The sequence below is a fragment of the Stegodyphus dumicola genome, chromosome 7, assembly GCF_044657685.1.
Source record: "Stegodyphus dumicola isolate Sdum_Otavi_A_Nest chromosome 7, ASM4465768v1".
Taxonomy (NCBI): domain Eukaryota; kingdom Metazoa; phylum Arthropoda; class Arachnida; order Araneae; family Eresidae; genus Stegodyphus; species Stegodyphus dumicola.
The window spans coordinates 62273631-62411670 of record NC_140774.1 but is presented as its reverse complement, the minus strand read 5'-3'; the positions used below and the strand labels follow the sequence as shown (position 1 = coordinate 62411670).

Sequence of the window (138040 nt, the reverse complement as noted above, 5' to 3'; positions counted from 1 at the left end):
TTAAAATACACGTATATTTTGATCAATGCGTGGGGAAATGAGGAACTGTGGCACCGAGTGGTTCTAAGCATTCCATACTGCATCTTTTCTTAAGAGTACAGCCGGTTAAAAGAGAAAATGCGTTTCATACTTTGTGAAATGTATTTTATTTACTTATTTATGTGCCATGTTCGTGATAAATAAAAATGTTATACATGTGAGCAGGATTGTGTGGCTCCAATGTTTAATTAAAATAATGCTTTTTGAAAGTGTGATCTTTCTTATGACATACTAAAATGCATTAAAATTTTTAAAATTGCTGACTATAGTAGATCATTATATGGAGTTTCTGTCATTATTACCTACTTTGTATAATTATTTGTGTAAAATTTTATTTACTATCTATGAGAAGTTAAATGTCAAAAAAGCTGTAAAAGTTCATTAACAAGCAATGTCAGTTTGAAATTTCTATCTTAAAATTATTTATGTTATGTATTTTAAGTTAATTACTATGTTGGATCATTATTTGGAAGTCTGCTCAATATTTCGTGTAATGTATCATAACTATGTAGGAGTTATTTGTCAGGTGTGATAAATTAAATTTCGTTCTCAAAAGGCTGTAAGAGTTCAGTAAGTTTGCTAAATAAATTTATGACAATGTAAAATATGGGTATCTTTCAGTTAAGTTACAATGAATACGTTAAAAATATTCCAAGTTAACAAATTTTTATATTCCAATTTGGAAAAAGGCGATAGTTTCATTTCCATGGCTGAATATTAATTCCATGTGTATTATAGACTTTAAGTTCTCCTTCACAAAATGTGACTATAATTCAAATTTAAAATAATACGTTACAATGAAGACATTCTTCTCTGTAGTTAAAATATAATTCAATCTTCTGTACCTTGTTAAGAGAGTCAGGCTGTGATAAGTTTAAATAGAGTAGTGTTTACAAAATTCTGCGGTAAATGGTGGAATCATATTAAGAATCAGAGTGACGTTTTCATATGAATGAAAAATCAAGGTTCAGTGTATGTTTGGTGATTTAAGTAGGATGTGTGCAAGAAAATAAAGATATTTTTGTAAAATATTTCAAAGAGTTAGCAAAACATGTGTCAGTAGTATAAATGAATTTTACTGAATAAAAGGGAGTGTTCTGAATATATATATATATATATATATATATATATATAAAAGTCTATAGAGTAAAATAAGAAGAAATGAAGTACTATTGGTATATATCTAAACTTAACTAGGAGAAATGCCCTATGCATTGGTTTGAGTGGACTTCATACCATGAAAATTTATTGCTCCTTATAAGATTTGTATCAAGTCAGTAGGTCTTGGAATAACGAAATTTGTATCAGACTATATTTAATTTTTTGGGGAAAAGGAATCCTAAATACAGCATGAATTTGTTTTAGAAGTTAAATATAAAGGTAAATGTGTAAATGAAAAGTGTAAAAAATTACATTTGTCAGACATAGTTTGGTGAATCCTTTGAATAAAAGCAAGACGTGTAAAAGAAAATCAGTGAAGTTTTGTATAGTTGGCCAAAAAGTTAATACAGTCATTAATAGTTAGTACAATACATTAGAAGGAAAAGTTCTGAGTATCTCCAACTTAGTAGTAAAAAAGTAAGAAATGTATTCCAGTTAAACTATATAGAGAGCAGTGCTCCGCAAGCGGTGTGCCATGAGTAGGATATAGGTGTGCCGCAATCAAATACATGTATTTGACATTTTGCAATTTTTTATCATGTATTTAATACACAATGACAATTTTTTCCCTTAATAATGTCTATTTTAAATGTTTTTATATATTTCACTGTTGTGTGGTTGTGTGTGTGATTGTAAGTGTGTCAGCATTTGAAATTTTTCGGCACTTCCTTGATAACTCGGAACTCTTTGGTGTGCCACGAAATTCCAGAAAGATTTTTTGTGCGTCGCAGGTGAGAAAAGGTTTCGGAGCACTGATATAGAGTATATAGTTAAACTATATAGAATGAACATTGTGTATATTGGTTTAAAGTTACAGAAAATATTATCTAGTGAAGTTATATGCATGTAAATTCCAGCTTAAAATTTCAAAGACAGAGAAAAGTAGGTACGTTTACTTTTGGAGAAATGGAAATGTAACATCATATTGTATTTGAAACAAGGGAAAAAAGTTAAGGGTAAAGTAAAAATGTAACAAAAAATATTTTAAAGGAAAGGGAAAAAAATGAAATTTACTTTTGGAAGTAAAATGCACAAGGGAAAAAAACAAAAAACTGCATTTGTGTTAACAAAAAACTCAAAAAAATTAAAACTATGAAACTAAATATTACTTTTGTAAAAAAATATAGTTAAAAATGTAGTAACACCTTTTTAAAAAAAATAAAAAGCGTAAAGGAAAAATTAAATTTGTAAAAATAAATATTACTTTTGCAAAACAAAAAAATTTTAAACAAAAAATTAAAATAAAGTAAAAATATGAAAAGGAATAAATTTTGGAAAAAAGACTTTTGCAAAATAAAAAAGTGAAAAGGAAAAATTCAATTCGTAAAAATAAATATTACTTTTGTGAAAATAAAAAGAAAGTTAAATATAAAAAAATAAAGTAAAAATACGAAAAGGAATAAATTTGGAAAAAAAAACTTTTGCAAAGTAAAAAAAGTAAAAAGAAAATGTAAATTCACTTTTGTAGAAATAAACGTCAATTTGCGAAAGTTTAAAATAAAATTTATGTTTGGGAAAGGAAAAACATATTAAATCAAAAATTAATAAATTAACTAATAACTTAAAAAATAGTAAGAAAGAGATGAAAAGTGAAAACAATTAAAAATATCTTAATAATAAAAAAATTAAACCGTGGGAAAATCTTACATTTAAAACAGCAATGAATAAAGTAATAATTAAGAAGCCAAAAGAAATCCTAGCCGTCGTGTAAAAACAAATGTGTGACGCGGGTTTCATGTCAAAACGCATGCGCAGACTTTCAGCCTTATGACATCAATGGTGCAAATAAGTCAAAGGAACAAAGAGGGTTTCAAATAACTAGTCTGGTAACACGAGCGGGTAGCCGTGTGATAACGTTCGGGTCTTTCACCTCAGAGATGGCGGGTTCGAATCCCGCTCGTGGAGTTATTTTTTAAATTCAGGGAAAATAATATTAAATTCAATAAAATTTAATTAAAGGTTATAATTAAAATAATGACGTACTAAATAATTAAGATACTTATTAAAAAGAGTAACTAATTAAAAATTAATGACGTATTAAATAATTTATCGCGTGTTAAATAATTAAAAATAATAAATTAAAAGTGATGTCCTGCCAAACACGTGGCTCCAGAGCTCGTTGCCAAAAAATAAAAACTTTGAAAACATAAAATCGTTGCCGCAGAATAAAAACAAAAGTTTGATGATGTCATTCCATCACGTGATACAAGATGGCGCTGATGCCGTCACTTCCGGTTCCAGCCCACTCTGGATACTGGTCACGTCCCTTTTCTGTGACGTCACTTCCGTCCGCCGGTTACCTGCACTTACTACTAATGTTCTTGAATGGTCAACCAAGGTTGGTTAAAAGTGTTTGGCATGGATTTGCTTCCACTTCTGCCCTTAGCATTTTGTTGTCGACATGCGCAGAAACGACATTACTTTCCGGTTTCTCTATTATATATGGGGACGTATCATGAGTGGCATTGTATTCAAGATATGTATTTAAGTTTTAAAGGAAAATTCAATCTGAGAAATATTTTATCATGTAAGAAATGTTAATCATATGTAACATAGTTAGGTAATAAATTTCGAAAGATCATTTTAAGTAATTATTACATTTATAAGTGTTAGGTTTATTTTAGATTTTAATATATACTTGAGTAATTGATTATTACTATCCCTTTAATATCAGATTTAAATAAATTGTAGATATATCTTTCTTTATCGCCAAGTTACCATAATCCGAAGATTAACCATAAAACAGCTATAAAACATATTGTCCATTAGGTAGAACAATTCTATGTTCAGATACATGTTTATGAGACTGATTTAGCGTCACCATTTACTAACAGTGATTTCTGTTAATGTATAGCAGAATAAAAATATTATATTCTTAATTGTTATTTTACCGGCACGAAAGTAGTTGATGAATACTTCTTTCACTGAATCAGTTGGGCGTAAGCAATTCCACGCTTCAGAAACATCACATCGATGTGTATGCCGAAATGAAACTTCAATCAAAGTGCACATATTCTTTTTTACTTCATCTTGTATACTTATTATTTTTTAAAATTCTGACATGCAAAGCAGCTAAACATTCTTTACTTCTGAAACAAGTTTCTTTCTTATTTAGTCTTGCATGTTGACACACATAATCTTTCTTAAAAAAAACTTTGCTGTTTCCAATTTGCATTGTTTTGTTTTGGAAGATACAATTCAATGCACGTGGGAAACAGCTTCAAAATGTATTTTCCAATTCTCCTATCTATCTTCACTATTAAGATCACATCTGATCTCAAAGCCGAAATCCTCTTTTCCTCCGAACTTGGAAGACACTACTTTGTAGGAATATCCATCAAATAAAATTTTATAAAATTTATTTTCCACTTCGTTTGACATAGTCGCAGCCATCACAAATTTAAAACATAAACCGACAGCGTTATTTCCTTTTGCGCATGCGAGTGGTGTCACAATTTCGCCAAGACCTGATAAGTCGCCAAATTTAGTCGCGGGTTTCGTTTCCTAGGGAGGAAGTAAAATACGTTTGCGGGCCCCTATGCGAAGGCATTCCTAGCATACTCTTATTTACGCCACTGAAAAAGACCTTCTATGAGTTTTTTTCATGCGGAAGGCATTACCTGAAAGCTTTTATTTTTATAAATTAGGCTTCGAAATTTTTCCAGTATTAGATGAACCCCTGTTTTGATGTAATTGTTTTATCTCTGATGATGTGAAATCATTCCGAGGTGGGACAAAGTTCGAGATAGACGTCTTATCACTTCGCTCTCCGTTTCTTTGAGCTGCTGCCACCCCCGCTACTGTACCGAGTTCATCGACCTCGCCTCACGGGCGCTGGGTTGTTTGTTTCTTTGGCTTTCGCCTCGCAGAAGCGTCGCCTTAACTCCACTGCTGCACCCTTCGCTGGATTAAAACAGGTCGTTTTTTATTCTTTCTTCTGATTTTCTTTATTCACCGTGCTGATTAGGGTACCTTCGGGTACGGCCTCTAGTTAGACCTTTTTTTCCAACCTATTTGCCTCACATGATTAATCAATATGACACAACAAACATAAATGTAACTAATAATAACATAAACATGGAAAATTCACCTCCAAACTCAGAAAATCCTCCCATGAGACATCTCAATGATGAACCCAACATTCTCCACATATTAAGTCACAAAATTACTTTATTCAATGACGTCAAGACTACCAGATCCATGGTGGAAGATATCTAAAATATCCGTATCGACCCAAATGTGATTATGTCCGCTAGTGATAAAAAAGAACTGAACTTTCTCCTTGTAAAAGCCATTAATCAACTGCGTATGCAGGAAAACGAGATGGCCAATGCAAAAATTAACGAATTACAAACCTCTAACGAAAAGCTCGCTAAACAATTTGAAGAGATTAAAAACTTCTGCGACATACTTCAATCCACTAGTGGTTTCAAAGAACAAAGAAAAAGAAAATTGCGCCATAGACAAACGGATTCTGACTCCGATGAGGAGCCTTCCCTCAAAACCAGCAATCGATATAAGCAATTAGAGAACCAAATAGACGACATGCATTTGGACAACGAAGATGAATCAGCCATTCAGCTCACTACCACCCCAAAAGACCAACCAAACAAAAGCGACACCATTCCCGCAAATAGAACACCAAACTCTAGCCCCAAAACAATCAGAATTGATAAAGTGCCCATTATTGTCGTAGATGACGTACCAAAAGCGGATGAATTCTTAAAAAACGTAAACAAGCAAACCGGAAAAGAGATAACTGGCACCTTAAAAGGACGCCGCCTTGAAATACAGCCTGCAGACTCTGACTCACATCGATTCATTCGCAAAATAGTGAAGAAACAAAGCTTAAAGCCCACACCTACTTATTGCCCGAAGATAAAGTTTTAAAGTCATAATAAGAGGCTTACCCATCACCACAGATCTCAAAACCATCATTCAAGAACTTCTTGACAAAGGATTGAAGGTTAACTTTATTAAGAAACAGAAAAGAAAATAAACCAATGCCGCTTTTCTTAGTACATATACCAAAATCAGAAGAAAATAAGGAAGTATTCAAAATCAAACGCATGGGTTATATGAACGTATCAATAGAATCATTACGCAAGAAACCTGTCCCTCCACAATGCTATAGATGCCAGGGATTTTTTCACAGTTCCCTGCTCTGCACCAGAGACTGGGTATGCGTTCGTTGCGGAGGCAATCATAAACTTATAGAATGCCCCCGTAGTCGCGACCAGCCAGCCATATGTTATCACTGCAAAGGTCCTCACCCAGCCAACTTCTCAAATTGCCCGGCCAGACCAAAAAACAAACAAGTTCAGTTCCAACCCAGTCCTCCACCAGCAACCAATCCCTGGACTAACAGAAGACAAGACTTCACTCCGCTGACATCAAACAATAACGAAAATCTCGCTCAAACCTCCATTCAAAACGAAAATCCTACAGAAGAAACTACCAGCACCGCTGAATCCTCCCTGTCAGATCTCTTTGACTTCTCTTCGCTAAAAACAATCTGGACAATAGTGATACAAGGACTCAAAAACATTAAAACCAAGAAATCACCTCTTGATAAAATAATCGCAGTAGTCGAAATCATTGAAAAAATAGGAAATCATCTTTAATTCTAATAAATTCAAGAATATGTTCAACATAAAAATCCTCTCTTGGAACGCAAACGGTCTTTACCATAAAAAAGATGAATTATCCAACCTCATTATTGAAATTGAACCTGACATAATACTCATACAAGAGACTCACCTTAAACCAGCACTCAAAGTACTTTATTCTAATTATAACACCTACCGTACGGATCGTGAGACAGGAAGAGGCGGTGGCGTCATCACATTTGTAAAAAGGAGCATAAAATACTCTCAAATTCTTAATCCCAGCACCACTTTCGAAAGTAACTCAATAGAAATTGTAATAGAAGTTAAAAAATTCAAAATTTCGAATATATACATCCCCCCAAATACTAATCCCAGCGCACAAGAATTGATTCTCCTCCTTAATTCTAATACTTCTACCATTGTCTGAGTGGACTTCAACGCCAAACAGCCCTGCTGGAACCGAGGACCTGCTAACAAAAAAGGAAATGACATATTTAAACTCATTCAATCAAATAATTATAACATTCATGCTCCAGACGAGCCTACCCATTACGGGTACAATAGCGCCACCACAATTGACTTCTTCATCTCAAATAACATTACTAACAGATGCAATATCTCTGTAATTTCAGCCCTATCTTCTGACCACAACCCTATTGTATTTGAGAAGTATAGGAGTTACAAATTGGATCAAATACTCTGAAATTCTGAATAACACCATACAAGGTAATCCATGCATCAACAACAAAGAAGATTTAGAACACGAAGTCTCAAAATTTACCAACAGCATCAATTCTGCTTTAAAAGAAGCCACCAATACTTTTTATGTGAACAAGCCTTTCCTCCCCCTGCCTGCCGATATCAGAAATAGTATTAAAGAGAAAAACCGGATCCGTAAAAGATGGCAAACCACCAGGGATCCAAAACTCAAACACGAACTAAACTCTATGCAAAAAGAAATCAACGGAAGAATCAAGAACTTCAAAAACCAAAAATGGACCAATTTCCTAAATAACCTATTTATAGAGGACAATTCCCTATTTAACATTTCCCGCAAATTCAAGAAACCTTATAAACCTATTCCACCTATCCATGGACCTAGTGGAATTTCATATACAGAAGAAGATAAAGGTAAATCTTTTGCGGACTAAATGGGAGATACATCCACTCTTAATCCCACTCCGTACGACAATAACCATATTGAACGGGTCAACCAGGTGGTCAATAACTTCCTTAATACGCCTTAATAATTAATTCTACAATTAAAGAAATTTCAGAAAAATTAAAGACGCTCTTTAAACAATATTTAAGGCATTTACGATCTAATATAACACACAAAACTACAAAAACTTGGTATAACCATGCTCTCACACAGGAAAGAAGACAACTAAAGAAATTGCGCAAAAACTATCAAAATGCAAGGAATCAAGATAAGAAAGATAAACGTCAAATCTACAATAAAGCAGCGGCGGCTTATAAAAGAAATATATATAATGCCAGATTACAGGTTTGGGAGAATTTAAAACTGAAATCTCCCTTTAATACTTACTACGATATAGTTAAAGGAAAAGTATGTAAAGCCCTTAAACTCTGTAAAATTAAAAGGACAGATGGTAGTTGGACAAACACAGTTGAAGATACTCTACGCTATATCAATTGTGTTCACTTCCCTCAGGACAACATTGACGATGATAAGGAAGAACACAGAGAGATAAGAAATCGTTCTATGATAACTCCAGGCACAGATGATGATCTCCCAATAACTACCCAAGAAATAAATAATGTCATAAAATCTACAAAAAGAGGAAAAGCGTCGGGGGACGATGAACTTTCCATAGATATCGTAGAAGAAGTCTTTGTTGCTAATCCAAATCTAATGACTCGAATTATGAACAGATGTTTAGCAACTGGTTACTTTCCAGAAGAATGGAAAATTGGTAATTTAGTCCTTTTTCAAAAAGAAGGGAAAGATGTTACAAATCCCAATGCCTACAGACCCATTTGCCTTTTATCGGCTTGGGGGAAGATTTTAGATAAGCTTATTGCACGACGACTAACTCATTTTTTGATTGCAAAGAAAATACTCAATAGCCAACAATATGGTTTCACAACGGGTCCTAGAACAATTGATGCAGTAAATAACCTAGTTAATGAAATTCATAACAATAGAATAAACAATCTTCATACTTGTGTTATTTCTTTAGACGTTGCATCAGCGTTCAATAACCTTTGGTGGCCTGGATTGCTATCAAGGTTAAATGAAGTCAAATGTCCAAGAAATCTTTTTCGCATAACTCGAAGTTATTTGAGTAACCGAAAAATACAATATAAAAGAGATGGAGTCAATATCTCACATTCTTATCATAAAGGGGCACCTCAAGGTTCCAACCTAGGGCCCACTTTATGGAATATGTTGGCTGATACAGCTTTAAATTTAGAATTTGACACAGGCGTAAAAATTCAAGCATATGCTGATGATTTCTTAGTCATCATTTCTGGTAGCAACAGACTGCGAATTGAAGAAAAGGCTCATAGAGCTTTAGAAAAACTTAAGCACTGGAGCAATAAATATCAACTTAAATTTAGTATTGATAAAACCAAATTAATTTTGTTTCCTAAAGGCACTAAATTACATAGATCACCTCCACGTATTAAGTGGGACAACATTACCATCTCAAGAAGTTTTACATTAAAATAGTATCTGGGTTTTATTCTTGATCAGAAACTCACATGGATTCCACACTTAGTACATTTAAAGAAGACACAAAATTTAATTCGTAAACTAAATCGGATCATTTCTCAAAACTGGAGCAAGAAAGGAAAATTACTTAAAATACTTTATCTCAGAGCTATCGAGCGATTAATACATTATGGGTGTCCCGTGTGGTTCACGGGAACCGTACGCCAAAAGAAAAAACTTTCACAAATACAAAGGTCAGTTCTTTTATGTATTACCAAGTGTTATTCAACATCTCCCACATCAGCTCTGCAAGTTCTCTCGGGCCTTATTCCTTTAGACATAAAAGCTGAGATGGAGAGAAAATTCTTTAGACTAATCCATTATAAGTAAAACTTGGAAATAAGCAATCTTGCTATATGGTACAATACCTTAGAAGAAAATAATCCCGCATTTACACACACACCCTGCTCATCAAGACATAATTCCCTGGCATAAAAATACTCCAACACAGAAAAATATCGAAATCTTTACAGATGGATCTAAGATTGGTAAACATGTAGGTGCGGCTTTCGTTATGTACAACAATGGGCACGAAGTTCATTCAGGAATTTATAGATTAAATGATACGGCTTCCGTGTTCCAAGCAGAGGTTCTTGCTTTAAAAAAGCACTCATCTGGATAGGTTCCACAATAACTGACAACATTCCTATTCGTATTTTTACAGATAGTCGTAGTTCCCATCAAAGTTTAAATAGTGATAAAATTACGAAAAGAAGCATTCATTAAAGGAAATCATAAAAACTCTTTTAGATTCCCATTCTCTAGAGCTTAATTGGATTAAAGCTCACATTGGAATCGCAGGGAACGAAAGAGCAGATTCCGAAGCAAAAAGAGCAACGCAACAAGATCAGATAGATGTTGAAGTGCCACTTTCAGAGATTTCGGCCAAACATCAAATCCTGCAAGAATCGCTTAGAACACGGCAGCAAAGATGGGATGAGGACTCTACACGACGTTCGACTTATGCCTTTTTTCCACAAATTTCTCTCTCTCGTATACAATCAGATCACATTTTAAATCAAGTCTTGACAAATGGTAAATTTCCGCAATATATGCAAAGATTTCATAAAAAAACACAAGATGTGGCTGCTGGACAAGTGGAGAGCTTGCAGGAGCTCTCCATTACATCACGTCTTTTCCAATAACAGTAAAAGAAAGGAGAACTCTTTTTCCATCGTCATTGCCTTCACTGGAAATATTGGCAAAATGCAATTCTACTCTTAATGCCATGAAGTCAATTATGCAACTTATACATGTAAATGACTCAGACTTTATTGTTTATCGTTAATCCTACAATGTTTATGTCATTCTGATTGTTATTTTTCTTCCATTCACTTCAATGTAATGCTCATTTATTTAGTCACTGTAGTGTTTACTGTAGTGTAGTGTATACACCTGCAGGAAATTGTATATCTGTTTATAAGTTCCTTTGAATTTTTCTATTATTTTGTTATTATTGTTATTTATTATTTATTTTTGTTATTATTATTATTTATTTGTTATGATTATGATTATCTATTTGTTATGATTATGATTATTATTTTATATGTTATGATTATTATTTTGTTTGTATATATGTTTATTTTAAATTTTAGTCTGCTTTAATTAATTGTTCATTTATGTAAAAAGTTTTCCCCCCCTAAATTACGTCATTGTAACTTCACTGGCTGTCCCTTCACTTCCTGTTTTAGCCGTCATGACTTCCCCCTTTTTTGTTTTAAGTTTACAAAGCTTTCTCTAAGTTTAGCCTTTCTTCTCAGCCCCTTTTAGTCGATAGGCTTTGCTTCATTTCGCCTTTTCCCCTTCTTTTTAGCCGTAATAGCTCTCCCCTTCTTAGACTAGTTTTTGGCTTTTTGTTTCTTTCCTTTTAGCCGAAAGGCACCCCTGCTCTATTAGCCGCTTGGCTGCTTTTTTTTTTAGCTCTTTTGCTTAGTTTACGTGTTCTGCCCAGTTTTAGCCTATTGGCTTTTGCCCACTTTGGTAGTTAGCACCTGTCTCCTCCTGCCTAATCCGGAGTGAGATAACGGAGTGGTTAGAAACGTGGATTCCAATAGTTACACTTTAACAATCGTTTTGTAACAATTAGTATAGTTACAAAACACCGCAGTTGCTTTCAGTAGCAGGAGCGGCTATAAGAGTTTGTTGTTGTTGTTCCTTAATACCCCTGCTAATTGTTTTTGCTAAACCGCAACAAAATCCAACTCTCCCACAGAACTATCGCCCTATCAGTATACTTAGCCATCTGTCTAAAGTTACTGAGAAAAACCTACTTTTCCACATCCAAAAAATTCACCCTTCCATGAATTTTCTCCCAGAAGAACAATTCGGTTTTCGTAATCATTATAGCACTTGCCACCAACTTCTTAGAGTTATCAACATTATCACTGAAGGCTACAACTGCAAGCTTCCGACCGGTGCTATATTCCTCGATATCGCGAAAGCTTTTGACAGGGTATGGCATCGAAGCCTTATTTACAAACTAATCACTCTTAATTTTCCAAATCAGTTTATTCGATTAATAGCCTCTTTTCTCAGCAACAGAACATTCAGAATCAAAATCGGTACTGCTTACTCTACCACCAGAGCAGGGGCGTAGCTAGAGGGGGGCATCTGTACAGGGGCGCCAAACTGATGTTACGACATTTTAGAATTAAATGTTTTCCATCCTTGGCAACCAGTAGGGGACGCGAAATCTTCAGTTGTCCCTGGCGCTGAAAACCTTAGTTACGACTCTGCACCAGAGTAATCAAAGCTGGTGTCCCACAGGGGTCGGCACTTTCGCTGTACCTTTTTAATATTTATACCCAAGACATCCCTAAAGACCCTTCTGTTCATCTTGCACTCTTTGCCGATGACACCGCCGTACTTACTAAAGCCTGCACAGTTATCGCCGTAAGAAACTGAAGTATCTGGTGTGCAAATATAGAAAAATAACACTTCTCTGACTCTTCTGGAGCCAATATTTTATTCCTTACGATGTTATAGATTCTTATTCATAAGATTTATTTACATTTTACATGCACGTAGCATCGCGTGACAAAAACTCGAAGTTTGTTTACTTCGTTCTTCGCGGAGACTAGGTGTTGCCATTCCGCTTTAACTAAATTTCATTAGAAACTTGACGGAACTGAAGCGACACTACACACCCCCTTCCTAGTGACAGCGATTATGGAAGATAATCTTTAAAGTGACTGGGAAACTTCACATGTCTGCCGGTTCTAGTAGTCTTAGTTTCATGATGATTTTATGAATTTTCTTCAGTGTTCTTGAGTGCAGGTGTTTCCCTAAGTTCCGCTTTCTTGGAATGGGAGTTTTGAAAAGGAATATCAGAATCTTGCACTAGGAAACATGGCTTTAGTCTGTCTATTGAAACTCTTTTAACTTTTCCTTGGATTTCAATATCGAAGTACTTATCCTTTCTTGCTCTTACAGGATACGGTCCAAGATAGACAGGCTGTAGCGACGAATTATTAATGTTGTTGTATAGGAATACGTGAGAACAGTTGGAAAGATGTTTAGAAACAAAGACTGTTCTATTTCCATGGGTGGTGGTAGAACCTGGCTTCATAGCTCTTATTATTTTCTGAAGGTTTTGAGAAAATTCAGACTGTTTCATATGAGGTACTGTTGAAAACAATTCACCAGGTAATGCTAAAGGGGTTCCGTATACAAGTTCTGCGGATGAGCAACCTAGGTCTTCCTTGATGGCAGATCTTATGCCTAAAAGAACGAAAGGCAGTGCTTCCAGCCATGATTTTGATTCGAGTAGATGACATTTGAGACTTGCTTTTAAAGTTCGGTGTTGTCTTTCGATCAGGCCATTTGCATGTGGATGGTACGCAGTTGTAGTGTTTGTATGAAAACCAAGGTATTTTCCTAAAGCTTGAAAAAGTTGGCTATCAAATTGCCGACCTTGGTCAGATGTTATGCAATTTCGCACAATTTGGTATGAATCTGTGATAAAAATTCACCATACGTAAAAATCGTCTTAAACTAGTAAATGACTTTGGTTCTGGGAAATTTTTGATGGCATCAACTTTCATTGAAAGAGGTTTAAGTCCTTCAGCTGACACTTCGTATCCCAGGAATGCAAGTTTTGTTTGACCAAATTTACACTTTGCCGCATTAATACACAGGCCATATTCATTTAGTCTCTCGAGGACTGCTCGTATATGTTTTCCATGAGTTTCTTCATCTGGAGAGGCTATTAGAATGTCATCCAAATAGCAAAACACGAATTCTAGTCCATTCAACACACTGTTCATGAAACGTTGGACCTTTTGGGCCGCATTTCGTAGGCCGAACGTCATGAATGGGAACTCGAATAAGCCAAAGGGAGTGAGAATGGCTGTTTTCGGTATATCTTCTTCGCGAACTGGAATTTGTTGGTACGCTCTTATGAGGTCTATGGATGAGAAAACTCTTTTTCCAGCTAAAATGGAACTGCAATCTGTTAAAAATGGGAGAGGATATCTATCAGGAATTGTGACGTTGTTTAACGCTCGATAGTCTCCACAAGGTCTCCAATCACCTGATTTCACCATAGCGAGATGTAGTGGGCTCGACCAGTTACTTTTGGATGGCCTGCATAAACCCATTTGGAGCATAAATTCAAACTCTTTTTTAGCCGCTTTAAGTTTCTCAGCTGATAGTCTCCTGGCTTTAGCGAAAACTGGTGGACCTCTGGTTTCGATATAATGTTCGATGTTATGATTTTTAACTTTATTATTAATTACATTCAGTTTTAACAAATCCAGAAAGTCATTAATGATACGTTTATATGGATCATTTACGGCATTTAAAATCGGAATATTATTATTGTTATTTTGAAAATAAGGAGTTCCATTAATTGTTAAGAATGTAGTACCGTCAATCAACTTGCGATTTTTAGAATCTACCGAAAGGTTAAAATTTGCAAGAAAATCCTTGCCTATTATCGGTTTGTTTACGTCCACAATTACAAAAGGCCATGTGAATGACCGTCTGAGTCCAAGATCAAGCTTGAGTAATTTTTGGACATATGTTTTAATTTTCGTACCATTTGCAGCAAAGAGTTCTAATTTTGAGATGTTTTTTTATCTGCAGGTAAGGGAGGAATGACAGAAATTTCTGCCCCAGTATCTATTAAAAATTGGGTAGCCGATTCTTTGTCGCTGATGAAAAGACGACTCAGCTGCACCCCTTGTCCCTCCGTCGTCAATGAGAGACGGGGAGCTGGTTTTCCGGACTATTTGTCTGTGATGTTGATGAGTAGTTGCAGGGTTGTTTACACTTAAATGACTTATCACCGAATTTTTTATGATAGTAACAAATATCACTAGATCTGTTACCACTGTAACTCCTATCTCGTGATTTGGATCGGTTACGACAATAGGGACGACTGTGGCGTTGATTGTTTAAGCAGAAACTTGTAAGCTAAGTTCACTAACATGTTTTTGTAAACTTTAAATCACTTCCGTTTTTACCGTTATGGATGATGCAGCAGCTATTTGGGGAGTAACAGGGTTTAATTCCCAAATCTTATCGGCCATTGTAGCCACTTTTGACAAATCTTCACTACTAACAGATATAATGCTACGCATATTAAAGGGTAAACGTTGTAGCCACAATGTTTTTAGGAAAGTATTTGTTACTTTATCGCCAGCCAAATTACGCATCTCACATAGCAATTGAGATGGCTTTTTGTCACCCAGTTCTAACTCACTCAGTAATTTTTGGGTTTTTTGAGTCTCTGAATCAGCATATAATGAAATTAGTCTATTTTTAATTGCCTCATATTTATTATCTTGTGGTGGACTTAGCAAAATATCAGATACCTGTGACAAAATATCGGGTTCAATGGAACTTATAACATAATCATATTTTGTTTGATCTGCACTAATTTTTGCATTTCTAAATTGTGCTTCTAGTTGAATAAACCATATTTTAGGATCTGGCTTCCAAAAAGGAGGAACTTTAACGCTTACCTTGGCGACAGATGCAGTTGTTGCTTTAATTTCGGTTTCGTCTTCGTCAGCCATTGTAGAATTCGATCACGCCGGGATACACCAGTGAAGTGTCTGGTGTGCAAATATAGAAAAATAACACTTCTCTGACTCCTATGGAACCAATATTTTATTCCTTACGATGTTATAGATTCTTATTCATAAGATTTATTTACATTTTACATGCACGTAGCATCGCGTGACAAAAACTCGAAGTTTGTCTACTTCGTTCTTCGCGGAGACTAGAAGGTGTTGCCATTCCGCTTTAACTAAATTTCATTAGAAACTTAACGGAACTGAAGCAACACTACAAAACCAACTCCAAAGCTATCTCATTAAACTGGAAAAATGGCTTACCCTTTGCAGGATTAAAATTAACACTGATAAAACTAAGGCAATAATTTTCCGTAAAGGAAACATGAAATACTATCCTCCACCCCCTGAAATATTTGACGAAGAAATAGACTGGATTAATGAAACCAAATACCTTGCAGTCACCCTTGACCAAAAACTTACCTTCAAAACCCATTTCCGGTCCGTAGTACAAAAATTCAAAATCACACCACAACTACTATGCGACCGTTTATTGGTAGAAAAATCAACTTATCTAGTACAAAAACATTAATTCTATATCGCTCCATACTGCGCCCAGCCCTCCTTTATGCAGCACCGATCTGGGGACATGCAGCTAAAACCAATATTAAACATTTACAAATTCTACAAAATAAAATTCTTCGAGAAATTATCAATGCTCCTTGGTATATTCCAAACATCTATATTCATAGAGACCTTCGAATCGAACTTATTCAAGAGTATATTAAACTATTAGCGGTCAACTTCATTTATTCAGTACAAACCCACAGTAATAGCCTTATTAGCACTTTCAGACACTCCCCGCATAATTAAAGGCCTAGCCTACGCTTTCCATAAATTAATTTCCTTGATCACTTTTTTACTGACAAGCAGAAAGATTTAAATTTTGGTGCAAAATTCAAAGATTTGAAATTTGTGTTTGTAAACAATTGCCATGTGAATTATTCATAAAAATTACTCTGTTATTGTTATGAACATTAACAATATAGTTGAATGAAAGTAATGTATAACTGAATAAGCTTAAAATATATGGAAGCTGATATATTTAACGGATTTATATCAGAGGATGGTAGTCCTCACCTAGGACGGAATGTTGTTATACATTCGTGCAATGAACAAGAAAGTAGTAGCTCACCATTTTTCCCCCAGATTAATCAGGGAAGGACAAATGATAAGCGTGCAGAAAGAATTAGTAACGATATTTATCGGGAGAAATATCGGAAATTAAAGAAGGTGGCGAAGGGTTTTGTGTTTGTAAGTGAAAAATCCCATTAAAAAATGTTGGTTTCTAAATTTATTTTAATGTCTTTTGCTTATTTATGGTTTATAATTTAGGGTAAAATCCTAGTATATGTTGCAGCCTTGGCGCTATTTTGAAAATTATCACCAACACCAAAAATTATCCAAAGAACGTCTAAATATACTATGTGTATACACTGTACTATATATCTTGAATGACCCGTTGACTACATCGTATATGTCTCGTTTTTACTGCTCATCATAAAGTCGCCAAAAGTAGCCAAATCCCGTGTGTACCGGATACTAGGATTAAACCTAACTTGGTGCTGAATGTATGAAAATCAACTGTAATATTTTAAAATACTCTCTGTCTGTGAGCTGTCCTAAATTAAATATATTATGTAATTTTGCCTGAAACCTAAAGAAAATTTATATAAGTGTGTTGTAAGAAGGCCTAAATAAGACTACTCTTTGTTTCATGTTTATATATATACTGCAGGTATATGCTTAGTATCGCAGTGAAACATCGGCTCACAAATTTAATTCGTTCCTGAAGGCCATTTATCAGGGTAGTATCATTGTTTGAAAATTTTCACCGTATCTTTGTTTACACGAATTTCGTGGATCGAAGAATTTCTCATGTATTCTTCCTTTTCCTTCACTTTCAATTAAGTTGCTGCTTCTTAAGGCATTTGAGTTCTTTCTTGCTGAGCTCATTTTTATCACTCTCTAGTTACTTTTCATGTCTTATGATTTTGCCTAGAGACACCATATTATCAATTATAAAAAAAGCCAGATGTCAGAGTCTGTTTTTCGCTATCAGTAAATTCATGGCTAATCTTTGGAATATGGTAACAGGTAGTTTGGCGACATTTTGGTAAGACGATAAAGGTTACTAGCTAGGACTTTAGCAGTGTACATGGATAAAGTCAAGAGTGTGCGCAATGCCATTTTTGTGCAATTCTGGGATTTTTTTTAGTGAAAATAGGTCGACGTGTACATGGATGATACCGTGTATGTGTAATTCTTAAAAATGCGGCGAGCAGTGGGCGATTCTGCATTTTCTCCCAATTTTGTCAATTCCTAATCTTTGTCATGATTAAGCACTTTTGTTCCATAAAAGTTCTAGCATAAGCGTAATTTGGCTAGCAGATTGTTGGAAAAAAAATGTTGAGTTAAAAAAAAAAAAAAAAAAAAAAAAAACTTTGGTTGCTGTAGCAGGGTTGGGTGCTAAATTTTCGCCAAAAAATCGCCAAGTTACCATAATCCAAAGATTAACCATAATTTCTTCCAGGTTTTGATAGTGAGAGTTAATCGATGGAAAATATGAAAATGTTTGTAGAAGTTGTTAAGTATTAATCCATCATTAGAGTATTAACTCAAAATATCTTTGAAAATCATTTGTTGCTGACATCAGGACCTGAGTGAGTAACATGAGATGCCATTCTTCATCTGCAGTATTTCTTATTCTGGTAAATTGTTCTTGGCAAGAAACATTCATGATCCAAGATTTCACTGTGGTAGCAGTGGGATGATTTTAATAGGATTGTTATTTTTCATTTAAATTTTTTCAATTAAAAAAATAGTTGGAAGTTCTTGCTGTTTGTAATGTTATTAAGTGTTTATGCACAACATTTATTTTTAGTTCTTTGTGATTATTTTATAAGTATTGTTTTTAATCTTTAAAATAATTTTCGCTGCTACACAAAGCCAAAATAACAAGACAAACAATTGCACAAACTCGGTATCCAAGTACACATCGACTTATTTTCACTTAAAAAAAATCGCTGAATTGCACAAACTTGCATTGCGCACTCCCTTTACTTTGTCCATGTACACATGGATATATTTTCACTTAAAAAGTCAAAGGAGCACCAAATTCTACAATATAGGCAAACAAAAAATGCATAATCTTAATAAAATACATTTTAAACCAAACAATAAAATAACATAAAAAAAAAAAAAAAAAACATGTTATACATTTAAGCACTGCCAAAAGCAAATATTCACTTACCATGATTTTCGAGTTCGCTTCGTACATCCAGAGCCATGTAAAAATCTAAATATCAATCATACTCAAATGACTTTTTCAAACCAGGTATTCTTTCTGATCGAACGCTTCGCATAGTGATCATCTGAACCTTTCTTCATACAAACCCATTCAAATCCATCTAAATGGTTTTTATGTTCGACTAGACGCATATCCTTCCTACATACAGGACACTTATAATGGCTACTAAGTAAATCTTCATTTACACACCAGTCAATTAAAGCTCTTTTCCCCTTTCGCTTCAAATCATACAGAAACTTCAAATTAATCTTACTACATTCGGCCATTCTACCGTCTAAAGAATCAAACCAACACACACCACAAAAACGCTTACAAAACATCCCATGATTCAAAATTTCCCAGAATCATGCACCCGATTATGTCACAATAGGGTTTCCATAACATTCAACTATTCAGGCTACCATAAATGAAACAACAACTTGGCGATAAATCAAACAACAATTTCGTCATAATACAAGGGGTACCTTAAAGTCTACTCTACCCCAACTTAAGCAACTTACATTGAAAGAAATGTTTAATAAAGTAAACAAATAAATATTAAGCTTTTTTTTTGTAAATTTTGATACCCTTTAGATCATAAATGCTCTTTATTTCATAAATTATGGTTTCATATTTTTAATTGCATAATTTCTGCATGGCATCTTACCAGATTTAAACTAATGATCTATAATCCGGAAAAAAAAAACTAATCTGGAATCATCGAAGTCCCGACGAGTCCGTATTTCTTACAATATGCCACTGTGTTTCTGATTTTTCCCCCCTTGTATTGAACAATAGGTTTATTTCGAATTAAATATGGAATGAATTTTAAAGGCACTTTTTATTTTGCATATATATAACAATATATTTCATGTCTTTGTGAATTAGGTTATAAATTTCTTACTTTTTTGTATATATATTATTGCAATGTATAAAATAGTAAGTTATTTAAACAGTAATAAAGGTTACTGTTAGATTATAGTATGTAAAGGAATATTGGACTTTTGTCATAAAATTAAGCATGCAGGATAAAATACTTTATACTTTTTATAATACATGCTTAAGTTTTTAAAAATTTTAACAAAAAACTTTTATCCTACATGCTTAAAATTTTAAGCAATTTTATGCTGCTTGTGGCTTTGAAGGAAGAGGATAAACATTCACATTCAGCATAGCTAAAAGATATTCAAGATAAATATACAAATGATTTATTTCTCTTATGATGATTGTAGATTTTTATTAACCACTGTTATGATCATTGGCAAATTTGTGAAGTTTAAGAACTTTCTTCTTAAGTATTTGTTTGTTTAAAAAAATGAGTAATTTTTAGATCTCTATGCAGTTGCATCTTGTATTTTTTTCATATACCATATTTTGAGAATTTATGTAATGTATTAAATATTTTTTATGTAATGTATAAAAGTAATCTAAGCTTTCATACATCATACTTCATTTAATGAAATGAAATTTATTGCTGTAATGTGATTGTAAATATTTTGGCTTGTTTCTGGTAAAAAGTGAATTGTAAGGCATCATTAAATTCCTTTATTGAATTTTTCATCATTACAAAAATATCTTCATGCTTTTTTTAGGAAAATGCCTCTCTGTGTGATGAAGTTGCTCGTTTGCAGGAGAAAATTGTAAGAGCAAAAGAAGAGAGGCGGTAAGAATAAATTTTCTGAATAATTTTTTAATACTAACAAACTGGGAGGGGAATCATGTGGTCATTTTCTTGTTTACTATAACATACGATGCTTTAGCTGCCCAACCGGTATAGTGGTTAGCATTGCTGACTGCCTTGCCGAAGGGGCCGGCATGGATGTTTGCAAATGTACAGTGTCGGTGTGGCATGGCGATACTCTAAATATGCAGTAAGCCGAAAGTCCTCTCATGTAGTTTGGTGGAAAGGGAAAAGGATAGGAGACCCTCAAAACCATCCTCCTCCGGGGTACTGTCCATCAAAATTGAGGGTGAAACTGAGCTAACTAGCACTGTCACCTGAATGGTGCTCAAGGTTGTTGCCAACGACAGGCATAAACTAGCACTCTTTGCCCCGAGAAATTTTGTGGGCTTGGGCTGACTACATCAGACAAGTGAGCGTAAGGCAACAACATTATGATGCTTCAAGTGTGTTCATATTTAAAAATGTCATAAATTGTTTTGAATGTGATAGTCTTTTTTATTTTGTTGTCATGTGATGCAGATCTTTTTATAGCTTTAAAATTTTATTAAATAAAAAATTAAATTATTAAATCTATGAATTAAGTAAATTAAGCAAATGATTTAATAAAAAGTGCTATTTATAGTCATGAATTAAAAAATAAAGGAATTTTTATGTTGCTTTTAATTTTTAATTTTCAAGAAATAAAATTCTTCAAAAAAGTTTCAGTGATTTCTAGACATGCTAATGTATTACTTTATTGGACGACAATAGCAGTAATATATTACAACTGAATTGTCTTCTAATTTACTTTTAAAAATATGTATTGGTATGCCATATTAAGCTAACTTATTTTAAATATACTTTTGTGTTAATTCCAGAAACTATCATTATGCTTATTTAAAATAATCTTTGAGAGAAATAATAATGTAAAAAAAAACTTTTTCTTAAAATAACAGAAAAATCTTAATTTTATTTTTGTAGAGAGCATACTAAATGTAAGCATTGCCAAAATGACAAATATAATATTATGTTTTCTGGCTCATGAATGTTTTCCATGTGTAGTGATCATTCTATCTTGTGATGTGAAGTTAATTTATTAAATCTTTGTCTATTCTGTTTAATGGTAGGTTATATTTTTGACATTGATTTTGGTAAAAATATATTTATGGGCACCCCCTGGCAACAAATTGGCAATTTTTGGCAGCATATGGACACTGCGTTTGTACAATTGTTTTGCTTGTTATTTTGGCTTTGTGTCGATGCCACACAAAGCTAAAATAACAGGTGAAAGAATTGCACAAACTCAGTATCCATGCACACATCAACCTATTTTCACTTAAAAAAAATCAGAGAATTGCACAAACTTGGCATTGCACACTTCCTTGACTTTGTCTGTGTATACATCGATCTATTTTCACTTAAAAAGTTCAAAGGAGCAGCCAATTTTACAAAAATAAGAGTAAAAAAATATCCTCTGTAGTGCTGGTATCTTCCGATGTTTTCACAAACATGTGCATAAAGGCATAGAAAATTTTTAACACTGAAAAATTTAATTGATAGAAGACAAAGTACTGTCTTCGTGCAAAACTTTGCTTCCAAAACAGGTAAGTGATCCATAATGTAACATTCATGCAGAATGGAGCACTTTCACACTGTTGTCCAGCACCTTCTATAAAAGACATTTGATGGTGATACTGTCTTCAGTCCTTCTTTCCCACATGAATGAGTACCATGTGTCTATTTATCTTGCACCTTGCAATTTTTTTGGATATGGAGCTACTTGGAGTCAGTAGTGTTCAAAGTCAACCCATGTTAGTCAATATATTAAAAAAAGTCATTTGCCATCATGTGACAGTGACAGGAATTATAGTTGAATTCTGCTTGGTTCTATGCAGAGTTTTGTACTGCATCAGAGAGCCATCCTCATAAACGACTACTGCCACATTAAGCATCTGTAATCATAGTTGCATTGGGAATTGTGCTATGGCACATATGAACGTCTTTAGGTAATCTTTCATTATTAAAAAAAATCCTATGTCTTTTTGTACATTTCTGTTAAAACTGCATGTTAATACTTTTTTAATTTTTAGTTTCTCCTTTTTCTATTATAGTACAAAGTCCATAATCCGGACTCGTCGGGACTTCGATGATTCCAGATTAGTTTTTTTTTTCCGGATTATAGATCATCAATTTAAATCTGGTAAGATGGCATGCAGAAATTATACAATTAAAAATATGAAACCGTAATGTATGAAATAAAGAGCAATTATGATCTAAAGGATATCAAATTTTACAAAAAAAAAGCTTAATTTTTATTTGTTTACTTTATTAAACATTTCTTTCAATGCGCACATGCGTAAAGTTTGTATCTTTGAGGTCTGGATTATAGATCATCCCGGATAATGGACGTCCGGATTACAGACTTTGTACTGTACTTTTGGATTATCTAGTCGATGCATAAATGTAAAGCATTTTGATATATGTGGAAATAACTATAGTACATAAAAATATCATTCAAACAATAATGAAATCTAAAAAAAGAAATTTTTATTTGTTTTATTAACTGTGAGACATTTAACACTGAAATTTTAGTTAGTTGTGTTTTTTCCATATCATTTATTCATATTAAATATGAAAGATTATAATTGTAGGAAAGCAGTAACTAATATGGAAAAGTGCAACTTAATATGCCATTTCACAGTATTAGCATAAAGCAGAGATCTGGAATAAGCATTTTGTGCAGAAGTTTTGATTAATAAAGCAGTGCAGCTAGAATCTCCACCAATATTTCCAACAACCATCTCCATCAGCCAATTTTATTAACTATCATTCTCAATCAGCAGGAATAGGTTACTCGTATTTCGTTAGCATGTGTCATCTGCTGTGTTGGAGCTTGGAAAATTAGTAAACCAGGAATGTCCTTTGTGCATCATAGCTATGAAACACAGGGTTTGAAAAATGTTCATTATGAAACAAACCTGAATGCAGGTTAAAGAGCAGTTTTTAAACTAGTAGTAAAATAAAGGCTTTATGAAAAACAATTATTTTTTCCATTAATTGTCTGATATGTTGCAGAACTATATGATGATAAACATATTCCTCTTTCCTTCTTTGTTTCTTCTTCATTTTTTTTTAATAAAATATTTTTGATTTATTTTTATCCTCATATAAAAATTTTTTGTTAAATGTTAAATTTGTATCTAAAAACATATAATGGGATTTTCAAACTTTTTGGGAGTAAAAGCTGATTGAATTTATGAAGAAGTTAAAGGAACTGTGGATCATAAATATTTGCAAAGCTTTTTCTTAAAAAAAAAAAAAAAAAAAAAAAAAAAACTGTGTGAACATTCTTATTTGTAAATGTGAGAACTTGGAATCAATTGTATTGCTTTAATTTTTCAATAGATATATTATTTGAGAAGTATAAAGTTTCCTTTTGTTTCTTAGGTTCCTTTTGAGAAAACTTTTGAATTTTCAGTCATCAAAAGATGGTTCTGCTCAGACTAATCCTATTGTTGGATTACCTGTTACGGTTACTGCTCCAGGAAAAGCTGTAAGTGGTGATACTTCAGAATCACAACCTAAGAAAAAGAACCCGGTGAAGAAACGGCCAGCTCCGAAAACAACAGGTAAATTAATTGGGCTTAAAAATTTTGCAAAACGATTCTTCATTTCATCAAATAATTTGATACTTTCTGATTACCTGCATCTCTCACTGAAAAATTTGGAACTAGCTGATGACTTTGAAGAGCATTCTCAAATTCATTGGTGACTAATTTTTCACCAAACTAATCCTTGAAAGGCAACAGGAATTTCTGAAATGGCAGTTCACTAAGAATATCATGCAGAAGCAATTAATCAATCAATAAAATTAAAAAGGCAAGAAACATTGGTAATATATATATATATATATATTTTTTTTTTTTTTGAAAAACCTTTCTTTTTTATGCTGTTGTTCTCTCCATGTTACAGGGATCTATTTTTACTTAAAAGAAACTGAGAAAATTGAACAAATTTGGCATCAAGCACCAGTCCATGATAATTGCCACATAAACACTTTTTGGCAATATCGTGGGTTGCCACATAATTATTCTACTAAGATACTGCTTTATGAATACTCTTTTAGGACGTTTTGGCTAGATTGGGGTAATCACAAAGTACCAATAATTTCTTTAAAAGGAAAAAATAAATAAAAAAATGTCATTTATTGCAGGAAAAGTGAATCCTTTGGTATAAACTTTTTTAATTCAGGGTTACCATGTAGCCTTTTTTCCTTAGATTGTTTTCTTTTTGGGGCTTTAAATTTCTGCATGGTTTGATTTTCGGAATATACAAAAAAATATTTGTTTCAACCTTCTGCAGTTATTTTGCATTTAAATTAAATTGTCTTTAGCATTTAAATGAAGTTTTGCTAAATTAAAATTTTCTAAGTTTTTTTTTTTTAAATTGCGTTTTACTAAATTGTGCATTGATTAGCTCAGAAACAGACTGGGATTTTTACATTTATTGGGGCACCAACCAAATGGTTAATATGTCATGATAAATGTAAAATTACCTTTTTTAAATTCTTCATGTATGTACAGTCCAAAGTCCGTAATCCAGATGTCCATTATCCGGAATGATCTATAATCCAGACCTCAAAGCCACAAACTTACGCATGTGCATAATGCGTTTACGTGTGCGTGTAAAGCATTTACGCATGCGCTTTTAATGTGTGCATTCATGCGCACTTTCAATAGTGAAGAACTTTTTTTTTTTTCGTAAATTTTGATACCCTTTAGATCATAATTGCTCTTTAATTCATAAATTACAGTTTCATATTTTTAATTGTATTGTTTCTGCATGCATCTTACCAGATTTAAATTGATGATCTATAATCCGGAAAAACCCCTAATTCGGAATTGCTGAAGTCCCAACGAGTCTGGATTATGGACTTTGTACTGTATATTACTTTTCTCAATTTTATACAGGGATTGTATTCACTTCTGTGATTGATTTTCATTTTGGTTCTACTTTAGTGTTTCTTTGGAATATGAATTTATTTTTTATTTATTTTTGTTTTTATTATATTATTGCTAAATAACACCAGGTTTCAACATGTGTTTTATTCCAATTTATTATTTTCAGTTTTATGTATATATATATATATAGTATGTATATGCATGTTAGAGTTATATTTTAACTTTATTGTAAAATCAAATCTCATATTAATGCTTTGTTAAAATATCAGAATAAGATATGCCAAAAGAGAACTAATTCGCTGACAAATTAAACACAAAATCTAATTGGAAGATTAGCATATCAATATAAAATTCAAAATTAGGTTAAAAAGAAACCTTTGATTTGCATAAATTTTGAGTAAACTCTGTTAATTTTAAGGGCAATCTTACTAAATGTCTTAATTTTTTTTTTTTGGCAATTCCCCCCTCCCTTCAAAGATGTGATGATATTAATAGGAAACAACCAAAATGAGGATATTAATAGGAAATAACATTTATAGGGAAACCAGTGGGTGGAGCAATGTGAAATAATTGTAGGCCCATTTATTAAAGTGAACAATAATGAAAAACATAAAAGTATTAAGATGTTAAAATAATGAAAGCAGTAAGAAAAAATTGGATAATTTTAACAGAATCAAAACTGGTTTAAGTGACCAACTATGATTTCTCAACTGTTTACTTCTCATTTCTTTCCTGATTTTTTTCATTGAGGAGTTGAGGATCTTTTCTTCAAAATCACTACAAAGAAAGTGGTATGCAGACATAAATGACTTGCACAGTAATTGTGTGTAATATTTGGACAAGGAGCTAAAGTCCATGCAATATTGCTCTTGTATTAGTTGTATGATCCTCCATGAGGTACCAGCCATTGTTTTGTTCCTGATTAAGAAAGAAGTTCCAGTGCTATTGTGTGTGTGATTTCTTTTTCAGATGAAAACCCCAAACCTAGACCTAAAAAGAAAAGGGTTCCTGCTGATAAACGAATTGTCACTCCAATACCTCTAGACTGTGCAGGACGTCCTATATTTCCTATTGTGCTGGGATCTTTAACAATTCACAGCTTAGGAGTTGTAAGTCAATCAGAAAAGCGTTTTAGATGTCCATAATATGTAATAGCATATGCATAATTCTATTTTTTTTTATTATAAACAAGATTTTATATATTTTGAATCATGCTGTGAATATTATATGAGGTATTTATCAGTTTATTGCTTTTCTGTTTTGAACAGTTTGAAGAAATGGGTACATTTTAAAAAATATTAAAATGAAAAATTTTGTATTGTATTGTTAGTTTTGTGAATGAGATTTGCTGTTGATGGTTAAAACTTAAGACATAAAACTTTAAAATATTGTCTGAGTTCAGTAACATATTTATACATAAGCATAATTCTGCTTTATAACAATGATTAAGTGCTTCCTTAAATAACTTTAATTCTTTTTTTGTAATTTGTAAATGTGAACATTATTTAAAACTTAAATTTATGTTCCCATCTCTTGAAGTTTCGTTTTTGTGGAAGAGAAATTAAATTAATTTTTATGAGCTACCATTATTTTATTTTGAGAATCTCATTCTGTTTAATTTAGTCATTAATTTGCCTTGCTAAGTTTACTGGTGAAAATAAATCTTTTTTACTCGATCTCATGTAGTATAAGAAATATGGGTTCTTATGTATTATCCTATCAACTATAAAAGTTTGCAGATATCTGCCATTGATTCTACTTTATAATCTTCATTAACGAATTCATAACGTTCATTCATGAATGAACAAATCTTCATTCATGAAATCCAGTCTTTAAGAAAAATAAGGCTCCTTTTATTGTAACCATTCAGAAAACAGTAAATCATTATTATCCTTGCAGTTAGAAATAATATTTTACTCCAAAGCACAACTTTGAAGACTGATTACTTAAAACAATTTTAAATAATATTTTTCACTTATTTCTACACATCATCTGTAAGATAAATTGCATCTGATAGATTCACTTTTGGTTTTAATTCCTTTGCACTTTTTAGTCAGATGCAAAGTTAAAAATTATTTAAAAATTCAGCTCAAACTAAAATTTTTTCTTGATCAAATGGCAATTACATTTGGATGGAGAAAAGCAAGCTCTATATTTTGCAGATTTTTCATAGGAGGGTGAGTAAGGCAATTACCTATTAAAAAAAAGAAAGAAATTTCCTGTGTTTTATGCATAAACAACCGAAAGATTTTTTGGCATTTTGAAGCATCATAATGTGATCGATTTTCTAATAATTAGTAACTTCCACTGTTCAGTTCCTGTCATATTAGCATATGTTAAAATTGTAACCCATTCCCCCCTTCCCATTTTAGTTCCATTGCATTTTTTAGCTTTGAATGAAATGTTTTATCAGGTGTTAATTTATAAAATATTTTAATAAATTATTTTGAATTCAGTCATTACTCTTTTCCTGTCTACAGACATTGCTTCTCCCAATAATTGGCATATACTATGTTATGTGTGTTTTCAAAGTGATCCAACCATGGATAATTGCACGTAAAATCACTGTAGCCCATATCCTTTTCAAATTTTTTCAGCTGATTTTTTAACAGCAAAACAGCTTTGTTCTGATTTTCACATTTTTCGAATTTTTCAGGGTTTTTAAATTCTTATCAAGAATAGTAAGTTTTTCCAATATATTAGCAGAGATAAAGACTATATAATAAAGATAATATTTTTTATACATTGTTATGATTTTTGATAGCAATGTCCATCATTTAAAAGTAGGTAGAGCTTAATATGTTCATACTTTCCTTTTTTCCCCTCATATGTTTGAAAATATGAAAAAAATTAGTTTAAAGTGTATATTCTAGTTAAACGACAGAAAATTTAATTTTCAGTGGTTTCTGATCATCTGTACCCTTACACTGGAAAGTCGCAAGCTTGTTGTTGACTAATTTTTCAGTAAGCTAATGCATGAAAGACAACAGTCATTTTCAAAAGGGTAGAATTCTATACATAGCAATCAATCAGTAAAATTGAAAAACATCGATAATAACACTTACCTTTGTGGGGAAATCTTTTTTTTTTTTTTTTTTTTTTGCTCTGTTGTTCTCTCCAACATGTACATGAAACTCGTACATGTTGGAGAGAACATGTACGAGTTGTACATGTACAATTTCATAATTGTACATGGAATCAGAGAATTGCTCAAACTCGGCATCATGCCACATTGGCTTTGCACACTGGCCAATACAAGTATGCATATGTACTATATGCATACTTATATTGCAGCATAAATACTTTTTGGCAACATCATGTGTTACCACATGATTATTTTGGTAACATTCTGCTTTGCCTCATGAATACTTTTTTTATGATTTTTTGGTGGGGATGTAGATGATCAGAAAATGCCAGTTTTTCTAAATGATATTTTCTGAATGAACAAAGATTCTTTCTCATGTCACTGAGAATAAACTGCTTAGAAACTAATTTTTAAAAATGTCAGCAAAAGGCATGCATTGAAAATATTTCAAGGAACAAGGTTTTTGTCTCTTTCCTAAACACATCTGAAATAGCCTACCACTTAAAAATGTGTACAGAAATACTGTTTATTTCCTTCTGTAAAGGTAAATCAGTTAGAAATAATATTCAATAATAATAAAAACTAAACAATACCTTATTAGCCTGAATGTAATGTGACACCAAAATTTTTCCTACAGATATTTAGGGAAAAAAAAAAAAAAAAAAAAAAAAATTGAATGTTATACATTCATTTTTCATAAAAGAATTCAAATAAAATAAAATTCAGCCGAATAAGCATTTATTTAATAATTAAGTAATAACACAGGTTACATTCATGGCAATAAAATTAAGTAATGTGAAACAAAATTATGTAATATTAAGGAAGTACCAAGAAGTAAATTAGAAAAGGAAATGTTTATTCAGAACCTGACGTGTTTTCAGAATCAGAAACCTTTGTTGTCGCATTGGTGTCATCTCTATGCTCGTTAACGCTTTCAGTCTTTCATGAAATGTCATCTTCAGACCCATCTGAATTATTGGAAACGCAGAGTTTCTTGAAACTTTTAATTATTGAATTGAGGTTCAATCTTCTGCCAGTTGGTTGCAACCTATTCTATTAAAAGAGACTGAGGTTTTTTTTAAATTTTTCCAGAAGTTGTTAAGGAGTTATTGCTCACTAATAGTCAGATAATGTATTCTTTTCATAAGTTATCTTTAAATAGTTTACTAACAACCACATCCAAGCCTTGCAGCTAGGATGCAATCCCATATGGTATTATTACACAGCTGATTAGTGTATTGGGGCAATACCTGTTCGATTCTGTAGTGAAGTTTCTGATGCCCCATGAACTTTTACCTTTTCATCTGGTATTATTACAAAATTGGAATTGTTTCAGTTTTTTCTTAACACTTTGAAATCCATCAAGCACCAGCATGGAGCAAGTGTTTCTCCGAGAACCCGGAATTTTAAAGAAAGAGACTTGCTTTAAAACATTGTGTTGTGAAATTTGTTAAAAAATTGTCATTGGAATTATCACTCTACTAGATTAGAGTTCTAGTTCTGTTTCTAGTTCTTTTGCAAAAAGTCAGCTACAGAATGTCACCATATCATGTGTACACCTTTAGGTACTAATGTTGTATCATATGACACTGTGAAGGTACCGAAAGTTCAAAAAAAGGACTATGACATTCAAGAAGACACTCAAAAATTGCTAAGAAGTTAGATGTTAGTGCCATATCTATTAGTCGCGCTATGCATCACATAAACTTGATGTACAAATTCAGTCGCAGGGTGTTTTATGAGTTGACTCAATAAGATAAGGACAGACATGTTTGGGCCTGCACTAATCTGCTCAAATATCAATACAAGGGCAAAATTCTGGACCAGATCATCGTTTGTGATGAAAAGTGGATTTACTTCAACAACACAGGCCAAAAAAGTGGTTAGTCTGCACTCGGTGAGCTTTCTGGCAGCATTGCAGAGCACAATATGCCTAACAAAAAGATCATGCTTTGTATGTGGTGGGATTACTGTGGATTCTGTGTGTCAAGGATTTTACCTTTTTCCAGATATCCACAAAGAATATCTGGAAAAAGGTAAAATCCTTGACAGTAAGGTATACAGTGAGATGCTAGTCTGTGTTGATGCTGCTATTAAGGAAAAACATCAAACTGAGTTCCATCAAAATAATGCAAGACCACATGTGTCTGCATTCGCCAGCTGGACTCTGTATGGACTCAAATGGGATTTTTTGCCACACCAACCAAACAGTAGTGACATTGTTCCTTCAGACTTTTACCTTTTTTCACACCTGCAGTTACATCTTGCTGGTGCTATCTCCCATTTTGCACAGGACATTCGAACTGAGCTACATAAGTAATATAAATACTGTGTACCCACATATTTGTGGGTACACAGTATTTATATTACTTATATATTACTGTACACATGTGTTACTTATATATTACTGTACTTTGTGGGTACACAGTATTATATTACTTATATCGATATGTGTGTGTTTATATTTGTATACATTTCAGTTTTTTGATAACATATTTTAGATTTTATGAATGTAGCTTATTTTGCTTTGATTAGGAATATAATACTATTTAAATGATACAGCTGTACTCCATTTATTAATACCTAAACATTTTATTAATCAGGTTATTTTTTCCCACAGATAGTTCCTGATAGACTGGGATATCATACTGAAAACTGTATCTATCCCGTTGGGTTCTGTAGTTCTAGAACATATGCAAGTTTAAAAAATCCCACTGTACTTTGTTTATATCAATGCACTGTTACAGACAGTCCATTTGGGCCACGAGTAAGTTTTTCTAATTGATTCTCTATTTAATATTCATAGCTTTAATTAGTGCATCTTACTTTGTTATCAACAAACCATAGTTTAGAAACACGTGAACTATACGTCATGTTTTATGGTTAAAAGTATAAAAATATTTATTTTAGAGTAATGTTAGATAGTTTATTTTAAAACTTGATTGCATGCGTTAAAAGCATTTTTTTATATAAAAGCTGTGATTTAATAAAATTGTTATTAATTCTTAACTTTATTTTATATGCAGTTTGAAATAACTCCTGAAGATGATCCCGGTCGTACTCTTGTGGGAAGTTCTCCTAATGAAGTTCACAGTGCTCTTTTAAAAGCTATCAATAATGTTTGGTACGGAGAACATCATTTGTGTATTATTTTATATTGCAATAAATCTGTTTAATATTTATATTTAATATAAGGTTATTAATCGCTTGCCTGATTATCCTGAGTTATCCCGGGTTTGTATATATTGCAGTTAATTATTATCCTGAGAAAACTCGGGCAAAGCAGAATTTGTCAGAACGATTTGTTTTATCATGGTTTCACTCGGCTTGGAGGAAATGAAAGGAAATATTCAGCTTTTATTGGCAATTCGGCAAGTTTTGATGGTTTCCCGGTTCTTTTGGCGGGATTGGTCACGCGTTTTCCCTATTGTCTAGTATACGTCGGTTCGTGGATTAGTAATGTATAAAGAATGATAGTTGCGTTGAAAAAAGTAAAATAATTGCGATGATGCAAGATAGCGAAAGCGATGATTTTTCAGATAGTGATTATAACCTCAAGGCATTTTCCAGATGTTATTCCTGCTACTGAAAAAACATCAAATCCAATGAGACAGTGTCCTCTGTGCTCCCACAAAAGAGATTCCAGAGGTAAGCCAGTAAGAAAAGAGACCAGATACCAGTGTATAGAATGTTAGATATCACTTTGTGTTGTCCCTTGTTTCAAAAACTCTCATACAACGACTAATATTTAATTTTTTTCATTTGCCCGAGATAACTCGGGATAGTAAACTAATATAAAAACTAAGTGCTTTTACACCTGTAAAAAATTAAAAATTCAACTTAAACCCTATATATTTTGCTTTGCTTTGTTTCCTAGTATTTAATAATAAAATAAAAAAATGTGATGATTTTTTGCAATTTTTTTTCAAAAATATGTGTAAGGGAAGCGGTTGAAAATAATAATCGTATAAAAATAATATTCATAACTATCTTGATTTTCGAATTGTAACTGCATGTAGTGTCATATTATCTTGTACAGTCAATTCTGGTTGGACCATCGTTTTGGTCCTAATAACCAGCTGGTCCGATTACGTGAACATGTCCTATGTTGTAAGACGGGATGTGCTATATGTAGCAAACAGTAAATGTACATGTAAATCATGTACTAAAATGTAATTGTGACCTTTATTGTGCGGTACACATGTAAGGCGAACATGCAAGAACTATGGTCAAACTTTTTTCATTGAAAAAATTAATTTAGAAACAAATTCTAAGAAACAATCTCTACGATATTCAACATGTGAAGCACAATAAAAACAATTTCTTACCAAGTTCTAGTCAACATTTGAAGAACTTATACAATGTGATCTGACGCGTTCTCTTGACAGATTGCACATGAATGAAATCGCCACAAACATCTAACGCAGCAGTGGGACTGCCTTCATTTCCCTCCTGCAGGGAATACCAACACAAAGTTTCAATGCATTTCCTCACATCCTGTGTTATCACTTGCACCAACTTATTCAGGGTTCGTAGTGGTCCTTGCAAGTGCTTATAAGTCCTTATATTTGAAAATAAAATATAAAGGCCCTTATAGGTGCTTACTTTTTCTTTAAAGCCCTTATTTTTTCTGTTTTTAGTGCTTATTTTTTGCTTTTAGTGCTTTTTTTAATGAAAGCGCATTTTCCCCCCGTACCAAAGCCGAAACTAAATAAACAACTTTTCTTCCTTATATGGAACGTCAGATGGTGAATCATACTCCCGGAAATAGCTTTTCCCCCTTTCTCTGCATTAATGTAACCTATGGTATGCACGAGAGTACAGACAGGTGCACTTCGTTCTATTGGTCAAAGAATTGCGAAAACCGTAGAAAATTCCGGTACATTCGGTATTCTTTTTCCTCCCACCCAAATACTACACACGTTTGAATTTCTATCAAGATTTTAGTAATTTACATTCTCGTTCCTTGTGGTCAGTTCATATTGGTGTTTATTATGATCGTTATGCTTATATTATGAGCATATGTATGAATATTTATAATAATATAGTAGCAGTAGCTGCTGAAGTGTAGATAAACTTCCAAAAATGGGTTTATTTTCACACAGATTAGCTTTCTAAGGAATAATATTCAGAATGGCTTAAATAAAAGGAAAATAATCGAATAGTCAGAATAATTTCTTTTCTTTTTTGCCAATACATTATACAGTATGGAGGTTGGGAGGTTCTCCCCTTTCTCCGCAAAATCTGTAATATTGAAGCAGCGGTCTTTTTTTTTTTTTTTTTTTTTTTTTTTTTTTTGTCACTGTCTAATCTGCATTGAATAGGACTAAAAGTTTTGCGGTCTACCCAACCCAAGCGAAGAATGATTCTATTTCGGAAATTTAACGGTCTGTTCAAAATTAGAATCTAAAACACCCCAGATTAGTAAGTTTCTTTCTTTTCCTTTATTTAGATCTTTATTCTCCGAATACCGGCAGCTGTTGATTCCGATTGCATAATATCATGTATGAAAGAATTACGCCGCACGTATTGCGCAATAACGTTTGCGGTATTTTGAAGAGATAATTAATTAATTTTGATGTTCAGTCTGAGATTTATTTATGAACACTTAAAAGAGTTTTACTGTTCTTTCTAAGCAAGAATATTTCTCAGTTCCATTGGTCTATTTTTATATGATGCACATATCGAAATGTCAAAATCATTTATTTAGCCGAAAAATCTAAAGAACGGCTACAGTCTGCCCCCCTCCTCTTTTTCCACTTACGCTCGACTATATGGAATATTCGGCAATTTGAGTATGTGGGTTAGTTAAGCTTTTACTATTAAAGGATGACTGCATGAAGCAATTTCCTGTCTCCTGATTTCAGAAATGTTCCTCTTTTTTTAAATTACTTTGCTTGGAATATATGTTAAGGGAAAACTGTTATGCAATGAAAATTTAGAAACTGTTCAGAATTTTGATTTAAGTTAAATTATTTAAATATTAATATGAGTGGAAAAATAAATTCTATTTATTATTAGGTGCCAAACGAATACAATTAATATGGCTTATTATTATTTATTTTCTATATTTTGAACTGAAATTTCATCATTAAATCTTGTAATATAGTTTTTTATTCTCTCATTGTAAACTAATTCTGTAAATTGAACTGTCATTTAAAATTAAAAAAAAAAGTTAATTGTTTTCCATGGTTGAGGTAATGCTCATTCTCTTAATAAATATTGCCTTGTTCATATTTTAAATTGCAACTCTAATTTTTCTTTTAAGGTTATGCAGTTGTGTATAATGTAATTAGACAGGTGCTTATTTTTTTTCTTAAAATGTGCTTGAAAAGTGCTTATATGTGCTTATTTTTTTAACTAAAATGTGGCTATGAACCCTGTTATTAGCGACATCATCATCACACTTTCTTGGTCTTCCGATGCTGTCGTGTGTTTTGCTGCAACTTGAGCAATGATTGCAGCCATATAATCTTCATTTTCATCGTACCATTGAAGCTCATTGTGAATGGATAAAAATTCTTCGCAATTTTGTACCTGTTGAAGTTCCACATGTAAATCATCATTTTCACTTTCAATGAGCATGTCCACATCCATCTCCAGAACCAAGTGCTTAAAGCCACAGTGAGAAAAACAGTTCTGAATTGTCTCACTGCTCACCTTTCGCCAGCTGTCAGCCACAAATGTAATTGCTTGTAAAATATTGACTTTTGGACTGACTTCACTGACTTTTGATGATGAGGTCAGCAAACTTTCTTCAATTACTTCATGGATGTAATTAACCAACCTTGCGTGATAAAGGGTCTTCAAATTTTTTATGATGCCCATGTCCATTGGCTAGACCAAAGCTGTGGTCCTGGGAGGTAGAAATTCCAGTTGGACGTTCATCAAGCAATCGAAATGAGGATGTGCTGCACAATTGTCAAGAAGAAGCAGCACTTTTCTCGACTGGCGTTGTAGCTCTCTGTCCCAATCCTTCAGCCATTCTTTAAAAAGTTCAGAGGTCATCCACGCATTTCTGTTTGCACCATACACAACTGGTAAACTCTCCATCCTAAGTCCTTTAAAACAGCAAGGCTTAGTGCTTTTTCCTATAACCAACAGCTTCCTCTTGTCTGTTCCTGACATGTTGGAGCAGCACAAGACAGTTACGCGATTCATCGCTCTTTTGGAGCCAGAGAGTGCAACATGTTTGTAACTTAATGAGCTGTCCGGTGTAGCACAATAATACAGCCCAGTCTCATCAGCATCGTAAATGTCACCTGCTGAAAAATTTTCAAGAAGCTCGGGCAGTTTTGTTGATCTCCATTCTTCAGCATTTGCACTATCAGCACTTTCTTTCTCACCATGTGCTTTCTTGATTTTATGTCATGTCTAGATTTCCATCCAGACAACCAACCCTCCGTAGCTTTAAAGTCATTATGGACCAGGTTTTTAGCGAATTCTTCTGCTTTGCATTTTAACATTGGGCTGCTTACTCGCACAGATCCTCCAGTAACAAGGGCAAACCATTCATTAAGGGCCTCATCAACATCTGGGTCCTTGCCTTCACGCTTCCGTTTTTTGGAAGTTCCTCCTCGTCCTTCACATTGTGCCCATTCTTCTCGCAGCTCATTTTCTTGTTTTATCAAGTGCGAAATTGTAGTCTTTGCCAATCAGGTTATTTCCACTAACCGACGCTGAATAGTGTTTCATGGTTGTTGCTTGATCTTATCCAGGAAACGAATTTTTTCAGCTAATGTCAAGTCCCGTTGTGGCATTTTGGCAGGGGAGACAAGACACGCGCACAGTTCACTGACTAAAGTGGTCTGAAGAAACCTTGGTGTTTCGGGTTCAAGATGTTGAGGTTGAGAGGGAGATAAAATGCTCGTCATTCAAAGCTTTGGCACTAAAATCACCCCAAAAAGGTGATGAAATGATAGCTTTCTCGTGTAAACTTTAATCATGATTGACAGGCGATAATTCCTTTCAGGTGGAGCCGGACACTGTATTGTTCATTTTCTCGAAACTCGGAGGCACAGGTCAAAGAAAATGGTGTGCGTGTTCACCTCCCACCGGTTTTGTTTTTGTCATGCACTTTAAAGAATTCCTGACCTTTGATGAAGCATTTTCCTGGGGAGCCACAATTACAGATCCTCCCATATGTCATAGACCACCTGTACATCTGCTGTACGTGGCCAACTTGTGGCTTCTGTTTCTTATTCGCTCTCATGTTTTTTGGTCTGATTAAATGGAATTTTGGTCCAAGTAAGTGAATAATATTAGGCTTATGTACATAGCATTTGGTCTGAAAAAGCAGCTGATCCAATTGTCTGGTGGTCCAATTAACTGGATGTGACTTTATACACAAAGAAAAACATTATAAAAACACTTTTGATAACTTTGCAGAGTCTTTATCTTTTTGAGAGCATAAAGTATAGACCCTGCTGAAGACGAGGTAATAAATTCTCACTATGTCTTGAAAAATAGATAATAGCCAATGAAGGTTATAACAACCTTTTTATTTTAACTGAACTGAATAATAGAACATGCACACACTTGGTGCTCAAAAACTAACCACCACTTGTGGCTAAGTAACTTAACACAAAATAGTGTATACAATCAGAATGAATCAATGTCAACTATGTGACTGGTTCCTACTTCAATCTAAATAAGATTTATCAACTGCACACAGCAAAGCTGAGTCTACAATATCAATGCAATCTAAAGTACACGGCTAGCACAAATATTCTGCTACAGAGCTACTTGCAGCCACGCGGAATAAATCTCACTCGTGTCACAAACTTGTTCTCGGCGTAACCCGCTCTACATGTAACTAACTCTTCTATCACAAACTCTTCAATTCTGCTATTTAAATAGTATTTCTGAACTTGTTGAGATTTTGCATACATGTCATTTAAATTTACATTCTAGCAGGAAATTGAAATCAGAAGGAAAGTTTCTTAAAATAAAAATAATTGATTAGTACAGAATAATTTACGAATTCCTCATATAATGTAAACTTCTTAAAGTGTAAGAGCAGAATATTTATCTTGTTAGTTTAAGCATGGTAACACACTGAATCATATATGCTGTGATACATATGGTTAGGAGCAAATTAGCAGCATTTGCAAAATCATTGTTCAAGAAATACAAATTATTTTTATGGATCCCTGATAATATGAAAATCTCTGTTATTATATAGTATGAAAGAAGAAAAAAAAATATGTGCATGCATAAAAACTGCAAAAGTATAGATTGGGTCTTTTTGTTGTGAAGCTGAAGAAAAAGTTCTTGCAGAATGTCTCTTGATCCAAAAGTTTAAATATTTGATAATATGAATATAAATCGTAATATTTTAAGTTATACCTATTTTCTCAATAGCTAGAATAAAATGATTTTCAATTTAAGAGTGTAAGAAGTAAAATTTCACTATTATTGCTTACAGCAGTGGCATAGAATAGAAATGTATCACAGAATTAATTACAATTTACAAATTCAGTGTTTACTTTCAGTATTATTTGCTGTACACTAATCTTGACAATTTATATGCCATATTTCATATATTATTTATCATTGACTAATTTCTTTTATTTTTGTAAACATGTCGATAAATATAATAAAAATGCATATATTCATGTGAGCTAATTAATTTTAATATATAGACTAATTTTACCATTTCTGTGTGCTTTTTTTTTAAACAAATTTGTCCTCCCCACTTGAGTATTGAAATGTTTTTAATAAACTATATGAATGTTAAATTACTGTGGTATGATATAATAAAAAATATACTTTTTTAAATTATTAGTTTAAATATTAGTTAAAATAATTATTTATTATTAGTTAAAAATAGTTAAAGTATTTATTAAAAAAAGAATATTTTATCAACTATTAAACCATTCTAATTTCAAAATTGTGAACATATTTTTATTAAAAATATCATTTAATAATTATAAAAGTCTCATATCATTTAATAATTATAAAGAACTATAAATTTAAGTCTTTCTTCAGTTGGGTTTATACAGTCCATTTATCTTACTTTCTGTTTCTTTATTCAAATGTTGTGTGTATTTGTCTTCCTTAGTGGGAAGGATATTGTGAGCACTGAAGGTCAAGGAGCAAAATTTTTTGGTTTATCTCATCCTACTGTACAGAATTTGATTCAGAGTTGTGCAGGTGCTCGCAAGTGTTCTGATTATCGTTGGGTCCAGTTTGAAGTAGCCAAGCCTCCTGATGGTGAAGATGATATTACAATCAAGGACTTTGACCCTACTGTAAATTTTGATGTTCTTATGCATATGGTAAAAGAAGGCACTCAGTTGTCTTGATTTCACCAATTGTAAGTCCATAAAATAAATACATATTTTTTGTGAATAAAGAGATAGTAATTTTGTGAACAAAAACTATTTTTCTGTATTAGCTAAGTAAATGTAATTTTATCAACTTTTAAAAAAAAACATCCATCTGTCTGTGTAGTGTATGATAGATTTTGAAACTGAAATGGCAAATGCATGAAATCAATATTTAAAAATTTTTTTAAAGGAAGCTTCTTTGTTTATCATTTTCAATTCTCAAAATTTGCATTCTGTTGAAATAGAACGTATTTTTATTTGAGGTATGTATTTGTTAGAAGCCTGATGAGCATGTCATCCAACGAAATAAATGCACAGCTATATCTTGAATAATTCTTTCCTTTATTAGATAAGCATATGAGTCATGGGGAATTATGATGTGACAGTATTATAGTAAATTTTAATCTTACAGTTTGATAGCTCACTTTAAATTTTGAGTTTTATATTATATATCTTGAATCTCCAGGTGGCAGGGTTAATTCTTAATCCTCTCAGGGATTCAAGTTAATTAAAACTATTTATTTTAAGAATAGGTTTGCACATTAAACTTTAATAAGTTGAAAATCAGTGTAAACCGAAACCAGTTGAATAATGCAATTATTATTATTATTATTATTATTTTACTTTCATATTTTTAAAGTATTTTGCAAACTTTTTTTTAATATATTGGTAAACTCTTTCAGCTATTAAACTGTAATCGGAAGCTTTAATTTTTTTTTTTTTTTTTTTTTAAAGGAGTAATGATTTGTAGAATAACTTTTCAATAGAAGTATTTCATGATGGCAGTGCTTTGATAATTATTGAATTAATGAATGTAACTAAATAATATAAAAATATGAGAATCAAAGAAATTATATTTGCTTTTATGAAAGTCAGTATATAAATTTTTCATATGATATTACTGTTAAGTGTTATACTGTCAGATAGCAGAGGAAATCTTAATATGCTTAGACTGTATAATAATGCAATGTTTAGACTGACTGCTGGAAATCATAATTAGTTTCATATATAAAAATTTGAATGTACTCAAGATATTCAAGGCTTGTCTTTTATTCCATCTGTATAAATATGGGCCTTTTTTAATGTGCTCATTAATAATATGGCAAAACATAAACATTTTATGAATTATCGGCAGCATTTCAAACCAATGTCCTAGCATGTTTGTTGGTTTGTACAATTATATCTTTCTTCTGTTTGTACAATTATATCTGTCAAAGCTAGTCACTTTGACACAATAATTTCTCATCCTCTTTAAGTAATTGTTGCAGTTACAGTTGACCTAAATCTGTATTATCATAAAGCCATTTGGTATACTGGGAGACTCTTGTATAGACACCAGGGAAACCAGGTTGTGCACATCCATATCCAAAAGAAACAACGCCAAGCTGAACCCATGCATTATCCTTCAGTGTGGTAACCATTGGACCACCAGAATCTCCCTAGTGAAAAAAATGAAGAACATACAAGGGTAAGAAAATAAAGGAATTGAATTTCTCTGAAGAAAGTCTCTTTAAAACAATAAAATTTCCACTTTTCTATGTTGTGAATTAGTAAAGAAATTTTAATAGTTTATTTCTCAAAAATTTTTGTAAAATGATAAAGTCGAAAAGTGAGTAAATCTGACTATTATTACTTATTTAAATAACAATACTTTTTCATTTTAATTTTGAAGTAAAAGATAATAAATCACATTTTCTGCTCGTTTTTACCCTCTGTTTTTTTTTTTTTTTTTTTTTTTTTTATTTATTTAGGAATAAGCCTATTTTTATCTAAAGACAATACATAGGCACTAGTACTACTGAGTGATTTTCATATAGATGATATGCTGTCTGGAATCAAACCATTATAAAGTAAAATTCTGAAATCTTTTCTGAATTCTGAAAATAGTAATGTAATTACACAAATGTTACAGAGGGGAAAGTGATCTAGAGCTTTCACCGAGAGCTGAGAATTAGTTTTTTCCACACCGGATGAAATTATGCAAAGTATTGAATATTCCCATATATACTGTTGAAGTGAAAATGGTTAGCAGTTTCAGCTAGTAACTGAAAAACCTATGTATAGAATCTCAGTGAGGGCACAATTTATTTTTTATATTTCCTCTCCAAAAATGCTATTGTTCTCAACAGTGGTACCCAAAATTTGTTTGATGTTTCTCCCCAGTCATTCTTTAAGCAGGCTTGGCAAGTTTCCCCTATATCAAAAAAAAAAAAAAAAAAAAAAATTGGCTGTAAGAAATAAAAAAACTAAATTTTAAATTTATTTCAAGTTTATATTATTATATCTATATTTTATTTTTATGTTTTTATGTAGTACTGTTATATTAGTCATTTGAATATTTTCATTTAAAATTTTTTTTCATTATATATGCATATTTAGATACACACACACATACATATACATGTATACAGTATACACACACTGAAAAGACAAATTATTATACACAACTGTAATGTGACCATGTAAATGTGTACAATGAAAGTCAACGACTTACAAGCCTCTGGTTGCCATTGATGCCAACACTGTATAAATATGAAAGCTCCAGTGGACACATCGAAGATTGTTATTATGCTCTAAGAAAGCTATATAACAGAATTTGATTATGGATAAATTGTTGGCTTTGTAAGCATGGATGTTCAGTATCAGTAACTACCATGCTGCTAAGTACTGTGGCATGTATATACCAAGATTGCCTCAAAAGTGGCACAACTGATGCGAATCGAGTAGTGTGACTTTAAAATAATGATTAATGCATGAGGTGCTCTGATGACAAGAAGTACAACTTTATGTCAGATTATGATAGATTTTAATGTAGTTGCTTCATTTAGCATCAGCAGAAGGGCTGTTTGTTGACAAATGGCACAGTTCAGTTATAAAAACTGATAGTATCTCAGGTTCCACTGCTAATGGGAAGACAGTGGTTTCTGGGACTGCACTTTGTGAAATCACATAGCCACTGGATGGTAGAGATTGGAAACATGACACATGGCCCAATGAATTGAAATTCCAGTTATTGCAGGCAGATGGCAGAGTTCTTGTGGTGTGAACTAATTAATTAACTAATGGTGGCAGTGTAACTAATTACCTGGAGGATCTTTATGTGGTTTCCTTAGAGCCCTATCGTCATGCAGGTTAGGAACTAGAACTGTGCTGAACTACTGGCTGATCACCTTATTGTTCCCAAAAGAGTTGAATTTTCAAGTGGATAACACACCATCCCATTGGCCACATGTTTCACAGGAATGGTTTAGTGAGCATAGCATGATTTGGTTTACTCATTTATCTTCCAAGGTGCGCAGATATGAATCCTTTTGATCACATATAGGTATTTCTGCCTCCATGCTCAAGCATCTGTGGGATGAACTGTAACAGTTTTTTCACTGTCTGGTCTCCCATCATGCTCAGTGAGAGATTTATGTTGAAAACCGCAAGGCTGCTGAGCAACAGTATGACCGTCTTGCTTTCAGCACTTCTTGAATACTTTTCCATGCTGTTATCTTCCATGCAAAAGATGGAGTAACATAATATCGAATAAATTTTAACAAACATGTAGATATGTAAAAAGCAAATTTAAAGTTAAAATAATTAAAAAAATGTGCAAACATATAAAAGATTTAATTTTCGAACTAATCTACAATATCATTTAAATTCAAATAGCATAAGTAAATCAAGTGCAAAACCAAACCATGAAAATAAATTCACCAATTTAGCAAATTAAAATTAATCTAAAAATTTTTTAAAAAAATGTATAAGTGAATGACTGTTGAGCAGGCAGGAGACAGACTTATCAAGGGGAAGTTGCCTCCAAACCTAACTCTTCAATCATTCAATTCGTGTTTCGTCATTCATGCAGGCAAGGATAAAAGTCAAAACCAAAAGTAAATACATAGTGAAGAATGTCCAAAAAGAAATACCAATAAAGTGGTACCTTGAGAAATTAGCCATTAAAAATTAAAGGTCTAAAAGGAAAATACCAATAATGAAGTATTTTAAGAAATAAGCAAGGTAAAGTCTAGTATTAAATTAAACTTTTTAAAAAAATAAATTTTCCAGAAAAATTAATTTAGAAACCAATGCATTTTCCAAATAGTTTAACACTTAATAAAACGAATACGAATCGAGATACTATTGAATACCTAGACCTGCTAATTATTAAACACAGCAAAATTAAATTATATGATAAAAGAAGGATTTTCCATTTTCATACTACGAGGGCCATCCAGGAAGTAGATTACGTTTCCGTCTGTGTCCGCTAGGGGCGGGGCTAGCGCGGCCATCTTGGGGTCAGAGCGTTGCGCAGCTCAGTCTGCATCTAGCCGTGCTAGTGAGAGGTTCGTGCTGTGCTCCGTTCAGATACTGTGACGGTTTGAAATGTCTGCGTTAATTGAAAATCCCGCGAGCTGCGAGGTGCGCTCAGTAATAAGGTTTCTGACTGCAAAAAACTGTAAACCGATAGAAATCTATCGGCAGCTTCGTGAAGTGTATGGGGACAATATTATCACTGAAGGTGGAGTGCGTCAGTGGGTCATAAGATTTCAAAATGGCCGAACCAATGTTCACGACGAAGATCGAAGTGGGAGACCCAGCATAGTGACCGCCGAACTTCTCGAAAAAGTCGATGCTAAAGTCCGTGAAAATCGAAATTTCACAATAACGGAACTTTCTTTGAGTTTTCCACAAATTTCGCGAAGTTTGTTGCACGAAATCATCAGCGAAAAGCTTGGTTACCACAAGTTTTGTGCAAGATGGATTCCAAAAATCTTGACAGAGGACCACAAAAATCAGCGAATGGCTGCAGCGTTGAACTTTTTGGACGCTTACCATAAGGATGGTGACTCTTTACTCGATCGCATCGTTACTGGTGACGAAACATGGGTGAAACATGTGAACTGTGAAACGAAATTGCAATCAATGCAGGGGGGCACACAAGTTCTCCCCCCAAAACCCAAGAAATGCATGCAAACAATGTCGGCAAGGAAGATGATGGCGACTGTTTTTTGGGACAGAAAAGGTGTAATTTTGGTGGACTTCCTGGAAAGAGGCACTACAATAAACTCTCAAAGGTATTGCCAAACTGTCCAAAAACTCAGAAGAGCAATTCAAAACAAGCGCAGAGGAATGTTGAGCTCTAAGATCTTGTTGATTCACGACAACGCCCGGCCCCACACGGCAAATGTCACTCGTAAAGTTCTTGAATCTTTTAAGTGGGAGTTGTTTCCTCATCCGCCGTACAGTCCCGACCTGGCACCGAGCGACTTCCACCTATTCCCAGCAATGAAGAAGTGGCTGGCTATGCAGCGTTTTGATGACGACGCACAGCTGCAAGAAGAGGTAACGAAGTGGTTGAAGGCGCAGGCGGCCGAATTTTTCGACGAAGGAATTTCCAAGCTCGTACATCGCTACGATAAATGCCTTAATTTGTATGGTGACTATGTAGAAAAGTAGTATTTGAGTGTGGCTTTCATCTGTATATAATAAAATTTGTTTCCTATACTTTGTTTATTTTTTTATTCCAAAACGTAATCTACTTTCTGGATAGCCCTCGTACTAAGCTAATTAATTGGAACTCTAATATCTCTAGAAAAGTAATAGAAAACACGTTTCATAGCCAAATAATCAGAATAAAAAATATAAGTACTGAAATAGAAGATTTAAAGGAAGAAATAATAAAGCTAATTAATGTTCAAGTTGATAACCAAGTATCACTAAAATTTATTAATTTATATATTAAAAAGGCAGGCATTAACTTTACTTTATAATTTTTTGGCTCTTTATGGTATGATAACATTACCTTAAACCTTAGCAGGAGGGTAATGGAGGATATTGAAGAGTAAAGGAATTATCTTGTAAATTTTTATTGTAAATAAATTTGTAAATATGTATATTTAATCAATACTGGATTCTTTCCTTTTACTAATAAAGGGCTAACTCTTTTCAAAAGTCTCAATTATAGCCCGAATTGAGTGAAGATTTTAATCTTCTTCTAATTTTCCATACTTTAGCCAGTATTTAGTAGTTTTGATATACAAGTTGGAATCAAGTTTATTAAAACTTTCAATATTTTCTTTCTTTAAATTTAGCTTTTAATAAACATTTTTTAAGGAATTTTTGAGAAATTTCTAGGAAATTTTCTTTTTTAACTTACATTTCCTTTCTTTTAATTTGATAAATAAAAATTTTTTTAAGAAATTCATTTAAAAATTTAATTTTTACTTAAAAAATTTGTGAAATTTTTTAGACATTTTAATATTTAAAATTTAAATTTTACTTTAAAACATTTTTAAAATTTTAAAACTTTTCAGTTTTACTTAATTACTTTTTAATTATTACTTTTTAATATGCAATTTTAACAAAAAACAATTTGTTCATTTAACGTTTTTATTTGCATTATTTACACAATTTTGCAACAGAACACACATTTAACATTACAAACAAGTTTAACATTTATTAATTCACAATAACCAGTTAACTCTACTTTACTTCAATTAGAGTACTCTTTTTATGATTTTTGCAGAGCAAACTTACACCTTTTGGCTCAGCTACTAAACTCCCTACCATAAATAGTTCGTCAGTTAAAATTAAAACTTGAATTACAATTTTTAGGATATTCTTTAATTTTTCTAGATTTATATTATTTAAATATTTTAATATTAAAGTTTACAAAATTTTTAATAAAACAAAGATAGCAGCTTGGCACTTAACTTTACTTACATAAGCGCCATCTATATAAATTGCAGAACACAATTACATCACTTAGGAAATACTTTTACAGACCCCAACGCTAATATGGTAGGTAAGTTAGAATTAAAACTTACTATTTACTTGCTTTTAAGTATTTTTATGTAGTATTTAAGTATTTTCTAGATATGTAATTATATATTTTTAAGTATATACTATTTGTTTTTTTATAAATTATGAATTAGTTCTTTTTAGTTTCTTATTGGTTTATATAAATTATGTCTAGTTCATTTTTAGTTTCTTTTTGATTGAAATGCATATTCGTGTCGGGGAGGTTTCTGTAGACAAGGGTTTCTAAAATGCATTGGTTTCTAAATTAATTTTTCTGGAAAATTTATTTATTTAAAAAAATTTAATTTAATACTAGACTTTACCTTGCTTATTTCTTAAAATACTTCATTATTGGTATTTTCCTTTTAGACCTTTAATTTTTAATTGCTAATTTCTCAAGGTACCACTTTATTGGTATTTATTTTTGGACATTCTTCACTATGTATTTTTTACTTTTGGTTTTGACTTTTACCCTTGCCTGCATGAATGACCAAACACGAATTGAATGATTGAAGAGTTAGGTTTGGAGGCAACTTCCCCTTGATAAGTCTGTCTCCTGCCTGCTCAACAGTCATTCACTTATACATAAAAAAAAAAAAAAAAAAAAAAAAAAAAAAAGATTAATTTTAATTTGCTAAATTGGTGAATTTATTTTCATGCTTTGGTTTTGCTATTTACTTATGCTATCTGAATTTAAATGATATTGTAGATTAGTTCGAAAATTAAATCTTTTATATGTTTGCACATTTTTTTTAATTATTTTAACTTTAAATTTGCTTTTTACATATCTACATGTTTGTTAAAATTTAAATTCCATTCCTTGCAGCAATGGCGCAAAGAATTAATTAAATTTGTATTTAAATTCAATTTATTCTTTTGAAATAATATCGAATAACATATATAATAATTTGTCTTTTCAGTGTGTATGTGTGTGTGAAATAAAAATGTTGTAAATCAAAATTCTGAATATAATTTGCAATAGTCCCTTAACTTTCCATTTTAGTTATTTCTCCTTTCCAAAAATAGTAACTGCATTTAATAAATTGCTCTCAACTGCATCACTTTAAAGTTAATCCTCCTCACATGATTCTTACATAAGGCCAATGATGCAGATACTTACATAACATTTCAGCCTTTGTGCACACCAAAGATTGTTATCATGGGCAAAAATAGCCATGTAACAGAATTTGATTACGTATAAATTGTTGGCTTTAGCAACAGTTAGTGACCGCTTCAAACTACTAAGAATGTTAAACAACATTATACAAAGCTTCGGTACATAAGCTCGCAGAATGATGTCTCAATACTCTGAGCTAAACTCTGAACTCAGCTGATGCTCTCTCTAGTCTTATATAGTTTTCCCTCCTGTCGAGAAATTTCCAGTACTTTCGGTTTTTCAAAATTGCTGGAGGGCATACACAGATAAGTTACATATAGGGCCACATACAACTAACAGTTATATATAGGGATCAGGCCAATTACAGTCATACAGAGATCAGACCAAAATGTCGCCAAGTTTGGCGCCTTTTAGAATTTTTTTTGCCAAAAAAGTTAAAAGACAAAAGTTAGTCGCCAAAACCATTGCCAGCTTGGCGCATAGTCCTTTACCTCAGCGTTTTATTCCTGTAACCTTATTTTTGGGGGCAGTTTCATTCTCTTGAGGCCTTTTGTGTTGCATTTTACAAGAGATACTATGGTCCTGCATATCATTTCACTAAAAGTATTCACATATCTTCAAAATTCGTAACATTGTCTCTTTTTCAAGGACTCCATGCACCAGGCAGTTCAACCCCTGGAGAGGAAGCCATATTTACAACTAAGGAAAACTCATGCAATACTAAAATAATAATTTCAATAAATAATATATAACAAATCAAATACTAAATCAACAAATAAATGCATGAATTTACAAATTTATGTACATATAGAACCACGGCTTTAGCATGTAATTTACATTATAAACTCTATGGGTACTAAGTATTATGGCCATAGTATGACGCTAACCTGTCGTAATGAAAAAATTTTGCCTTAGAATTTCATCACTTACGGATTCAAACTATGACATCAGTCAGCCTGTTTAGGACTGTCTTGCAACCGTCCTAGGGTGATTAGAGTTTAAGAGAAAGTTCTTTTTATCGAATCGGATTCCATAACCACACTTGTTTTCTTCGTTGAATTGGTCTCCTATACCTCTTGCGTCGAGTTTCTGTCTTCTCCGTTTCCAAGCTGATTGCTTTCGTGCAAAACTGTTCATCACTTCTAACCCTGCGTGGAAATTGTGAGTGTATTTCTCAGGCGATGAAATAATATCTGTAGGATGCTCAAACACCAGATCACAAGGCTGACAAAGGTCACGATTGAAGAGCAACTGGGACGGGGAACACATAGTAGTTTCGCGGACAACACTGAGATAGGCCATTAAGAACAGAGGTAACTTTTGGTCCCAGTCCTGTTGGTTTCTGGAGACCATCAACGTGAGGTTATTAAGGATGGTTCGATTAAATCTGTCAGATGTCAAGCTGTCATTTGGTCTTTGTCTATGACGGTTAGTTTACAGAGTTTTATTGCAGCCGATATAACATTCTTTCCTTGATTGGAATGTAACTGAAGAGGCACTCCAAACATGAAAATCCAGTGCTGTATCATTACCTCTGCTACTGTCACAGCCATTTTATCAGAGATAGGATACACTTCAGGCCACTTTGTAAAAGTAATCAGGGATAACGAGGATAGATTTGTTGCCATAAGCAGTTCATAGCAGAGGTCCCAGGATATCAAAGGCGATGCGTTCAAAAGGCGCTCCTACGTTGTAACGTTGCAACTTCCCTCGGCTGAGTTTCTTCGGTTTTTTTTTTTCAGATCCGCACAGCCGTCGCAGGATTGGCACCACTTTTGGACGTCAGCCCTTGCATTATTGCTGTAGAATCTCTCCCGAACTCTATGCAAAGTCTTCATAATTACGAAGTGGCCTCCATGTCGGACTGCTATGTAGTTTTTTAGAACATCCGGGATCTTGGAAGTATGAGCTGTCATCGAATGCCTTTCCATCATCCAATTCGAACTTCCGGTTCAAGACGCCGTTTTGACTATGGAGTGAGTCTCAAGATAGTCCAGTATTGTTTTGTCGTAAAACTATGGATCGAAATGTCCCGCCAGGTAGTTTTCCTATTTGAATTCTTCATTAAGTCAATTATGTGCTTAATACCGCCGTCTTCCAACTGATCTTTCTTGACTTTGCCACTCCATGGGTTTGCATCAGATGATGTTGAAATTTTAACTTGATGTACGACCAGATTATCAGACCAGATCCTGGAACAATATTAGGAGGTTTTAGACAGGAACAATATTAAGGCCCGTTAACACGAGGACGCTCGCGACGTAGTTGACGCAACTTTTTTGACGCCGGCGTAAATTCGCGTGACGCAGAAGACGTAAAACTGAGTACGCTCTTGTTCAGCTTTTTCGCCCGCGACGCGCGCGTATAGCCAATAGCCGACCGAGTTCTTATCACGTGTCATAATCAGAAAACCTTCTTGCTTACCCGTTTCAATATGGCGTTAGAACCACACAGAGATGAGTTTTTGCTTAGAAATATCATAACTGTATACAGCAATAAAATTATCAGCATTGTTCACGCCATCTTCAGATTTCTCAAACCGTATATATTGGAATAAATTTAAAATTCTTATTAAAGGGGAAAACTGTATATTTATAAAGCAATGATCCAACCAGTATATCCATATGCTTCACCTATTTATAACACCGTAAGTAATAGGAACCTAAATAAATTACAGTTTCTACAAAATCAAAGTTTCTGCCTTACAAATTTCTCCTTAATTATTATAAATATTGGCTACATCATGTGTAATAAAATGCTCTATAAATATCCCAATATTAAATACACCAAAAACTAACTTCAGCAATATAACAACTTCTAAAATAAAGCAGTTGACTGTGAAAGAGTATTCAATAAAATACAATTACGAAATTTTGGAGGAAAGTTACAACTTGTGTCATACAACGATCATTTATTGAAGTTTAATTAAATTACCTTTGCAGCGACTTCTGCTTGTTACATTATTTTTCACAAACACTGCTATGATAGATAGAGGAGTGGTCAGCGCGTTGCTTTGCAAATGGAAAGGTGGCGAGTTCGAACTTCACCCGTAAACAGTATATTATTCAGTTAGCTTTTCTCATTTTGAAACGCGTTTCTTATATTTAATCATGAATCATTATGTTCTTATTTTACCTATTATAATTGTTTTCATTTCTTATTTTATTCATTTTTATTATTGTTTTTAATTTAGTTTAAAAATATGCATTGCAAATAGAAATCCTTATGGAATAATATATCTGCATCTCTTTATCATATATCATCTATAAATTCTCTCTTTATTTTTACTTTATTGCATATTTTACAATGCACATAATTTCTCATAAACTGTACAAAGTTTAAACCTCATTCTAAATTCAAAAATAAATAAAAAGAAAAACAAAAGGCCAAGGGAGGGGGAGTTAAAAAATATGAAATTGGTTTTATTATATGGTGGATGGTGTATATAAAGAGAATTAAGTAATTTAATACTGTATTCCAAACAAATTTTATATTATATATATACTGTATATATATACTGTATTCCAAAAAAATTTTATAAATCCTAATTTTCATACAATATAAAATCTGCAAGTCTGTCAAACTGGTCGATACTCATCCTGAAGTAATTAAAAAAAAAAAAAAAAAAAGTAATATACAGGGGGGGGGAAGTCAATTCCTACTTAGGTCCACAAAGAAAAATTTAAAAAATACAAATAAATAAATAAATAAAAATACTAACAGAATTTTTTAAAATTAAAAATTTTAATATGTGAAAAAGCTGTATTAACATTAAGTGTCTTCCACTACAAGTTTAAAAAATTGTATTTGAGCTTGAGTGGATGAATAAAAAGCATTTTGTGTACTGAAAATTTGAGCAAGATATAGGGAGAGTGTGAGCTAATAGTAGGAATTTAATAATTCCGGATATTCGTTTTGCAAACGAGGCAGTAAAAAAAAAAAAAACTCTTTGAACAGGTTGCTGTAAATAAATCTTTAGGACCCATTCTCGCCATTTTTTGCGGTTTTGCCTCTGCTTAGTAATTGCACTTAATAGTAAAGTTTCAGCTATAAAAAAAAAAAAAAAAAAAAAATCATCTGATTCGGACAACTTGCCGCAAACATACAGAAGCACAGCGAAGTAATAAGATACAGCTCTGTTGACGCTATATTACAGCGTCACGTGATTTTTGCGCAAAATAATTCTATTGGTTAAACGCACTCTTCGCAAGCGTACTCGTTTGGAAGCTTTACGCTGGTAACGTAAAAGCGCGTTCGTCAGCTACGTTTCGAGCGTACTCGTGTGGATGGGCCTTTAGGAGGTTTCAGCGTTTCCATGTGATGATCCTGTTCGATGATGAATAGTGATGCCATATTCATGGAGTCTGTATATTCATCTGGTTATTCGGCTTTCAGGATTCTTGAAATTTAAGAGATATGTCAACGATACATGATCTGTGCGGAGCAGGAATTTTCTGCCGCACAGGTAATTGAAGGAATATTCTACAACTTTAACTATAACATCTCTTTCCTAGTGACAGTAATTTCTCACCGGTTTAGATAAACGATTATTTCTGTATGCTGTGACACGTTCTTGGTGAGCTTTCATCTTTATTTGAATAACTTTCATCTCTCCTTCAACGGATTCTTGGCCAGCTTTTATCTTTCTTCGGTGGCTTTCATTTCCACTTTAACGAATTTTGGGTCGACTAGATTTCATCTCTTCTGTAATGGATCCTTGTCCTGCTTTCATCTCTTCTTCAAATGCAGCGATGGCTGTCAACAGTTGTCTTAGTTGCTCTATCATCGCTTTTGTCACCAGCATTCAATCCTACCCCTGACACTAAAAATTTTTACATGCATACAGGTTCGTTATAGATTCAGTGCACACAGAACAAATGACAAGTTGATAAAATTTATTTGCTCAACACTTCACGGTTCTCGGACTTTTCACAAATTACTCATGCAGCTCATTCTCAGTATGACAGAGTCGAAACAGTAGTATTTAACCATTCAAAACAACTAAGAACATTAAACCAAAGACAATATACAAAGCCTCTGCGTAAGCTGGCAGAATGATTTATCAATACTCTGAGCTAAACTCTGTACTCAAATCTGAACTCAACTGATGCTTTTTCCGGTGTTATATGATTTTCCACCAGCTGCCGAGAAATTTTGAGTACCTTCAGTTTCTTGAAATTGGAGAGCACAAACGGTTACATAAAGGGCTGAGACCAATTACAGTTATGCAGTGATCGGACCAAAATGACACCAAATGGTTGGGAGTTTTGGTGATTTCTGGCAAAAAATTTTAAAATGTTAGTCTTCCGAACTGTCGCCAGATTGGCGCTACCTCGCCAATATGTCAAGAAATTTACCTCAGTGTTAAATAGATTTATTCCTGTAACCAGCAAAAATGCACTCTCTTGAGCCTTTCGTGTTACATTATACTAAAGATACTATAATTTTGCATAAAATTCCACAAAAATTATTTACATGTATATAAAATTCGTAACAATATGTAGAAGTTATAGCTACTCAGAATGGAATGATTCCCTTTCGGCCAAGGAGTAATAAGAATGGAGGATGGCTGTCCTTCCCTTGCATTTGATCAATAATTTGGGCAAAGCAAACGTATTCTTCCTAAAATGGAAATTATACAGGAATTGCATGAATTTACATATGCACCCGCAAGTGCAAGTGAAGCTGTTCTGTACGTGAGATGTATCTACTCATCGGTAAAATGATAACTAGATAATTGCGAGTAAATCATATTTCTCTAAACAGGCGCATCATAATTCCCACCTAGAATTATCTACAGCATTATTGCTGTCAAAATTAATAAAACGAGTGTTGTTTACTCCGAAGAAGGCAGTTAATAGCTGCATGTGGTCGCATTCCATAGTTCTTCTTCCACTGATCAAACAGACACATAAAGATTCAAAAATTTCTAGAAGAACCGATTAAAAATAATCTAAGAGATCATACCCTTTCACAAATGGCATCATTTTCCATTGACTGTTATTTCTCGGATCTAATATCAAACGGCTTAAACAAAATTTTTCAGTAATGAATTATGGTGGAGTGGACTTCCATATTTGTAAATTTCATAATTGTAAAACAGTTTCCCTTTGAGTTAAATCCACCAAAATAATGGCACTATGCCAGATGTGGCTAACTTTCATTTATCTCCAAAGTTTTGCCATTATGACAACCCTTCGGTCGATCTTTGCTTTCCCGCTAAATGCAAAATTTTTCATGCTTTAATTTTTCATAATGTAAATTTTCGTTAGCGTTTAGAAATTGAGCATGGATAGCAAACTGAATTTGAGATATTTTTTCAGTACATACGTCTTCATGCTTGTAAAGCAAACGTGCATTTTTGCAGGTGAAAAGTTTTGTTTCCTCAGCCATTGGATGAAATAAACGTAGAACGATTTTGATCTGCTTCTAACGATAAAGTTATTTGGTTGATGTGATGATTAAGAAGGCCGTAGCTAGGCCTTTTTGCCATTTGGTGCGATATTTACGGTTCACAATTTCTGCTTCCTGTTACCTCCCTAAATTGTAAAATATTGCCGCCTCTAAGTTCTGCCGCCCGATGCAGGCGCATCCGTTGCACCGGTTCTGGCGCCAGTCTTGCTGAATAATGAATGTAGCTATCACGCCAGTGGACCCGAATTTGAAATCCGGATAAATTTTAGATATTTGTAATCGTCAGGTCTATGCGGAATGAGTGTATATAAAAATCGGTCTTTTCTAAAAGTTTATCAAAAGGTTATAAAGAAAGAAACAGAGCATTAGGAGCTGTTAGCACAGTGCCCTTCGAGGCGAGGTACTTTAGGTCAAAATACAGTCATTTGCAATGTTTTTATGCAAGTTGATATCATCTATAAGGTCGATTAATATCGAAAATTTGGAAGGCAAAGCTCTGTATTTATTAAAATTCTAAGAGATAGATTTAGACTGAATGTGCACATTATCTACTTAAATCTTAAAATGATACTGCAGTTTCTTACGTTTTTTTTTTTTTTTTTTTTAAATACAAGTTGTAGAGACATTAGGATATTTTCGAAGCAGAAGACGTGAAAAAGGAGCAGTGCCACCTCCAGGGCTTGAACTACGAACCTCTCGAATACGCACCGAATGTGCTGATCATTATACCACGAAACCATGCTAAGAAGGCGGGAGAAATACCTTATATACTCCCCCTTTTAAAGAACGACTGTGTATTAAACCCTTATCACATACGATATTTGTTGCCGAAACAAAAGGTTTTGTGGAACAGTTCTAAGAAACGCTCTTTGGCGAAATAGGGTTACCATCTTCACTTGGTAAACAGGCTGAAAGCCAAACAAGAATTAGTTATCGCTCAGCTTGGCGAAAGTGACGTTTCCTTTCGGGTGACGTTTGCTTCTTCCGTGTTGTTTTGTATCGCTCACACTCTTTTCGTTTTAAACTTTATTGTTAGTAATGGAAGATGATAGAAAGGTGATGCTATCAAGTTAATCACTTTGATCTCCACTTTGGCACTTCAAGTAACAGATAAACACACTTCTGGTTATAGCAATCAATTACATCAGTAATAGCCAAATTCTGTATACTCTAAGACTAGTTTAAAAACGTGTGCTGGATAAGTCTATTTATCAGACATCACTTAATCACTTATGTTTATTTTCTGTTGTCTGCATTTCAATGAAAATTTGATGGCTCACAGGAAAATTTGTGACCTGGTGAAAGCATTTTCTTGACTAACTTTATGGCTCATAATTACTGTTCTGTCCATTCAAACAGACACACACACACACACACACACACACAAAAAAAAAAAAAAAAAAAAAAAAAAAAGGGGGGACCTTCTATGGCAAAAAATCGATATGGCTGATATTTACATCCTCACAGCCAGCAGATACTATTCAACAAAATGAAGATCAAATAAAGCATATGAATACATGAGCAATCAAACATGTGCGAGTTGTTTACTGCCCCACAGAACACTCGGTAATATACCTAAAACACATTAATTATACCAACTCTAGAAATTAGGTGTGCACGTCATGAGTTTGTTTTATGTGATTACGGCAAAGCCTCGAGGGATATCTGCCTAACAGGAGGAAGAAGATTTCGTAGAAGATTTTTTTAAACTGGCTCGTATACCAGTTATGAATGGGGAAAACCAAGAAAACGCTCATGTAGCCAGCTCGTTCGCGGCATTCTAACTTGAGACAGAACTACCAGTGTTCAACGACGCTTCGGCCACTATTAGGCCCGTACACTTAATTGGAAAGTATAATTCATTATGTAAACAGATATGAAGGTGATAATCAGTTGTGCACTGTTTTAAGTAATCAAATGTTATAAATATACAGCTGTTACATTTCTTATTATTTATTAGTCATATTTATATTACGTAGATCATACATGTGATATAATTATGAATTACCCCAATAACAAAATGTGTACACTCTTTAGTACTCAAATGCTCATCAATTATTTTTCAACTGATTATTACATATCCATAATAATTTGCAAAGAACTGATGACTACAGTTGCTGCCAATTACATGATCGTTATATGAATTAAAAGTAACTTCAAATAAACTTTTTGGCAATGCTCATTTTTGTATTCATACATACATATAATACACATCCAATAAGTCATATATTTACATACAGATAGAGAGATACGATGGTTTAGAAGTTGTTAATATATATTTATTAGTATTAATGTAATGAATAAGATTGATATTAATGAATGTATATACAAATGTTTTTCATCATGAATAATAATAAATCCATAAATTTCCAATGTTTCAATATGCAGCATTTACAATAAAAGTATAGTTTCTAATGTATTTATAATCCAAAAAATATTTCATTAATAACATGAAAGTAATAGACAAATTTAATGAGTATTCTCATTATTAAGCTATGCTTTTTTTTATGCATCTTTTATGCTGTATAAAATGTGTCACTGATTATGCAATTGACAATTTAAAAGATAAGTAATTAGGAGAAAAGCCGCACATATACAAACGGATTTAAAAAAATTATTCAACTTAAATTTAAGAAATAAAATTCTATTATATAAGTGATAATACACGATCAGCACGAAATACGACAAATTTGGCGACGAACAATTTGTAAACAAATCCGAACTGCAAGAACGTAGTAAAATACTGTCAACTCTGAAATTTCCACGATTATATATTTAATGAATATATAAACATTTTAAAAATGACTCAGGCAGTTATATTATTACAACAAAACAGCAATAATTAAATCGGCCTCTATTTCCACCGTCTATGACTTCACAGTGAGAGCCATCGCCATATTGAAAGTTACCCGTGATCCTTCAGACGCAGAACTTTCGTCTGATTGGTTGAACGTTCGAGAAACACGTCTCCAGCCGGGACATTTTCGGAAGAGTCGTAGCCGGGACATGTTCCCCTCCAGAGTCGTAGCTAGGGTTTTCAGCGCCCAGGGACAACTGAAGATTTCGCGCCCCCTACTGCTTGCCAAGAATGGAAAACATTTAATTCTAAAATGTCGTAACATCAGTTTGGCGCCCCTTGGATTCTGCGCCCGGGAACAGATGAACCCCTCTAGCTACGCCCCTGTTCCCTTCCTAGCCAGACGAAACATTTCTCGGAAGCCTCCCGCTTAAAGCAGTGCTACTCAAGGAATCCTCCTTGGTGCTACTAGAATCTCGTTTCTCGGAATTGTCCCGGGTGAGCGCGCGCGTCCCTAGAAGTGATAGCCTCTTTAGATGACCCAGTCGCCAAATCCTGGTGGTGAAGAATCATCATCCACCACGTTTTTTAGTTCGGGCGCCACTGTAGAAACATTAGGTATTTTTTGAAAGCAGGAGAGATGAAAAATGTGCAATGCCCTCGCCGGAACTCGAACCACGGACCTCTCGAATACGCACCGAGTGTGTTGATCACTATACCACGAAGCATGCTAAGAAGGTGAGAGAAATACTTTATAAAGTTATAAGATTTAGCGTAGTGGGTTATAATTGGCTGGCCTTTATCTACGTGGCAGAATATGGATGATATTAATAAATGCTAGCCTTACTCTTTACCTATTAATTAATAGCGCAGGTCTAGCAATTTGCCCCTGCATTCGTACAATAAATCTTTGAGCTTAAAGCTGAATTCGAAAAGATTGTTATCTTGTGAGTCAGAACCAGTAGTTATCCCTTTTGAATGAATGATATAGAAGTTGTTACGGGATTTAATGAATGGAGTATTCCCCTGTTATGAAAATGATAAAAAAAAAAGCTTAGATTTTTAACAATTGTAGTTATAGATCAGTACCTGGCAGGCATCCTTGCCTCCTTCTTGTTCTCCAGCGCAGATGAAAAGATTTGTTATACCCTTCGGAAAACTGGTGAGTGCTACTTTTGAATAAGAATTGTTGCATTCTTTAAGAGGCACTATTGGGATGCTTACTTCGTGTAAGACTTTGCTTCTTACGCCTCCTGCACAAAAAAAAAAAAAAAAAAAAAGTTCATATACGTCGTAGAAAGAAATAATGTGGTTATATCCGATTGGCTTATGAAAGATAAGGATTTTCTAAGTAGCAACAAAACAGAGGGTTTTTGTGCATTTTTAGAACGATTTCGAGGCCATTTACGTAATGTTTAAAATGTAAAAAATATATTTTTAAACATTTGATCTGATAGCCTCTTTTTTAGATAATAAATCTGCATTGTGATTTCCATGATAGAAGATCTTTTCATAAAATTGGCAGGAATATTGATTTCTATTCCTCCTCCACTACTTTCCAAAGTACATGAATCGTAGCGGGTTTGCGCTTAGAAAGAGATCTTTTCAAGAGAACAAAGGCACAGTAGCTCATAGGTGAAACGTCAAGGGATTTTGTAAAAATATATTGAAAATTAATATATGAAGTACTTGTATCTGTCTTCACTTTTCAAGGAATGCAGTGATAATTTTCGAAGTATGACTTGTTGCTCTGTCTTGATGAAGTTTCACTTGTTGAAAGTAATTAAGGTAAAGAAATGGAATTTCTTCTGTAAATATTGGACGTAAATTTTTTTTTTTTTATAGTACATTTTGTTGTTCATAACTCTTTATAGGGTTTGGCCTTCTTAGGTAGCATAAAATTAGACCAGGACCCTAAAAGACAATTTGTTAGTACCACAGAGGCATGGAAAAGGTGTAAAGGGCCCTTTATTTAACTGAAATGAAGTTTAACTGTCGGCACCATTTCGTGCTTGTAGAAACCAACAATTATGGCGTAACTTAAAGAAATCGGGTGAATTCAAACTAATGTAATTTATGTATAGCCTATAACGGTTTCTCAATGTAACTACTGCGCAAGCTAGGTCTGACCGAAGTCGGCATAAACAAGCTTCAAGGCAAGAATAACTCAACGCTGCAGAATACTAATAGCTAGAGAATCAAAGTTAGTAACGTGGCTTTCAAACAAGCAGAACACGCTCGGATTTTAACCTGCAAAAACATTCCTGTAAATGCTTCCTTCTGTCTACCTAATTTGAATATCGCGCGATCTAGGAATTTACATTCTGGCAAGAAAATGGAAACGAGACTGATAGGGACTCTAACATTTTGTGGCAACAGTTTGAAAAGTGAATCGACATTTATAGGAGTCCGACGCAAAATGCGAAAACGAAAGTAATAGTCCTTCGGGACTCAAATTCCTTTGGACTAATAATGGGTTAGGAACTTAAATGATGCTCCATAATTCATTATTTTTACTATCACTCTTCTTATTTTTAATGTTTCATTATAAGAGAATCTTGCGACAAGCATAAACCTTTTAATGAAACTTTCTTTGCATTGGCCGAACCGGGTTTGTACATTTTTGCTCATAATTTTCCATATAAAGTCCATTCGAGTCGTTCAAGTAAACCTATGCTTCATAAAGGCCCATAATGTATTTCCATTTACCTCCTGCTAAATAGTTTTCATACAGAGTTCTATTGATTTCTCCGCCGCAGGATTTTCTCTTGTAACCAGTGATTTAATTCTGAAAACGTCAGAGACAGCACTTACCTTTTTTTTGGGTATTCGTTTGGAGTCTTTTCCATGTAAAGGTAATGATTGCCGGTTTTTACCTCCCCTATAATAATGTTGCTTATTTTGAACTTAGGAATTTTAATGGCATGTATTTTACAATGTTTTTGATTTACGGAATAGGAATATTTCTCTTCGAAAAGCTCAAAAATTCAATCCACACTTATTAAGATGTTACGTTCTGATATAAAAATAAATTTAAAATCACCATATATTTCTCATTTTAAATAATAAGCTGTTTTCAGAAATTTTTATTCCAAAACATTTGCCTTTTTTAGACCAAAGGGGCAATTGGCGTTGGTTCACTATACACGGCGTTTCACTTTTCAAATTGTTGCCACTAAATATTAGAGCCCTGCATTATATTTAAATAAATTAAATAATGAAGAATCTGCATAAATGTATATATATTTCCCCCACTGCGAAAACACAACGGTACCTAGAGACATCAAATTTTGAATAACGTAGTCCATCTCTCGAATATGGTCATCTAGAAGCCCAAATTTGGAATTTGTTTTATTACCTATTTCATATTTGTAAAACTTTAATGAATTTTTGGTTAACAAACTCAACGATTTCAAAGTGGACAATGGGAATACTGTACGGGAGGGAAAATAAAGTAAAATAAATAAGTAAATAAAAATTAAAAAAAAAAAAAAAAAAAACTCTGAAAGCTTTCAGATTTTATATTACGCCCAAAGGGACTTTTTTTTTTTTTTTTTTTAAGTTTTGTGTGTTGCCTTTATTTATTAAATATCATGTTCTTCGCACTTAAACCATTAAATTCAATGCAACCGCAATATCACAAAATATTTAAAAGAGCATATCTTTAGATTTTCCTATACACAGTCCCACACACTGGAGATAAAAATGTTTTTTTCCCTCCGTACAGTGTCACCATTGCTCATTTTGAAATCGTTGAGTTTCATAATCAAAAACTCATAAATGCTTTACAAAATATGAAATAGATAATAAAACAAATTCCAAATTTGGGCTTGCAGATGCCCCTATTCGGGTGGAGATGTATGTTATTCAAAATTTGATGGCAGGTACCGTTGTTTTATCACAATGCGAGAAACATACATATACATTTATGCAGATTCTTCATTATTTAATTTCTTTAAATATAATACAGGGCTCTAATATTTGGTGGCAACAATTTTAAAAGTGATTCTCGTTTATAGTGAACCAACGCAAATTGCCAAAACGAAATGAATAGTCCTTCTGGGCAAACTGCTCCTTTGGCCTAAAAAACTCATTGATATTGCTACATCTGTCAGGACTTGTATGTCTTTTGACTTGCTTTGGAACATTAAGTATCCTGAATAGGAACAGGGAGCTTTAAAGCTATGTGTTCAAGTATGTGTGGAATGGACGACACAAGCAGGAAGGGTGTACTGAACCCTTTATTCTCTATTAAAGTACTTCGGGATACAGAGATCAACCACTTGTGTCTGAACGTAAAAATATAAAACTATTAGCTAAAACTCTAACTAAAAGCTAACTTTGAATTAGGTTACAAATGCCTAACACTAAGACTGGGCTTTTTAAAAGGTTACGTAGGTGGTACGCAAACTGCTGAAACTACAATACGCTTTAAATATCAAGAGGACTAAACCTATGGCCTTAAAAACAAGCAGCAACTGATTGAAAACTCGTAACAATGCAGTGGCAAGGCGGCTCACTTCCTTTCTCTCTCTCACTCTTGGCAAAAAGCCACAACTTAAATACTTGGGCGTTAGCAAGTACAATTTGCATAAACAAGTTAAAGCATTTAATTCTGGCCGGAAGTGGAAAATAAGAAAGATAGTAAAGTTTTAAAATAAAATAAACGTTAGTAAAACTTAAGATTCTTACACATCTAACCAAAACACATGAGTAATGAATGTGATAAAATACTATTAAAATTTATTATTAAAATTATTTTTTGCAATTATTATTACGTGCAATTATGAGATTTGTTTTTCGTTCTTTATAAGTCTCTCCTAAGTCTCTGTTAAATTTATTTGCTTTTATTTGAAACATATTTCCAGATATTGGCAGATGATGGCAGCTTTGAATGATGAACCATTTCAGAAATGCTTTTTCAACATCTCTATCTCCTATTTTAACTTTTCTTCTCCTAGTTGTAGATTTGGATAAATTGTATTTCTGGCATATATGGTTTTGACTGTACCGTTTTGTATTTTTCGAGTAATGTTCACCTTATCTTCAGAGCAGAAGCTTAAAATTTACATTTGACCATGTGGATGAATTTTTTGATACAGAAACAGTGTTTGGTCAATGAATATGCGAGAGTTTGGTTCTTCTAGAAATATGAAAAAGGAAGATAATTTCGTTACCTGCGGTGTTTTATTCAATGTTCATTCAGAGCGCAATCATTTCCTCCGATATATATGGTTGCGAAACAAAGATTTAATAATGTTTATGAAGAATACCTTACGTCTTGCGACATACCTACAGAATGCAAAATTTGTATTCAATTTGGTTTGGGTTTTATTTAAGTATGGCAAAGCACTGGAGGTCTATCTCCCTAAGGGAAATGATGCCTTCGCGGAGGACTTTCTAAGGGAAATTGGCTCTTATACATGTTACACACGGGGCATCAATGCAACTAGTCCGTTCACCGGGATTTGAACCTCGATGTGCAGCGACTTTACTGATCGGTTGATGGTGGGCTGTAAATCCTTATTCGGAGGATAGACTTGGAAAGCATTTAAGCCTAATGTACTCATATAAAACAAACTGAGAAGAATCAGAACTTTTCATCCCTGAAAAGAAAAATAAACTGGAAAACCGCGTACACATAACAGCCACTACTTGAATAACGAAAATAGTATCAGCTTTAAACAGAGCCCTGTCTAGCAGCTGAAACAAAGAATTTGAATGGAATAAAAAAATCCACTCGCGCTTTTTTTCAATGGTCATGTAAATCATATGGTGTCCTGGACAAGACACTGGTCGCAAACTGGGGGATCGCTGGTTACATGCGGCCGCCGAAGAAATCTTACGTAGCCCTCAATACATTTTCCGCAAATTAATTAGCATTATTGTGACAAGAATTTGGAGAAAATGTTTAAGATTTTAGTGGTTCCGAATTCAGTTTACATCATCTTCTTTACTGAAAACGAATGTCAGTAATGCTCTGGAAAATCTAGAAATGGAACTAATGAATTTACACTGTGCTATCTATATAAATCTTATTTAAACATTTGAAGATAAAAAATTGCTTAATTTTTATTACTGCTTGTCAAAAGATAAATATCCTCATTTACGAATTTTTTCAATGTGAATAAATGCCTTGAAGCAGTTTTTTTTTCATTAGTTGAAAATTAATAAGTACGAAAATTTATGAAAAGAACCAGACTGCCGATGAGTACCTAGAAATTGGTGAAGAAAGTACAGGGTGGTCATAAACAAACTTGCAAGATATATGAAACCGTAACGACCTATCCGCTCAACCAATCGAAAAAAAATTTCAGACATGGTTATCTGAAGGTATGCGCTCGAAATTCTGATGATTTAAATCAATAGAGCTCTCAGGGCTAGGATTACAATGAAAAGATTTCGAAAATTTTGAATCACATCACCAACATTTTTCCTGCGCAAATTGATCAGCACATTGAAAAACTGTAAATGGTATTGGAACGACACATGTGTGACGAAAATTGCCAATATAAAACATTTAAAAAGACAAACATTGTAAAGGCCCAAAGACAGCATAAGAGAGGAGAGGGGAAAAACTTTAATGGAATTATAAGTTTTCAATATGCCGACCTTCGCAGACGATAACTGGTGACAGACACCAGACGAAGGACCTCCGACCCAGGTCCATATTCTAGAGGACCCATACATAGTTTGGAATATTCGTCGTTCGTGGGACCTCGTCCTCGCGGGCGCAACCCCCGCAGTCTCCGCCCGGCTTTTGCAAAGCATTGGGCAGAACTAAAACGTTGCTATTTTGAAACTCTGTCACGTTGCCTCCTGGCATCACTCCGTTCGCAAAAGACAAAATTCCAGTTGGTGCTCTTTCCACTCTGTCAGTCCCCGCCACGAGAACTGAATGGGGTCAAACCCCCGGGGACTCAGTCGACAATCTCCGATATAGCTCCACCACAGCCGAAGGAACAGACACGACAGTACCAGTACGGTCCCTGCCGAGCCTGAGCTAACCTGAGTACAATACTCGGGTTCTAGTCCTGTGAAGTCAAATTATATACACCCCCGTGGTTGAGACTGCCTAGGTACAGATCTTAACCAGTACTTCCCAGGTGTTCGCCTGAGTCAACCACCGGGGGGGGATAACTGTTGACAATAATAATGAACGTTACAATCAATGGAGGAATCTGTGTAACTATCTTTTTTTACTATCTATTTTATATTATCTTTCAATTCTGGCAAACCTTCAGGATTTTATATGTACACTTTAGATTTCAGATAATCCCAGAACCAGAAATCCATCGGAGTGAGGTTGGGTATCGCGGTGGCCGCGAGACTGCAAAGTAAAGTTACAAGAGATGACTCTATCTTGAAACGTTGTACTACACGCTGAAAACTTGAAATTCCAATAAAAGAATTTTTCTATCTTTTCTCTTGCGTTGTCATTGGTCTTTTACAATGTTCTTCTTTGTAAATGTTTCACGCTGACAATTTTCGTCATGCAAGTATTGTTCTAACGCATTTTTTTCAATGTGCTCATCAATTTTTTTCAACGTGCTACCAATTTTCACTGGTAAAAATGAGTGTTACCATTCGAAAATTTAAGAATTTGTTCACTGTAACCATAGCTGAGAGAGATCTGTTTTTTAAATTATCTTGCTCTCGAGCGCGGTTACAGCCGAAAACATCGCGGCAAAATCATCGCAGACGAAAGCGTCGCGGAGAAAACAACGCAAGGAGAAAACATCGCGGAGAAAACAACGCAAGGAGAAAACATCGCGGAGAAAACAACGCAAGGAGAAAACGTCGTAGTACAAAACATCGTGAGAGAAAACATCGCAGTTCTAAAACAATCTGGTTGAAAATAAAGCGTTTAAAAAACTTCGCAGTTTAAAAACATCGTCGTCGAAAATATCGTGGTAAAAAATAAGGTACCTACAAAAAACATCGCATACAATGCGTTTTTCAAATCCCATAGTGACATATTATGTAATTGACTTTCGCCATAAATAACAAGTCGACATCCAAAAAATTAATACACGTTATACATTAAAATGTTAACGACATTTTAAGAATAAACGGAAACAAAACAATATATAATTTTCATTAAAACAATATCAGAATAACAAATGTGAAAGAAAATAACTTGGTCATTAACTAAACAATTTTTATAGAGGTCGCCTCATGCAGTTATTTATCTTCCTTTTTCTAAACATTTTTAGACTCAATTCTCATGAAATATTATCTTAAACTTTGTAAAAAAAAAGTTTAATTTATTAAGCTTTTTAAAGTTACATAAATTTTCTACTCATTTTCAATTTTTAAATGCTTAAGTTTCCTTTTTATTTTATCAGCAAAAATTTATTAGTTCGTTCAAATGTATGAAATATAGAGGTAAAAGAATCCCTCTTCCTTCTTGCGCTCTATGATCTTTATACGCACATGCATTTACAACTTTCAAAACCTGAAAAAGCATGTGTGCACTGTTATCATCGTGCGATGATTTGTAGATACTTTATTTTTTACCACGTTATTTTTGACGACGATATTTTTAAACTGCGAAGTTTTTGAAACGCTTTATTTTCGACCACAATATTTTGTACCACATGTTTTAGAACTGCGAAGTTTTCTCTTTGCGATATTTTGTACCACGACGGTTTCTCCTTGCGTTGTTTTCTGCGCGATATTTTTGCCGCAACGTTTTCGGCGGACACCCTCGAGCTCATACCTTCAAATAAAATTTCTGAAGTTTAATTTTGATTAGTTGAGCGGATTAGCCGTTAGGGGAAGTTTATATCGGGGAAGTTTTCTTTTATGACTATCCTGTACTTTCTAATAATTTTCCTCCAAGGCTACAAGCTTTATAAAAATTGAAATGCTGTGAGGTGTTGCAGCTAAAAGGTGTAGTAAGAAACAAAGAAGTTTATAATAATTTGCATACAAATGCGTATTTTTTTCTGAATGCTTCATAGAATAATGTAATAAATAAAAGAAAAAGAAAGTTTTCATTATTTATTCTCAAGTTTTGTCTCTCTTGGGAAATTTTCGTTTATTTCTTTCTAATTTAAATTAAAAATAAGTTTTTTAGCGATACTTCAGTACATTACAGTTATTTTTATAAATGTTAATCTGAAACTTTTAATATTTAGCTTCTTGTTAGAATTGCAAAGTGTGACCAATAAAAATTTCTTGCAGGTACCATACTTTAGATTTGAGGCAGGAAATAAGTATGAATTTGACTTTTGTCTGTGCGTCATTTTTATATGTATGTTTTGACAAATATCTAGTAATTTTTTGATCTTAATTAAGGAGTTCTGTTTTATTAACAATTTTAAAAAAATTGCGTTCTTCAGCTATTTTTAGATTGCCTGATAAATTTCTGCTTGGAATCGGAGTTTGAGAACACTGTCCTAAGATATGCTTATTTTTGTTCTCCTAAAGCTGGGAGTTACACCTATCTCGCATAACTTTTGTTTAGAACGTAGAGAGAAAAGTTGAGGTGGAGATAAATACAGAAGTGTTTTTCCTTATGAATGGAATGAATAATATGGATGGAATTTGGATCCTAATATCTTAAATGTGGATGATTTTAACGGTTAATATTTTTTTTTCTTTCAGACTTGCAGAAATTCTAGAAAAGTATGATAAATGAAAAAAAAGGTTTCAATCGAAGATAGCCATACACTTTGCTATATTCGATTTTCACACTCTTGGAAGTGTACTATTACAATGTAAAATACAATTAAGTGTATAGAAAATTGGATGGGAACAGAAGGTTCATTCTCCATATCCTGGGATTCGTTATAGTAAGTGGAGTTAGTTATAGCGAGGTATTTCTATTCTTTAGAGTCTATTCGAAATACACTGACGTTTTCTAAGAAAAGGCTAGTGTATAAAATACCCTCTATATACGAGCTTAATATGCTCTCAGGAGAGCTAATAAAATGATTAAATACGTGCTCCGTACTTTGAGACAAAAATGAGCAAATATGTTTTCTTCAAACATAAAAACATAAAAGACAAAAATTATAATTTTTTATAATCCATTTTTAAATGTTAACCTGGTTTTATAAAACAGGCGGGGTGTTTTTAAGGGGTCAGAAGTCGTTTCTTTTATTTTGCAAATATGGAGCGTCGAAAAAATAACAAGTTTTGTTTACAATAGTTTTATAACAGGGGTGGCTAAACTTCACTGCGATAGGAGCCGCATGGTAAATTTCTTGAAACCTCGAGAGCCACAGCTGGATTTTTCAAGAGTCGCAAATGTATATCGTTTAAAAGTCGGGTCTTGAGTCGGGGGCCAGTCAGAAATCATCAACAATGATTATCACTTGCATTTTTGAAAAAGGTTCCGTTGCTTCTATGATTTCACAGGGCGAAGAAAAAGATTACTAGAATTAGCATCAGAATACACTTAATCTTTAAACAACACATTTCTGAAGTATTTAAGAATCTTGTCAAATTTGGCAAGAAACCTTTGACTGTTACTACCTACAAGAAAAAAAAAAAATATTGCCGAGGCTCGATAGACATTAGCAAATAATAACATCTTAGAATCTGCTCAGCTGTACACAAAACGCCAAGCCTTGTTTATACATGATACTAGAATTTCTTTAACAGAATATAATACACTATTGACAAACATAAAAGAACTATAGAATAAAATAAAAATGAAACAACAATGTTACAAAACGTAAGATAAAATATTTGAAACAAATAATAAATAAATAAAAAATATACAGCGAGAAAAATTAAAAAAAAAAAAAAAAAAAAAAAAAAACACTAATAAACGAGATGCTTTAGAAATTCAAATTTGTTTACCAAAAGATGTGTCTCCCCACCCGGTAACTGTAACATTGTTCAGATCTGTTCTTATCTTGGCTCGTAGACCATCCGAAGGCACACAGACAGGATAGACTTTTTTACTCAGTTTAACTTCTTCCTTTACACGAATCAGCGTGATGTCATTGTAGTACTGGCGATTCTGATACTCAGGATGAACGAGAATGTTCTCAACAGCATATTCCACGCCGTCTTTTGTTGTATGAGAACCGACCACAACTGAAAACTTTGATGGATCACTAAAGGACATTGTGAAAACAAATAGTAAGAGCTGAAGAGTTTAATGAAAAGAAAAATATATGTATAATTGATTCGGTTAAGATGTTTGATTATCTGAGAATAACAAACGTTGATAGAAATCCGTTAAAATGTGAAGTTTGCTTTAAATACGAATTTCTTGAAGTGTGAAGCAAATATTACGTTTAGACATTAAATATCTGAAGCGAGCTTTAAGTTGTTAGGTAAAAATTGAATAAAAGATAACTGAATTTTAATTCCTAAGTGTTTAAAAATTTCAGAGGACAAAACAATATTTCGACAGGGAGTTATTATTTAATCGCACTTATACATGATCGCATTTTGATATCACCATCGAAACAGATTTTCGGATTTTTTTTCTGCGTATATCGGAGCCTAGTAAGAGTTTTTAATCAGCTATTTCCCATACTAATGGCATTTTTATTTCAATTCTATAACTTATATCTATTTAAAAAAATTAATGACATTTTTTATTTCAATTATATAATTCAGCTTATATCTATTTAAAAAATTCTTTGATATTTTTATTTCAATTATATAATTTATATCTATTTTTAAAAAATTCTTCGGTATTGCTTTAAATCTTGAAATATTGCCGTTGCCGAAGTTTTCTCAAAGCTCAAATTTTTAACTTTGTGAAATTTAAGAAGAATCTTGAATTCATTTTTTCTAAAACATTTGGCTCAAAATATTTCACAAGCTACCATCTAAATGAATTTTATATGACAGTTAATTTTTATAGTTGGTAAAACTGAATCTCAAACTCGCCATTTTTTTACTTTCAGTATTTGCTTATTTAATACTCAGTTACAAAATCCAAAACGGCCACTTTTTTAACAGCATATTGCATTTCTCTACGTGAAGAAACTGCTTGAAAGAATCTTGGCATTTATTCTGTTAAAAGATGGAAGATGCTTTAATTCCATGACACCATGCAATCTAAATCAGCGATTCTCAACCGGTGGTACGCAAGAGAAAAATAGGTGGTACGCAAAGAATAACCTAGGATTTCCTAAAAATTATTTTTAACTATTAAATTCAAAAACAAAATACCCCCACACCCTCTTAAATGTTTTCTGTGACACTCATAAATGTATGCTATAGTAAATTGCCGCTCATAGACTTTTATCAAAATAAACCGTTTATATTTTCACAAATATTGTTTGAGCCATAAACGTAACAAAATTTGTCGTAAATGATGTTTTTAAAAGAAGTAAAAGAAATAGATATTGCATTTAAGAGGAAATAAAACTTAAGTTCCAATAAAAAGATAATAGAAATCTCGTTAATTCTTTTAGAGTTGATCGATTAATTAGCATGTCTACACTTTATGCCGCCACTATTTTCAAGCTCATATTGCTCAATTTTCAAATAGAATCATTTTTTACGTCGATTTGCTGTCTCTAACAGCAAATATTTCGTCTTCTTGTAGCTCTGTATTCTTACGTTTCTATGCGATTTGAGAATATCGTCATTTGTTCCTCAATGTGTCGTTTGCGGTGAACTATTATCCAATCAAACACATTGTTTGACACCATCATTTCTTAAAAGACATCTTGAATCTAAGAAAGCAATTTAAAGTATAAATCTGAATAATATTTTAAGACTAAATTGTCATAATTCAAAAGTAGTAAACAAGTAATGAAAGGTTTTGTTACTTCAAGTGAAACAGCTTTGGAAGCTAGTTACCTAATAAGCTTAAGAATTGCCAAGATTGGGCAGGCTCACACTATTGGAGAAAATTTTATATTACTAGCAGCTAAAGATACCGTTTTAACATTATTCTACGAAAATGCGGCTAATGAACTTAATTATATTGCGGTATCAAATGATACAGTAAGTCGATGAATTCATAAAATGGTAAATTCGTTAAAAAGAGACAACCAAACAGTAAAACAGGGTATGTTTCGCATTAGAATTGGATCAAAGTGTTGATATAACGCACTTTGTCCAATTATTAGTTTGCATATGTTTCGAAGAAGATAAAAGAATTGCCGAAAAGTATTTATTTCTGGAATCTCTTCATGATGGAGCAACTGCAAATGAAATTTTTTAAGTAATTGAAAATTTTATGTCTGAGAATAAGTCTATAATAATAATAATGTCTGAGAATTCCTTGGAATAAATGCATTGCCGTATGCAGTGACGGAGTTCGGACTTTAACAGGAAGACATTCCGGTGTTATTTCTCAAATACACAAAGTCGCAGCTGAAACTAAATTTACTCACTGCTCCATTTGATCCGTTTTGAAAATTGTAAATTTTATTAAAAGCCGAACTTTAAATTCAAGAATATTTACGATTTTATGCCAAGAGATGGGCAGTGAACATAAAACGCTTTTGTTACCTTTCGAAGTGAGGTGGTTATCCAAGTTTTAACTTGTCTTTTTGAACTTCGATCAGAAATTCAAATTTTCCTCTGTGATTCAAAATTTGAATTACAAAAATGCTTATTTAGTGTATTATGGTTGGCTCTTTTATCATATTTAGATGATAGTTTTGAAAGTTAAATGTTATAAGTTAAATGAATTAAATTTAGGATTACAAGGACAAAGGGTTAATTTATTTACCATAGAGATAAAGTAAATGCAATGATAAAAAAACTAGAGCTAATAATCAAGGAACTGGATAATAATATTTTAAGCTTTTTACCACTTTTAGAATGTTTTCTATCTGAAAATAATTTGAAAATAAAAGAAGAATTAGCATCCGGCATTAAAAATTATTACCTTTCATTAATAAATAATTTCAACATGTATTTTCCCGAGGATTAAAAAAAGAGAGAGAGATTTCCTGTGATCGAATTCTAACTGAAAATATCAAAAATAACACACTTGTTAACTTTTCGCTGAACTTTGAAAAAAAAAAAAAAAAAAAATCTGAAAGGTTTTAGATTTTAAATTACGTCCAAAAGGGCGTATTTTTAACATTTTTTCTGTTACCGTTGTTTATTAAATATCCCGTTCTTCGCACTTAAACTATAGAATTCAGTTCAAGAGCAATTTCGCAAAATAGTTTTAAATTGAGCATATCTTTAGAATACCGATACAGTCTCGCGCGGTGGAGATAAAAAAAATTTTCTGTACAACGTTGCCATTGCTGGCTTTGAAATCCTTGAGTTTGTTAATTAAAAATTCGTTAAAGTTTTACAAAATATGAAATCGATAATAAAACAAATTCCAAATTTCAAATTTGGGCTTCCACATGCCCATATTCGCAGTAAGATTACGTCATTCAAAATTCGATTGCTCTATGTACCGTTGTTTTATCACAATACGATAAATATACATACATTTAATGTAGATTTTTCATTATTTAATTTTTTCAAATATAATGCAGGAGTGTAACATTTGGTGGCAACAGTTTGAAAAGTGAAACGAACGCTTATAGTAAACCAACGCAAAATCGCAAAACGAAAACAATAGTCCTCAGGGACAAAGTTTCTTTGGACTAAAAAAGAATTTAAAGTCATTTCAGATAAAGCTATTAAATCTTTTTGCCTTTTTGCACAACTTATTTGTGTGAACAAGGATTTTTTCTGTTATAGTACTTGAAAAATAAATACAAAACAAAATTAAAAGTGGACTCTCATTTGCGATTAAAACTAAGTGAATTAAGACCAGACATAAAGAAATTGATTTCTTTTAAACAGGTTCAAATTTTGCATTAAATTTTATAATTAAAGTATCATAACTTAAATTTTGATAATTCAAATGGTAACCAATTTTTAATGTAGTATTTTTTACCTGTGTATATTTAATACAAATAGCCAACAGGCTGTGCAAATGGAAAAAATATATTTTTAAAAAATATTTTAATTGAGAAACTGAAAAATAATTATTGTAAAATGTAGTGGTGGTACTAAAAGCTTTTCAATTTTTATTTGGATGGTGCGCGTTAATCAAAAGGTTGAGAACCGCTGCCCTAAATGAAATGACTGACGGATGTGAATTCAACTAATCAATATTTGCCGCCATTTGTAAATGCTGTATTTTCAAGAAATAATGTGATGTAAGTTATGTTAGAAAATCTGAAATCAAACATGATTTTCTGATCATATTGCCTATTACGAAGTATACGTTACAGTGCGTTAGCTCCTGAAGTTCAAAAATACCAGATTAGGAAGAATAAAAAAGTCGTCCAAAATAGTCTTTAAACTGGATGTGGGAATTTTGTAGTGAATAATACAGAAGAAAATCTTTCAGAATGATACCTATAACTAAGATACCGTTTTCAACTACCTGTCACGTTCCGAATTATCAGACTAGAGATGCTTTGTCATAAAGCATTGAACAGGAACTCTTTCTTTCGTATATTCTTTCGTATATATTACGATAAAAATTTTTATGCATTAATCAGGTTTTTATTCGAGTCGTTCTGTAGTTTAGCACGATTATTTTATACTTACAATAAGTGAACGTATAACTGGTAATTGAATATTGCAAATCAAAATGAGATTCTGCATGTTGTTTTCAGTATGACCCTCAGGAACCCATTGATTCCATATTCGCATGACAGTGATTGGATATCGACACTGCGATGGGTAATATCACGGAGCGATAATCCACACTCTCCATGGGCAACGATCCTGTCTCTATAGAATTCCGACACTTGCTGGTAAGCATTCCTTCTTATTATTCGAGGCATAGCTCGATATTATGAGCAAATCCCGACCTTACAAAGCCGTTTCCGAATGAGAAATCCACTACAGAACTCTTCTTTTATGCAGTGCTCCAGATGTCGTTTCTCCCTCCTGCGTCATCTAAATACGCTGAAATACTTACCATTTGCATATCCCAACCTCTTCTTCCTTTCATGTGATTTCGACGTTCGTCAGATTATTCCTTCCTGGTGTTGCAAGTTTAATGGCCAGCAGTTTATGTACTTCATGATAGATTGTTTAGCATTGTTTTGATTTAATAAGTGTCTCTTGATTATTTAATTAATTTTTCAGCATACTGCGCGATTTTAATAATTTGTAATCTGAATTTGAAATTTCTAAACTTTTGTTTATCTACTGGTAAGAATAAGTAATGCTATTCGTCATCTTTTGATTTACATGTTTATGCCGATTAATGTCCTTCCCTACAGTCAGCGACAATGTGAACATATGTAGCTTTCATAGAAATAATTTAAAAGATAACGAAATTTAAACAAGAGTTTTTACAAACACAGTAACTGCTGATTTTTTTTTTTTTAATAAGCAGTATGTTTACTTTAAATGTCTATTCAGAGCATTACTGTTATGTATCAAAGTATAGAAAGCGGTTTCTTTTATTCCAACACAATTCTAATGAGATTTTATCATTAATTGTTTAATTCACTAATTAAAATAAATTTTTTAGTGGCGTATTGCTATTGTTGTTACCAATTTTAGGCACTAGAAAGAGCCCGAATGAAATTAAGTGAAATAACTTTCTTAAACTCACACGTTTCCTCTCTCGCCATCAAAGCAGTGAGCTGCGGTGAGCACATATTGACGACTGATAAGAGAAGCTCCACATAAAAATCGCTTCGTGCCGCCTGGAAATGGTTCCTTGAAAATGGCCACCTGCAAGATAAATGGTTGAGTCTAAAGAAAAACAATTATTGATCTTCCATACTGAAAAAATGCAAGACTCAATTCTAATGAGATTTTGTCATTAATTGACAAAATCTCTTCTTTTTTTGAAAACTTAAACTATGAGACCTAGAAATTTGAATGAATGTGGCGTGCAGATAATACTCCTTTTCTAATTTTATTTCAAATATAAAGCTAAGGCTAGTCAAATTATTACGGATTATGCAAATGAAATCCAAAATAATGTGTGAGACCATTGTATTTTACACTTCCCATGGCCTTTCATAAGTAGGAATATTTTTCTCTTACTTCTGTAAAACAAAATATTAAACATTTCACACATTTATTAATCAAGGGAACGCTTTAAAATCATTCATATTAAATAAAAACTCACTTTTAAAACTATTGTATTAAAAGTTTTGAATAATTTACTTTATAGCCGAATGATTTAGCTGTAATTAAAATTATTGTTATGAATGCAGTCTAAAAGAAGCTATGGGTTTCTTTAATGGCAGTTGTCACAAAATTCTCAGCAGTAGACCAGCATTCGAATAAACAGGTGCGACGTATAGCAGATCACAAAGTGACATTTCTCTCGCACTCCTCAGAGCAAGTAAAACGGCGATCACATTCGAAAAATTTGCTGCAGCAGACTGGCAATCATAATGCATCTGTGAGTTACGAGGTCACTGGAGAATAAAGTGAATGCCTGGCCGGTAAAACGCAAGGTCCGTAAAAGAAAAGTTTATCTCACTCCCTGTCATCTAAACAAACGAAAGTGCGTTCTCGCTCTGTTTTGGCTCTGACGTCACTGAGGTTCTCCCTCCTCAATTTAATATAAACGTTTTCATTGATTTAAGCTAATTTGTACGCAACTGTGAAAATTAATTTTTTTTCTATCACAAATATTAAATTTATACAGCATGGTATAGAAATGGTTGGTATAGAAATTTATAGTGTATATTGATTTAATGTTTAAATTAATAAGATGTTATGTTAAATTAATGTTTAAATAGCAGTGGTGCATATTATTTTGTATTCTATATTATTTAAATTAATTGATTCCTTAATATATATGAAAACAAAATGCATTCTGTTATGTGTATTTAAATACGAACGGTGAAGAGACATGAGAGAAACTGAAAACTTAGCTTTTCAAGTTATGAAAAGGAATGTGTAAATTACGTTCTTATTTTCGGTGGATAGATTCATGTTTCTTCTCAGTAAGGACATTTGAATTATCATAGATCATATAGAGATGTCTGTCACATTTAAATTTTAGGAAACTTAATTTGAATATTTTAACGATTTTTCAAAATACAGAACTGTTCAAATTATTATACTGTTATACTGTTTAAGTTGTTGTATATTACTGTTTCATAATGTAAAAGAATTTCATTGATCTGAATCGGATTCTTATTGCATCGTATCTGAATTAACAATATTCAATCAGGATTACAGGTAAACATTTTACAAGTACTTTTATAACTTTCACTTTGAATGTATAATTCTTTAAAATATAAAACACAGCTTTTGAAGAAAATCGCAGAAGTGATCGGGCAGAAATAAGGTTCTAGCAACATAAATAAATTTAAATCTCAGCCAAATTAGATTCCAAAACCTCAGGCACAAGTTGGTACAGCTTTAAATATCGGACAGAATAAATGGCTTTAAATATTGAGTTGGTACAGCTTTAAATATCGGAGTTAGGTACAGAATAAATGGCCTTAGTTTGAATTTCTTTTACTTCAACATTTAAATATTACTACACTGCATATTTTTCATTTCTTGTAAATGTGGGTATTTAGTTTGATCATGCTACACTGCTGGCCATTAAAATTGCAACATCAGGAAGGAATGATCTGACGAACGTCAAAATCACATGAAAGAAAGAAGAGGTTGGGATATGCAAAGGATTAGAATTTCAGCGCATTTAGAGGACGCAGGAAGGAGAAATGGCATCTGAAGCACTGCATAAAAGAAAAGCTGTGTGGTAGATTTATATTTTTGTCAACGAGATCGCAAGTTTGGGCCTGCACGGAAGAAAAAACATTTTTTTTTCAGTCAATCCAAATTTTCCACCTGTATATATCATTTACTTTCACTCATCCCCAAAGACTGTGACTCAACTGGCAAAGCATTAGGACTTTGTTTTGAATTTTCTAAATCATTTTGCATTTTCATTTATTATGTACTCAACTTTCATAGAACTTGCAAAGAAATGGACTTTGCTCTCGAGAAAGCCGGAATAGGACTCTGTTTGTTCTTTATTTCAACCCATATTATTACTGTCAACGCATATATATTTTCCAAATAATTTTCAAGTAACGTATTGATTTTATAGATCAACAAAGTGTGAAATTCTATTACTCCTCATCGCAAGAATACAATTTCTTGCTATATAATCTATTTCATTTATTATGTGTCAGTTTTGTTTTGCATTTCCCATATAGAAGATAACTTCATGTTTGTTTAACTTAGATACTAATCTATGTTGCGCAAAAGCGTTTATTTTTCTATTTTCAGCCAAAGGCCTCAGAACACAACGCCAATTAGAGGTCAAAACTCTTAGCGGTTGATACGTCAAGAATCAACAACGATGTCCGATGGATTTTTCATTCGGAAAGCGCTTTGTGAGGTCGGAGTTTGCTCAGAGTATCGTGTTATGCCTCGAATAATAATAAAAAATGCTTACCAGTAAATGTCGGAATTCGATAAACGTAGGATCATTGCCTATCGAGAGTGTGGATTATCACTTCGTGATATCGCCCGTCGCACTGGTCGACATCAAACCACTGTCATACGAATATGAAATCAATGGATTGCTGAGGATCATACTGAACGGCATGCAGGATCTCAATGCTCTCCCATGACTAATGCCCGAGAGTACAGACATATTGTGAGGTAGCCCTGTCATTAGCGTGTAGTGTACAACGATATCACGGACCATAAGTCAGGAAATGCGCATGTTTGCAGTACGCCCAGTATCCGCTCGTAAGCTGCGTTGACGTTTGCAGTAGCATGGACTATCAGCACGGCGACCATTACTTCGGATTCCTTTGACAATGCAGCGTAGAGAGAGACGGGGGCTCTGGTGCACCGAACGACAAAGCTGGATGCAGGAATGGCACAATGTCGTCTTTTCAGACGAGTCCCGGTTTTGTGTACAGTATTCTGATGGCGTGGAGTGTCTGGAGGCTTCGAGTAGACTACACGTCGCCCCCTTGCATTCGATCTCGCCCTTGGGTCCCTGCACCTAGTGTGATGGTTTAGGCAGCTATTGGGTACACTACACGCTAATGCAAGACCACATGTTGTAAGTCGTGTTCTGACCTTTCTCGATACACAAGGTATTCAATTGTTGCTCTGGCCTGCACAGTCTCCATATCTGTAACCCATTGGAAACATCTGGTCATGGGTTTCTGAAAGACTGGCCCTCCACCCTTCTCCAGCTAATGCGGTTGATGAAATGGGGCACAGACTTCAAACAGCATGGAATGAGTTGCCCGTTTCTGTCATCCAAACCCCGTTCGACTTCATGCCTAACCGGGTAAGAGCGTTTTAGCTGCCAGGGGTGACAACTATTTCTACTAATTTTGCACCCCTGTAAATTCCCAAACTGCTTACAAATGTAATCATTTTTTTTTCGTGCCATACTGTTTACTTGCAATAAATATATTTTTTTATATTTGCTTTCCTTCGTGGTGTTACTATTTTAATGGCCAACGGTGTAAAATGAGTAATTTTATGAATGGCTGAATCTTGAATGATATATTCTGTAACGAAATTTGGGAGATTTCTGGTGAAACAATAAATTCATGGGTAAAAGTTTCATAATTAAGACTTATTCTATATAGCAAACAACGTTTGAGGCAGATATGTTTCGACTCGAAATATGAGAATTTTTATTTTCCCAACGAAAAAGGAAAAATATCTCGAAAAGAAATTCGAAACGAGCAGCTACAGCGAACTTAGTGACGTCACAGATGATTTAGCCCCTGCCTTTACGTTTGTTTACCGAAGTGAGCTAACATTTCTTATAGGGACCGTGGGTGAAATGTATGTAGCACTGCAATAATTAACGCTTGAATAGCGTGGTGGAGAGTACAGAAATATTAGATAGTTAAGTGTTGTAAGTTATAAGGTTGTACTGGGATTAGTCAAATGGTTTATAACCCTCATTCTGTAGTAAAAATAAAAGGTCATAACTAGTGACGAAGTTGACGTAGAGTTATCCAATACATGGCTTAGCTCAACGTGCACTGATACAGGCATTGCGGTGCGTAATTTGTCGGAGCAACTTACGGAAAAGAGCAATGTTATGTGAGGAGGAGTGATACTATGGAGTGACAGTGATAATATAATTGATGGCATATCGGTCACATTATCAGATGAAAAGGATTCGTTAGGTTCTTCAGTATCCAGTGCGGGAAACAGTTCTAATTCCTACGAGCATTGAAATGAACGCAACACAATCACAAAGAGTTTTATGGGGGGGGGAGAAGCATGCGGTGTTAATGATAATGTGAAAATTGCTCATATTAGTAGCAGCTACTATTTGAAAATTCAAGAGAACTTAAGAAAAATGGGATTATAAAGGCAACTGTAACGTGAATTGAAACGGCTCATGTTGGAAATGGTATAAAACGGTATTAACACCCGAGCATACGTAGGAGAGCTAGAGGCTAGCTGAAAAATCTTTGGGAAAAATGTTTATTTGTTTAAACGTAAACATATAAACATTTAAAATTATTTTAAACATTTAAACATTTAAAATTATTTTAAATGCAAATACATAACATAAAACGGCAACCAACTTCCGAGCATAGGGAAGCTAGGGGCTAGCTATTAAAATCTTTGGAAAAAGTATTGTAGAGACATTAGGTTAATTGGAAGCAAGAAAGAAGAAAAATAGCAACGCCCTCGCCAGGAATTGAACCACAGACCTCTGGAATACGTGCCTAGCGTGCTGACTACTACACTACGAAGGCATGCTAAGAAGGTGGGAGAAATACCTTATATACTGCCCTTTTTAAAGGGCGAATAGGGTTTTAGGGGACCTAATCACCAAATCCTGGGCATGGAGAATCATCATTCACCACCCTTTTAGTTCGGGTGCCACTGTAGAGAAATTAGGTTAATTGGAAGCAGGAAAGATGAAAAATGAGCAACGCCCTTGCCGGGAATCGAACCACTGACCTCTGGAATACTCGCCCGGCATGCTGACCCACTACACTACGAAGGCAAGAAGGTGGGAGAAATACCTTATAGTGTTTATACGTTTAAATGTATTTACGATTCCTTGATTATAACTGTTTTTTTTTTTTTATATATATATTGCAACTATTCATTCATCTTTTGCGCAAAACAAACATTCGACAATTTTATTGGTTTTAGCATAAGGAATGTTTTTGAAAACTGTTTGTCTGTTACAATTTGCCTCGGTCATAGGGCAGCAAACCAACGTGGAGGAAATAATAACAATAGTAACGACAAAAAAAATGGTAATTATTATTACTTGGTATAGTGACAATAAATCAAGTGCTTTATGCTAAAATAAAGTTATTTAGCCAATCAACATAGAAGGCAGTCTTTATCAGAAAAGCAGGGATATTTGCGCGCAAGAAAAATTCATTGCTAGATTTATAATCTGTATAATTTAGTGGCTATTCCACACAAATTTTTTATTATCTTTCTATAATTTGCAACAACATCTTGGATTATTAATTTGCTTTGAAAAATAAAAAGTCTACCTTTAAAATGTCAAAACACGCCCAAAATACAACGCATATTAAAGCTCACTATAATTAACTGGCTTTATGAAATTTTGTATACTCATTTCGAGATCCTTAATAACAGATTTGTTACTTTTAATTTACATTCCAAATATTAAAAATATTTTAAATCAAACACCTTTTTGACCATCCACATAATACTGCAATACTGTAATTGCGTGCAGCACCATAGAAACTAATCAATGTTTTTAGATGATTGTTTTTCTTTCAAAATAAAAATATGATATACCATTAAAATGACCTATGTTAAAAATATCAGAATCACATTTTTTTTTTTTTTTTTTTTTAATTTTCGTAACTCCAAAATCGATTATTTTTAACAAAATGGAAGACAATTTTTAAAATTTTTAGACGCCAGGCATAGTAGTTGATCATTTAAACTCACTCAGGCTTTATACAGACTAATTAACTTCTCGATTTTCATGACTGCTAAAGAACCGTAGTTTTCAGAAAAATTTGGAATTTTTTTTTTTAACATTTTGTTTCTCTTTTATTTTTGTTTTGGCTAATATATGACGCTGTAAGTATTTCATCCTCTTTTTTTTTTTTTTTTTTTTTTTTTTTTTTTTTTTTTTTATGTATCGGTTTTATTTCGTGAATTTTAGTGTCATATTTTCAGCAGAAGGAAGAGAATATATTGGGTCATATGAAAAGTCTCCGCGGATTTTTGCACTAGGATGGTGTTGATGCCTATATATCCGGCAACACTCACCCGATAGTCTCAAACGAACATATGTTTAAAAGATGACATTCAGCTTCTACTGTTTGTGAAGATAGTTTTCTAATTCGTTGCTCGTGTAAAAAGTTATACTGATTTGAAAATGAGTGAAATATATGAAGAAACATGCTATGTGATGCTTTTTTACTATAAAAAGGTAAAAACGATGCAAAAACATGCCGAAAAATTTGTGAAGTGTACGGTGAGAATGCTGTGAGTTAACGACGGACCCAAAAGTGATTTGCTCGGTTCCGTTCCGGAAATTTCGGTATCAAAGATGCACCCTCGCTCTGGTCGGCCAGTCACTGAAAAATGTCGATGAAATTTTGCGACTGATGGAGCAAGACTGGCACGCAAGCTGTCAGGAAATAGCGGAGGCACTAAACATCAACCACATGACAGTTTGGAATCATTTGAAAAGATCAAGCTACAAAAAGAAGCTCGATGTGTTGGTGCCACATGAGGAATTGTCCATTGTGAGCTGCTGGCGAAACCATCAATTCGGCCTTGTAGTCGACCACAACTCGACCTTTTGAACGAAGCAATCCAGAAAGAGCGACCAGAATTGGCCAACAGAAAGGTTGTTGTGTTTCATAATGACAATGCGCGTCCACACTCATCTTTTATGACTCGGGGCAAATTGACGGAACTTGGCTGGAAAGTTTTGATGCATCCACCGTACAGCCCGGATCTTGCTCCGTCTGATTACCATTTGTTTCGGTCTCTGAAAAATGGATGGGAAAAAATTGGCCGACCGAAGCGCCGCTGAAAATCACTTGGACAAGTTTTTCAACGATAAACCATAGGAGTTCTGCACCGATGGGATTATGAAGCTACCCAAAAAATGGCAAAAGATCATAGATAATAATGATCAATATGTACTTGATTAAAACTGATTTTCAATAACAAAAATTTGTGTTCAAAAATGTACTAGAAAACCGCAGAGAGCTTTTATATAGCCAAAAATTTGCTCCTTGATGAAGAAGAACTCTCTCGTTGCTCTCGGAGTGTGCATAGAATATTTCTACAATATCAATGTGAATCTAAGATTGAATATTATCTGAATTTAAATTCTGTTCTAGTCATAATTAATCAACCTGCTATAGAGAGTTGTTTTGGATCATACTTTTGTGGACAAAGAGGAAATGAATTTTAACAACTATATAATTGCCAGACAGAATTAATCTCTGCGACGAATAAGACATTTTATTTTTATATATAGATTCTTTTCAAAGTTAATTAAACTAGTTTTCCAAAAGTATGTTCAACTCTTATATTTTACTGAAATTCTTCATGAAGAATAAAATGTCTAATAAATGATTTCTAATCTTCTATTAAGAATCTGCGGATGTCAAATTCAGTCTTTCAAATTCAGTGAATCAAAATATGTATTACAGCTGCAGTACGTTGGAATTTCAGTCGACAATTTAAGAGTAAGTATAGTTCTAACTTTTCTTCCTTTGATTTTAAAGGTTGTTAAACAGTTCGATAAATGACATTCCACCTTAACAATAAACCACAACATACTGATGTAATTTATAACGACGATTCAATTGTATTAGAATCGCCATTAATTTCGCAAATACGACTAAAGAATGTATTATAAATCATTTAAATTAAAAAGCTGTAAGGTTTATCCTAAGTCTCTAACAGTTATCCATAGTTAAAGGTACTTTCCTGTCCCTCCTAATTTCAGCTTACAATTTCCTACCAGAATGTGCTTTTAGAATCGTGTTTAATGCAAATCAGTAAGAGCGGTATTTAAGTCGAAGTTCCACTGACTTCGTGAGAGAGCCAAAGTTTCTGACTAGTGCACTTTCGCCTTTTGGTTACGTCTCTCTAAGCTATTACTACGCTATGCCGTATTTCAGGCCCTTGATAGCTTCGCTAGCTTATTTGATAGTTAGGGACCAAATATCAAATAAGCTAGCGAGATTCTATCTTGATAGATTTAGATCTAAAAGATTTCAATCTTGATAGCTTCGGCTATATATTTCGGCTATCAAACCAAAGTGGAGGCTTTGCTGTACGCTCTGAGAGGGAACCGACTGTTAAGTTCTTATTTTGAGAAATAAAGGGTAATTAACCCTTCTTGAGTTTTACGTTTCTGTTTCTGAACTAAAGCGATTATTCGCTTACCTGTTCACGATGTTCCTACACATTTAGCTGTTAGACAAAAGGATGGAACCCCACAAGGCATAGTTGTCGTAATAATGATACGATAATTCAGAAGTTTTAGTATTTAATTTGTCACTTGTGAAGTCTATTGTCAAGTAATTTGAAGGGGGTAGAGGAAAAGATTTTGCTATCCCGCAGTAAAAGAAGAGCAAGCAGACTATAGTATGTGGTATCGGATACACTGGAACCTCAGATCACGAAAGTTCCACTTTCTGAACCATTCGATTCACAAACAAATTATGTGAAAGAAAATACGCCTTGGATGACGAATGGTGTCTCAAGTCACCAACGCTCAAGTCGGCAACATACGATTTTCAAAGGTGTTTTGAGGTAACCTATGCTTAATAATCAACACCAGGAAATTCTGGAAACACAGCTTTAATATTTTCTCTTGCTCAGCAAAACCGGGCAGCAAGTGACATACAGGATCTTTAATTCGTCCTAGAGGAAAATATGCCCAGATTGTGTTGCAGACATAGATTGTTAGGGGTTAGCTTCCTTTTCTTATTTATGTTATTGTATCTCTAGGTAAAACTATGGCTAGGAAGTTAACAATTAAGGCACGGAGAAGTTGTTAGAGAATCATAAAAATGAGTTCAACAAGAAAGAACTACAACAATTTCAGAAGCAGCAACAAATGGAGATTGTGGAAGAAATATCTTCAGATGAACAGGAAGATAAAAAAGATCCTATTCTTCAATCCGCGACAGAACGCAAAGAACGCAGTAACGATATCATCTTGATAAAGCAGTAGCACGCTACCTACCGAATAAATATTTTCATTGACAATGTCTCACTTTAGAAACAATTTAAAATGCAAGCAATAGCAAATAATGCTGAAAGAATGAGTGACACAAAGGCCAAATGAGTCTCAAGTAGAGTCCAGTGGCGCTTAGAGACAAGCAAAAGCAAATGAAGATGCCACCTGAAGATAGTTATCTGATGTTTTCATGGAAGGGAATTTTAAATACATGTGATAAAATCTTCCTCATTATTTTCTACGTAGCCGTCTACTCTCCTTCGTTCAGATACAGTAAAATTAATTAACGAATTTAATTCATTAACTAAGGTTTCACCGTACTTGAAAATTCGAATAAAATTTCAAATTAATGATATTGCAAAATAGGGATAAGGGGGAGGGCCGTAATCAAGTTTTTGCGCACTATAATTGAATAATATCTAAGAATCTCCGCAAATTTTCTATTCCTTATGAGGAATTCTGCAGATTGCATGTAGCAGTCAAAAGCTAGGCATTGCCGTCTCACTGAACAGGAAACAAGTCTATACGACGATACACGCCCTGAGCAGAGCCCTTTTAAACAAAACTGCATTGCCTGGTGAGCTTATACAGAACAATCACAGAATAATAATTCGCTGACATCCTTGATATCCCTTAAGACTCCTCTGTGCTTGCCATGCTGAAGAATCAGCTACATGGGATTCTCTTTAAAATCGTCTGTCATTTTAGATCGGAGATTCAGAATTCATTCTGTGAGCAACAGAATAAAAACACTTATTTTCGGTGAACAGCTCTTTTGGAAACACTAACTTAATGAGTATTATAATATGTATTTAAAAAAAAACTTTTTAGAATTCAAAATTCATTGTAAGAACTGTATTCAGTTTAAGCATTAACAAAGCACTGACGATAAAACCTTAGTAGTTAAAAAATCATTAAGCACATATACTCCATATTAAATTACACTTAGTTCGATTATATACAATAGTTAAAAGTGACTGAAATTCAGTTCCGAGCACATTCAAAAACATTCAAAATCGCATCAGAGAACAAACTGATTGTCTAAATGAGAAAACTTTAAAAATCAAATTTTCTGTGCAGTGTATAACTAATTCTTAGTTTGATGCAAAATTATAATAAAAAAATATTACCATCCATGGCCATGAATTTTCAACGGCCGCTACTCCTCCTACAATGACGTGCTGAACATTCCTTCGCCTTCCTGTAAACATTTAAAACTTCTTTTATATGGTTTAAACAAAAGTGAAAGCTTTTTCATTCATATTTTATTAAAATTTCTTTCTTTTTTTATTTTATTTTGTTTTGTTAAATATAACTAGAAATGTAATCTTGAAAATTTAAAAATGCTCTTTCAAACCCAGAATTTTTATCATTCTGCGTTCTTCCTACAGGATACTTACCTTTGTAAAAGTTTGCGAGTTCTACGCTGAAGATGGGTATCATATATATATATATACAACTATCTGTAGAATGCTATTTGGTCATTAGTCATATAGAAAACAGTAATGATTTTCAATATAACACAAATTTGCAGTGGAGCTTTACATTATAACTAGTACCTAGACCTATATGCACTGCATTTATATTGCTTTTGTTTGTAGTATCTCGCATGTTATGCTACACGTTCCTCTCTCATTCAGATTACATTCAATCACGTTTCACTATGATTCAAAAATATTCTGCTTACTCTATTTTGAACTTAAAACATTTCTTTGCCTCTAAATAAGAATTTAGAACGTATTCCTTCCTGTTTATTCGTATCTTCCCTTAGAACATTGTCACATAATGTCATGTGTTTGCTTAAATGGCCACTAAATATTTTCTTTTACAAGCAAGAATCTATAATTTGATATACTACAGTACCTTGTTATCATCAGTTCGTATATCTGAGTAGAATGCAATACCTTTTATCCTAAGAGTTTTGAGACAATTACAGATTTCTTCAAAAGTATTAATGAGGTTAGCTCAGTTGCAGTATTAAAATAAAAATTTTTGCTGAACTTTACAGCAAGTGTTGCTTTGTGTTCCTTCAGTTTAAAAGACAGGAAAGTTACCAGCATTTGAGCAGTGGCATATATTAAATAGTTACAGACGATAAGAAGAGATTTCAAGAATTTCTTCTTGAAAGAATGAACAGAGTTTTCCTCAGTTTAGATTTTAATTACAAATTTAAGTGGTGAGGGATTGCCATTAGGAGATATACTTTTACAAGTTTAACTCCCCTACTGTCTATGGATGTAGAAGTCATACTTAATGTATAACGTTGCGCGCCTCTAACTAGCACGCAACCAAGAGGTGACTGTGAAAGCTTGTATAAACCACAGAGTCTTATAAAGGGTTTAAGTCCCTTTTTATTCAACGTAATAAATTACAATGGCATCCTCTTGACGCTTACAGACTGTGCCCACTAGGCAGTCAAATAAAAATAAGAACCTGAAAAGAAATTAAAGACAATATTCTAACTACGAGGCTCTCTCAAATAACTAACTCACCGCGTTTTACAATACGGCTGCTAATTCAGCAGACTTGAAGCTCACTGGAACAATTGCAACTACTTCTCGCCAAGCACATAGGCCGCAACGCGGGGTTCTTCAATTCTCGATTTCTACCTCCGCGCTCGCTAAGTAAGAATAACTCTCTCACCGAACTCGTTTCCTTCTATTTAAATCATACTACTTCCGCTGATAATTTGAATGCTTGCGCGTTCTACTCAAATTTACATATTCTGGCATTGGCAGTTCCAGGGGAAAGTAAGGCTTGACAGGAAAGATAGTTTAAACTTAAAATAAATGTTAGTTAAAATAAATATAAACCCTACATTTGCCGCTGCCAGAATTTGGAAAACTTGGAAGCAGGTCCTACAAACGACCTGTTGTAAGTTTATCTAATTCTGAACTAACTGGCGAAAGCCTCGTTTACACAAAAAAAAATCTTATGTAACAATTATATATTAAAATTTTGTTACTCGTTACAAAGCTTTCTTCTTACAGCAACTTTTCCTGGACTTCATCAATCAATCTTGGTCTTTCCTTCCAGCATCTGGAAGGAATAAGTATCAGTATCTTTCTACATACATTATAATTTACACTTTCTTGACACAATAAATTTTTGTTTTTAACGATTCGTTTTTCTTAGTTATTGCTTACTTCACATTCATTCAATTTTTCAAGCATTAATTTAACTTTACCCTGGCTCTCCACCATGTGTGGTGTCAAACGGGAATATTCGTGTTTTAGTCTTACAACACTTCCCCTAACCACCATGATTTGTTAGAATTCAACAACCAAATAGACACACCTTACTCGACATTCTACAACTCAATGAGCTACTTTAATATTCTTAAAAATTCAAATGTAGGTGGAGAACCCTACAAAACACATTCATTCTAACTTCCCCCTCATTCATCTTTAAACATGCAGGCTTTCGCTCTAAAGCATGACTTTACAGTTTAATACTTAATTTTGACTTCATTGTTTTTAAGCATTCACTTTTAGCATCTACAATTTTATGCTTCTAGACTAAATTCTACTTTTACATAACATGCAAGTATTTACATACATTTACAAAAGTTTAATACATTTGCTTTTTACAATTTACCATAAAATGAATAAGAGAAAATAAATTTTTACTTTACTCATTCTTCGCCAAGCTGGCGGCACTGAAACTAAAATTCTTATTAGTACAAGAATACGAAGTTATTTTTATTTCCGGCCAAATTTTGGCTTTAACATAACAGAATTAGTCTTTCGACCAACAGAAAATGCTTGTTTTTAGCTTTTACACTTAAAGAAAATAACACTTTTGCCTTAGCTAAGTAAAGTAAAACAAAACTAAGTCTCAACCGAGACATATTGACTTTCGTCAAAACATAGAACTTCGTACTTATGCATAACATTTCGGAACAAAAGAGAAAAAAAAAATATAGAAGGTTTTAACTTATCTTTGAGTTTTCGATGCTTGAAACTCCGTCATCCGTTTTTGACAAAATTGATCCCAAGTTAGAGGTGTCATTGATGTCACCTCTAACTTGGATGATCTTCTCCTTATTGATCTCCGAGTGTCGTTCCCGTTGCTCTTTCTTTTGCGTCCTCTACATGCTGGCCTCTTGACGGAGTAATCGTCTGGTTGTTGGCCTTTGCGTTTCTGCCTGGGACGGCTGGTCTTGACGTCCTCCGGTCTGGAGTCCTTGAATTTCTTCTGTTCGTCGTATTTTTGTGCCTCCTGTTGGCGTTTCAGTTTCCGGAACGGCGGCCTTGCTGGCACCTGACTCTGTGGCCGTGTGCGCGTTCTCCTTGATGTGTAATTTCTCCTGCCATCTTTTGTAGGTGGTGTTTTCGTCTTTACCACGGTTTCTTTACCCGGTTCATCTGTATTTTTATTTTTCTTACACGCCGGAGTTTGAAACTCATTTTTTCTTTTTGATACCGACGTCCGGGTTGTAGAAGTGCTAGGTCTCTCTTCAGTTCTCCGTTTCTTGGGTGGTGGAATAGTTGTTGCAGTCTCTGGCCCTTCTATTTCGTTTAGACTTGAGTCCTGCAAGAAACTTTTAAGGATTTCAAATCAATTAGTATTTTTTCACCTGGTCGGGACTTGCTTTACAGATTTCCCCTCTCTCGTTTTTAAGATATAAGACTACTGCTTTGATTTCCTGAATTACATAGGGGCCTTCAAACTTTGGAGCTAGCATTGCCATAAAATTGTCTGGGGCACTTGATAAAGAAAATTTCCGTTTCAATACTTTATCCCCAACTTTAAAATCTGCTTCACGGCGTTTTCTATCATAATATAACTTCTGCCTATTTCTTGCCGTATCCGAGGTTTTAAGCGCCTGATCAATTAGCTTTTGCACGTCCTTTTGTCTAAATTCCTGCTCTCTTTGTTGCACAAAGAATAATTTATCTAAAGGCGTAATTAACTTTCTGCCTAAAAATAATTCTGCTGGAGTTTTTCCCGTAGTATCATGATGTGCCGTTCTTAAAGCATAAGCTAATTCATTTATGTAGCCATCCCAGCGCTTGTGATTTGTGCTAACGTAACTGCGAATTATTTTTACAATGTTTTTATTAACTCTTTCTGCTATGTTAGCCTGTGGTCTATACGGAACCATTTTGATATGGCGTATATCAAGTCCATTGCATATGTTTTCAAATATTTGACTAATGAATTGTTTTCCATTATCGCTAATGACTTTTATCGGTGCACCGTATTTTAAAATGTATCTGTGTAAGAATGCATCAGCGACTGTTTTGGCTGACGCGCGTTTAAGTGGAACAATTTCTATCCATTTTGAAAAATGATCTACTATTACTAAAAGAAAACGATTTTTATTTAACTCGCTCTGGGGGAAGGGACCAAGGAGATCTATGCCTAAAATTTCATTCGGAAATGTAGCGCGAATGCTATTTAAGTACCCGGCCGGGCTGTAATTAATATCATTTATTAACTGACATTGATTGCAGGACCTGACATACGCCGTTACTATTTTGTATAATTGCGGGAAATATACCGCCTCGCGTACCCTTTTTATAGTCTTCCTGACCCCGAGGTGGCCCGCTGTTTTTTTTTTCGTGCAACTCCTTCAAAATGCTTAATCGAAGCGAGGCTGGGATGACTGGCTTATACTCAAGATTTTCGTTTGTTGTTTTCGTATAGAATAATAAATTATCTATTATTTCATAGTTTTTTGCTCTATTTCTTATCGCATCGATATCTGTGTGCTCAAAGCTTTCGGGGTCTTTCAAATAAGCATAGATATTTCCAAATTCAGGATCAGCTTTCAGTTCAGTAATAACCGTATCTCTAGAATCTAAAATTTTTGAAGTCAACACAGCGCATTTAAGTTCATTTCCTTCATCGTCCAGTTTTATACGAGAAAGTGCGTCAGCTACATTGTTTTCCTTACCCGGTTTATATTTTATTGTGATATTATATTCTTGGAGTTTTAAAGCCCATCTTATTAACCTTAGATTTTTCCCCGAGTAAAGTCTACCAACAGCCGCATGATCCGAAAAGACTGTTACTGGCGATTTGCCGAAATAAACTCGAAATTTGTGTACAGCCATTAATACGGCTAATGTTTCTCTTTCTGTAGCTGTATAATTCCTTTGTGTTTGATTCAATGTTTTACTAAAAAATGCCAGCGGATGGTTATTTTGCATAAGAACCGCACCCACCGCATAGTCTGATGCATCTGCCGCAATTTCCAGGTTTTCGTCCCCCTCAGGGAATTTTAAAACAGGGGCATTAATAAGCGCTTCTTTTAATCTTTCAAAAGCTGTGTTAGCTTCAGCTGTCCACGTAAATTTACTCTTTTTTCTTTTGATTACTAATACAATTATATTAGCGAAATATTAGCGACAATATTAGCGATATTGTTCAACAATATTAGCGAAATCTTTTATGAAAGATCGATAGTAAGAACATAGTCCAAGGAAAGACGAAAGTTTCTTGGCGGTGTTGGGCGGTGGGAAATTCTTAATAGCTTTTATTTTTGAATCTTGCGTTTCTATACCCTTTTGCGAAATTTTATAACCGAGATATTTAAGTTCTTTAGTTGCGAACTTGCATTTTGAGGCGTTAATTGTAAGACCGGCCTCTTTTAATAATTTAAAAACTTGTTCGAGGTCATTAATGTGTTGTTCCAAAGTACTACTCGTTATAATTATATCATCTAGATAAATTAAAGTTGATTTTCCTAGGACAGGCTTTAGAACAATGTCCATAGCTCTCTGGAATGTTGATGGGGCCCCACACAACCCAAAAGGCATGCGTAAAAATGCATAAGTGCCCGATTTTGTTATAAACGCGGTTTTATGTATATCTTCGGGTCTCATAGCTATTTGATAGTAGCCAGACGTTAAGTCCAAAGTAGACATATATCTTGTCGATTTGATCTGTCTAATGATCTCGTCTATAACCGGCAAAGGGTAAACTGGGAATTTAGTTATGCTATTTAGTTTTCTATAATCGATAGCAAACCTCCAAGCCCTTTTATCCGAAGGAGGAAACTCGTTCTTTTTCCTACATAGTACGACTGGACTCGCGTATTCACTATTTATGGGCGTTATTATTTTATTCTTTAACATCTCCTGAATATGTTCTTCGATGATTAAGTCTTTTTGTTTATCATAGCGATACGGTTTAGTCCTACAAGGTTTTTCGGCATTTAATTGAATCTTGTGAGTCACGATCTGACAGTTTCCCGGTTTTTCTGAAAACAAATGAGAAAAATTACTCACCACTTGCTGTATTGCTTTACTTTCCTGGTCATTCAGATAGCTAAGGTCCAATTCAGGTGTCTCCACAGGTTCCACCACCCTCTGGTCCATCTCCAGCACCACGGAAGAACTATCTTGAAAATTTAATTTGGCCCTCGCGGCCCTTAAAAAGTCCATACCTAAAATAAGAGAGTGTTGGAGGTCTTTCACCACAAAAATTAATACTTTGAGATTTTCCTCTTTTATCTGTAAGTTTAATGATACTTTCCCGATGCAGTGACATGTTTTTCCTTGCGCCGCTATAATTTCCGTATTTCTGGTTTTGAATAGTCGTATCCTATAAAAATTCTTTTTGAAAACTTTTCACTCATGAAATTTCCTTCTGCTCCTGTATCGATGAGGGCTTCTACTGGTACATCGCCAACCAGGACTTGTATAATTGGTAGCTGTGAGTTTTTTACGATGTCTGTATTTAGATGTCTATTTGAGGGTTTTTCTAAAACTTCCGGGGTCTGGACCCTCCCTTTCACAGGCCCCTCTAGTCGTTTAAAGCTTTCCTTTCAATCTGTGTCTTCTGGGTACGCGGATGCTTATTTTCAAATTTTCTTTTTGGGCCTTGACCTTCGAGTTTCGATGCGTTAGCTTGATAGTTCTTTCCCCCATATGAGCGATTTCCATTTCTGGTTTCCTCCTTCCTTCTGGTACTTTGAGAATATGTTTCCCCTCTCGCTCTTTCCGCTATTCTGCGATTTTGAAATTTCACCGCCAATTCGAAAAGTTCCTGCAATGTGGTTGGGTTTCTAATTTCAAAGTAGTCTTGAACAGCGGGTAACAATCTTGGTAATATTATTTCAATAATCTCCGCATCGAGTTTCTTGCCATACAGCATATCCGTTAGCTTGATTTTTCGTAAAATAAAGTCCGTCAATTGTGCTGTATCCCGTTGATAGAAACTATATAGCTCGGCTTCCAGCCGTGCGCGATCTTTCACTATGGGGAAGGCCTTTACTAACGATTTTTTGAAATTTTCAAATGTATACGTCGGGCTTCCAAATTCACCTAGAAGAAATTTGCCTATATTTTTCCACCATAGCGCGGCCTGTCCTCTTAGTGCTGATGTGGCAATAGCAACTTTTTGTCTTTCAGGCACAGGATAGAGCTGAAAGTGGTTTTCTATACCTTCTAAAAATACGGACACCGAATTTTTTCCGTCGAAATAGACGTTTGGCTTGATTGATGCTCTCAAAGTCTGGACCAGGTATCCAAATCCTTCTAACTGAGTTGTCATTTCTTGGTGTTGTCCAGCGGCTTCCATCCAGTTTTCGGCCATTTCAGTTCGATAAGTGTTCGGGCGCCAATATAACGTTGCGCGCCTCTAACTAGCACGCAACCAAGAGGTGACTGTGAAAGCTTGTATAAACCACAGAGTCTTATAAAGGGTTTAAGTCCCTTTTTATTCAACGTAATAAATTACAATGGCGTCCTCTTGACGCTTACAGACTGTGCCCACTAGGCAGTCAAATAAAAATAAGAACCTGAAAAGAAATTAAAGACAATATTCTAACTACGAGGCTCTCTCAAATAACTAACTCACCGCGTTTTACAATACGGCTGCTAATTCAGCAGACTTGAAGCTCACTGAAACAATTGCAACTACTTCCCGCCAAGCACATAGGCCGCAACGCGGGGTTCTTCAATTCTCGATTTCTACCTCCGCGCTCGCTAAGTAAGAATAACTCTCTCACCGAACTCGTTTCCTTCTATTTAAATCATACTACTTCCGCTGATAATTTGAATGCTTGCGCGTTCTACTCAAATTTACATATTCTGGAATTGGCAGTTCCAGGGGAAAGTAAAGCTTGACAGGAAAGATAGTTTAAACTTAAAATAAATGTTAGTTAAAATAAATATAAACCCTACAAATGTATAGAGATTTTTTCACACATAAGTGATTACGTTTTGAGCTTAGACAAATATGAGTTCATTCAAGACAATTCATATTTTTTTTATGAATCCTGAATTTATTTTAACGCTCCTTTAATATTTTTTAACAAAGGAATCCCAGATAATAAGTGAAAACAAGAACTTCGTAAACAAAGAATAGATATGATTTTAGGTTATTATTATGTTGGGCTTTAAAGCCTAAAGCAAAATATTACTCATAAAGTCGCTTAAGCATGCAAGTATTTTGGTGTTTTCTCGCAATAATTCTCTTCCCTAAATGACGAAAACTTTCTATCTCAATTTTCAGGTTATTTTGCAACATTCACATGTTAAAGACTTGAAACAATTTCTCTGTAACTGAATTTTGCATGCAATCCTATCAGACGTTCGGTAAGTAATTGCTTTTCAGCGGGCGATTGGCTTCATGCTTGCTTTAAAAGATTCGAACTCTTAATGTCACGGAGAAATGAATAGAAGTATTGTAGAAAAAGGAACTGTTCAGTTTGAGAATAAAAATTTCCTGAAAGCTGTCGAGTTAATACAGTGAAAAAAATTCAGTTTACAAAGTATGGATTTTGTATGAATTTTGCCATTTCATGAAGTCCCTTTCGTTGCAGAAAACTGAAGAGTTCCAGACCGTTGACCAGCAATTGCCCTACTTAAGAATCTCTGCTTTTAATTATTGCCACTTGAAATAAACATAAACAAAAGAATTGTATTTTTCTTATTGTGGATAATGACGATTAATCACTGCACTTGCGTTATCTTTCACCATTTGAGCTTATAAGGAAAATACTACACTCGCCATCTAAAATGCATAATATCCTTGGCTTCCAGGAACAAGGAAAGTTAAACAAATTTGAGAAAGCTTCTAATTTGTTTACTTAGACTATAGCTTAACATCTGAAAAACTAATATAAAATCATTAGCTTTGAAATGAAGTGCTTTGTTAATTATTTGAAAGACGAATTATTTGCTGAATTCAAAAGGGACCTTTTTCCTTTATGACGAGAAAATAGACTTGCTCTTCTACTGCCCCCTTTGAAATTTGAAATACGCAAATCGATCAAAAATTTTAAAATTGAATTTTGTCTAATAATAAAATATATTTATTTCTGCGTATGTATTTATAGATAAAAAATTAAAATAAAACTTTTTTATAGTAAGAAATAATAAATGAAGAGATTTTCAGTATTTTTTTGTGATAAACTTTTCGATTAAAGTCTTCGCTCTAAGAGATTATTATAACAGTCCCTGTATATTTCATCAAAAATTCTGTTGTTAGTTATGTAAACCTATTAAGACACCTACGCTCTAGCAGTAAACTGCATTCACTTCTCAGTATGCTTTGATATCAGTAATCTGGCAACTGTTTTTTTTACTATGTCTTTCTTTTTGAATAGAACAAGAAACTGCTTTCGTATACTTCTTACACATTGTATCGCACAGCTCTTATACACCGCCTTATTGGCAGAAACTTCCTACTGTGATAAGATACCAGTTTTTGTTGTTGTTGTTGAATGAAAGCCAACGAAATTTTACTCTGCGAAGAATCTCGTGAAATAGTAATGCCTGCTTCAGGTGCAAATGCATGATTAATAACCAAAAGAAGAATTTAAACCATCTATAATTCGTCTTACTCAAATGATGTCTAGTTATAACTGCTTATAGGTTTCATCATCATAATTTTTACCTTACTAAAATACTTCGTTAATTTTACTCACTTGAAAGACCAATATATTCTGGATTGAAGATGGATCTCTTTCCTAATCGACGAGAAAACAGACCACCTCTTCTTCTGCCACTGGTGTCGGCGTTATTAGCTACTTTGTCTGCATCCGGATCTTTGGGAGACCGAGTTCCACAACCTTTAAAAGACATAAATAAATAATGTTAAGTTGCTTCGTAAACATTCTTTTTTTTACAATACTTTCGATCTCTTTTTTTTTTTTTTTTTTTTCCCAGCAGCACTTCGATTTGGGTATTTTTATTATAGGTAAGGAATATACTGAAGACTTTATTTTATAATAATCTGTTTATTTTAAATTTAAACATGCAATTACATATCTTGGAATCATTTTTATTCAATGCTATAAGGCATATGTAAGGTGTATTAAGAAAATTCAGGAACACTTTTAATAATTCATGATGAAAAGAGGACAAATACCACGATCATGTCCATACCTCTTGGAAGAAAATATACGTAAATTTTCACACTGCAACGTAAGGTGTGTGTGATTATGGCAAAGCCTCGAGGGCTATCTGCCTAAGGGGAGGGATGCCTTCGTGGAGGACTTTCTAAGGGAAACTGGCTCGTATACACGTTATACATGGGGAAAACCACGAAAACGCCCATGCAGCCAGCCCGTTCGCGGGATTCGAACCTCGGACCGAACTACCAGTGTTCAGCGACTTTACCGCTCGGCCGCTGGTGGGCCCGCAACGTAAGGAATTTAAGTGCATTTAGATTGGAGAAAAACAGCAGGCTCTCTCCAGAAAGGATTCATCGAGAATCATTCTTGTATTGAATCTTGACTCATAACTGGAGAGGAAATGCCTCCATTTTTTACATGTCCAAAGGTAGTGTGCCTAGCTCGGGTTCTCTTTTGCGAAGGGAACATGTACAACACGCAGGTCGCCGGCCTAAAAGGCTTATTTTGAAGTTAGTATGTATACAGTATGTTTAAAAGTTGTTGTTTCAGACGAACCAGCAAGGTTCTGAGGGAACTCTTTAGCAGTAATCTGTTTATGGTGGGTAAATGAGATGTATCGATCTTCTTGATGAATCATGACTCTTAGACGCGTTGGCCAGGCATAACTTTATTCGTGATAAACCATTAAGGGATTTCTATTTGAGACTGGCTAGCCTCAAGTCTTCCGATGGCTCTTCATCTCTATTTAGCGTCTAAACAATTGAGAGAACTAATTTTAAATGAAGTTAAAAATGCTTGTGGTTTTGTTTATCGAAATGCAATTCTATAGACGAATTTCACAGATTTGGAAATTGGTCACTTTTATATTTTCTTAAAAAATATTCTTTAATCCTTATAATAACTATAGATGCTTACATTACAATTACCATTCCTCAAATTATATACGATGTCAATTTTTAAAATATTAATGGCAGATATTTTTCTATTGTTAAAAATATATTTGTAGCTGTAATTTTGGACATCGGCATAAATAATTTCAGTTATCAATGAAATCTATACAGATAGTAGTCTGGTTATACTCTTATCTGGTTATACTATGGCGTTATACTCTTGGTTCAACTTTACTTGATTCCAAAGGCCTGTGTTTTTTGCATAATTCTACATATGCCTGATATGGTCAGATGAAAAACAATCTAACGTTTCGGAAGTTAAAAATTTGCTATGTGTCCCAGTTTTCGTGAAACTTTTCTTCTAAAAATTAATAAAATGATGTCGAAAAATGAACAGAACAAAATTTTAGAAAATTTAACAAGTGCAACACTTTCCGACAGGTGGTTCAACGTTATCTTGGAACCTTTGCATTATAACAGCAATCTCCGTTATCCGGCCTATAAAAGGGGCTACAGATTACTGAATAGGTTTTATAAAATTTTGGTTATTGAATATTGGATAGTTTATAATTATTAATAAAATATTACTTACTAGAGATTTACTACCAATAGTTGGTTATTAATTATATAAATATTATTGGAAAACGTTAATATAGTAATTAGCTATTCATCTTACGGAATATTCAGAAAAGGTAACCACCTTTTGAAATTTGTTTCTTTGCACATTTATCCTAGACGAGTACATCTAATTGCAAAGTTTTTTAAAATTAAGAAGATGGTTTAGAAAGTTTTATCACTGTCAGTGGGAGCATTCTGTAAACATAAAAGTTATTTTTTTACATGATTCCATATAAAGTAGTAAGTTGAATCAATAAAATATTCACTATGTTTTTATAAATTAAAACAAGCTGTTTCGTACCTCTGCTGGCTAAGCTTTCAGGAAAGAACAGTTTACTAAATACTAAACAAATTTGAATGTTTGTCGCCAAGAGGTAGGGAGAAACTGGGAACATAGCTGAGTATATCTCAGCGACCTATGCATGATAAATGAGAGCATTTTGTATTTCAATTATTAAACCAAAATGAAAATTTTAATAATTTTTTTTCAGTTTGTTTAGAACTTATTTTTAAAAATTCTTCAAACGCATTTGCTGAAAAGTTTTCATAAAATTCTTTATCTTGTTTTGAAGAGCTCCATTACTGGAAATAAGGATCAGTATAAGAAAATAAAACCTATAGTCGTGTTTTTTGGACATCTACAAAATATTGTTTTACAGGGATATATGGTATTTTGAAGTTTTAGGAAGTAGTCCCCTCTATTCCGTTGCAGGTAGCAAGAATCAGATGCATTAATTAGCATCGTAATACACCATATATGTATACATGCGTATATAGCAGTGTAAAAACTATTTACATTTTTGGGGGGAGAAAGACAGCAAAGTGCGCTTTGAAAAAATGATGCTAATTGTTAAAAGAAAAGAGTATTAGCTGAGTTTCTTGTGCCCGGTTTACGATTCAGAAGTGAAAAGGTAGTGCTTTGTTGATGTTTTATACTGTTACAAATGTTGTGAATAGTTTTGGAAATAAGTTTTCTGTTGTTTTCTAATGTGCTGATAATCGAAAGAGAATCGGCTATTTCCATAAAAGGGCTTTATTTTGTAGCATTTGTATTTTATATACAAATTTGTTTTTCAAAACACACCCATATGGGAAAAATATTACTTTCAATTGATTTCATTTCAACAAACTGCAGTGCATTATTAACTGCCACTCTATTAACAGAAAAATCTTCGCTACGAATTAAGATCTGAAAAGATATGGCTTCTAAAACTCTGGAGAATTTTACTTTCCTATCGTCTTTCATAGTGTAATAAAAAGGGAGAAGTAGTGAAGCAAGTATATGGAAGTTTTGCTCGAAAAACTAAAAATTTCATCTCATTAAAACCCTTTAATGCATGAAGATGCAAAAGTTGGGAGCTTTGGTTACTTTAAATACGGTAATAACACTTTTTTATCATTTTAATCCAAAGCTCGGTATTTGTTTAAAATTTCTCTATAAACATGACACCAAAGCATTATATTATACAATTTTAGACAAGCAGATTTATATTCTTTTTATTATTTCAGTTTTACAACATGCATTTAAGAAATCGTCAAAAGCAATCTTTCAATATACTCAATTATCACCATTAGGTTCTTCCACTTCATTTTTAAATAAAGAGGTATGAATATTTGCCAAATTTCTCTTTACAACTGTTTTCGCGTTATACGGTATTTGAAGGAGTTGCTTAGATGATAACAATTATTCCCATGTTTTCAACTAAAGCGAACTTCATTTATTTAGTTCTATACAAATCTCAAATCCGTAATTTCGATGTAAACATACTCTATAATAATGTAAAATTTTAGAAAATACTGTTATCGTCAATAAATATTATAAAGTTAATTACTTCAAATTTTAATATATTTTTTATTGATTCTGGTAGATTAACAATTATTTAAATGCAAAAAATATTTTAATAATATTCATTTATATAATTTTTAAGAATAATTGCCTTTTAAAGCAAAAATATTTGTTGTTAGGTATTTGCTTGGAACACAAGCCTTATGGGCTCAAGTATTTTTAGCGCAATAAATAATCTTTCTTTTTTTAATTCCTTTGTCAAAATTTCTTTAAACTTTTATTTGTCCGTAGCTAGTTTCCAACATCTTATGTTTTGTTGAAAAATCATCTTTGGTCATTAAAAAACAATGGTGCGAAACAGTGATTGGAGGGCGAACAAGTAAAAGATTTTGATATTCCTATTTAACTTCAAATGAAGTGAGAAAGTTTTTTAAAAATCGTCATTAATCTTTCAAAGACTTATTTTTAGATTAAATAACAATTTACCGTATTAGATTATCGTTTCAAGCATTTTGAATAACTTTGTTTACATAGCCGCTGATTTAAGTACTGCGATTTAAGTAAGAAGATATGAAGTGGTTTTGTTCTTCGAACTTACCACGAAAGGTCAAGTCAATACCACGAATGTTGTCAGGCTTAGGCTTCGGTTGACTTGGTCTTCTTGTTTTCGGTGGCAACGTCGTTCTGATTGTAGTAGTTACTTTCCTCTCATCCAAGCAGCAGACAATTGGATCAAGGCCTATCCTGCATGTATGACGCGTAGGTCTTTTGCAATCGGATCGCTTTTTACAGAAGCCCTGACGGCGACGGTAAGAGCAGGGTCGGTCAGAGCCTTGCAGTCTAAACGTCCTGGAGAGCTCATCTGAATCTTCCTCATCTTCCTCTTCTTCAACGGAATCTTTTTAATAAGGAAGATACTGTTATCATAAGGACTCGGAAAAGCTATAGTGTATGTAAATAAATTAATATTATGGTTAAGACGGAGACATTGGTAAGAAAGATCATTGAGTATTTTTGTATTTAGTGGGAGAAAATTATGTTAAACACTTACCTGATATGTGAATTATAAACAGCATAAATAACAAAAAAGGTAATATTCGCAATGAAATTTTCATTGCAGTAACTAAAAGAAAGAAAATGAAATAAGTTCAACATGAAAACAACGAAAAATATAGCAATATTTTTTTTCACATAGAGAAGAAATACTGATACTATGCATACTGTAAAATAATGATGGTTGACTATCGCTCTTCACAATAATGCCTTTATCTCTGAAGTTACGCATTTTTTGATTTACGTAATATTGGATTTGCATAAGTAAGCTATGCAACTGAATTTCTCGATTTAAGATGAATTTTTGACGAAAGATTAGAACTTGAAAAAAAATCACAGGATTTTTTTTTTTAAGTTTTGAGAAAAATAAATGACGAAATAACTAGGATTGCAAAAATATTCAAGTGGCATAACCCTACAAAATCCTACGTAATGATTCCCTTCAATTAAAAAATATTTTTAAACCGAAAGTAATGTTTTTAATATATTTTACATTGGTTTAAATGTAAGGCATATTTTTCATATGATGCTTCTCAGCTACATCCTACAGCTAACGTCATCATTTAATTTTCAGCTTCTATCCCCTAATAGTAAATTTGTCACGTGAAAGATGTACTTTACACCTGCTCTAGAACAAAATCATGAGGCTGTATTAATGGTGTTAAATATAATTTCATATGAGTTTAATATCTAATTTTTTTATGACTGTATGCAGTAAATTTTACCCTCACTTTCCAACGCATACCTAAATTTCAAAGCATTCGTTTTGCATTTTTCTTGAGCATTAAATTGGAAAATAGTACATAAATAATAACATTTACAAGGTTTACTGAAAATATTTTTCCGATATGGAAAACGTTCAATTCTCATAGTTGTTATTGCCGAATTGGAAAATCACACAGAAATGCATGGTCGCAAATGCTTTCCTGGCGCGATAGTGACGACACAAAACACCAGAAAGGATGAATATAAACAGGGTGAGAAAACATGTTTATTATGCTCAGTGCAGCTAAAATGTTGGGAATGTTAAAATTTTGCATATATTAACAGTCTTGATGTGCGTCTCCACCTGAAAACAACGCGTGCTTAAACTCTGGATCGGCAGGGGTGCTCCGATGCATTGGCCAGCAAGATCGCTACGCCTCACTTGCATTGACTACTTTCTCTGGGGGTACGTCAAGGCACTGGTGTACAAAACCCCAGATGACAGTGCTCAGGAACTTGTTGCACGTATCATGGCAGCTGCTTGGAAGATCCGGGATACGCCAGGTATTTTTAAATTTTGAAAAGCTTATAACAGAGAAGGAGAAGCAAAAAATAGGTTGTCTATTGATTTTTTTCCTCATTGGACTTAGCATCAGGTTCTTGGCATATAAAATTAAATGAAAAAGATACTGAAAAATTGCTATTTACAATAAATTTTGTTCTTTATGAATTCACTCGATTACGTTTTGGATGGAAAAATTCCCCAGCTGTTTTTCAAAGAGCTCTTAGACAAATTTTAAATAAATATCAAATTCAGTTTGCTTTAAATTATTTTGATGACATTATCGTATTTCTCCAAATTTTGATGAACATCTTAAACATCTTAAGATAATATTTGACATATGTGAAAAAAAGAATATAAAAAAAAAAAAAAAAAAAAAAAAAAAAAAAAAAAAAATTTAAGTGTGATTTTGCTAAAAAAATTAATTTTCTAGGATATAAGGTTCAAGCAGGAAATATCAACCTAATAATGCAAATATTCAGGTTATTAAGAAATTACAACCCCCTAAAAATATTAAAGAATTACAAAGAGTTTTAGGAAATATAAACGTATACCATAAATTTATTCAAAATTGTGCAAAAATTAGAGCTCCTTTAACAAATTTACTTAAAAAAGGTACTGCTTATAAATGGACTAATGAATGTCAAACAGCTTTTAAAAATTTAAATGATGCATTAATCTTATGACCCATTTTAACTTTATTTAATCTAAAATATCAATGTCATGTACTTGTAGATGCATCTAAAGAAGCTGTTCGTGCAGTTTCAAAACAAGAACATCCAAATGGTAACGTATATCCAATTGCTTTTTATTCTACGAAATTAAGGTTTTATGAAAAAAATTATGCAATTACTGGTATTTAGCTCTTATTGATACCATAGATAAACATTTATTATTATTTACATGGTAATCAATTTACTTCAATTTACTGTACATACTTATCATGCTGCTCTACTTTGGATTAAAAATATTAAACATCCTAAAGGTAGATTATTTAGATGGTCTCTGAAATGATCTATGTATGACTTTGATATTAAATATAAAAATGGTTATACTAATGTTGGAGCTGACATATTAACTAGAAATCCTATCTGTCAATATTTGAGTTTGCAAGTTAATTTACTATCATTAGAAGAAATTAAAGAACATCAAAATTTAGATTATATTTCTAACCCTAAGTATAAGAAAATTAATGATGTGTTAACTATTAAAAAACAAAGACTATATAAAATAGTAATTCCAATATCTCTTCGTACTAAAGTACTTGAAAAATCTCACATTAAATTTGGTCATACTGGTGTGTCCTCAATGTTAAATTTATTATCTCCTCAATACTATAGGCCAGGAATTGTTCAGGATGTTAGAAATTAATGCAAACATTGTGAAATATGTCAAATTAACAAAAAGAGTAAACAAAAGGAATTTGGTTTTATGCAGTCTTTACTATCCGTTAGTGAACCCTTTTTAAATATTGTCTATTGATACTGTTGGTGGATTAAATTATTATGATTCTACTAAAAAGTATTTTCATATTATAATCGATCATGTTACTAGGTATAGTATATGGACTTTTGCTTCTAAAAGTATAACTAAGTAAGAAATTTAGAACTAATATTTCACAAAAACCAAAAACTTAAATTTATAATTAATAAATTTCAGATATGTGAAATATTAGTTCTTTGTGAAAAACATGTGATATATTAGTTCTAAATTTCTTAGCACTTATCTCTCTGTCTCTTTATATATAGATACATATAAGTAGCATTTATCTCTCTCTCTCTGTGTATATATATATGTATATATAAAGGCAGCGATTTTGCTATTAAATAAGTACAATGAAAAACAAAGTAACATACCAAAAAAAGTTTTGTAACCTATCCTGCGCTCTTATATTAGTTTTGATTATGTTTAGTTTCAATGTAGACCTTTTTCCACGGTTTCTAGTATTAATATTAATAAGGAATTGCTTTTTCTTGATTCCAATTTTATTTTATTTTAAATTTTGGATGCTTTAATTTATGTTAGCGTAAATCCATAATGTACGCGTTCCTAAGATCCATACTATATTATCCTTTATGACTATCTTTATATCCTTTATGACTAATAGAAAATTAGAAGAGGATAAGGACATATAGATAAGAAACTGAATTCTAAGTAAAAACTAACTTCTAAAATGAATCAACCAATAATATCGGTACAGTTTTCTGTAATTACTTTGCAAAAAAGAGCTGTCATATTTTTAATTTAAATTAAATATCCTACCATGAAATATTTTATTTTCTATAATAGAATCTCTTTTATTCGAGCTAACTAAAGCGCATCGAATTCGGATGGCCTTTGATTAACCATTTTTTAGCAATTTAAAGGTAGAAATACCTGCTTGCCACATTGTTAAGCAAAAGTATTTATTTCAATGCTACTTTTATATATCTCTTATATACTCTTATTTTTCAAAGTAATGAGCAATATTTTTGAGTTTTCTTCTCGCAAAGTTTACAAACAATAGGGTGGTATTCTTGCCGCACTGTAATATGAACCAACTATAAATTCCAAGTTACCTTCTTTCTGGCCAATACAGATTTCACATTTCTCTATTTCTTCAATACGGCGTCTTAAGATCACTTACTTTTTTATCATAAACTATTTCCTTACATCTAAAATATGTGACTGTGAAAAAAGTTTATTATTAAAAATTGAAATTAATAGGATTCAGGATCCATTGTTACTTTTCTCCACATTATTTACTAATCTGGATTGCGATTAAGAGAAGTTCAGTTAAGTAGGACTTCACTGCTTTTATATTATAATGCTTAAAGATAATAAGTTTGTAAACCGCACATTATGCTGTTTGCTTGTTGAACCAATCTCAGAGCATTGTAACATAAGCAAACAGCATAATGCGCTATTTAATACAGAAATTCATATAAACGCACAAACATGGCCACAATGGAACCCAGCACAAAATCGAAGCCAGTTTAAAGAACATTGATAGTTTGGATGTCATTTACCTGGTTTAATCGCTCCTCACTATCCTGTTACAAAAATTCATTCACAGACATTCGAGTGCAGGTCGACTTCACCGTTCAAAGCTTGGCGATTAATAGAATGCTCGTTAGCAAAGCACTTTTAAAAGACTGCAGGGATTTTGCGTAACATCCATTGCGCAAATAGCAGCTCTTTAAAACTACTGAACTATTCGAATCCGGTTTCGGGATGGGTTTTGGATTCGTGAGGAGATTACAAAAACATTGTAGTACGTTCCTGGGCTTATACAAAAGAGAATAGCTTTGACATTCAAAGTAATGAGTGTGAACTGGCCACCTGTTCTTTGTTTTGTTTTCTGTTTTCAAGGCGGTCGGGTCTTGCGCTGATGCCATTAAGTAATTATGACGTCATGACGTGTCGTTTAAATGCGCTCGCACAGGTAATGGATTTCAGTGACGGATGAAATTCTTGAAACCAAATGGTCGATTCTAAAATGAAACTGGAATCATATGGAGAAACAGATTTTACGTACGGTTTTGAGATATATGTAGAATCGTTTCATGTGTAAAAAACTTGCACTGGTTAATAAATCATGATAATTTAATCAAGGGAATTCAAATTACTTTTATAGTGAAACTCCTAATTGAGACACTGTATATTAGGATACTCGAAAAATTCAAATATGTGAATTTTCTTTCTCATCTCTCTCGCAATCCAAAAACGTATTTATTGCCATATAAGTGAGGAAATTTTACTTTTCATTTCAATAAAGATATGAACTTAAAAAAAAAAAAAAAAAAAAAAAAAAAAAAAAAAAAAAAAAAAAAGATTCCTTAAACAAACTATAAAACACCATTTGCTTTGATATATATATATATATACTTAAATATAAATCTCTCTCTCTCTGTATATATATATATAATATATATATATAGAATGCAATTACTTTTCTTTTACTTTTTAAATGATATATGTTTGGCAATTGCTGCTGGGCACTGTTGTAAGTAGTGTCTAAATTTATTTTATTAGCTTGTAGGGTTTATATTTATTTTAACTAACATTTATTTTAAGTTTAAGCTATCTTTCCTGTCAAGCCTTTACTTTCCCCTAGAATTGCCAATGCCAGAGTATGTAAATTAGTAGAACGCACAGAGTATTCAAATTTTAGCAGAAGTAAATTAAGTTTAAATAGAAGGGAAACGAGATTGTAAGTGTGCTTCTTGAATCGCGAGCGTGAAGGTTGCTAGGTAGAAATTTTAAGAACCGCGCGTTTCGGCCTGTGTGCCTATTTCGGCAGTTCGTTGAATCTTTCAACTTCTTAAACAGTAAGTTTGCTGAATCTCAGCTGTATCTTAGAACGCGGTTAAGTTAGTTACGATTATAGAGCCTCGTAGATAGTGACTTCGTTATTTATTCATCCTGTCATTTATTTTTAGTTGTATTTTTCTATTTGGTTTAACCGCCGGGTCGGCGTAGTTCGTGAGCGTCAAGTGAACGCAACTGTGATTTCTAAAGTGAAATAAAAAGAGATTTAAACCCTTCTTACGAGTTTGTATAATTTACAGTTCATAGCAGTCGCTACTACTGTTGCGGACAAGTTGGGGCCACGCAACATCATAAGCTCTTCAAAAAGTATTTATAGTTCTGTAATATTTTTAATATTACCTTATTTATTCGCCTCTTTCCGATAGTTTTGTCCCCTAGCGTTTTTAGCACAATGTTCTTAAATGTTTTTAAGTAATCACGTAATTTTCTTTCCTCAAGGTAGTTAAAGACTATATCCGAAAGTTTTTATAACGAGTGGATGGCAGCAGAGTCCTGCAGTTTGACCGGAACCGTAAAAAACCAGAGATCTTCCACTGAAATGATTTATTTGTGAATTTCGGGTCTATGGGATCTGATTGATGAAGCAATAGTAGTGAACAGTTTCAAGAAAATATTTAATGCTCTTGATGGTTCTCTAGATCACTGCCATGTGGGAAGACAGTGACGAAGACGATTACAACAACGATGATAGCGATGACTTCCAAGCTTTATCAGACGAATAGAGGCAGTAGATAATTGATAATGTAGGGATCATTAAATGACTTGAGGCCTAAAGAGTAGCAGTGGACAACAATAGGAGCTGGCGAGATTCAAGCTACAGGGAAGTGCAAATATCTTATTAGATAATTTAATGTTAATAAAACTATGTTAATTTAATGTTAATATAATTAAAATGGCAGTTTCTTTTAAATAAATAATATTGATACTGTTTCGTGGAGGATTAAAAATAGTTGCGTGAAAAGGTTATTCCCATAGCATCAACAAGTCATTGATAAGATTTATGAATATTTTTGCTCTTAGTGTAACAAATTACGAGTGTATCTTTCCCCTCTCGATTTTCATTCGATGAAATTACTAAAATAAGGGGGGGAATACTCGAGTAAATACGGTATTTCAATCAAAGAAAAATCAAAAATAAATATGTAAATATATAAATAACAAACTGTATTAGTTTATTCTAATTAACCGGGTTATCTTACTTTGGCTTCACTATTGCTTTGTCAACTTCCACCATAACGCAAATTCGTTTAAGTATAAATAAGCATCCATTTTCCAAGATTTTCATATAGGGTATGATGGTATAAGTTGGTTTTCACTCTCTTTTAGTTTTCCTGTTGTTGAAATTTATCTTGTCGACTTAAGTTTTCTAGTAGCTGCAATTTTTGACGTTTAGATTAGTTATGTTATTTTGTACTTAATATTCGATTTAATTTGATTACCCGCAAGCTAGTGGAGATAAGTTTCTGTTAAACTTTTAGTGTGCGTAAACGTCAGGTGGCATGTTAATAAGTAGTTCTGCTTTCGTTTTAGTCATTTGACAGTCTCTTACGGTTACTCAGAAGTGAGTTGGCATTTGAAAATTAGTAGTAATAGCTATTAATTTAATTTAGCCTAGAAAGAGTTTAATTTTATTTAGCTTAGAAGTCTATTAATGACAAGCTTAATTTTACTTTTTTATTTGGTCTAGAAGCAATCTTTATGATTGAAGTTCCGAATGACTGAAATTCGAATAAATAATTAAAAGAATATGCTTGAACCTATACAGATATTTTAATTCCGGCAAGATATGGAATTAGAAATTGTGGGCTTGCAATTGGACTGGACTGGACGTCGTCTGGGTCAACTTCTGCTCGAGGTGTTAGCCAGAAAAAATTGTTAATTACTCGGCGATTTAAACTACTGGAATTATTAAAATGTTTCGTGTTATTGAATCAACCGAGTAAAAAAAAAAGTATATGTAAATATTGCAATATACAATGGTACACATAAAACAGAGTGATATACAACATTTAGCGCTTGAATTGGATAAATGACATTTGTATGCTGCTTCGTACTGTGAAACGCGCCACCATGATAATAGTAACATTGTATTTCAATGTATGTTAAGATGATGCTTTAGAAAAAGATATCGGTGTTACAATACTTCTGCTTATTGTATAATATTACTGTAATTAATGACAGGAATTTTTTATGATTAATTACTGATACATGATGATACATATCGCAGCTACAGGGCTGTGAGAATAAACGACAGAATTTATCTGTGCATACAACTACAATAGACATGTGTGATCGCTACAATAGAAAATTCTCTCAGAGGAGACTAAATAAATTCATTGCTTAGATACATTCATTACATTACATATGATTCAGGGAGAAAATTTGGCTTTCCGAAAAATGGTAAAGGAAATCGATAAAGTCATTATGTAGCTTGCTAAAATGTAAAACTGGCAACGAAACTGAAATAGTCATTCTGATATGGATGTAGTTAGGTAGGTAGGTGATTGAGGGCAGAGACGCCTGATGTATAACATAGGTAAACAGTCATGTGCTCTGCGTCCTCTCAGGGCCGCATCGGGAGTTTATTAGTTATAAACGAAAATGCATACATTGCCATACAAGGGCGCATTTGACATATTCGTTGTACATTGCTATGTTTTTGACATGCGTTCAGATGATGATGGACATATACATACATAACATGTATACATAACATATAAATAATAGACATACAATTAAACATATAAATAAACGCATAAATAAACATAAATTACACATTTAAAGAAGTTGAAACACTTGTTACAAATATTAACATACATAAATGAAGTATAACAAAAATAAAATAAAATAAAAATAAAAATAGAAAGAACAGACACAATAATATAATAGCATAAAAATAACTAATTATGTATAAAATAACTAATTTTTAAATACAAATAACACATAAATAGTCATAAGACTTTCAGCAAAATATGTAAGCACAGAGTATAATTATAATAAATGAAAATAACATGATGGATGTGTGTATACTAATGATTGATTGGGTATTACAATTGGCATTATTATGGTTAGCAGAGATCTTGTCCAAGTCAGCTATTGTGTCGATTACTTTACAGATTTTATTTACAGCTTTATTCTTTTTTAAGAAGATAAACTTTCCTATTATTAGATGGCAGTGGCAGATGAAGGTTTGTTGTAATAGGACATGCAAATAAGTAGTGGTCAGGCATACCATTTTGTCCACAGACTCATAAATCTGTTGTTGAAAGTCCATGTTTATAGGAGTATAATGGAAACGGGCCATGCACTGTGGTAAAGTTGGTGAGTGGTGCTGTAGCTATAAGTCGTTCTATTGTAACATTTGGTAAAAGATCATATGTACACCTGCCCGTCTCGCCTTCGATCCATTCTCGTGGCCATTGTTGTAGAGCCTTTGTTTTTAGAGCTGTTTTTAAATATGAAGAAGGAGCAGGAATTGTAATTTTCTGTGCATTATGGTTGTTAGCAGCAACTTTGGCAAGTAGATCTGCTGCCTTGTTACCAGTATTGGCAACATGTGCTTTAACCCATATCATATTTATATGAGATTGTGAATAGCGTTTTTCATTACCGTCATTTGTTAATTTCTAATAACAATGGTATCACAACCAGCCAACAAGTTCGGGGCCGTCCACAGGGTTCCTGCGCAGGACCCCTATTATGGAATATTACGTTTAATGCAGTATTAAACACTGAATGGTCTTCACACACAACAGTCATAGCGCATGCTGATGACGCATCGCTCCTGGTACAAGGGTGTCCTCGCGATGAACTTGAAAAGCATGGCACTGAAGTTTGTACACTATTTGCCAAATTATGCAACAGCTCAAATTAACAATTTCAATCGGAAAATCAATGGCACTAATAATTCCAAGACCAAGTACCAAACCTAAGAGAAAACCATGTATTAAGCTAGAAGGAAAGAATATTAAAGTGGTCAATAACCTTAAATATCTAAGAATAATATGGGACCCAGGTCTTACTTGGATTCCCCACCTACAAGCTCAGTGTGCTGTAAAATCTATAATAGCACGAATAGCCAAGAAATTTCAAGGACGGAATTGGAGGCAGAACCCGCACATCACAAAAATATTATATCTTACAGTAGCAGAAAATGTGGCACTTTATGGAGCAGCAATTTGGGCCAATCCTATGGGAGCAAGAAAAGTAAGACACTTAGCAGCTCTTCAGCGTCCATTTGCCCTCAACCTGTGTAAGACTTACAAAACTACAGCTACAAACTCAGCACAGGTATTAGCAGGTCTATTGCCTTTGCATATAAAAGCTCAAATGGGAGCAGAATGCAACAGTCTTATACATCTTCGCAAAGATGTAACTTTCTGCGACACAACCTTCACCACCCAAACATCCCGGCAATATCTTGCACACTCACCCAGCACTTAAAGGCCTAGGAATTCATACATATAAAGGAATAAACCAACCACGCACAGAAATACAAACCACCACCACCACCACCAAAATTTTCACAAATGGCTCAAAACATGACAACGGTGTGAACAGTTCATTCATCCATTACGCAGCAGACAACGTCATTCATGTTCGAAAAGGACATTTACAACCATATAATAGAGTATTTCAAGCCGAGGCTCTGGCTATTACAGCAGCAGTTCAGAACGTCATCAATTGTCAAAAACGTTCAACTCTTTTTACAGATAGCATATCAAATCTATATGCAATAGAAAATTTAACTCATATTTCACCGCTTATAATAAATCTGCAAGAAACTCTACTCTGAAAAGGATTGCCTATATCTACAACGCTGATATGGATGTAGGCAGTCCTTTGAAATGCAGCTTAAATTTTATCGGATGTTAGGAGAGACAAAGAGGTTCGTGATATTGCACAAGGAGACGTGGTACAGTACCCAATATAAGCAAAATGCAACCTTAGAATTCTTTAAAATTCTTATCAATTATTTTGCTAACCAGATTTATAAAGCTTTCAGTTATTAGTTATATTATATTATTGAAAGATATAATATTATACATCATTGTATGTATTTAAAAAAATTAAAAAATCTAAATGTATTTAAAAAATTTAAATGCATTCAGGAAAAGAAAAATAAATACAAAATTTTTATGCGCCTTGAAAGATGGCCTTATGCACCTTAAAAGATGGCTTTATGCACAGTGTAAGTTATCCTTTAAAAGTAGAAATTAACAGTTAAAAATATTTTATAAACGAAAAGAAACTTGTTTGTAAAAGTGCTTTATATGTAAGATAACAATGTATGTTTGATGATTTTTTATGAAAAAAAAAAAAAAAAGGCTAGTTTTCACGATAGAAAAGGGTTTGAATACTCAGGAGTTTCCAATGTAAGACAACGAGGTACCTTTTAAAGCATTTTACAGACAAAAAAGGGCTGGCTTCCTTCGCATATAAGACAACTTTTTATTTTGGAAAATTTCTTTAGTGTCTTAAGTTATTTCTTAAGTAGTTTTGCAAATATGCATTTAATAAAATGAATTTATTCTGTGAGAGAGAAAACTAAATAAATAGTATACCGTGAATAAAGTCAAAACAGTTGTACTTACTATGAATGTAGAAGTTAAGGAATAAATATTAACAAAGGATAACTAATTAGCTAACATATATTTTTCTGCTAATTTAAAATAATTACGGAGAACCATTAAAAAATTTAGCCTCTTGTTTTAAGGAAGGGAAACATGGACTTTGTTTTCACGGCAAAGCAGGAATGAGGGAATTTTTCCAATTTTTATACTCTCAAATTATGTTTACTTATCATTTTATTACTGAGAAAAGGTAATGGACTTTGTGCCTGGTGGAGCAGACTAAGGCCTCTACTGATATTATAATTATTATTTTATTTTATTTCTATTTTACGATCTCATTTTATTATCATCAAGTGTATTTGTGCTAATTATGAATTCCCCACGCCTACCATTGTGGTTCAAAATTCCAATTCGCCTGATAACATCACGTGACAACCAAAACTAGTTCATTTCGAATTCTCTCAGTTTCCTAAAATATTTTGTGCTCAAGATAAAAGAGTTTATTAATTCAGAAGTCAAACAACAAAAATCAGCGTTATATTTTCAAAATTTTCACAGGACTAGTTCCGATGGTTTTACCGAACCACCATCCTCAGCTGCAAAACTGCAAATGAACAAGATAGGAAATAATGATTAGATAAGATAAGAAAGCCTGGACAAGAATAAGCAAGTGGCGCCATCTGTTGGTGAAACCAGAACTAAAACATAATTTCTTTAAAGGCCGAAGGCAAAGATGGATTGGAATTAGAATCGTTAACTAGAACAAAAAGTTTTTTTTTTTTTTCTGTATGTGAAATGCCTCTAGAAAATCCAGTTCTCCAATGAAAGATGCTATGGCAGCAGAAAATTATTCAAAAAACATCTTTCATTGGATTCTTTTCGGATCAACAATGTTGAGCAACATAAGACTTCTGTGTTTCCTTTTTTCTAACATGCCTCATGTTCCTTGACGCAAAATTTTAAGGCTGTCTTAGTTTGCCCAATGTAAATTAAACCACACTGGCAAGAAATCCTATAAATACCCCAGGAATTCATATCCGGAATGGGGTCTTTGAGTATGAACTCGGAATTTTATTGATGAGAGAATAAACGACCGGAAAGTTAAGTTTCTGCAAAATATGTACAACTTTATAGCTAACTGATGGAAAGAAGGGAATGACAACATAATTTTTATAATCTCCTAAAACAAGAGTGTGCTTTTTAGTGTGTTGAGATGAGAATTTTTTAACTGCTTGATTAATAATGTTGGGTGAAAAGCCCCTGTCAATAGCTATTGCTTTTAAATAATTTAGTTCTTCATCAAGGGATAGTTTGGAGGAGCAAATTTGAAGAGCACGAAAAACATAGGAATAAAATGAAGCTAACTTTTGTTTAGTCGGATGACATGATTTAAAGTGTGGTGGAAGGCAAACCGATGATGGTTTACGGTAAACCGTAGTACTGAAGTTGGATGTGTTACATGTGGCCAGAATGTCGAGAAACGGAAGAGAATTGCAAGTCTCAAGTTCAAAAGTGAACTGAATAGCAGGATCAATAGAATTCATTGTTGAAAGAACTTTATTTAAATCATCTTTATTACCTTCAAACAGGGTAAAAGTATCGTCTACGTAGCGGAACCATACCGAGAAGTTTAAAGTTTCAAACAATTTTGATTCATAATAATGCATGTAGATATTAGCAAGGATCGGACTGAGGGGGTTTCCCATGGCTAATCCCTCAGTTTGTTTGTAATATTTAGCACAGAAGTCTTCTGTTGGTCAACATTGTTCGTCCGAAAATCACACTTTCAATTTTTCTGCTGCCAAAGTTATTCAAAAAACATCTTCCATTGGAGAGCTGGATTTTCTAGAGGCATTTCACATTCCAAAAAAAAAAATCTTCCTGTTCAAATTAACGATCCTAATTCCAATCCATCTTTGCCTTCGGCCTTTAAAGAAATTATGTTTTAGTTCTGGTTTCACCAACAGATGGCGCCACTTGCTTATTCTTGTCCAGGCTTTCTTATCTTATCTAATCATTATTTCCTATCTTGTTCATTTGCGGTTTTGCTGCTGAGGATGGTGGCTCGGTAAAACCATTCGAACTAGTCCTGTGAAAATTTTGAAAATTTAACGCTGATTTTTGTTGTTTGACTTCTGAATTAGGATTTGTTCGGCGTGTTATTGGGTCTTAATTATAAAGGAGTTTATTTATTTAGTACTATAAATGAATCCAAGATTAACACTCCTACTGAATGTATGCTACCGCAATGCTTTTACGACTGAGATTAGTAATTTTGACCTCCTTGAGATTAGTAATTTTGACCACCTTGACTTTCCACCCCAGCAAAATCGCCTGATTCAAACTCATGAACTTTATTTTCGCCTTAGGGTGAGCAGTGCAATTGCGCCCTATTTAATAATAATAAAAATAAATAAATAATAATAATAATAAAAAAACCTCACCATGAATGGCCATATATAGGCATTTTAGGAAAAACTGGTAAAAATTCTTAGAAATTGATACCAGAATTGAAAGGAAAGCAGTCGGCAATTGGCTAACATGAGCTGAATTCGAGTCGCCGCTTAGACTGATGATAATTAATGACAGGAATAGTTCATTCTTTTCCCTCCGAACCAAGGTCCTCTGATTATACTTCTGAACGAGCAAAAAAGACGGTCCCAAGACGAAAAGAACAGAGTAAGATTGAAACTGTAATAATAAACAATATTAGAGATTAGTGAAAATTAATTATAAATCCTAACGTATATTACATATTTTAGGATGCGCGTTAAATACGGCGATGACTTTCAAAGAAAGCATTTCAAGAAAAAACATTCCGTATGATATTCGCACCAATCTGACATTTAGAATGAACATTACTGTTAAGCTATACCTGTTCAAATAAATGAAGTTCTTTGTTCAAAAGTGACCTTGTCGATCTATTCTTTAAACCCTCTTTCGTGCTCAGAGTAGTAAATAATTTTGAATTCTTTCGAAACATCATACTGGTATAATTTTTTTTTTTTTATATTTTAAAATCACGTACTTAGTTATAGCATTATTTAAAAATAGCGTATGACTAAAACGCTCTGTATAATTTAAATTCTCAATTGTCTGTTTGTTTTCGGTTATTTTCCTTATTTCTATACGTGAAATATCCTCGTGTGCAATAAATTCCAGAAAAGTTAAGCTGTAAATTATTAACGTTCTTTCCTGCTTTTTCTTTACGGCTTCTGCATATTACGATTCTTGAACTACTTCTGATCTCAACTGGTTTTTAAGATTTTAATAAATTTAATAATAAATCCCAAACAAAGCTGACAGTAAATAATAAGAAGAATTTATAAGAATCCTTCATTTAAAATGTGCGGCAAAATCACTGAGACAATTTATTTACGGCTTTAAATTGCTTATTCCCAAGATAAAATTTAAAAGCGTTATAAATTCTAAAGTGCTGCAAATTCTCTAAAACAATGCTGTAATTAGCGGATAAGTTTTATATATTTCTTGTGCAAATTAAGGCTTAATTAACTGTTCAAAAATGTCCGCGTCAAAAAAAAAAATGTTTTTTATGTTTATTCCTATTGCAAGCAAAACTTTCAACTATGCCATTTTTTCCTACAGAATTAAAAGTTTTGTTTCCATAGGATTATTCAATTTCAATGCTCAGAAGCTAACTTTCCTATACTTGAAATGATATTTTCTAGAACAATTAGGTCTTAGAAAATGCTGTATGAAGATGTCCAACTCCAGATGACCCATAACCTATCACTGACAGATTCAAGTTATGTTTTTGAAGCATTAACTATATCTAAATAGTAACCGAGACATTCACAAATTTACTCAGAGCTAACATTCATTCTTAAGCACTGAAAAAACAAAGTATTTCATGCAAGAAACAATGTTTAGTACTAGATATATGTATGAAACTGTGTATCAGTTTTCTTTTCAGTATTGGAAAATTCTTTTTATTGTTATTACTTGATGTAGAGAATTTTAATAAAAATGATCTAAAATTACTTTGATTAAAAATAACGGACACGTAAGTAGGAATTTGCTTACTGGAATTTTAATATAGAGTTGCTATTTTATATAGAGGTCTTAACCAAAAGCTCGTACGAGGAGCAGAATAGCGCGCTACTGCCATGGTAAACAACAGATTCTACACAAAATCATTACTAAACTAGGAACGATAGTCTATGCCACCTATTTCAGAAAGGTGATATTAGTTTCCAGAATGAGAAATTCTTATTACTTACTCTGGCGAACATCACAACCCAAACTTACTTCGTTTGTGTAACCAAACTTTTCAGTAATATTTAGCTTGGATGATCAACAAAATAACAGTTTTTTCTTAATTCAATATGTTAATTCAAACTCTAGGCAGAATGACTCAAAAGAAAACAAAAAACAAAAAACAGTGAAAAACTCAAATAAACATTTTATTTTGTTAAAAATATTTTACATATCGTAGAAAATAAGCAGATAAGAAAATAAAATCATATAATAAATATTATCAATGAATAAACCCTGAGACTTAGATTGTAATCAACATGTCTGCTAAATCTGCACCATTTAATAATTTAAAAGGTACCTAACTGATTGCTTATCATAAAATTAAGAAAATGCTGTATGAGATCTAAGCATTTAAGATAAATATAAAATTTTTCCAATACATTTAAGGCATTTGAAAAAATTACTAATCTTATTTTAGTAAAATGCATTTAGTGACTAAAATCTAATATTAAGTAGTAAATGATATACAAAAATTGTGACAAAATATATACAGTGAACATACATAAAAAAATACTCAGAATGTGCCAAATTTTTGCTGTAATTTCATGCATAAAATTCTCTGTTTTGTACTGAAATCAGATTACATTAACTGGTTACTAAACCAATATATTTTATGTTTTATAATTGTTTGTATTTAAAATTTCATATGACAGTTCCCTTTAAGATTTCAGAATTAAGTAACATTTTGTTTTAAAGTTCATATTAAATAAACGTACATATAAAATTATAAATCACTATTGGTCCGAATGCACGACAATGTCGCATGTAAGATGACAAAAATTTTGAAAGTACTTTGAAAAATGACACGAGTGATCAATTATCTTAATATATTCTTTATATGTAGAGTTGGATCAGACGGAAATGGCTCATACGAGGGTATTTTAAAGAAAAGGAGAACACCTTATATTATATCCGATACAGTAATAAGTCAATAAAACATAGACGAGGCTCGTCAGCGAGAAATCAGTGAATTAAAACTTCAGAATAGATTAGATTTCATATAGAAATGTACAGCGTTAAAAAAATAAAAAAAGCAGTTTTTGAGACTGCATCTAGAATTGCAATTATTACTAAAAAGATTATTCTGCTGAATAAGTAATCAGTACGATTTAAATATTAAGTTCAACATGAAAATTCAGCTAAATTACAATCCATACTTTTATTGTTTAAACTGAGCAATCAATGTTTGAGTAAGGAAACAAGTAGAGATGACAGGCAGCACAAATTATTTTTTAAATGAAACAGCATTATTAAAAATGTTTATTGCTTAAAAATTATTAAATTAAAAGTGTAGACTAACGTCTTATTTTATAATTACTTTAATATCCATCTGTTCACCAAACGTTGCAATTGCTTCGAAGATGAAATGAAGCAAATTTATAAAACCCTTTTTTATTTAAAGGGTTTTATAAATTTGTTTCTTCTTTCTATATAAAAATATTATATTTTATATAAAAGAAATATTTTATTTAAAATATAAAATTTTCTATATAAAATATTCTTTATTTTAAGTATATTTACACGTCAACTACCGAAATGAAATATTATACAGAAATGGTTTAAACTACTTTAAAATTGTCCTTCAGCTCTCAGAAGTTTTGCCTCGTATTAATATTTTCATTGGATATAAGTTAAACCAGTATTTTATGTATAATATTTTAATACATATCTTTTGGCAAAACAATAGCTTTTAAGCCATCACAAAAATTTTTTTAAGTTCAACACATGTAGTTGTTAAAATAATAAACTAAAGTTTTTACAATTCACGGCATGTATTTATTCGTTCTTATGCTCACTCAGTCTAGGAGCAACACAGTTTGTTATCTCTTAATACAGCAGCTGCAAACATAAGCTGCAAATATTTTCTTATTCTTTTAAATATCTAGCAGATCCTCTGCATTTAATAATCAGCATAGTGACTTGAACTTCTTTGACTACTTCTTTTGCTTCAAAAGAAGCAAACAGAAACAAACCCTGTTTACAAAATTTTATTACTTGCTGAAGGTTTTGACAAAACAATCACTGTCTTTGAAATTCATGCAGGTAATCCTACATCCAGTGAACCACATATTAATACAATCCTTTTACAAAAATGTCTAGCGCGTCCGATTCGTAAAATGAATGCAAGGTGTCCAAGGTATAACTTGAATTGATTGTCATTATATCTTGCAATCACGGAGGTGCAATTCTTTTCTTCTGTGCGTACTTTTTCATTAAGTAGTCTGCAACCAGATATAATTATCGCAAAGCTTCGGAGCTGGATTTGTGTCTGAAAATGCAACTAAAAGTTGCACATAATTATTTATCATCACTTCATCAGCTGTTGGAAGCTATCTTCAAAATAGCTGTGCAAATGGAACTGGAAATTAACATTATCTTCTATGATAATCTCCATAACCATGATAGAAGTTGTCTTGAATCGTATTTTGGGCGATCCAGCTAAGATAAGGCGCGACTTTGGTATACACACCAGGAAATTCTTTATCTCCACATTTGTACCCGAATGATACTATTCCCACTTGCGTGTATCTTCCATTTTCCATGCTAGTCAGCGGACCACCAGAATCACCCTAAAAGAAAAAGATAAAATACCATTATGAAAATTCTTAATGAAACAAAATCAGATCCTATATTTACAAATAAACTATACTGATCTCAAATCATATTGAAAATAATGCGTGAATAAGAGTCAAATTTTCGAAGAATGACAATTTGGAAACGGAAATGAAATATTTTCGCCTATTATCGAATAAAGAAATATATAAATGCAACGCAAATTAATGCAATAATTAAAACACTTAAAGATTTATTGCTAAACAATATTTTTACTAATTTAAATTGCTTAAATAGTCAATAGTGTTCATCAACAGCAATAAATTTACTTGCATTATATAAAACAGCAAATCGACCCTAAATTCATTATCATCATTGCATTTATCGAAATATTTAAAAACCTGTCTCGCCTTATTACTTCTGTCACCTCCGTCAACAGGCATCATCTATATTATATATATTGCCATATTTTATTTTCAAAGAACACTTTGCTATTGTAGCCAAAAGATAACGATCTGAGCATGACTGTTCTACTTTTCTTTAGACGCTTTCGTAATAATGAATGGGACTCGACCCCCGAACTTTATAAATTGGTTCTTAACCAAGCAGATAACTGCCTTTACTGTCTTTTAGCTATTTTTGTATATAACAGCATGAGCAAAACAAAGTTTTATAAATAAAAATTCTATATATGCAATAAAAATATTTTCCCTGGAACGTTAGAAATATTTCCGAAAAAAAAAAAAAAAAAACTTAAGCAATTTATACAACTGCAAATTATTGATTATTGAAAATAGTTTGTAAATGGTAGAATTATATGATAGCAAACTACAAATTTCAGTGTGAAACGGCAGTTATATTTACATTATTAATGAGAAAGAGATAACAAAAGGAACACAATAGAATTCATCTTCATCCCTAAAATACAAAATATTATAATTAGTTGGTTTTAATAAATCTTGTGTTGGTAAACACGATTTAATAAAAATTAAATTTAACAGTTGGAAAAAAAAAACTATAAAGTAACTTCGTTCATATTTCATAAGAGAATGATTTTTCTTGTTTGGTGATGTTTCATCATTCCTCAGAGGTCTATGTAAAAGGCAACATCTTAGCTATAGTTCCTTTACATTTAATACTAAATTTAAATAGAAAGTACAGCATGAAAATACTGAACTCAAGCTATTCTTGTGAACTTTAATGCAACAAGTCTGTAATCACAGTAAACCCTTCCTGAACGTGTGCATTACGCCGCTGAAACATCGCGCTTAGCACAATTTTCCATGGGGAAAACGGGTTAGGTATAATTCAAATTAAGAAAGGATGTATAATTTATAAAAACCTAAATATTACCGCAATCAAAAAGGAAAAATGAAGCAAACATTAACGTTAACTTACAGGATTTCCATTACTGTTTAATAAGCAGGTTAACGCAGCATCCTCCCCCCCAAGCTTAATGGCAAACCTTACATTGAGTTGATCAATGTTAACGAATTTCGCTTACTGCGCATGCTCAATGGTGTACCGCTGGCGTGGGAGAAAATACAGGCGACTAAGCATAAGCAACCCCACACAAGCCTGTTCGTCATGTAGATCTTATCGACTTCTTAAATTGCAACAGTCTATTTCATTTACTTAAAGTAATTTATTTGACCTTTAATTCAGTAATTTAAACTAGATTTAATGCTTAATTTGTTAAAGTATATATGAATGGAACGCATGGTAAATACTCAACTGTTTTTATTCCTCAGAAGTATAATTAGCTAATACATCTTTTAATGTTTCCTGTTTTGTAATCCTTTTTGAAAGAAAATTTAGGTAGTTTACAATCAACATTTACACTCCAAGAAATGAAGCAACTTACAACCTGACATGTTTTAAAACCTCGAGCTGTTTACGCCCAAGATAACACAATATCAACCATATACCGTATTCATCTTCTTTTAAAATTGCGCCAAAGTCGTAACTGCGCCAAATTCTCTTTTGGGCATGCGCAGTAAGCGAAATTCGTTTAACATTGGTCAACTCAATGTGCGGTTTGCCATTACGCCCCCCCCCAAAAGAAAGAAAGACACTCTTATATATCTCTCGTTCTACTGCCCCCCCCCCGATTGACGAAATTTAACTTCCATCTCTCATGTCTGGAAAATTAGATTTATATATAGTGTTACGGATTTGGTATTTAAATGGCTAATGTTAGTAAAATTATAAATTAAATTGTTTTATTCCCCGTGCAGTGCAGCGCGTGACGAATATTATGAGAAAGCTAAGCCGTGAAAATTAAAAATACAAGAGCACGTGCATTTAACATTTAATAAATAAATATCTCTTTTTGATTTCGAGAAAATACCATAAAATTCTCGCGCCTTTGAAAAGCTTATATAAGCGGCATGAAAACCTCTCAATTCGTTATAAATTTTGTGCATTCTGAGTTATAATATCTCTTACGATGTAAGAATTGTTAAAATTTTTGTGTCTATAAATAAGTCATTGATTTGCGAAACCGAAAAACAAAAATGTCCTTTTATAGGACACTACTCGATAGTTCTGATGAAGAGGACTACCGAAGCGAGCATTCGTCCAAAACCAACAAGACCTATCCATTGAAGAAAGAGGATTTCATTCTTATGGCCAAAGAAAAGAAAAGTAAAGCGAAAAAGGCGAAAACTATGTCAGATACGGAAAGCGAACAACTAAGTAAGAAGAAAGATGTTAAACCTAGTAAGGAAAAAAAAGACATTCAAACACCGAATGGAGAAGCTACTGATGAACATACACCAGAAGATTTATCAATGGGAAATGATGAGGACATCCCAAAATTCAAGTCATGTTCTGAAGAAGAAATTCGGGACCAGATTGCGAAATTTGGATTTGACGTAATTTGCAATTACTTTCATAAAAGAACTAAGGGTGAGATGGATGTAGAGACATTCACGAAAAAATTTTATCCAGGACAGATAACTGAAAGAGGAACAGACAGCAGGGAACAAGAAAGGATTTCTCATAAGAAAACCGCGAAAGTATCAGAAAACGAAGCTCCAATGGAAGTTACGACGGAAAATCGATTTGAGCAGCTAAGTGAAGTAGAAGGTATGGAAGAAGAAGGAGGAGCCGAAAAAGAGGAAACTCCACCCCCAATAGTTTCCCAGCAAAGCGAAGTGGATTGGCCTAAAATTCATGAAATCCTTATCAATACCTGCAGTGAAGAATTCGAAGCCGATATGAAACTACTATATGTTAATTTAAAGTCAGTAGACGATTACAGAAAAGCAACTCTGGTTTTGCAGAAAAGAAATATACCATTTCATACTTTCCAGTTACTCAGCGAAAAACTTATTAAGGTTGTTCTTAAGGGCCTCCCATCGACGATGAAGGAAGAAATAATCCAGGCAGATCTGGAGAGAAGGAAATTCCCGATAAGTAAAGTCAAGCAGTTTTCCAGACGAAGAGGAGACGCTATCGAGAAACTTCCGATTTTCCTGTTGGAGCTGAAGAAAACGAAGGAAGGACGTGCAATTCATGGACTCAACAATATGTTAAGTGTTAATGTCAAGATCGAGAAGTTTGCCCCGAAAAAACGCATAATTCAATGCTATAGATGTCAAGAATATGGACATTCGCAACATCTTTGCTCAAATCCTGAGCGATGCTGCAAGTGTGGACAGCACCACAGAAGTAAAGAATGCCCTCTAAAGCCAGAAGAAAAACCTAAGTGCATCTTCTGCTCACTACCGCATGTAAGTTCATACAGGGGTTGCCCCGTGTACAAGAAGCAATATGAAGCAAAGAAGCAGCAGGCGAAGCCAGCAGCTAAGATCCCTACGCCGGCAGATTTTCCGAAATTCATCGAAACGGAGGAAGACAGCAGTAAAACCCAGATGAAACCTCTCTACAGTGATAGAGTAAAGAAAAAATTGGAAAACCCACCCACAGAGTACAAGGATATCATAAACTGAATCCAAGATCCTAAAATCAAAAAATTTCTGAACAGTATGGTTGAGCACGTTGAGAAGATCCGCGCTGCAAAAACCACGGCTGAGAAGTTTACTGCCGGGTTCAAAGCAGCCATGACACTAATGAGATTTGCTGAAAGTGAAGAGTAATCACCAGCTTAGATGCATTTGAGGGAATTTCACTATGTTTACGATTTCTTTTCACTTTTTCAAAGCACAGGTTCCCCTGTTTACAGCAACAGAGCTGGGGATCAGTACTTGACCACCCACGTGACTGGCCTCGACGTATCATCTTTCTTCAACTAGTAAAGATACATCACATTATCAATCAACTAGTAAAGATCACATCAACTAGTAAAGATCACATCAACTAGTAAAGATCACATCACATACATTGTACGGCGGCCAGATGCTTGAACCCTTCTTCTCCAAAGTCTACTTGACCAACTCACGTGCATTAGCACATGTTCCTGCTTCACTTTTGTCGGTGCGGTGTAAATAAATTATTTTTAATTCTTCCCAACGCCTTAGGGCAGATCTCCAACAGAGACGGTTAAAGTAGCAAAGGCTACTAAATGCCGCCTAACCATTCACTCGATTTCGATTTCGATTTCTCAATTCGATATTTAGTTAGTTGTTGTTTTAAGAGTTTGTTTAGAGAACTGCTCTTGTTGGCTATAACGAATTCGCGGATTAGCTTTCTCTAGCTGTTTTGAATTAAGTTGTCTTGAACGTTTAACTAGTTAAAAGATAACTACCGAATATCTGAAGAAATTTAAGCATTTTTGTTGTCATAATAAATTTTGTTCATTTTTCATCGGACTTGTGCGTTCAATTTCTAACGAACCGGTACGCAAGCAACAATAGCTTACTTCAGACATAGGTATTTTAACATAAAATCGGGTCTTTTTCTTAAATAACATATCGACTTTTCTTTATATTTCAATTCTATGAATTAAAATTAAAAAGCTAGGTAGTAAGTACTATATAAAAAGACCAATTTGGTTTAAAAAATTTTTTGTATACAACAGAAACGCAAAGGAAGGGGGATTGTAATTGAACCTGATGTATCATTCTCTTGATAATGTTACATCAGATTTAATTGAATTCCTCTTTCTTTATTTTTATGGTTTTGATATATATTTTCTGATTTTTATAATTTTTAGGTTTTAATTTCGCATTTCATTAATTCTTATTTAGTATACTTATAGGATATTTTGAAATATATTAGTATTGAATATTACTGCTTCTTAATTAGCACTTTGAATAATTTTCACTCAGTCTTACTAAACAGCTTTTTTGGTCTTTATTCTTACTTGAGAAAAACATAAAAAAACTTTCGCATCTATTAATTTTTCTTAATTAATCGGAAATTAGTTTATTCCTTTTGAAAAGTCAACTAATTTCCGGTGAATGGCGATAATTATGTAAAATATAAAAAATACGATGGCTTTGTTCTACGCGATCAGGCAACCTCTAATTAACTTTCCTTAATTTCAGGATATTCCCCCTAGACCAGTACTTTCGAGAACATTCTTGCATGTTATATAACCGCTACTATAAATACAGAGTTCTCGCCATTTTTCGTTAGACTGTTTTCTTCTTCTGCTGCTATCAGACCTTTGCAGCTGCTCTTCTTATCTGTCTCCTTTTGTTCAAATAGTACAACACAGTAAATTTAAAGTAATCGTATTTGGTTTAAATCGTTAAATTGGATATGTAATTTTCGAGAATTTAATCTGAAGGAATAATGATCTGCCATTTGCATTGAATAAAGATATGAAGCTATAAAGTTATTCTTCTTTGTCGTCATTGGATGCCTTAACGTACACTCAGCCACAACAATGTCCGGATTCTGATACCAAGGTTCTTCTTTCCTGTGCCTGACTTCCAAATCATATATATATATATATATATAATATTACACACATACGATAAAACTACTCCATTATTGTGATGAGACTGCGTTATTATTGAAATATAATGACTTGGTTTGTCGTACAGGACTGCTTCATAACTTGAAGACTTTGCTTCGCAGTTAGAAAGATGGCACTCGAAAAAACACGCATAACGGTAAATTTTATTTTTTGGATAACTCACATTATCGTTGAGGATGCGTTATGCACCTCCCAATTTTTTAACAGCTTGCATCTTAAACAATTGACGAATTTAGAAAAACAAACTCTACAAGGCTAGCGGCAATGCAAAGCAGCAGCGAAGCTGTGACGCATTTGACCTTTTTATACTAAATTCCATTTCAGATCACATGATACTTTACAGGATGTTAGGTTCATATTTTATCGGTTGCGCATCAGAACTGCAAAGAGACAAATTTATTGCTGTTACTTTTACAAAGAAACGGAAGGGCTATTAATTTATTATTTGTAAGCTAGATTTTATATTTTACATATTAGATATTTTATATTTTACACACACACATATATAATCTTCAAGTTTCGGAAAGGAGGGTGGGAATGGTCTTCCAGCGATGGTGAATGAGATGCATGGGTTAAAATAGGTTAAGAACCACTCGGCTAGTGCTTTATTTTCTGGGGTGTAAATATGCCTGACAACTTTATTAACTAATTGATGATAATAATTTATTTTTTCCTTTTCAGACATTTATTATTCAGTAAAGAATTACTCCGAAAATCTCATATGTTAAATGGGATAATTTATGTTGTAAAATGTCTTATATTACCTGACATGCATCTTTTCCTCCGTTGGGAGATCCTGCGCACAGCATGTTTTCGGTGATTCCCTTGGGAAATCTATTCGATGCCACTCGGACGTATGAATCGTTGCACGATCGCCGTGAAACGATGGGAACAGTGGCTTCTTTCAGTACCCGGCTAGTAACACCACCTGAAAGATAATATCGTGTGTTTCAAATTTCAAGCATTGAACAATTTCCATTTTCCTAGTCGATCGACCAGGAATGAAATCGGTGTCAGCCATTAGGGATTTCACAAAATTTCAGCATGCGGACTCCTTAAGCGCCCATGGATATTGATATTTGACAATATTACAAGCCTGCTATGATCTACCTAAACTATACGATTGTGAAGGAGTGATTCCCCCCAAAAAAATATTATTAATTGCTTTGGAGGAACAGTAATCTTGTTTGTAGTTCAATGGAAACAATCTCACGAAAAGCATTATTATGGCTGTCTACTTCCTAAAAATAAATGGGTGTCTTCACAAACACTGAACTTAAGCTTATTGCTGCGCACGACTACGAAGTATAATTATTGTTGAAGAAGTACCTTATGGACAAACAATAAAGGCTCCGTACAACGCACATTTTTTTGCAGTGGTATTTATGTGAACACTGTCTATACTTTTTTAGAATTTCGCCAATTATCATCCATTGCCTGTATCCATAATGTTGTGATTAATATTCTTTGTGAACTGCTGTCAAAATGAGGATGGGAAATACTGTACCACTGTTTATACTCTTCCATATTCTCTAGTTCTTATCCTATGTTCCTTTGATTTATTCACTAAATTCCTGAGAGGCTCTTAGTTCCACATTGTTATTGACATAATGCGCGTACTATTCTGTCTTTAAAAAGTAGTACGGAATAAAATAATATGGAGCTGCTGACGTCATTAGAAAATTTCTACTTAAACATAAAAAAAAAAAAAAAAAAAAAAAAAAAAAAAAACCCTGAATAATCATGGCTGTAGAATCATGAATCCTGTGAATCCTGTAGAACTACGCAAATAAATTCGAGCTATAACTATTGCTCTGCTACATTAAATTATTGTGATCACTATTTTATTTCCTCTTTCCATTTGTTAAAAAAATCTTACATTTAGCATACAGAAGAATGAGAAAAATCTTCAAAAATTTGACTTCTGTATGGTAATAACAACTTCAGTAGCACAGAGAACATAAACACAACCAGCGAATTACATAGCATGAGATACAGAAAACAAATTCCACCTCAGAATTCTTTAAAATTAGTATCAATTTGTAAGATCCACTTGCTTATCTTCAAAGTGACAACTGTACGTGTACTAAGTGCGTTTAGGAATTACACAGGAGAAGTGTGAAAGTACCCTTAATTAAACACTTTAAAATTCACAATGCGTCGATTAACACACTACGCCTCACTCGGGCGGTAACTGAAACAACAAGAATTAAACTAAAAATTCGAAGATATTAGAAATTAAGCTACAGGGCTCAGAAACTCCTGTTATTTAAAACCGTGTCGAAATCTAGTAGCAGCAAAGTAGTCGCTGCTATACCACGTAAACCAGCAATTAAATGTACAAATAGAAGCTTACGCTACGCTACAGAGGTGACGGCGAATGCCCAAAACTATCTTATTTTCCTTCTAGAATTTGGTATTTAAACTTTTTCTCCTCAAGGTAGAATTTGCATTACATCACGCGCGCTAGCTACCAAATTTAAATATTCTGGCATTGACAGTTAGGGGAATGAAGGCTTATGGGAACGAACGAAAAGTTAAATTAAATTGGTTATTTAAAATGAATATAAATCCTTACAAATTGTTTTATTTATTAGTTCTAAGAAACTTCATTTAATTAATGAGTTCTGTGAAATTATTTATAGACAACCTAAGAAAGCAGTTGGTTTAATATTTCCCCAATAAGGTATTTAAACAAAATGTTTTGCTAAACTGCATCCCGGTTAATGAAGGAAGTCACTGAGTTTCTACGTTTTAGATATTATTCCTTACCTTGGAGTTGTACACAACCTTTAATTCTTCTACGCATCCACTGAATTTATATATAACGGGTGGCCATAATTAAACTGAGAGTGCTCACAGTGTTCTGTAGCGCGATCTATTTGCGAGAATGACGCCACATTTTGTAGGAAGATTAAACAAGACGGGGGATGAAGGATTCCGCGAAAAAAAAATAGTTCCAAAAGTCACCGCTAGGGGAATATTTGGCGCTGTGTAATAGAAAATAGAGTGTTAACAAATGCAAATTACCTTTTACTTTGCATTCAAATGAGGTTCAGTGTGGCTGCCGTTGTTGTAGATCACATATTGCATTCTGTGCACACTATGCACAACAGCAGAAAGTAACATGTCTGCAGGAATCTCCCGTACAGTCAGTGATATGTTATCCTTCAACGTAGCCAGGTCCTGGACCACTCCTTGATAGACCTTAAGGTAACCCCATAGCCAGAAGTCGCATGGGGTAAGATCAGGCGACCGAGGTGGCCATGCAGTTGGAAAGTAGCGGCTAATGACTCTTTCTGTTGTGAATTTCTGTCGTAGCATCTGTTGCACCCGTACAGCAACGTGTGGAGGAGCTCCATCTTGCATGAAAATGATTTCTCCCTGGCATTGTCTTTGCTGAAGTGCCGGAATGACAAAGCTGTTTACCATGTGGCGATATTTCTCTCCGGTAACAGAGCAGGTTTCCGGTCCTGTCGGGGTAATGTTCTCATAGAAGAATAGACATACGATAAATTTTATTCCGCATTAATTTGCATTTGTTAAACACTCTATTTTCTATTACACAGCGCCAAATATTCCCCTAGCGGTGACTTTTGGAACTAATTTGTTTTTTCGCGGAATCCTTTGTCCTCCGTCTTGTTTAATCTTCCTACAAAATGTAGCGTCATTCTCGCAAATAGATTGCGCTACAGAACACTGTGAGCACTATCAGTTTAATTATGGCCACCCGGTATATATACGCATCCTTTTCATTTTGAAAATAACATTGTGCCAACGTCATCCAGAAAACAACTCGAAGTAAAACTCTTCCATATAGTTGATTATCAATTGTCTACTTTCAGTTTTTTCTGTTGTATTTTTATTTTATTTTTAGTATACCCCAAACAATTTTTCATGTTTTTATTGCTGCCTAAGATGATACTGGTGTTCTATGAAATTCCTCTTAATGCTGAACTTACGGGTCCCCTGCATATATAGGATTATAATCCTTGTTATAAAGGAATTACAGTTATATTGGTATAGTTGTTTAAATACATGGAACATTATTCTTCTACTTACCATATGAGTCATCTCCCCATCCCATGACAGTGACATTCTTGCCAACAAGGTTCTCGTCCCTGAGAAGCGGAGCTGTAGGGGATGGTAGACAGATGGGCATGACATAATCGTTAAAGGAGACGGGCCGATCCAACCTTAGCAGAGCGATGTCATTATAATAATAGCGTTGTTGATATTCTGGATGTCGGATTACCGACGTTACCATATATTCGGCTACTGCCTCTTTTGCAGTGTGAGTCCCTAACATCACCACATACGATGATGACCTAGATTGACAAGAGTAAAAAACTAATATTTAAATTAAAACTTCGACTTTTCTCATCCTTAATGACAGAATCAATACGTCAAGCAGTAATTATAACTGTCAAACATAAAAATATTAACTATGCCTTAACAATTTTAGCTTAAATTAGTAAACAATATGACTATTTTTTTAGTAAATTCTGACTGAAGAGGAATTTTAAAACAGTTATATATATATCTAGAAATTATAAATAAACAGATGACTTAAAATGGTGGCTTAAAATGCATCTTCTTCTGGGCTTTTGTATCAATAATAAAATTTGCTTTGACTTCTTCGAGTGCCATTCCCTAAGGAGAAGCAACAAAACCGCATTTACGATAATGCTTTGCAAAGAACGTTTCTATCCTTATTCATTCCAGCACCTGAAGTGCTTTAGGTGTTTATGTCCGTTTTTTAGGAGAATAGTCTTGGGCAAAGTGTATTTCGTCCCTTAAAAGTGCAAAGCAATCACATTAAAAGTGCAAAGCAATCAAAGACAAGACCCCCAACAGAAATCGAAATCCTAAGAGCCTTGTATCAATCGCACCCTCTTTAAGCAAGCACACATTCAAACCAAAATATTGTTTGTTATATATAGCAAAGGATAGTTCAGGAGATTTAACACTAAAGATGAATCCAAAGGCCGGGCTCAACGGATCATCTGCTACTCCATTGTTGCTGCAAATGCTAAAGTTATTATTATTGCCTTAAAGACGAAAAGCTAGGTGTGGTCAGCAACTAACAGCGTTGCTCTGATTGATTTTGTCAAAAGCAATGAAATAATATGAATGCATGCCATATTAATTTTTAAAAAAATATGAAAGGTGCTTTACATGAAGTAATATTCATTTCATTTACCTTATTTACATATTAGAGCAACTTTAAACCAAAATCGCTCTATGTAGATGAATTGCTGCTAAGCAAGAGGAGGGACAAATACGTCGTCAAACAACTTTCTCGTCTCGTATTAACGGGTCTTTAATGTTAACGCCAAGTGCGTGTGAAATATTTGCAAGAAAGAAACTAGCGATATGAAATAAATTTTGAGGATCTTTAAGAAATTATGCGAAAAAAAACAGAGTTAAAAAAAAATCATCTTATTCTAAATTACTTGCGAATATTCTAAAAACTTAATATGCGAAATATTATATTTTACTGTGGTATAGTAGCTTCTAAACTTGAGATTTTGGATACTATAAGGTATTTATCCCCTCTTCTAAGCATGGCTTCGTAGTGCAGTGGTCAGAACTGGTCGTGTTCCAGAGGTCAATGGTTTCGAATCCCGGCGAGGGCGTTGCTCGTTTTTCATCTCTTTTGCTCTCAAAAAATACCTAATGTCTCTACAGTGGCGCCTTAACTAAAAGGGTGGTGGATGATGATTCTCCCCACCAAGATTTGGCGATTGGGTCCCCTTATCCCTAGTTGCCCTTTAAAATGGGAAGTATATAAGGTATTTCTCCCGCCTTCTTAACATGCCTTCGTAGTGTAGTTGTCAGCATACTCTGCGCGTATTCGAGAGGCCCGTGGTTCGAGTCCCGGCGAAGGCGTTGCTCATTTTTCATCTCTCTTGCTTCGAAAATTGCTAATGTCTCTACAATACTATCATGTTTTTTTTAATACAATAAATTAGATTTATGTTTAAGTAATGTTTACCACAATGACTGGCATAACAAAACCAGATACAGTAGCCCATGAAACACAATAAGTATTTAAATAAATAGCTAAATACAATAAATACTTAAATAAATGAAACATTCATAAGCTACGAAATAAAATCATAAGAAAGAACAATCATAAGTTATGTCAACGTCATAACGTACACACTGGAAGTAAGAATTCTGTTTACCTTAAATCATCTGACGTAAAAACATGAGCTGCTGTAAGCACAAAATGTTCGTTGATGAGAGATCCTGCGCTGAGGAACCGGTTACCTCCTTGTTCTGTGACCTTGTATAAAGCAGCCTAAAATATGATAAGATAATACAAGATTAAAAATATAGAGCTCCTATAACACACTGACTAAAAAGTACAAAAGAATACGAGACGGAATTCACGTTTGTTAATTAAAAATGCCAAAACAAATGAGGATATCAGCGTTGGAAAGGGTGTCTTTGTGTAACATTTTCTGAGAAGCAATCGATTTCGAACAAGTATTGGATGTTCTATTGCTACCAGTGCACTAGTCTGTTTGTTGCACTTTCTCACACAGGATCGTACTCGATGTTAATGTCTGTTCTCCCTTCAGACCCAAGCTCATGGATCCCATGTAGCTCAGAAAGAAACTGCAGCGCGTTTTTGGAATCAATAAACTGAATGTGTTTTGAACATCAGATGAGTATCCGCAAGCGGCTAAATAGTTACGCTCATCATTTGCCATCAACTGATGTGCCTAGGTTAGGTGCTCATTGGCAAGATAGATTACCTATATAAATTCTTTACATGCTTTTCCAGATAAACTATATTCCATAGATAATATAATTTCTACCAAAACAAAATAACCGCTGGAAAAGCATATGTTATGCATATTGAAACTTGAAAAGCACCAACATTTTATTCAAACCCAATATAGTTTGCCATAATCATGGCAATCTCTGATAGTTCTTGGGTAAAATGTTCAGTTTATCGACCTTTGACTATACTTTCCACTTACAGTTTTAATAAATGAAAGCAATTAGTTTAGTTTAGTTTACGAGTATGCTGCAATCCTCCTGGCCGACAATAATCGGCCTCATGGTTAACGCAGCACACCCGACGCAGATTTAAAAAAAAAAAAAAAATGATTAAAGATTAAAATATTTAAAGTCCTATTCCTATGATAGTCTTGTTTTCATTCACAATCCTCATAATTTCTGTTGCATAGCTATTCAAGAATTTTCTTTTTTCAATTACATTCTGTTTATTTATTTTTACAAATCTCGTTCTCACACTCTCGGTCAGTTGACAGTCTTCCATAAAATGAGCTGCATTTCCGTACTTCCCACAAGGCAAGCATTGATAGCAATTAGTATTGGATAAACAATGTAAGTTAATCCTGTGCACAACAAAACTCCAGCGCCGAAAGTAGAACTAATTTTATAACATCTCAAATTTTTCTGTCGAAAGCTTATTTGTTCTAGTGTTGAATATTTTAGTCGGATTACTGTTGCCCTCTTCCTCAGATAACTCTTTTTGTGGCAAAAGAGGATCTTCAGAACACTGCCTCTTCTCATGTCCTTTTCAAGCACTTCACAGCGTTGTAACCGATGGATCAGGGCTCGAATCCCGGAGAAGGTATTTGTAAGCCTACAGTGTGTGTGCGGAAAGGAGACACTCAAAATCCATGGAGAGTTCTGTCAAGAGGTTGGGAGTAGAGAAAGAGGGTTGGATGATCCTCGAACTTTGCCCTCGGGTTTTTTACCTCTAAACTGGGGAGTGACTACACAATTAGTGCCACGGGACTAGACCTGTATGACCAATGATGAAATTCTGGCGTCCCGCCCATTTCTACCTATACTTATTCCATTATTTCATTATATAATGGTAATAAATAACTTCCGTATAATAAATTAAAAAAATATATAAATGCATATAAATGCTATCCATATGATATTTAAGTATAGTTGAATGTATATATTGGTTAACGTAAGCTTTTTAACACTCAGTGACGCATATACAATTTTCATCTGTGAAAGTGCCAAGTTATCAACACATGGGAAAAGGATTACAAATAAAACAGCAAAACTGAATTCACTTTTCTGGATGACATTTACTGTAGTTATCAAGATTTTGTTGCTTCCAGTACTTTGACAATAATCTAGCATCAATAATTTTTCAGTAATTTAATTTGACAGTATGATTATTCTAGACTGTGCATTTCGTGTTTTAATTTAAGAGTATTATGAAATGATCAGTATTTAGAATGACAATTCAAAGTAGATCACAACGAAAACTAAAGCTTGCTTACCACCCATGGCCAGGAAAAAGGTTTGGCTTCTTTACCACCTACAATTCGTTGAAAAGGTTCGCGACTTCTTCCAGAGACTGTAAAATAAATCAATCTTTTAATTTTCTAAGTATACCAATCTGGTCAATGTAATTCAGACATTTTAATAATTAATAATTTTAACACGTTGAGCCCGGCGCCGAATTTGCTGTCCTTTCCGTTCAGCCGGCCGACGCCGGCCAAACGAAAATTCCAGTGCCGGTCCCCAGGGAACGACGCCGGCCATAAGGCTCAGGGACCGGCGCCTGGCTCAACGTATTAATAATATGAAATTCTGAAGCTTTAATTGTTTGTTTATTATTATCTGTAGCGAAAATCTTCGATAATGTAAGCAAACAGTTTGTCTGCTACAGTTATAAGGTATTTCTCCCGCTTTCTTAGCATGCCTTCGTGGTGTAGTGGTCAGCACATTTGGCGCGTATTCGAGAGGTCCGTGGTTCGATTCCCGGCGAAGGCATTGCTCAATTTTCATCTCTCCTGCTTTCGAAATAAAGACCGCTACCCAGGCACAGATAATTTTGCCTAAATGGTTTTGCTGAAATTTATGTTGATGGTGAATAAGTAGTCTTCGTATTTCAATGCCGTCAAAAACTGTATCCGAAGTTAATAATATGAGGAAGGTTAATAACTGCGGATTTATGGAATGGAGAAGAGTCCACTTCATTGAATCCGGGCCTTTTAGCATGGGAATCCCAGCTTGAGAGTTGCGCGATCCCATAAATCCATCTCTGAAATTTAGTCTTTTTTATTTTAAACAAGCCCAGAAAATTTATAGATCTAAAATATAACATAAACCGATGTGAATTGTTGAGAGATAATTTTGTTAACTAAAACGGATGAGTTACATATTTTGAACTAGCCATATTAGGTTGAGCTGCTACTGTTCTTCGACTTTTTGTGACGAATAACGTACTTTATTACGCATGCAGATGTTAATGGAATCTAAACTTTTGAACAAAATGTTCTGCTAATGGTTTTGTTGACGAAACACTCTAACACTCTCAGATAAAATAAGTAGTTAAATTAATTTAATAACATTTAGCAGATTTTTAAACAATGAAAAATTATTTGTTTTATTCAGAAGTAACTCTATAATGAAAAACTGGAATCACTTTTCGCGTTCTCGGAAATTTTAGGTACAAAAATACATTGATTTTATAATTTTCTTATGTAATTCCATTTTTAAAACTATTGCTTCACCTCTAGTCTACTGATATTGTTCTTATTTGACTAGTGTCTCCGAATGCTAGAAAGTTATCTTGCTTTTTTGAATTTTTTTTGGGGGACTTCAATAAGTCATTTACAAACTAAAAGGAAAATTTTCTGTACTTCTATATATCTTTAATAAAATTTTTTCACTATTACAGAACCTTTAACCAATGCATTTATCGGAGCTAGGAAAAGTACGAAGCATAATAAAAATGATTGATTCTATCATTTCAAAGTTTCTTTTAAAATCCATGTGTTTTAGAAAGAACTCAGTCACACAGAGGTTATATACTATATATATATATATATATATATATATATATATATATTTCATTTTCTAAATGTTCATCTAGAAAGTTATTCATTTTTAAGAATTTAAATTTGGCATTTTTCTAAGTCTGAATTGATATACTTACTATGATTTAAGACTGCAGCATCATTATTACTATTTGGTAGATTTTTTTTAACTCTTCGATTTGTACCTTGATCGACGTTGCGGAGTCCACACACTGCAGGGTAAAAATTTTATATTGATTAGAAAATTCAGCTATTTATGCAAAATTTTTAATTACGATAAGGATGAATAATTCAAATCCATTAATTTTTAGATAAATCTGATAATGCATATCTCTCTTAAACGTATTGCAAAATATACAAATTTATTTCAGTTGTATTTGAAAGTGAAAAAACGAAATTTTTACTATGTTACGATCCATTTAGAGTTATAACTTGAATATTATCTGTTACTTTTCTTTATCCTGCTCATTTCATACATCAAGAATTAGCTTTCTCATGTTTCCATTTCTCTGTAGTTTTCATAGATGTACAAATTTAATAATAAGCGTCTAACATTCAGTAAGAAGCACTTTCAAGTACTTTCTAAATCTGATCGAAAATTATGGAATTTCGGTCAATAATAGGTACTGAAAAGTGCCTTCATTTTCAAAAATTTAACTGAATTCTGCATGTAAAACCTTCGGGAAAATGTTTATTTTATTCATTAAAACATAATGAATGGCTTATTAATGAGAATGCTTTTTCTCGTTTGCGATCATATGAAAGTTATGTCTCAAATTTACAGAATACGCTCATTATTTTCAAGTTTATGTTCGCCCACCAGCGGCCGAGCAGTAAAAGTCGCTGAACACTGGTAGTTCGGTCCGAGGTTCAAATCCCGCGAAGGGGCTGGCTGCATGGGCGTTTTCGTGGTTTTTCCTATGTGTAACGTGTATACGAGCCAGTTTCCCTTAGAAAGTCCTCCACGAAGACATTCCTTCCCTTAGGCAGATAGCCCTCGAGGCTTTGCCATAATAACAGACATACAAACACACACACGCTTATGTTCACCTTAAGTCAAAAATTGGATGTCAAACTCAGGCATCCGCCGGAAGCGACTTTTAAAGAAGAAATTTCGTATCTTGTTATACATGTCTAACGTCAATGTTCCCAAAGTTTATAGCTTTTTTTCGAACGTCTTGCATCAGACAGCATAGAAACATTTTTTTAGATGCTCGTAACAGAATATACTACATAGATAGTTATTTTAGAAACAGAAAATAAAGAAAAATATTAAAGGCTTAAATTCATCAACTGATTAACTTAACTTAAATTCATTAACTGATTAATTTATGGACTGGCTAACAAGAATTGCCATCTTAAGTTCGATTGGTCATGTGCGGAGTGCTGCAGCTTAGCTGGTGTGAAATGAAAGCTGACAGCGAAATCATTCTGTAAAAGGACAAAGGAAAGCAGTTCTGCCGTGAAAATCACTATTTAAATTCATCTTCTGCAAGTTGAAGCCGCGATTATCACTATTAAAATTTGTCTCTACTAAACAAATTTCTCGTTGAAACAAGACTCGATTAAATATAAAAAATAGTAAAAAAAGGAGAATTTAATTAGTAATGAGATTTGGCATTCAAATGGAAAACCTCCATAATATGCCACAGACAGATTTAGTTTATACTGTTTTTAGATAATATAATTTATCATTTTATAATTCAGTATATTCTCGAGAATCCTAAGTTTCAAAAAATGTTAAATGCCGTGTTAAATAGTCGTTACCAAGCTTAATTTGAAGTTTTTAATAATTTAGAAAAGATAGGTAGTCGCTTAAAGAATTATTATTTTAGATTTTATAGTATGTCTTAGCTTTTTAAATAATTTTTAATTTTTTTAAAATAAATTAAAATGTCTGCATTTCTCGAAAATATTAGGTAATATAAAAATACTCCGAAGGATACTGCAGATTTCGAAATTATTTTCTTGAATATTAACCTTGCCCATTTACAATTAGAGTTATTTTTTTTTTCTCTTCAAGTTATGCGCTTACTTACGCGTTGATAATTCTCTGGCATCTAGTTCCTGGAAAGCACTTGCAGGAAAAGAAAAATAAAACAATTTTTCAGCATGAACCAGGTTCAGAATCCATATTTCATTAAGTAAATTGGTTCGTATTGAGCATGCATATATTTCTTGCGCTCTATACTGATTGCACTATCCACGGTTAGACAACAACCATCCCTTTTAAATAACATGTAGAATGTTTAACTCGTAAATTTTAAGTTCGGTTTAATAATTAAAATATCAAGTGATCATATGCAAGCTTTTCATCCCAAGAAGATTGTAAGGTTTATCCCAATTTATAACAGTTACTTTTAAGTTAAAGCTCCTTTCCTATCTATCTAATTCCAGCTTACAAATTTCTTACCAGAATGTGTTTTTAGAATCGCGTTTAATGCAAATGAGTACTATTTAAGTCGAAGTTCCACTGACTTCGAGAGAGAGAAGCAGAGTTTCTGACTAGCGCGTGTTGTTTTTTGGCCACGTCTCTCTAAGCTGTTACTACCCTCGGCCATATCACGGGCTCTTGATAGCTTCGCTAGCTAATTCGATATTTAGGAGCCAACTACTTAGAATTGTGTTAGCTTCGGCTAAATCTCTCCAGTTAGTCATTAGTTAAGTACTTATTTCTTAAAATTTTGAGTTAAGCCTAAGCTTTGTTGTACATCTTGAAAAAGGGGCCATCTGTTAATTCAGCAATAAAGCGCAATAATAATAATTTATGTTATTGAATTTAAGAAATTATTCGCTTAGCTCTTCGTTGGGTTCCTCCACACTTAGTTATTAGATAAAAGGGAGGAACACCACAAGATGAAAATGTACTTACATTGGATATTGACGTTCGGCAAAGGAGTTGTACTGCTAGCTTTTTTGGAAACTGAATGCTGAGTACTTGAGTTTCTAGATGCTATCCATTTTTCGCTAGTAGTTGAAATATCTCTATGCCATCCAGCAGTTTTCCTTTTCTCAGCAGCAACCAAAGGCCCTCTTACACCAATATTACTAGCTGTTACCCTTTTAGGATATGCTGTAGCTGATTTACTTTCTTGCTTAGGCATAGCTGTTGTCTTTCGGTTCCTATTACTGTCCCAGAATTTCGAATTTTCTGTCCAGGATTCTATAGAACTATGCTTTGTTGTTCTCTCAGAAGTCCCAGTATATGGTTTGCGAGAGATTTCTGAATGTGGTTTATTCTCTGTGTTAGAATTAACTGGTTTCCGCCAGGAATATGTAGTCTTTTTAAACGATTGATCTGATGGTCTAATCCACGTTTTCTTCGTTGTAGGATATCTAATTTCAGCAGGTGATGGTTTATCTTCTGAAGTTTTAGTCCATTTATTCTCTGGTTTAAAAGCAAAGGCTATACGCCAAGAATCTTGATTCGCTTTGTCCACAGAAATAGGAGTAGTCAACTCATCTTTTGTGTTTCTATTCCACTGGTCACTTGAGGCAGGATATGTTTTCCATATCCTTTCATTATTCGAAATCGGGTTTTTAGTCGTTGAACTAAGTTTTGTTGTTATCCTTTCAGAACTGACAATATATGGGTTATGAACTATTCGCGAGTCTGGTTTGGCCTCCATTCTGGGGGTAGTTGATCTGTGAGAAAATTGTGTACTTTGTCTGTTTGGGTGACTTGGCTGTCTATTCCATGTTTTTTGCGTTGTCGGAAATCTTATACCAGAAGATGATAGCTTATCTTCTGAAGTCCACCTATTTTCTGGTTTGGAAGTAGATCTCAACCAAAAATGTTGACTTGTTTTCTCCCGCGAACTGGAAGTAGTTAAGACATCTTTAGTGTTTCTGTTCCATTTGTCAGGTACACTGGTATACGTTCTTAAATCCTTGTCATTATTTGGAACCGATTTTCTAGTGGTTGCATCATATGGACGCTGTGTCGTTGTTTTAATCAAAGACTTCGGAGGTGGATTCCTTCTCCAATGGGGAGTTGTTTTCCAGTGTCCAGATGATGTCAGTTTTGTAGATTCAGAAATGACATTCACTGGATTGTCGTTGATATTTGAATGAGTGTTCGGTTTATTGTCTCCCTCAAGAGCACATATCCAAGGTCCGTTCTCTCTGACAGCGCATTCTCCAGTTGGTTTAAAAAGAGTAGCGTGAGCAGGGCATTCCGAAAGTCGCACACAACGACCAACAACGCAACCATCATTTATGTCTCGATCATGATTCTTAGGTGATACTGAACTCCATCTCGGCAGGGCTCCTATGATGGCAAAAGAAGAAAGTCAGTTAACCAGAAAGCAATTAAAATTTAGTCTTTACATTACTTTATATCAACATGTATCGATATTTAAGACTGATTGATTTACTACAGGTCTTTCTTGTAAAATGTTATCAATAATATGTTTTTAAATTGTTTTGGACATTTCTCTCATATTTTTCATACTGAAGAAATTTTATACATTTAATTGCTAACAAAAGAAGAAAGAATTTAAATTTAACTGAAAATTTACGAAACATCGTCAGAAAATACATTATTTTACAAGAGTAGCAACTCACTGTCTGAAATCAAAAATAGCAACAAAATATTCACCAGCACAATATTTTAATTAATTCATAACATCATTCTTTAATCATATGTTGGGAAAATTAAATAATAAAGATTCAAAGTAACTCGCCTGTTTCTGTGATCAAGATATGTAATTGCATCCACACTGTGAAAACAGTCATTATATTGAGAAACATCGTGACTTTATGCGTAATCCGTCGGTTTCCAAAGCCTAAAAGTATAAAAAGATAAGAAATATGTACATCACAGAAAGTTTAATGTATGTTGTTTGCATTTTTCTTTTTAAGATTAACTAGATTCATATGTAATGTTAATATATTTAATATATCTTAATCAGTCACCATAACGAAAGAAATGAATTCAAAAGTAAAATGCACTAAGTATAAAAATCAAATCTCTGTGATTTATTGTAAACTTACGAGCATGAGCTACTTAACGTAAACGTGATTTTTTTCCTTATTTTTTATTGCTTTAACTGCTGCGAGTTAGTTAAACAAGCATATTCTTTTTAGCTGAAAAGCTAATTTTACGAATCTATTTTATGAGCAATACAAATTATATACTTGTATCCTTCTGTAAGCAAGTTTGGCAAAGCCACGATGGCTATTTGCCTAAGAGAAGGAGTGCTTTCATGAAGGAATTTTTGCGGGGAAGTGGTTCATATTTACATTACCCAAGGCAAGTTTAAACAGAAAGGTAGTTCACGTGCTAACCGCTACATGACAAATGCACGCCCAGAAGAGATTTATAAATCTTTACAAAGTAAGTCTTACTTAATTTTTTTAATCTCCAAAGATTTACAAATTTATTAGTTTAGATACACGTGCACACTGACTTAATCTGTAAAGAGATATAACATTTTTCTCGTGTGTCCTTTGTGATGAAAAGGTGAACGCATCTAGCAAGCAAACGGAGCATCCATGATTCCATTCCTGGCCATTGTGCAACTGATTTTTCATATTTTATTCTCAGAAGAGACTGGCAGAATACTGAGGCCAGTTTTGTCCTCCACAGGCTCCACAACTCTTGTCCTCATTGACTAGAAGCTGAGTGTGACTTAGATCGCTAAATTGTGGTCAAGTGTTAGAAATGATAGTGCTAACGAAAAATACAAATCAGCAAGAGATGAACTTTTTTAAATTTCCTGATCGTGTTTGTAACAAGAAGTCTTGATTGAAGTATATCTTTGCATTTTGTGCCAACAGTATCTATTTACTTCGGAAAAGTTGAATTCAATGATTCAATTAAACTATAAAATAAAGATTTCAAGCATACATAAGTAATTTTTATTTAATACAATTATAAGGTATTTCTCCCGCTTTCTTAGCGTGCCTTCGTGGTGTAGTGGTTCTGCACACTGGGCCAGTATTCCAGAGGTCGGTGGTTTGATTCCCGGCGGAGGCGGTTGCTAATTTTTCATCTCTCCGACTTTTCTAATTAACCTAAGGTCTCTGCACCCTGATTATCTACTTCAAATGCTAATCAAAAATAATATGTAAATGAAGGATACCGCAATATTGTTTTAGTCCGAATATGGTTTAGGCACTGATTGAGTATGCGATCCTTGCTTCCATTTTAGGAGAGGCTTCTAAATCCTCTTATAACACTTGATAGCATATATAAAATTTTAAGTGTTCCCCTCGCTTCCAGGTTTCAAATATAACTAGATGCATGAACAAATTCAACTTTGCATTTTACGTGTTTCTTCAAAAATCAAAAACTGGGTAGTTGTCTTGCACGCTCATTGGGGGTGATATCATTAGTTACGCTGTAGGAAAAGCAAATTTCTTTGATCGGAATAAACTCCAGAAGAAAGTATTGCTTCTACGATGGAAAGAAAACGAATTTTTAATTTTACCTCATATCTATCAATTTTAAATTGAGAAACGGTGTATCACGACTTTCGTCTCATATCTGTCATT

General features: G+C 33.4%; 3 protein-coding genes across 5 annotated transcripts in view; 1 reads left to right on the top strand and 2 right to left on the bottom strand.

Annotated features, from left to right (window-relative positions):
• The first annotated feature begins 16511 nt into the window (after nt 1-16511).
• On the top strand, nt 16512-39006 carry LOC118190881 (transforming growth factor beta regulator 1). Its single transcript, XM_035361675.2, has 7 exons — nt 16512-16880; nt 20508-20578; nt 24026-24207; nt 26509-26648; nt 31245-31391; nt 31651-31748; nt 38688-39006. Exons 1-7 carry the CDS (start codon nt 16656-16658, stop codon nt 38929-38931), a joined length of 1107 nt encoding a protein of 368 aa, XP_035217566.2. The 5' UTR covers nt 16512-16655; the 3' UTR covers nt 38932-39006.
• Nucleotides 39007-39989: 983 nt separating this feature from the next.
• LOC118182790 (clotting factor G beta subunit-like) lies at nt 39990-102365 on the bottom strand. 2 transcript variants are annotated; one of them, XR_015042061.1, is made up of 10 exons: nt 102113-102365; nt 97836-97907; nt 97383-97682; nt 93062-93205; nt 83307-83377; nt 72595-72716; nt 66888-67147; nt 57162-57325; nt 47353-47536; nt 40258-40394 (listed from the first exon to the last, which is right to left on the bottom strand). XR_015042061.1 is itself a non-coding variant. In XM_085820336.1 (9 exons), the coding sequence occupies exons 2-9, from the start codon at nt 97897-97899 to the stop codon at nt 40224-40226; spliced, it is 1296 nt and encodes a 431-aa protein (XP_085676462.1). In that variant the 5' UTR covers nt 97900-97907; nt 102113-102361; the 3' UTR covers nt 39990-40223. The 2 variants fall into 2 exon arrangements, 1 of the variants encoding a protein (XP_085676462.1); XM_085820336.1 differs by lacking the exon at nt 47353-47536 and having other exon boundaries at nt 39990-40394; nt 102113-102361.
• Nucleotides 102366-113391: 11026 nt separating this feature from the next.
• LOC118182791 (uncharacterized) overlaps nt 113392-138040 on the bottom strand; it is a 40445-nt gene continuing 15796 nt past the window's right edge. For both annotated transcript variants that reach the window (XM_035352175.2, XM_085820335.1), the window contains exons 2-9: nt 136228-136329; nt 134415-135812; nt 131662-131754; nt 129998-130074; nt 127901-128016; nt 125772-126037; nt 122474-122637; nt 113392-115836 (exon numbers count right to left, since the gene is read on the bottom strand). In XM_035352175.2, the coding sequence (XP_035208066.2) occupies nt 115639-115836; nt 122474-122637; nt 125772-126037; nt 127901-128016; nt 129998-130074; nt 131662-131754; nt 134415-135812; nt 136228-136294 (2379 nt within the window). In that variant the 5' untranslated portion in view covers nt 136295-136329 and the 3' untranslated portion in view covers nt 113392-115638. The remainder of the gene's footprint in view (nt 115837-122473; nt 122638-125771; nt 126038-127900; nt 128017-129997; nt 130075-131661; nt 131755-134414; nt 135813-136227; nt 136330-138040) is intronic.

Coding starts and splice junctions, on each gene's coding strand:
- LOC118190881 (XM_035361675.2), top strand. CDS start 16,656: ATGGAAGCTGATATATTTAACGGATTTATATCAGAGGATGGTAGTCCT. Junction 20,579..24,025: donor AGAGCAAAAGAAGAGAGGCG/GTAAGAATAAAT, acceptor TTTGTTTCTTAG/GTTCCTTTTGAGAAAACTTT. Junction 31,749..38,687: donor AAAGCTATCAATAATGTTTG/GTACGGAGAACA, acceptor TGTCTTCCTTAG/TGGGAAGGATATTGTGAGCA.
- LOC118182790 (XM_085820336.1), bottom strand. CDS start 97,899: ATGAAAATTTCATTGCGAATATTACCTTTTTTGTTATTTATGCTGTTT. Junction 93,206..97,382: donor TATTGACTTGACCTTTCGTG/GTAAGTTCGAAG, acceptor TGTCTTTTAAAG/GTTGTGGAACTCGGTCTCCC. Junction 83,378..93,061: donor AGAATATATTGGTCTTTCAA/GTGAGTAAAATT, acceptor AAATGTTTACAG/GAAGGCGAAGGAATGTTCAG.